Here is a 144179-nt window from a genome sequence, read left to right on the forward strand (position 1 = left end):
AGGTGAGAAGAATGTTTTGAGTTTTTTTTTAATACAGAACGGGGAACACATATACCAGAAAGAGGCCCAGGATGGGGGACATACAGTATATACCAGTATGGAAGATATATATATATATACACCAGGATGGAAGATATATATATACCTGGATGGGGCCCAGGATGAGGGACATATATACCAGGACGGGGGATATATATACCATGATGGGGACCATAAACCAGGATGCGGCCCAGGATGGGGGACATATATACCAGGATGAGGGATATATACCAGGATGGGGGACATATATGCCAGGATGGGGGATATATATACTAGGATGGGGAACATATACCAGGATGCGGCCCAGGATGGGGGACATATATACCGGGATGAGGGACATATATACCAGGACAGGGGATATATATACCATAATGGGGACCATAAACCAGGATGCGGCCCAGGATGGGGGACATATATACCAGGATGAGGGATATATACCAGGATGGGGGACATATATGCCAGGATGGGGGATATATATACTAGGATGGGGAACGCATACCAGGATGTGGGCCAGGATGGGGGACATATATACCAGGACGAGGGACATATATACCAGGATGGGGGGCATATATACCAGGGTGGGGGATATATATACCAGGATGGGGGGCATATACCAGGATGCGGCCCAGGATGGGGGACATATATGCCAGGATGGGGGACATATATGCCAGGATGGGGGACATATATGCCAGGATGGGGGACATATATACCAGGATGGGGGACATATATACCAAGAAGGGAGGCATATATATCAGAATTGGGAATATATATGCCAGAATGAGGGATATATATACCAGGAAGGGGTCCAGGATGGGAGGCATTAGTACAGGATCGGGGACATTACTACATAATTGGGGGGGGGGGGCATTTATGTCTTTATAGGATTTAGAATGCTACAAGGACCCATACATCTAACCAACATGCAGGGTGGCCCAGGTCCAGGGGGCCCATCAGACTCTAGTTAGTCACTGCTTGGACAGGGCACTTTTATCACTGCTAGAATAGAACGACAGGTTCGGACGCCTGACTGCCGCTCCATTCATTCCCTATGGGGTTGCTGTGCACTTGGCTTTTTCTGACAGTTACATAGAGAATGAATAAATCGGCGGTCGGGCGGTGCGGGTAAGTCGGTGTGGGTCCCAGCGGTCGGACCACCACCGATCTGCAAGTTATTACATATCCTGGGTACAGGAGATAATTTGTTTTCACTGCACAAACCCTTTAAGTCCCTTTAAGAGTTGTTCCTATCAAATGGATGACTCAGGAACCCTATTCTCGTGATCGGTAGCAATTGCAGCGTTGGGACCTTGTTTGATCACCTACCCTGTGAATAAGTGATAAGTTGTAATTTTGGCAGCAACCTTTTAAAGGGATTGTCTAGGTTCAGAAAAATATGGCTGCTTTCTTTCAGGAACAGCGCCACCCTTGACCATAGGTAGAGAGGGGTATTGCATCTCAGCTCCATTGACTTCAATGAAGCTGAATTAATATCAAAAATAGGGGTCAACGGTGGGGCTGTCTCTGAAAGAAAGCAGCCATATTATTCTAAGCCTGGACAAATTCTTTAAGCTTAAAGGGGTTGTCCACCTTTAGGGACATTATTTTTCTTTTAATTAGGTGCATGTATTTGGGACTAAAAATCATTTTTGCAATTGGGTTTCATTAAAAATTTTGCACCGTTTGCCTTCTATAGTTCTAGTAATATAGTTCTATAATAATTCTATAATAATTCTTACTGTAGAACGAGTTAACTGTGAAACAGTCAGTGAGTTTTTTCATACCGAATGACGGGAAGTTTGTAACTCTATTATTTGTCTTTTTCTAAAGTGATTTATGACCACAGACCACATCAAAGTTGAATGTGCAGGTAAATAAAGAACCTGTAAAAGCAAAACGGTGCAAAATTTGCACAAATTTTTTTTTGTGTATTTTTTTTTTTTTTTCAGTGGACAACCCCTTTAAGGTATCAAAAAGCAATACATTTATTTTATTTGTGGTCTGTAGAATGCGATGGTCACCTAAGCTCCGCCTCTATGACCTCATGCATGACTTTTCATGTACATAGGTTCCGCATATTCCGTAGGACAAGAGAACTGACTGTAGATATCTCCTCTAAGAACCTTCATGGAACTAACGCTAAAGACCGTCTTTCAGTCCCAGGAAATGTTAGTGGGGGGAAAAAAAGAGACCACTGAAATGAAGGTGCCGTTCGGGTTTCCCAGCAAGCAAAGAAGATCAAAATCCGTCTCTATTGAAAGGTAAATGTATATTGCTTGCCTCTGACATGTAGGATGGAATCTGTCTGTCTAGGCAAACTAGGATCTAAAATGATACCTTCCATTGATGCCCCATTGATTACTGGGATTCCTATACTTTTGAGCACAAAGTGTTGAATAAGGGATACCACCAGCTTTAAGTGCTGAGGCCAATAGGGACCATGGAGCCCCCTTAAGTGTAAGTGGCGAACCACATGCAGACGTACAGGTGGTTCACCTCTATGGCCACCTCTAACTTCATAGTGCTTCTCTCATATATGATCTGAGGCCCCATTCACATCTTGTTAATTTGTTTATAAGGAAAAATTGTTACATTTAAATACCACCTTAAAGAAATTTATTTTATTTAAATATTATATATTTTTTATTTTATTTTTCATATTAATTTGGATATTAAAAAAAAAAATCTTGCAATTTTCACACTGGCCACTAGTCCTGATGTTAGCCTTCTTCTTCCTATTCTTTACATGGACATAAGCAGCAATAGACTGACTCAGACCTGGTTTGTTTGTATAGAAACTTTCTGGGCATGTTGCAATCTGGTGATATTGTACAGGGAGGGGAGGAGGTGAGCTGTGACATCCCATTTTGTGAATGGTGAACTCTGTGCTATCTACTGTATATAGAGGTATTATCTTTTATTGAATTCCTGTCTGTGATGATAATGAGACTTCTGAAAAGCCCCCGAAAGAGAACAGGAAGTATATTGTAATCCTGTCTGTGATGATAATAAAACTTTTGAAAAGCCTCCTAAACAGAACAGGAAGTATAATGTAATCCTCCTGTCTGTGATGATAACGAGACTTCTGAAAAGCACCCAGAACAGAACAGGAACTACAGTATAATGTAGTCCTGTCTGTGATGATAATGAAACTTCTGAAAAGCACACAGAACAGGAACTACAGTATATTGTAATCCTGTCTGTGATGATAATGGGGCTTCTGAAACGCACCCTGAACAGAACAGGCACTACAGTATATTGTAATTCTGTCTGTGATGATAATGAGACTTCTGAAAAGCCTCCTAAACAGAACAGGAAGTATATTGTAATCCTGTCTGTGATGATAATGAGACTTCTGAAAAGCTTCTTAAACAGAACAGGAAGTATATTGTAATCCTGTCTGTGATGATAATTAGACTTCTGAAAAGCCTCCTAAACAGAACAGTAAGTATATTGTAATCCTGTCTGTGACGATAATGAGACTTCTGAAAAGCACCCAGAACAGAACAGGAACTACAGTATAATGTAGTCCTGTCTGTGATGATAATGAAACTTCTGAAAAGCACACAGAACAGGAACTACAGTATATTGTAATCCTGTCTGTGATGATAATGGGGCTTCTGAAACGCACCCTGAACAGAACAGGCACTACAGTATATTGTAATTCTGTCTGTGATGATAATGAGACTTCTGAAAATCCTCCTAAACAGAACAGGAAGTATATTGTAATCCTGTCTGTGATGATAATGAGACTTCTGAAAAGCCTCCTAAACAGAACAGTAAGTATATTGTAATCCTGTCTGTGACGATAATGAGACTTCTGAAAAGTCTCCTGAACAGAACAGTAAAAATGAATCTAGTATTAAAGAGTAACTAAACTTGTATATATTTTTTATATAATTTGTCCAGCATGGAAAGTATCTTTCTAAATCACTTTATTAGGGGGATTAATCTTCATTCCTGTAAAAAGAAAGTGCATATACGTGGCTTCCAAACCTCCGCTTTTCCCAAGAGAGATACCCTTTAATCCTAATGGTGCCACTGTGTGAAAATTGCAACATTTCTAATTTTTTTTTATATATAAACACAAATATGGAGAATTGTATACAGACAATCTATTAGCAAAAATGTGTACAAAAAAATTGAAAACCTGATTTAAACAATAGGACATGCTACCGACAGGAGCCAAAAGGACACATTTAGGGACCAAAAAACCCCCAAGGACAAGTTAAGAGTGCACATGTGGTTCATGCTAAAAATAAGAAAAAAAATAAGACTTGAGCAAGGCCTGACCTTGTCGGTCCTTGCGTGAACACACCTTCTTCAGCTAAGATCTGCCCTTTTTTTCCAGAGCAGATATGAGCGTACAAACGCCAAAATTTGCTACATTTTTGTTCAACTCAGCTTGCACAAAAATTAGCTTCATTTGTCTGGAGGAAAGGGCTTGATCTGCTTCTGTCCATGATTCTTTGCGGGTGATCTTTCTATGAGGCAGAACATGTTAGTATTAGGTTAAGTCCATAGGGGACGGACAGCCCCAATGAGGAAGAAAATCAGCAGCAAAATACACAGCTCCAAATACTGCTGATGATTTGCCACAGATTTTGAGAATTTTTGCTGCAGGTTCGGGTCAGGAGACCGGCGGTCAGTCCATACATTGTGGTCTATATATGGACTGTGAAATACGCTCTTGTGAACCCGGCTTAATACACAATGGATTTTCCACCAGCAAATTTGTGGTGGCAAATCTGCTAAGTATTCATCCAATGCGGACATCACTTTAAGTTTCAGAAGTTTGTGAAATTAGTTCAGAAGCACTGCATGAAAGTTTCTCTTCTCCATCAGACCGGGATCTCCTAGACCCTCTGACAGCATGGCCTGGAGCCTTCTGGTGAAAAAATCTTCGGCCTCCACCAACGTGTCCATCTTGAATTTAGCCGAGAAACAATCATCCTCTTCCGAATCAGAATCAGAAGAGTCTCAAAAATCGGAGGTATCTGATAACTCTATAAATATCTATCTAATACTGATGAGCGATCGTGCTCGCCACTCGATGGAGCGCTGTTAGACAGCCAATAAATATGCAGGGATTGTCTGCCATACACAGTACCCGAGCACCCTGTTACTCGATCGAGTGTCTCTCATGCTCGCTCAACACTACTATCTATCTATCCAGTGTTTTATATATGACCATACTGGTATATATGTTTCCCATCCTGGTATATATGTACCTTATCCTGGGCCCATTCTGGTATATATGTCTCCCATCCTGGTATATATATCCCCCATCCTGGTATATATGTCCCCCATCCTAGTACATATATCCCCCATCCTGGGCCCATCCTGGTATGTATGTCTCCCATCCTGGTATGTATGTCTCCCATCCTGGTATGTATATCTTCCATCCTGGTATATATGCCCCCCATCCTGGGCCCATCTGGGTATATATGTCTCCCATCCTGGGCCCATCCTGGTATATATATCCTCCATCCTGGTATGTATGTCTCCCATCCTGGTATATATATCCCTCATCCTGGTATGTATGTCCCCCATCCTGGTATATAAGTCCCCCATCCTGGTGTATATATCTCCCATCCTGGTATATGTCTCCCATCCTGGTATATATATCCCCCATCCTGGGCCCATCCTGGTATATATATCTCCCATCCTGGTATATATGTCTCCCATCCAGGTATACAGTGGGGACGGAAAGTATTCAGACCCCTTTACATTTTTCACTTTGTTTCATTGCAGCCATTTGGTAAATTCTAAAAAGTTCATTTTTTTTCTCATTAAAGTACACTCTGCACCCCATCTTGACTGAAAAAAACCCAGAAATGTAGAAATTTTTGCAAATTTATTAAAAAAGAAAAACTGAAGTATCATGATCATAAGTATTCAGACCCTTTGCACAGTATTGAGAAGAAGTACCCTTTTGAGCTAGTACAGCCATGAGTCTTCTTGGGAATGATGCAACAAGTTTTTTCACACCTGGATTTGGGGATCCTCTGCCATTCTTCCTTGCAGATCCTCTCCAGTTCCGTCAGGTTGGATGGTGAATGTTGGTGGACAGCTATTTTCAGGTCTCTCCAGAGATGCTCAATTGGGTTTAGGTCAGGGCTCTGGCTGGGCCAGTCAAGAATGGTCACAGAGTTGTTCTGAAGCCACGCCTTTGTTATTTTAGCTGTGTACTTAGGGTCATTGTGTTGTTGGAAGATGAACATTCGGCCAAGTCTGAGGTCCAGAGCACTCTGGAAGAGGTTTTCATCCAAGATATCTCTGTACTTGGACACATTCATGTTTCCTATAATTGCAACCAGTCGTCCTGTCCCTGCAGCTGAAACACACCCCCATAGCATGATGCTGCCACCACCATGTTTCACTGTTGGGATTATATTGGGCAGGTGATGAGCAGTGCCTGGTTTTCTTCACACACACCTCTTAGAATTATCACCAAAAAGTTCTATCTTCGTCTCATCAGACCAGAGGATCTTATTTCTCATAGTCTGGGAGTCCTTCATGTGTTTTTGAGCAAACTCTATGCGGGCTTTCATATGTCTTGCACTGAGGAGAGTCTTCCATCGGGCCACTCTGCCATAAAGGCCCGACTGGTGGAGGGCTGCAGTGATAGTTGACTTTGTGGAACTTTCTCCCATCTCCCTATTGCATCTCTGGAGCTCAGCCACAGTGGTCTGGGGGTTTTCTTTACCTCTCTCACCAAGGCTTTTCTCCCACAATTACTCAGTTTGGCTGGACGGCCAGGTCTAGGAAGACTTCTGGTGGTCCCAAACTTCTTCCATTTAAGGATTATGGAGGCCACTGTACTCTTAGGAACCTTGAGTAATGCAGAAATTCTTTTGTAACCTTGGCCAGATCTGTGCCTTGCCACAATTCTGTCTCTGAGCTCCTTGGGCAGTTCCTTTGAACTCATGATTCTCATTTGGTCTGACATGCACTGTAAGCTGTGAGGTCTTATATAGACAGGTGTGTGCCTTTCCAAATCAAGTCCTATTAGTTTAATTACACACAGCTGGACTCCAATGAAGAAGTAGAACCATCTCAAGGAGGATCACAAGGAAATGGACAGCATGTGACTTAAATATGAGTGTCTGAGCAAAGGGTCTGAATACTTATGACCATGTGAAATTTCATTTTTTGTGTTTTAATAAATTTGCAAGCATTTCTACATTTCTGGGTTTTTTTTCAGTCAAGATGGGGTGCAGAGTGTACTTTAATGAGAAAAAAAATGAACTTTTTAGAATTTACCAAATGGCTGCAATGAAACAAAGAGTAAAAAATGTAAAGGGGTCTGAATACTTTCCTTACCCACTGTATATGCCCCCCATCCTGGGCCCATCCGGGTATATATGTCTCTCATCCTGGTATATATGTCTCCCATCCAGGTACCGTATATATATCTCCCATTATGGTATATATGTCCCTCATCCTGGTGTATATATCCCCCATCCTGGTATATATGTCTCCCATCCTGGTGTATATAGCCCCCATTCTGGTGTATATACCTCCCATCCTGGTGTATATGTCTCCCATCCTGGCGTATATGTCCCCCCATCCTGGTGTATATATCCCGCATCCTGGTGTATATGTCTCCCCTCGTGGTGTATATATCCCCCATCCTGGTGTATATGTCCCCCATCCTGGTGTATATGTCCCCCATCCTGGTGTATATGTCCCCCATCCTGGTGTATATGTCCCCCATCCTGGTGTATATGTCCCCCATCCTGGTGTATATGTCCCCCATCCTGGTATGTATGTCATCCATCCTGGTATGTATGTCATCCATCCTGGTATATATACTGTATCCCTCATCCTGGTATATATATCTCCCATCTTAGTATATATGTCCCCAATCCTGGTATACAGTGCCTACAAGTAGTATTCAACCCCCTGCAGATTTAGCTGGTTTGATAAGATGCAAATAAGTTAGAGCCTTCAAACTGCAAACGAGAGTAGGTTTTATGAACAGAAGCATAAATCTTACAAACCAAAAAGTTATGTTGCTCAGTTGAATTTTATTAAATTTTAAACATAAAAGTGTGGGTCAATTATTATACAACCCCTATGTTTAATATTTTGTGGAATAACCCTTGTTTGCAATTACAGCTAATAATCGTCTTTTATAAGACCTGATCAGGCCGGCACAGGTCTGTGGAGTTATCTTGGCCCACTCCTCCATGCAGATCTTCTCCAAGTTATCTAGGTTCTTTGGGTGTCTCATGTGGACTTTATTCTTGAGCTCCTTCCACAAGTTTTCAATTGGGTTAAGGTCAGGAGACTGACTAGGCCACTCCAACACCTTGACTTTTTCCCTCTTGAACCAGGCCTTGGTTTTCTTGGCTGTGTGCTTTGGGTCGTTGTCTTGTTGGAAGATGAAATTACGACCCATCTTAAGATCCTTGATGGAGGAGCGGAGGTTCTTGGCCAAAATCTCCAGGTAGGCCGTGCTATCCATCTTCCCATGGATGTGGACCAGATGGCCAGGCCCCTTGGCAGAGAAACAGCCCCACAGCATGATGCTGCCACCACCATGCTTGACTGTAGGGATGGTATTCTTAGGGTCGTATGCAGTGCCATCCAGTCTCCAAACGTCACGTGTGTGGTTGGCACCAAAGATCTCGATCTTGGTCTCATCAGACCATAGAACCTTGAACCAGTCTGTCTCAGAGTCCTCCAAGTGATCATGAGCAAACTGTAGACGAGCCTTGACATGACGCTTTGAAAGTAAAGGTACCTTACGGGCTCGTCTGGAACGGATACCATTGCGGTGGAGTACGTTACTCATGGTATTGACTGAAACCAATGTCCCCACTGCCATGAGATCTTCCCGGAGCTCCTTCCTTGTTGTCCTTGGGTTAGCCTTGACTCTTCGGACAAGCCTGGCCTCGGCACGGGAGGACACTTTCAAAGGCTGTCCTGGCCGTGGAAGGCTAACAGTAGTTCCATAAGCCTTCCACTTACGGATGATGCTCCCAACAGTGGAGACAGGTAGGCCCAACTCCTTGGAAAGGGTTTTGTATCCCTTGCCAGCCTTGTGACCCTCCACGATCTTGTCTCTGATGGCCTTGGAATGCTCCTTTGTCTTTCCCATGTTGACCATGTCTGAGTGCTGTTCACAAGTTTGGGGAGGGTCTTAAATAGTCAGAAAAGGCTGGCAAAAGAGATCTTTAATCCACACATGTGAAGCTCATTATTCTTGGTGCCTGAACTACTTCTTAATACTTTTGGGGGACCAAACAGAATTCTTGTGGTTTGAGGGGTTGAATAATAAATGACACTCTGAATTAACTTTTAACGTTTTTTAAAAAAAAAAAAAAATTTGCTGCAGTTCATTTCTAGGTTCTTCAAAGTAGCCACCTTTTGCTGCTTTGCTGACTGCTTTGCACACTCTTGGCATTCTCTTGATGAACTTCAAGAGGTAGTCACCGTAAATGGTTTTCACTACACAGGTGTGCCCTGTCAGGTTTAATAAGTGGGATTTCTTGCCTTATAAATGGGGTTGGGACCATCAGTTGTGTTGTGCAGAAGTCTGGTGGATATACAGTTGATAGTCCTACTGAATAGACTGTTAGAATTTGTATTATGGCAAGAAAAAAAGCAGCTAAGTAAAGAAAAATGAGTGGCTATCATTACTTTAAGAAATGAAGGTCAGTCAGTGCGAAAAATTGAGCAAACTTTGAAAGTGTCCCCAAGTGCAGTTGCAAAAACCATCAAGCGCTACAAAGAAATTGGGTCACATGAGGACCGCCCCAGGAAAGGAAGACCAAGAGTCACCTGTGCTTCTGAGGATAAGTTTATCCGAGTCACCAGCCTCAGAAATCGCAGGTTAACAGCAGCTCAGATTAGAGACCAGGTCAATGCCACACAGAATTCTAGCAGCAGACACATCTCTTCAACAACTGTTAAGAGGAGACTTTGTGCAGCAGGCCTTCATGGTAAAATAGCTGCTAGGAAACCACTGCTAAGGACAGGCAGCAAGCAGAAGAGACTTGTTTGGGCTAAAGAACACAATGAATGGACATTAGACCAGTGGAAATCTGTGCTTTGGTCTGATGAGTCCAAATTTGAGATCTTTGGTTCCAACCACCGTGTCTTTGTGCGACGCAGAAAAGGTGAACGGATGGACTCTACATGCCTGGTTCCCACCGTAAAGCATGGAGGAGGAGGTGTGATGGTGTGGGGGTGTTTTACTGGTGACACTGTTGGAGATTTATTCAAAATTGAAGGCATACTGAACCAGCATGGCTACCACAGCATCTTGCAGCAGCATGCTATTCCATCCGGTTTGCGTTTAGTTGGACCATCATTTATTTTTCAACAGGACAATGACCCCAAACACACCTCCAGGCTGTGTAAGGGCTATTTGACCAAGAGGGAGAGTGATGGGGTGCTATGCTAGATGACCTGGCCTCCACAGTCACCAGACCTGAACCCAAGTGATGGGGTGAGCTGGACCGCATAGTGAAGACCATTTCTGGTGACTACCTCTTGAAGCTCATCAAGAGAATGCCAAGAGTGTGCAAAGCAGTCATCAAAGCAAAAGGTGGCTACTTTGAAGAACCTAGAATATAAGACATATTTTCAGTTGTTTCACACTTTTTTGTTAAGTATATAATTCCACATGTGTTAATTCATAGTTTTGATGCCTTCAGTGTGAATGTACAATTTTCATAGTCATGAAAATACAGAAAAATCTTTAAATGAGAAGGTGTGTCCAAACTTTTGGTCTGTACTGTACCTATAAACAGAAAGATCAGAGAAACTGAAGATTTTGCAGTGGTCTCTTATTTTTTGCCAGAGCTGTATCTGTCCCCCATCCTGGTTTATATGTCCCCCATCCTGGTATACTGTATATGTCACTCATCCTGGTATATATGTCCCCCATCCTGGTATACTGTATATGTCCCCAATCCCAGTATATATATCCCCCATTCTGTTATGTGTCCCCCGTTCTGCTGCTGTTCTTTAATGCATAGAATTTTTGTTTTCGATTCTACTCACGTTCCATCCGCTCCCATGCTGTGCAGCGTCCTTTTCTGCAGCCGGTGACACGCCCCCAGGGCAGTGGGGTACTCGGTGTCCGGGCCTATGGATGCTGGGGGGAATATATCACAGTGGCTGGCCCGGTCAGTGGCCCAGGGCGGTCAACAAAAAGGGGATTGTTTATATGGGATTTGTAGTTTGATCGTGATGCCACCTGTGGTTTCTGGTAATTTGTACCAGCGCTGCTGCAGACCTCTGAGGCAGTTGATAGGCAGCTAGGATGGAACAGCTCCCCACAGGTGGAGCGGGCCTCAGGGCAGTGTAGAGTTTGATGGTGGGTGGTGATGCTGGGGCTTGTAGTGCAGTCGGGATGGCGCAGCAGGAGTAACTGACAGAGACAGGGGATTCGCTTCAATACCTTTACCAGTGCGGATGTCAGGTACAGACCAGGATACTCGGTAAGAAGGGTGCACTTCAGGAGTTCTCCACAGTGAGCGGGTATAGGGCCTCCTGGTCCGTGTTTCCCTCTCTCTAAGCTCCTGGCCAGCCTGCAACTGGGCCTAGCTTATGTGTCGTGCTGTTCCTTCACCTGTCGCTTGGTAGTAGGACCTTCCGCTGGCAACCACTATCCCTGGGCGCCGGGGCCTTCGTGGTTCCTGGTCCTGTAATGGGTCTAGCTTCAGGTCGGCCAGAGTCTTGTAGTCCTCCTGGTATGCCGGTGATCCCTACTGGGTATAAAGGAACCCTGTAGGCGCGGACTCGGTGTCCGGTTTGTGTTATGGGGTGAGCCTATGATGCTCCTCTGCCCCCTTAACTCCTCTCTCCTCTCCTCTTTGCCTCCAGCCACACTTGGGGCCCTCAGAACACAGCAGCAGACGTGCTGCGTCTTCGCTGCTCTCAACGTCAGCACGCTCTCTGACTAAAACTAAACTGACTGCCTGGCTCCACCCTCCATATATATATATCCCAAACCGGTCTCCCTCTGGTGGTATGAGGTGGAAGGGTGGAGGTGTCTGTTTGTAGTGAGGGCCTCTTGTGGAGAAGTCCATCCATGCACCCTTTTGGGTCCTGTGGTACCTGTTCACAGCAGGGTGCCACACCGGCACTTGACTTCAGCGTGCAAGCAATGGGAGCGTATGACATCACTGCCATTCGCTCCCAGTCACATGCACGCCGATGTCAGCTGCTGGCCTCTGCAGTGCATGGACCCGGCCGGTCTCAGCTCCGCAATAAAGTTCGGCTGAATGTGCGGTCGAGGACACACTTCTACCTGAAATATTCGCCAGAGTCGGCTGGCCCCCCACCAACACACGCCCGGTTTTGGTCGTGACCACAATCGTTACACCCCTGTACCTATCTATATAAAATTGGCAATAAGTGTGTAGGTTTTCTTAAATCTTCATCATCCATGAAGTTGTTAAAAATGCCTTTCAATTGTTTACTCACATGTACAAATTTTCTGCTGCTGATTTTGCCGTGGATGTGTTACAAAAGGGTTTGACACAGATTTTGATGCAGATTTGCGGCAGGTGTGAAAACTGCGTATTCCACTGTGAAAAGCTGCAGTGTAAATTAACAAACTGCAGATTAAAGGGGTTGTCTCTATGTGACTGCAGACTTGGAAATCCTTAGAGTGCGCACAGTGCTCGCTGTCAGGATTCTCCAAATCTCATACTTGTGGTCACATGACCTCCTGCTACCGGCACTGGAGAATCCTTACAGTGAGCACTGTGTGTGCTATGAGGATTCCCAAGTCAACAGTCACATAGAGTGACTGCAGACTTGAACCCTAAGGCCGGACAACCCCTTTAAGGGTTTGTCCCACAGGCAGAATTCCGGCCACAGAAATCCGCAGTGACAGTGTTGTGGAAATGCTGCAAAAAAAAAAAAAAAAAACGCTTAGGCTACATTCCCCCTTCTGCCCCAAAAAGAGCCCCCTGAGGGGAGAAGACCCCCTCCAAAGGGAAAAGAGTGTACCCCGAGGGGTAATCACCTTCTTTGCTTTTTGTCCTTAATGCTGTTAATGTAGGCAACTCCACACTTACTACACTGACAGGCCAGATAGGCCACATTCAGGAAACTATCTCCATAATACGGCATGATGTCCATAAGGTGGCGGAGCGCCTCACGCTGGAGGATGCTGCTCCTCCTATCTGTAGAGATATTCAAAATCGCACGTTGGGGTGGATTTACACCATCCAGCCATTGGTACGCTCCCGGCTCCCTGCATTAAGGTAGCTATATACTCTATACACAACATATTTAATCATATATGGCTTACAAACTGCCCTAGACTGGTGGGAATACTTGAGTGGTAGTATGGATTGGAGCATGTAAATTTAATCATCGACTGTATTGGTATACCAAAAGGGCTGGATGTTTGATACGTCCGTTTTTCTCTGTACACGGCCATTGGTGTCAAATACTCCTTTTGCGATTGAATTGGTTTTTAATTAAGATAGGTTTAATAAAGGTATATATATTTTTTTACATCAACAAATGTCTATGGGCTTTATGTCGCTACTTTTCTCCTCTTCTTCCTCCGAAATCATACACAGGCTGTGTCGGCACTGTTCGCCAAGGTGGATGATATGGAAAATCGCCAAAGATGTAATTAAATTAGACTGATTGGGGAACCGGACAAGGTGGAAGGGGGAGACCCAGACAGTTTCTTTGAGAAATGGTTTCTAGTCACCTTTGGCAAGGAATCACTCACTCATCTGTTTGCGGTAGAGAGGGCGCTCAGGGTCTCTACGAGGCTGGGACTAGTGGGCAGACTTCCTCGGCCTACCTTGATTAAAAACCTTCATTATAAAGACCGAGATATTATACTACGGAAAGCAGGGAAGAGACCGGAGATTAGTCTTAATGGGCAAAAGTGTTCATTGTTCCAGATGTCTCGGCGGATGTCCAAGTACGATAATCACATCGGTAATTCACCTTGGTCAGGTTGGTTTCATGCCCTCGAAATCAACAGCCATTAATCTACGTAGGTTATTCCTAAATCTGCAAACGTCCCAGGCAGACGTGAGAAATAAAGCTATTCTCTCTCTGGATGCTACTAAGGCCTTCAATAGTGTGGATTGTGTGTGTATATATATGTATGTATATGTATACATACATACATACATACATACATACATACATACACAGTGGAGAAAATATTTGATACACTGCCGATTTTGCAAGTTTTCCCTCCAACAAAGATTGGAGAGGTCTGTAATTTTTAACGTACGTCACTTCACCTGTGAGAAAAAAAAAAAAGCAAATCACATTGTATGATTTTTACATAATTAACTAGCATTTTATTACATGAAATAAGTATTTGATCACCTACCAACCAGCAAGAATTCTGGCTCTCACAGACTAGTTTTTCTTTAAGAAGCCCTCTTACTCTGCACTCATTACCTGTAGTAATTGTACCTGTTTGAACTAGTTACCTGTATAAAAGACACGTCCACAAACTCAATTACACTCCAACCTCTCCACCATGGCCAAGACCAAAGAGCTGTCTAAGAACACCAGGGAAAAAATTGTAGACCTGCACAGGGCCGGGATGGGTTACAGGACAATAGGCAAGCAGCTTGGTGAGAAGGCAACAACTGTTGGCACAATTATTAGAAAATGGAAGAAACACAAGATGACTGTCAATCTTCCTTCCACGCAAGGTCTTGCCTCGAAGGTTAAGGATGATTATGAAAAAGGTCAGGAATCAGCTCAGAACTACACAGGAGGACCTGGTTAATGACCTGAAGAGAGCTGGGACCACAGTCTCAAACATTATCGTTAGTAATGCACTACGCCGTCATGGATTAAAATCCTGCAGGACACGCAAGGTCTCCCTGCTCACGCCAGCACATGTCCAAGCCCATTTGTAGTTCACCAATGACCATCTGGATGATCCAGAGGAGGCATGGGAGAAGGTCATGTTGTCAAATGAGACCAAAATAGAACTTTTTGGTATCAACTCCATTCTAAGTGTTTGGAGAAAGAAGAAGGATGACTAAAACCCCAAGAACACCGTCCCAACCCTGAAGCATGGTGGTGGATACATCATACTTTGGGGGTACTTTTCTGCAAAGGGGACAGGACGACAGCACCGTATTGAAGGGAGGTTGGATGGTGTCATGTATTGCAAGATTCTGGCCAACAACCTCCTTCCCTCAGTAAGAGCATTGAAGATGGGTCATGGCTGGGTCGTTCAGCATGACAATGCCCCGAAACACACAGCCAGGGCAAATAAGGAGTGGCTCCATAAGAAGCATTTCAAGGTCCTGGAATGGCCTAGCCAGTCTCCAGACATGAACCCAATAGAAAATCTTTGGAGGCAACTGAAACTCAATGTTGCCCAGCGACAGCCCCGAAACCTGAAAGATTTGGAGAAGATCTGTATGGAGGAGTGGGCCAAAATCCCTGCTGCAGTGTGTGCAAACCTGGTCAAGAGATACAGGAAACGTCTGACCTCTGGAATTGCAAACAAAGGTTTCTGTACCAAATATTAAATTCTGTTTTTCTGTTGTATCAAATACTTATTTCATGCAATAAAATGCAAATTAATTATGTAAAATTCCTACAATCTGATTTTCTGGATTTTTTTTGAAGTGTACCTATAGTAAAAATTACAGACCTCTTCATTCTTTGTAGGTGGGAAAACTTGCAAAAGCAGCAGTGTATCAAATACTTATTTTCCTCACTGTATATATCTGAACTGTACTAAAAGAAATTTATTAAGTGGATCATGCTATTGTATAAGGCCCCAACGGCTAGAGTAAGGGCCAATGGGGACCTCTCAGACTGTCTTCAATTATATATAGGGGTACTAGGCCCTACCACCCTTCATTGCTTCTTATATGGTTCCTTAAACTCAAGTCCTACTCTGTGGCATACTTGTAAAGTTTTATGGTTCTCTCAAAACTTATTTTCCTGCTTTGTGGTTATAGACTAAAAGTGCAGAACTATGCAAGAACATGGAGCAGGGACAACAAGATGTGGAGGATCTGGATAACATCTGCAATCAGTTGGAGGTAATGTCTGTTCCTGTAGGCGGAGATGAGAGGATGTTCAGTTTTAGGCTGTGTTCACATGTCCAGTTGTCATCCATTTGTGACAGATCCAAATATTAAAAAAATTGGATCTGTTACGAATGGAGCAAAAACAGATGCAAAATGCGATACATGAAAACCAACTTTCCCGGTTTTGAACGGATTAATCTTTAAAAGAAAAACAGATCAGTTTAAAAACTACAGATGTTTTTTTTGATCCGGCTAAAAACAGATAGCAGATGGAAAGGAGGCGAAGGGAAGACATTTTATGACCCTTGCATTCTCTTTCAAATGAAAGGATCTTGTATCATTAAGTTTCTGTTTTTATGATGCCAAAAACGGACATAAATCATGGACATATGAGCAGAGCCTAATGGAATTTTATATATTTAGAAAAGGAAAACCTGTATTTCTATTATGGCTATTGCAGAAGAACATGTCTTACATGATGATTTCTCGCTAGCATTATAGAAAAAACAATGTGGGTGGAACATATGATGGCTTTTGTGCCAAAAAGTTGCGAAATTTGCCACCATCCTATTTTTTATGATGCGACAGACTTAGTAAACATTTTATGACACTGATAAATTTGGCACAGAATCTGGTGTAGCCCCGCTGCTTCCCACCTTTGCCCATGTTGGTGGAGCTGCTTCAAACTGGTGTGAAAATGACAAAAATCGCACATTTTGCAACTTTTCAAAGTGTTTTATGCCAATATTCTGCAGAAAACACTTTGATGAATGGCTCCCATAGTCCTTGTCCAGCTTCTCAAAGTATGTGTTTTTAAAAAAGACAAAATACTGTAAGCATACATGGCTGCAATCACGCAGCCAAACTCTGATTCATGCTGTCCATGGTTCAGGCATCATGACTTTACTGTCAGGTTCCCTTTAAGGAGGGGGAACGATTTTACTTTTATTCGCAGTATTAATGGGTATTTCATACATTTTCTTAAAGGATAAACTAAGTTGCATCACTAAAAAGCTAAGAGACGTCGATGGGAAAAGAGATAACCTGAAGAACCTGAAATATGAAATCCTGAAGGACATGTCTTCTCTGCAAGGCTTGCTACAGACTGTAGAATCCATTAACAAGACCGCTCTGTTGACAGATATGAGCCAAAATATGGTCTCCCTGTGCCTCGGTTTAAAAGATCAGCAGCGTAGCCTGGAAACCGTCGAGCAAACAGCAGAGCCCAGCAGAGATGTGGAGAAGCAGGACATGACCAAACTGATGGCTACGATAGAGGAGATAAGGTATGTGACAACTCAAGGTGATCTCAGTGGACTGGTCACATAAGGCCACACATCTAGGGCTGTGTACCAGCCAGATTCCTATTCAGCTAGGTCTTAAAATGTGATTTTACCTTTCACGGTAAGGCTGAAGTATTTGGTTGCCACTGCACCTTTTATCGTACCGAATAGCAAGGGTCTCAGAGGTTAGACCTCCACCCATTGATAGCCAATCCTAACTACAGGAGTTGTCCCAAAAACATTTATCACCTCTCTATAAAAAAAAAAGTGATAAATGATATAATTTGTAGGAGGCCAACCTCTGAGGACACCGAGCGATTAGGAGAATGGAAGTCCCAAAATTGTGTGACCACCACTCTCTATTCACTTGCATGGGTCTTTGAGAGCAGTAGAATCATGGGCGACCACCGTTCCCATAGACAGTGAGTAGAGCAGTGGACATCAACGTGTACTTCTGCTCCAATCACACAGTAGACTTTAGGATCTGAGCTATTGCTATTGGACCTCCAGTGATCCTATATTTATCACCTACCCTATGGGACAATCTCTTCACGAGACTAAGGCTGGCCATACACTTGAAAGAACTTTGGACGAATGTTAGTTGGGTCAACATCTATCGCTCTTGACCCTCACACTCGTGAGCGCTCAAGAGGAGAAAAGAACTGCAAGACACTTTTGGCGGCCGCTCATCGCCTGTGAAAATGACAGGACGGGGGGATTGACATTCCAACCGCTCGATCCTTCTCTATCTCATCTGTCAGGTCACCTGTCAGGTCTTTCAGTTCCTCCAAAATTGTCGAGCCCATCTGAACTTCTAACGTATATTGGGGGACCTTGGAGCCTTGTGAAGCTTCTTTTCCAATGTCCACAAGGCTGCACTTCCTGTTCGGCACTCTGGTGTTTTTCTTTATTAACCTTAGGGACTAGAGAAGAGCAAATAAATTTGCAGGACCCTGGTCCAGGCGGTCAGGTTAGTATTCTGTGACTACCTCTTACCTGTAGGCATCTACGGATCTTTTTTAGATTAGCCGGCCTGGCACGACACCACACTCCAAAAGTGATGTCGCACCAGACCGACTAATCAAGAGAGCCACGGATGCAGTCAGGTAGGAGGTGATCCACAGGACTCCTGTCCAGCTGCCACGGGATATTGACCTGGCCACTGGATCGGATCTAGTCATCATACATACATATAATAATGACCTTATTATAAGGCCAACTAAATCAAGGAGAATAAGTGTTGTGGTGAGGATACAGTGCACCACTGGTTTTGGTTGGATAACTTTGCAGAAGTCTTTTCAATGTTTCCCTGTTTTATTTTGCATCTTCTTGTAGTGAGATCTTCTGGTCCTATCCACCTTATGACAACATCTTGTACTTTTTACAGGAAAAGCACAGCCCAAATTTGTACGCACTTCGAGACCGTGAGCAGTTTACTGATGAGTGTGCAGAAAATGGTCTTCCACATCGACACGAGGATTAAATCATTTCTATCTCAGGGGAGTTGTGCTAAGGAGCAGCAAGAACGTCTACCTGAGAACATCCAGGAGCAGAGAGCCATCGTGCAACCTTCCCCCGAAACCGTAACTTCTGCTATCTCATCCCTGTTCTACATCCAATAAACTGTCAGTCACACAGTATGGGTGGTCTTTTCACCATATGTTATGTTAAAGTACATCCACACTCTGTCATGTCACACGTAATGAGGCGCGGGCTGGGGGTAAGTATGGGACCATCGTCCAAATTGGACGCACCCTAATTCTAATGGAGATGTGACCATTCGTTAAAGGGTTTCCACAACTATGATACTGATGACCTATTCTCAGGATATCAGATTAGTGGGGTCAGACACCCCCACCGATCAGCTGTTACCAGCTCTATACACTGTCAAGGTCCAGCCGCTTTTAGAGCCGGTAACGCTAACTGGTGACGGACCTCCTCTGATATGATGATCTATTCCCAGGATAGATAATCGATATCACAGTAGTGGAAACCCCCTTTAACATCTGCTTGATGAGGGTGTATGAAAGATCAGTCCAGCGCAGTGCTCTCCTCCAAATAAAGTTGGAAAACCTCACCACAAAGAGTGTGTAGCCCTAGACCGAATATGCACATTTAGGGGTTTGTGCACATAGGATGGATAAATCCAAACCGACCCTTGGATATCTTTGGCAGATGTGCAATTTATAGCCCCCCATATACATTAGATAGCGTTAGACCAACAGCCATCTCCCCCATAAAGAAATTTTTGGCCACGATTTACCTCCCCACTAATCGAAAGGATCAACTGTTGATATTCAACACGCTGGATCCTTCTCTCCACCAACATTACCTATAAGGGGAGAATCGTGAGCCCATCCATACACATTAGATGGGTGACACATCCAGACAACGTAATATATATGGCTGCCTTTAACCCTATTGTCATGTCTGATTTTCTGTGCCGTATCCACAAAAATCGGTGTTGAATAAGATTCATGTCAACATGGCTCTAAGTCAACAGCCTTACATATGTCTATAAGATTATTGGGTTCAGGTTGGGAGACCCTTAAAAGGCATTTTGTCTCAATATGAGGTAAGATAAAAGGTCAGCTGTGTCATTGACCACTCATCTCCCATAAAAATAAAGGGGTATTCTAACAACTAAGACCGCAGCAATGATACATGACCATGGCGCTTCATTTCGTCCAATAAAAGGAGGAAGAATAAGGGGGTCGGAACCCCCATTCTCGTGAATGATGGGCATTCCAGCAATTAGGCATTTATCCAGTGGATAGGTGATAAATTGCTTTTGTCCACCTCACAGATGTAGCATATGCAGATGCTGATTAGACACATGATTATTATATATGTGCATTAGGCTGGACACAATAAAAGGCCTGACTGCAGCTCGTCGTCCTCATCGGGGTCTCCACCTGACTGCAGATCCTTATCCTCATCGGGGTCTCCACCTGACTGCAGCTCGTCGTCCTCATCGGGGTCTCCACCTGACTGCAGATCCTTATCCTCATCGGGGTCTCCACCTGACTGCAGATCGTCATCCTCATCGGGGTCTCCACCTGACTGCAGATCCTTATCCTCATCGGGGTCTCCACCTGACTGCAGATCGTCATCCTCATCGGGGTCTTCTCCTGACTGCAGATCCTTATCCTCACCGGGGTCTCCACCTGACTGCAGCTCGTCATCCTCACCGGGGTCTCCACCTGACTGCAGATCGCCCTCATCGGGGTCTCCACCTGACTGCAGCTCGTCGTCCTCATCGGGGTCTCCACCTGACTGCAGCTCGTCGTCGTAACAGACTTGAGTGGGCAAATGCTCACATTGGATGGCGTCTGGCAAGTTGGAGAGGTGTTCTCTTCACGGATGAATCCCAGTTTTCACTGTAAAGGGCAGATGGCAGACTGCGAGTATGGCATGGTGGGGTTGAGTAGTTTGCTGATGTCAACGTTGTGAATCGAGTGGCCCATGTTGTCGGTGGGGTTATGGTATGGGCAGGCGTTTGTTATGGACACTGGTACATTTTATTGGTGAATGCACAGAGATGCACTCACCGGACATGTCACCCATTGAGCATGTTTGGGATGCTCTGGATCGGCATATACGACAGCGTGTTCAAGTTCCTGCCACTATCCATCAACTTTGCAGCCATTGAAGAGGAGTGGACCAACACAGGCCACGATCACCCACCTGATCAACTCTACGTGAAGGAGATGTGTTGAGGTGCGTGAGGCAAATGGTGGTCACACCAGATACTGACTTGTTTTCTGACCTCCTCCCAGGTCCTTCAATACTGTAAAATTTCACATTTTCGGGTGGCCTTTTATTGTGTCCACCCTGCACCTGTGCAGTAATCCTGCTTTCGAATCAGCATCTGGATATGCCACCCCTGTGAGGTGGATGGATTATCTCAGCAAAGGAGAAGATCTCGCTAACACAGATCTAGACACATTTGTGAACAATAGTTGGGAGAAAAAGGCCTTTTGAGTCCATAGAAGAAGTCTTAGATCTTTGAGTTCAGCTTATCAAAAATGGGAGCAGAAACAAAAGTGTGTTAAGTTTATATTTTTGCTCAGTGTATTTCCAGAACTTGGTGTTATATGGTCAGGGGACTTGTATTCTCCGTATTATTCACAGTAGAGGGCACATTACACCCTTTTATACACTTATAGGACACGACACGTTAAACGTTGGCTTTTTATTGCCCTCAAGTCCTTCCCAAATTGAAATTGCATTGATAATGGCAAAAACAAAAATATACAAATGTTTTCTCAACAAGAACAAAATGCAAAGTACACCGATAAGCAAATTGAATGTAATTAAAAAAGCGTAAAATATATAAAGAAACATATTTAAACTAATGCTAAAACCTTTCCATAGGTTTCTCCAGAGTGCAATCAAATATAGCACGATGACATTAAATATCTTTTACCGTAAAGTCGTCCTATATAATATGGCAGCAAATGAGAAGTGGATGAGTGGAGTGACATGAGTTAGTAATGCCGTACATTGTGGATGGTAGTACTAAATAACTGGAGGAAATGTAAGATCCTATACAGCTCTGAATGAAATACAAGTGAGCACTGTAATAAAGCCTACAGGACCCCATACACATTATCATCACTGGTGGAATGATGGGTCATCCTTCACTAGTGAAATAATAGCTGCCCTCTCACCGGTGTCACTAGTGAAATGAGAACCTGCCCATTTATTGGTGTCACTACAGAAATGGTAGTCGCCCTCTGACCACTGTCACTAGCGAAAGGATAGACCTGCCTCCTCACTGGTTTCATTAGTGAAAGGATAGGATGCCCCGTCACCGGGGTCAATAATAAAAAGACAGGTCGCCTCCTCACCAGTGTCACTAGAGAAAGGATAGGCTGCCTGCTCACTGGTTTCACTAGTGAAAGGATAAGTTGCCCCCACAACAGTGTCACTACAGAAATGATAGGCACCCCCTCAACAGAGTCATTAGTGAAAGGATAAGAAGCCCCCTTACCAGGGTTGCTAAAAAAAAAGAAAGAAAGGTCGCCTCCTCACTGATGTCTCAAGTGAAAGGATAGGCTGCCACTTCACCTGTGTCACTAGTGAAAGGATAGGCTGCCACTTCACCTGTGTCACTAGTGAAAGGATAGGCTGCCACTTCACCTGTGTCACTAGTGAAAGGATAGGCTGCCACTTCACCTGTGTCACTAGTGGAAGGATAGGCTGCCACTTCACCTGTGTCACTAGTGGAAGGATAGGCTGTCCCCTCACCTGTGTCACTAGTAAAAGGATAGGCTGTCCCCTCACCTGTGTCACTACAGAAATGATAGGCGCCCCCTCACCTGTGTCACTAGTGGAAGGACAGGCTGCCACCTCACCAGTGTCACTACAGAAATGATAGGCGCCCCCTCACCCGTATCACTACAGAAATGATAGGCGCCCCCTCACCCGTGTCACTACAGAAATGATAGGCGCCCCCTCACCGGTGTCACTAGGGAAATGATAGGCGCCCCCTCACCCGTGTCACTACAGAAATGATAGGCGCCCCCTCACCGGTGTCACTACAGAAATGATAGGCGCCCCCTCACCGGTGTCACTACAGAAATGATAGGCGCCCCCTCACCCGTGTCACTACAGAAATGATAGGCGCCCCCTCACTAGTGTCACTAGTGAAAGGGTAGGCCGCCTCATGTCACTAGTAAAGTAATAAGCTGTCTCTTGACTAGTGTCATATAAAGTGATAAGCTGTCCTCTCAATGGTGGCACTAGTGAAATGATTGGGTGCCCACTGACTGATGTCACTAATGAAACGATGGGCTACCCCCTCACTAGTCTATAATGACATGATTGGATGCCCATTGCTGGTGTCACTGGTGAAAGCACTATCTGCACCACCACTGGTGTCACATTGTCCTGGCGTGGGATATAGCATATATGCTCTGTACAGGGTACAATCTAACGTCATATGGTGCAAGAGAGAAATTACGGACAGCAAAAACGGTATCTCAGCTCAGTAAGACGGGAACGAAAGGTTCAACGCTCAAGTAAGAGATCATAAAATAAGGTAGAAATTAAGAGAAACCTAAAATATCAGCAGTAGAAATCATAGATAGGGACTAGGCCACAAAAAAAACACAGCAAAAACCAGACTGTTACTTTCTTCTTTTACCCGTTTTTTGGCTTTGGATCAAGTATAAATCATTTCTTAATATTTCGCAATAAAGAAAAATATTTAGTATAACTACGACATTAACCCTACGACGTCTCCAGTTTCTTATCCTGATTAGACACCCTGATTCCGGTGTATAAACTGCAATTGGCCCCAATTTTGGAAAATTTGTCAAAAAGAGAAAGGCAGAGTCTTCCAATAAATATAGTCAGCCACATTTTTTCTGACCAATCCTACTGTAACTATGCAACAACTGTCAGCAAAGTGATTGTCAGCTATTAGCCTCCACGTCGACGGTGAAGGATAAGCAGCCATCAGACACCCCGGCTCCGCTTATCCCCATAGGAAACAAAGACATTAAAGTGGATGGCAGCCCCTATAGACATAAAATGGGTCTAAGATAGTAAAAGATGGAAAAATCCTTCAAGGAAATTAATTTTAAAGAGTCTAAAATACATAAAAAATAGAGAAAATGAATTACTATGTATTTTACATTACTGATTGCCTAGAAAAAGTTCTGAAATGGCATCATTAGGCCGCTTTCACTTTTCTAACATTCACAGTGTGGGTACGGACCGCGATGATCAGACCGGCTGTGAGTCTACTGACCCGCGGCACCACAGTCCGCATTCAGACAGTGAATGTTGGATAGAGGATTTGGTGTATTTGGAAAAACGTCAAATCACAGATTCCGGTCCTATGGCCAATGCTGCCGAAGTTCGGAAACAGTTGTTTGTATTTTTATATCTTCCCTTTTAATAAGGCAAATACTCAATGGCTGCTAAAGGAAATGTATCATCAGAAAATGACCTATTTATTTCAATCAGATTATTAATGCATTTTTTTCTCCCATTTAAAATCTGTATTAAAAAAAAATTAGAAACCTTGCAATTTTCATATTGGCCATCGGGGCTATTCTAGACTCATGCTTCCTGATCTTTACAGAAGACTTTCAGAAGTCTCATTATAATCACAGGCAGGAATAAAATGACAAGTAACACCTCAATACACAGCTAATAACACAGGATCCAATATTCACAATAGGTGATGTCACAGCTCACCTCCTCCTCCTGTAAAATGACTGATGACACCTCAATACACAGCTAATAACACAGGATCCAATATTCACAATAGGTGATGTCACAGCTCACCTCCTCCCCTCCTGTACAATGACTGACGACACCTCTATATACAGCTGATAACACAGGAACCACCAATCATAGTAGGTACTGTCACAGCTCACCTCCTCCTCCTCCTGTACAATGACTGACGACACCTCCATACACAGCTGATAACACAGGATCCACCACAATAGATGTCACAGCTCACCTCCTCCTCCTCCAGTACAATGACTGATAACACCTCTATACACAGCTGATAACACAGGATCCACCATTCACAGTAGATGATGTCACAGCTCACCTCCTCCTGTACAATGACCGATGACACCTCTATACACAGCTGATAACACAGAATCCACCAATCACAGTAGGTGATGTCACAGCTCACCTCCTCCCCCCTCTCTTCACAGTGACCTTTGCCCATGTTAATTACATGCTTCAATGCATTAGATGCTGCTAATGTACATGTGAATTTCCCGAAACAACAGAAAATAGGAGAGCAGAATAACCCCAGTGGCCACCGGTGTGAAAATTAAAAGATTTTTTTTTTTAAAATACAGATTGTGAAATAAAAAAAACACAAAAAAGATTTAAAAAAAATAATAATCTACATTTAAGATAAAAATCTGATTTAAACAGTAGGTCTTTCTCTGATGAAACATTCCCTTTATCCAGCAAAACAAATCTGTATAATAAGCAAGAGAAAAGATTTCTTACAAAATTAAAAGGGGAATTCAATCTTAAAGGGGTTGGCCAACTTTAGATGAATTTCACAGATGTGCTGCAGATAGAAATATTAGTAAGCGGCTCCATGGTAAAGCTCTTAAACCTGATTGTGCATTGGTTGTAAATGTGCCTGTCTGCTTTTTGAGTCATAATATGGGCACATTTTAGTGCCTGTATGATGGCTGCAACATCTGGACTTCCCATGGTCCGAGAGGTCAATACAGCCATTATATGGAGTATATTGCACAGTCTGAGAGTGGCCTACAGGATCACCATTCATGTAATAGGTATATTGCACAGTCTGAGAGTGGCCTACAGGATCACCATTCATGTAATAGGCCTATATTGTGTATGTGCTATTAGGAGCCAGTGAATACGGTCACCGGTTAGGTCGGTTTCAGAAATTATAAAAAAATTACCAAATCACCCCAGAGATGTTGGGTGCTGTGCGAAACATCACGGTCCTGCTAAACGGTGCGGGACCTTCAACCTGACCTCGCAAACCAAAACCCTTATGAACTTCAAAAAGATAGGTAAAAATGGCTTTCCCTTTAAGTTAAGCAGGGAATTGTGTATCAGTAGATTAGAAAATAGTTTGGTTATGTTAATGGAATAAAAGGTAGAAAAAAAAAGGTTAGAAAACAAAACACAGCCAATCAAACACTCCTGTAACGTTACAAGCCAAAAATATAAAGCCTATTGAAAATAATGGACGAAACCCCAGAGGTGTGGCGAAACCTAGAAAATGCAACTGATGAGGAATGGTTCAATATAGTAGGTATAAAACAATCACTATAAGGAATAAGACAGAACACATAAGGCACCAGCTCACACATGGGACTTGTCCAATCTCTAGCACCCCACACAAGATGCTCCTCATACAATAAGTCGTCAGCCACAGCCGTGTACACAGGACCCCGGAGATGTCTCCACCCGACAGGCTGCTGGCTGCCATGATTGCACTGCTAGTAAGGCAGTTCATACAGTCTGCGGAGTTATTGGAAAATAACGCAATGGTCCCTGTATTCGGCAGCAATTTATTGGTACGTTTTATTTTTCTTGCTCCTTGGGGGTAACTTGACAGAGATGTTTTTTAAGCCTGTCATGAGAGGAGACGTCCTACATCTTATCCAGCTTGAACAGGCTGAGAATATCGAGCAGAGATTGTCGAATGTGTCTGCCAAAGCGGTGGGAATCCTGCGGAGGGGGAAAAACAGACTGATTAATGTGCCGGCCAAATGGGCATCAAGTGCAGAGCCTACAGGCTTGTAGCCAGGTATTAATGCAGACTCAGAAGAGACCAGGCGGCCGAGCTGACCACTATTACAAGACTCCATGCAGAAAAAAAATGGAGGAATCACTGGGATGACATTCCTCTGAACCAGCATTAAAGTGGTTCTCCGATGCAAACAAGTTATCACCTATCTGTAGGATAGGTAATAGAGTGTTGATCGGTAGGGGTCCGACTGCTGGGACATGACACTAAAGGCAGAACGGGGAACTTTTATCCTCGACAGAGTGAACTGCCACTCCATTCATTCCCTTTAGAATGATTGGAGCACTGCGCTTGGCTTTTTCCAGCAGTGCCATAGAGAATGAATGAAGCGGGGGTCAAGGTATTCGACCTACAGCTCGATTAGTAACGTGGGGATAAAAATTCCCTGTTTTGCCTATCGGTGCAGGTCCCACGATCAGAGGATAGGTGATAACTTGTTTTACTAGACATACCCTTTAAAAGGGAACCTGTCAGCTGATTCATGCTGTCTGAACATAGGACTGCAAGAATTAGAGACCGACTACATTTTGGCAGCAGTTTATGTTCCACTCAGGAACGCTATGTTGTTTCAGAGAACACATACATTGGGATGGCAGCCGAGGACTATGCAACTAGGATGACTAGTCCGAGAGGCAACTCCCTAGTGTCTTCTCCCCACCCCACTCCCCTAGACTGATAGCTCTGTCCCTATGTGTGTATATAAGGAGAGACCTGTCAGTCAAGGGGAGTGGGGTGAAGAGAAGCCACCCAAGGACCTGCCTCTTGGACTAGTCATCCTAGTTGATAGTCCCCGCCTGCCATATGAAGGTATTTTTTCTTGTGAAACACATGACCACATTACGGCGCCGGCCTCTCATTCATGCGGCCCCTGGAGCCGGTCTCTCATTCATGCGGCCCCTGGAGCCGGTCTCTCATTCATGCGGCCCCTGGAGCCGGTCTCGCATTCATGCGGCCCCTGGAGCCAAGCTCGCATTCATGCGGCCCCTGGAGCCAAGCTCGCATTCATGTGGCCCCTGGAGCCGGGCTCGCATTCATGCGGCCCCTGGAGCCGGGCTCGCATTCATGCGGCCCCTGGAGCCGGGCTCGCATTCATGCGGCCCCTGGAGCCGGGCTCTCATTCATGCGGCCCCTGGAGCCGGGCTCTCATTCATGCGGCCCCTGGAGCCGGGCTCGCATGCATCTGCTGACTAGTTCCCTTTAATGGGACATGGATTTTGGGATCATTCTGATAAACCCCTTTAACAGTGCATATAATCCATACTCCTGTCTCTGCCTAAATAGAGGGGTCTAATATTAGATTCGGCGTTCTTTTCTTACATACTGTGGTCCCCTTAATAAGAGATGATCTGCTCTAAATTTTGACAAAAGCGGAAATTATGGAGCAGGTGAGACCACTCTTTACTACTAGCTAAGACTACTCTACTTTGACTACAGGGGACATGGGGGGGGGGGGGGGCAGTTAAAAATTAGAGTACGTTGCTCCGACTTGAGGAGTGATGGGAGAGACCTGTTTTTGACTATGGTGAACGTTTTGTTCCCTGCTGTGACATTGACAAAGAAGAGTGGGGATACAATCTGTATTCTATTACTAAAAGGGTCCGGAGGGGAATTTCTATAACTACAGGGAAGAGCTGTTCTATTTTTTTTTTCCCCATTTTAATTATTTACATGGACCAATTGATTTTGAGATATGTATAGAAATCAGAGTGTAACACAATTCAATACTGTTTAGGAGTCAGCATAGGGTTATACTACTATATAAAATATTGCCATGGGCAAAGAGAACCCCTAACTAAAGACCCTAATAAAACATACCTTTTAATCCATACTATTTAATAATGGAAAAGACCCTATTTGTTAAAAACATATATCGCTATGATACAGAGCTGAATTTAAGCAGGTACATCCTGAAATGTTTCACCACACAGGCATCATCAGGCTCTCACTACAGCCTCATTCCCCTGATGACGCCTGAGTGGTGAAACATTTTGGGGAGGCTAGCAGCTGACTATTTTTAATAGCATATGCTAGGTAGGAAGGATAGTAACAATAAGTTGATAGGATTTCGGCAATACACTTGTGAAATAGATCGCTTAGGTAAAGTGCTGGTGCTTCTAATTTAAGCGATCTATTTCAAACGTGTATTGCCGAAACTCTATCAACTTATTGTTACTATCCTCTCTACCTAGCATATGTTATCTAAAAATAGTCAGCTGCTAGCCTCCTCAAAATGTTTCACCACACAGGCGTCATCAGGGAAATAGGCTGTAATGAAAGCCTCATTCCCCTGATGACCCCTTTGTGGTGAAACATTTCAGGATATACCTGCTTAAATTCAGCTCCTTATCGCAGCAATATGTGTTTTTAACAAATAGGGTCTTTTCCGTTATTAAATCATATGGATTAAAAGTTATGTTTTATTAGGGTCTTTAGTTAGAAATCAGAGTGGAGACATTTGGAAATCTCGGAGTAAAAATGGATGTCAGCACTGGACGCCTGAAGCTGGAACATGTGGGATGGTTCAGAAGGAGGACACTCTATGGCGGACAACCCAAATAACTCACTGTCTCGTGGCTGGAGAATTTGCAGGACAAATGGAAGTTGATAAGATTTTCACCAACAATGATGTAGGAGACCCCGTATCCATCATCGGCCACCTGGAAAAACAGGAAATGGACTCAGAGACGGCGGACACTAGAAGCATTATTTCCTGCTACTATTCGATACACAAGAGCCTGGAAAATGACCATATTGCAGTTTCTACTTTGGCCACTAACAACAGACATGTCCTGGCTTAGGTGGTCTTTTATTTCCAGCGAGTGCGGTGTAGAAGGGGAAGGGTTACTAGAATCACCGTCTTCTCACTGGAGGTGGGCTACATTGACAGTCGACAGCTCTGTACCATAGTGGGTGCAAGGGTTTAAGGCCCTAAAACCCAGGAATCTATAGATATGTATAATTTAAATTTACTTACAGGTCCAAAGCCGCCGCCACAAGAGACGTATTCTGGGTGATTGACCAAGTCAAACAGCTCCACTTGCTGAATAGGCGTCTGGCTGGTGGAGAGGCGCCAGGGCTCAGAGAGAACCTAGGAGTCATTGACGTCACAAATCACTTAATAAGACCGTGAGTCTACTGAGAGGTTAGTCTCCACCTATCAGTATCACATACCTCCTTCAGGAAAGGGGAGTCCACGCCAAGGTACTTAGAAACTACATAGAGACAGAAGAGGTGACGATCGATCCCAGCCCCGGTCATTGCGTCTCTGTAGAGCAACTGGTGCTTCTCTGCGGCCGATCTGAAAAGTTTCAGTCTCTCTTCGTTCTATCAGCGGGAGGGATGTAGAATAGAGAATGGCTGTGAGATCCATAGCAGCGGGTCAAGCTGTCGATGCCAAGTGCTCAAATACGACCAGATGTCCCACAGACCATGGTAACTGGGACTCTGTCCCATCTGGATGGATTTCAAATAGTCAGGTCCATTTGATCGGTGCAAATCGATTTGTACATCCTAGTCCATCGGCCAAGACAGAGGTCAGTTGCTGCTGGATGGGAGCGAGAGGACAGCCTCATACCTCCCGGCATCACCGGCTCTTCTTTTAGTAGCCATCCTGGCATCATCATTGTGGCCAGTTAATCGAAAGAAGAGCAGCGGATCGCGTCAGGATAAGGCCGCTCTTCTGCTCCGTCCACCAGCCATTGACCTCTGTCGTGAACGATCTACTGGGATGTGTGAATCAATTCGCACCAACTCTTGTGGATTAATATTTACCCCTTTTACGTTCAGTTGATGGCTAACTAGAGCAACATATACTAAGAGCAAGGCGAATGTGGATCCAAAGCAGGCTGTGCACTATTCCTTAGGCATAATCATCAATATAAGATCAGTAGGGTCTGACACCACCGATCACCTGTTTTGACCTTCAGAAGTGGCCGAATCGAAACAGTGTACATGTTCTGCAGATCAGTGGGAGCTGATCCGTGGTACCCGGCAGCAGCCACAGTATGTGAAGCTGTGGTCTTCTGCTCAATGCACTGTTCACATCCATCCACTGCTGGAGACGATAACTGATCGGATGGAGCTCCGGGGTGTCAGAATCACACTTTTCCCAAGAATTGGCCCTCAATATAAAGGTAGTGGACAACCCCTTGAAATATAATTGTATTCCTGCTCCATGATACCATAATATTATGTAGTAGTCATAAGTTAAGAGCCCCCAGCACCTCTCTAATGTTGATGCAGCTCTTCCGGGAGGGTTACATTGGTGACCACTGCAGCCAATCAGCACCTGCTGTTTGGCTTCAGCTCATCAATATTTGTTGGGAATAGCAGTGTCAACATCTCAGGAACGGCAGTACTTGCAGGAGGTAAGTATTGATATTGTTGGGCTTTGGGCACAACACCATTGTGGCTGTCAGACGCTTCTAGTCATTTTGCTGCTCCTGGACAGAAATTCCTGGTTCTCCTCTTCGACAGCGAGGTGAATGTATCAGTCACTTACTTTGCTGATTACATTATTCCATATAGGTGGAAAAAAAGAAAAGTCTACCAAAGGAGGAAAAAAGGAGGCTCTTCCGGCCTCCAATGGATGAAAGGTGACATAAGAACACTTTTGGCTTATGTACAGGGAGGTCTCCAGTGCTTTTTGGATACTCACAGTTTTAGATGGCTCCATCATGGCCTTGACGAAGTTTGAGGACTCTATAGTACAAGAACGCACGGTTTCTGTTCTTCCTTCTCTGAAAAGTCTCGTCATGGAAGCTTCATAGGTCAGACAGAATTTCCCTTTATCCTTTGAAAAAAAAAAAAGTTTGTTATACAAGTCATGCATTGTATACATAGGAATCCTCAACTTCCAACTTCTCAAATCACGGCAAATACTGACAAAAATCTACAGGATATAGCTGCCATTAGCACTTGTGAATGAGACCTTAATAAGTTCCTTAAAGGGAATCTGTCAGCTGCCGTAGCCCCCTATAACTGCATGTCTCTACGCATTGCTATTTCTGTATTATAGCGACCCCCTTCTTCTGTCTTTGCGATCTCTGAATACTTTTAAAATCAAGTTTTTGCATTATGCAAATGTCTCAGGACTAGTCTAGCGAAGACCTTGATTCCCCTGGACTAGTCCTGCCTTCCATCTTATACCCAAGCCCCTTTCTGCGTGATTGACGTGATTTTCTAGATCCACGTCGCAGTTGTTGAATTTGTTTACATACATTTTTATTTTATTTTTCAGCTCCTTTAGGATCGCTTACATTATATACTACAGTATATTGTAAAATTACCCATATCCCACAAAGTCCAGCCACAGGCATCAGTAGACCCCAAGCTGCCATGGCAATGCTTCGGCTCCCCACAATCTTGCTGCGGGGCAACACCAGTGGCCGGAGTGATTGTGCCATGAAATCAGTGATTGACAGTGGCATAAGCAGCGATCTGAGCTAGTTCCGGTCGCTGCTGTTAATTCTTGGTGCTGGCTGTATAACACAGTTGGCATCTGCAGGGTATTGAGTTGGCAAAGCTCCTGAACACCAGTCATCCACCTGAAGGCAGAAGTCGAGACTCACCCTGTAGTGCGCGAGCTGCAGAGCGATCTGGATGAAAGCATCGGGGCTGGTCTTACACTTCTTTATTAAACCTTTGCCAAAGTCTTTGAAGGGGAAAGTGTGGAAATCCACATCGTCTGCTATGGATTGGGCAACTTTTAGGGAATCATGGATGATTTCTTGGCACTATTCAGGAAAAAAAAGGAAATGCAGAAGAATAAAATGTATCAAATAACATAAAAAAGTATTCGTATAGCAGTAAGTAATATAGAAATTCTGAACCAATCTACTTGTAAATTAATTAAGATCTAACCTATTGGGAGAGATTTCTCAAAATTGTCGGAAAAGGAAAAAAGTGAAAAAGTTGTTTGGACTTTGCTCACCTCGTCGGAGATATCCCACTCCATTCTCTTTGGTAACGGCACAGTGGTATCTACTTGCCCCTTGCAGTGACCTTCATCGTTGTACCCGAGCTGGAAACTATCTGCGGCCAACATGGACTTGGGAGGCAAAAATAAGCAGAGAAAAAAAAAGTGATAAAAATTAGTTGTTATTATAGATAGAGTCCAAAAAGTTTTATTTCTTCTTGGGTTATATTATCATCTGACCACAATGTGGCGCTGTTTCTTTTAACAATGTTCTTTAATGATTTTGGGTCTAACATTTTTCTTTAACCGGCCGCTCTGAGACAGAAAATGAGAACTCCCTTCATTCTTGAGAACGGGGAGGATTTTTAATAAGAAGCAAATTGCAAAGTCGCTTGTTTTTACGCTTTGCAATTTTAGCCATTACAGAACCTGAGATAAACCCCTTTAACGAGATAATCAACGCAATGATAAAAATTCCCTTGCGGTAGAATTATATATTAAACACACATTGCAAAAACAGATCGGCTATGTATGTGTGTACACAGGAAATGCATTTACACCTTTGCTGCCTACATTACAGCCATACAAAGCTCTGCTGTCTACATATTACAAACACAGTTGTGCTGTGCACACAAGACATCAATTACAATTTTTCTTCTCTGTTGGTAACATAGGTGTGAATGAACGTAATGTGTGCATAGCAGAGCTGTCTGTTTATATAATATATATAGCAGAGCTGTCCCTTTATATAATATATATAGCAGAGCTGTGCGTTTATGTAATACATGTAGCAGAGCTGTGCGTTTATATAATATATATAGCAGAGCTGTGCTTTTATATAATACATGTAGCAGAGCTGTGCGTTTATATAATATATATAGCAGAGCTGTGCTTTTATATAATACATGTAGCAGAGCTGTGCTTTTATGTAATACATGTAGCAGAGCTGTGCGTTTATATAATATATATAGCAGAGCTGTGCTTTTATATAATACATGTAGCAGAGCTGTGCGTTTATGTAATACATGTAGCAGAGCTGTGCGTTTATATAATATATATAGCAGAGCTGTGCGTTTATATAATATATATAGCAGAGCAGTCCGTTTATAATATATATAGTAGAGCTGTGCATTTATGTAATACATGTAGCAGAGCTGTGCGTTTATATAATATATATAGCAGAGCTGTGCGTTTATATAATATATATAGCAGAGCAGTCCGTTTATGTAATACATGTAGCAGAGCTGTGCGTTTATGTAACACATGTAGCAGAGCTGTGCGTTTATATAATATATATAGCAGAGCTGTGCGTTTATATAATATATATAGCAGAGCTGTGCATTTATATAATATATATAACAGAGCAGTCCGTTTATATAATATATATAGTAGAGCTGTGCATTTATGTAATACATGTAGCAGAGCTGTGCGTTTATATAATATATATAGCAGAGCTGTGCGTTTATATAATATATATAGCAGAGCAGTCCGTTTATATAATATATATAGTAGAGCTGTGCGTTTATGTAATACATGTAGCAGAGCTGTGCGTTTATATAATATATATAGCAGAGCTGTGCGTTTATATAATATATATAGCAGAGCTGTGCTTTTATATAATACATGTAGCAGAGCTGTGCGTTTATGTAATACATGTAGCAGAGCTCTGCGTTTATATAATATATATAGCAGAGCTGTGCGTTTATATAATATATATAGTAGAGCTGTGCATTTATGTAATACATGTAGCAGAGCTGTGCGTTTATATAATATATATAGCAGAGCAGTCCGTTTATATAATATATATAGTAGAGGTGTGCATTTATGTAACACATGTAACAGAGCTGTTCCTTTATGTAATACATGTAGCAGAGCTGTGCCTTTATGTAATACATGTAGCAGAGCTGTGCGTTTATGTAATACATGTAGCAGAGCTGTGCGTTTATGTAATACATGTAGCAGAGCTGTGCGTTTATGTAACACATGTAGCAGAGCGGTGCGTTTATGTAATACATGTAGCAGAGCTGTGCCTTTATAGCAGAGCTGTGCATTTATGTAATATATATGTAGCAGAGCTGTGCATTTATGTAATATATATAGAAGAGCTGTGCATTTATGTAATATATATATAGCAGAGCTGTGCATTTATGTAATATATATAGCAGAGCTGTTAGTTTATGTAATATATATAGCAGAGCTGTTAGTTTATGTAATATATATAGCAGAGCTGTGCATTTATGTAATGCATATAGCAGAGCTGTGTGTTTATGTAATACATGTAGCAGAGCTGTGCGTTTATGTAATACATGTAGCAGAGCTGTGCGTTTATGTAACACATGTAGCAGAGCTGTGCGTTTATGTAATACACATAGCAGAGCTATGCATTTATAGCAGAGCTGTGCATTTATGTAATATATATGTAGCAGAGCTGTGCATTTATGTAATATATATAGCAGAGCTGTGCATTTATGTAATATATATAGCAGAGCTGTTAGTTTATGTAATATATATAGCAGAGCTGTGCATTTATGTAATGCATATAGCAGAGCTGTGCGTTTATGTAACATATATGCAGCAGAGAAGGGCATCCATGTACTGAGAACATAGCAGAGCTGTGTTTGCGCTTTATACACAGCAGAGCTATGTCACCTACAACCTGTGTGGAAGCTGTGGCTCTTTTTAACAAAAAGGAGCAGCATCACTGCGATGTGCCATGACACGTTTCAGCAAACCTAACGCGGATCTGTCACTAAATTTCCACTCTTAAAAAAAAATTGCATTCATTGCTAAATGGTTCTGACACCAGTGAGACTAGTGTTTTTGTTTTGAAAACCCATTTCAAAATGGCTGTATCATCTATTTTTTTTAATCCAGCTATAGAGTAACAGCGCTCACGAAACCAAATATATTCAGTCTCTTCACACCCAGCCTGACTGAGGGCTGCAGCTTGTACTGAGCAGTGTGAGATTGTAGCAGCAGGGACGAGGAACACTGAGGAGCTGTCAATCAGGCTAGGTGGATGGAGATTGTGCTAAAGCAGCAGTCTGATGGGGTTTTTTTTTATTTCACCCCTGGAGTGGTATGCCTCCATGACATATCATACTTACCAGCTGCCATCTTCTTCTGTCAATGGCACCGCTCTGGTCTTGTTCCGCTGGTTGTAACCCGCCGGATCCCTCTAGGGCGAGCCGGAGGTCACTTCTCAATGTAAGTCTATGAGAGTCAGAAAGAGGCGTCTCATAGATCAACACTGAGAGCTTGTGAACATTAGATCTGACTTCACAAGAAGGCGGAACGGGACCAGAGCGACTCCAGGAACAGTAAATACGTATTTTACTACAGGCAAAGATCAGACATTAGTGATACCACTTTGAGGATGAAATTAAAAAAACAAACGCCAGAGTGGTGCTTTAAATTTTCAAAAAAAGCATTATACTGCCATTCAGACAAGGATTTTCATAGTAAATACACCAGCCTCATAAGGCCTATTTAATAATGTACACAGCTTGCCTTGTGAAGTCTGGTGACACTAACTGGAGTATGGGATTAATGATTAGGTATTCATTTTTTAACCTTACCTCCCACATGTGTCCAATGATGGGGGCATCCGCCCATGAATGTTCAGCGTTTAGTCCCACTTTTCCATTTTGGAATATGATAAAGGAGAAGGACTTGTCAAACCACCTAACAGGGGTACAAGAGGAGAACAGATCAAAAAAATTGCCATCTAACATTTTTAGTGTGTCTATAGCCTGCTTGAAATAGCTCCGAAGCCTAAGAAACATGGACCATCCTCAGATCAGAAGACTTCATCCGACCACCGAGTCTCCTGACCCAAGCAAATCGCTTCATGTATGCCCGGTCAGGCAGAGTCTAGAGGACCTGGGAGAAGGTTGTCCCTCCTCTCGCACCCAAGGATTAGAGTTAAAAGTTGATTTCCGACCTGTCGTAACATTTCCCGTGCAGTAGAGATTTGGCATAGGCGTCCAGGGAGTTTACTGGGTCATCTGTGCGGAGTCCCTGCTCGCTGTCATCTAAAGTCAGAAAGAAAGCCGCTTTCTCCACCAGATCCAGAGCTTGCAAGTTCTTTCCGCTGCGGAAATAAGACTTGCGAGTTTTGGCCCAAGTCGTCCTTGAAGAGAGAGAAACAAAATGAATCAAATCAAGATGGGACAATAAAAATGGTGATACGTTCTTCAAGAGAAGATCGTCAAGGACACAAAGTCCGGTGGTGACAACAGAGGTCCGAGTGCTGATAACTCCGCCACTTGCCGAAACAAAGGTAAAAATCACTCGGCTGAACTTTGATCTCCTCCAGTAAACCGGGTCCTGTAGTTGTGGCCCCATAGGGGGCTGCTGAGAAGGTTCACTCCCAGATGGCTACTATAGGCACCTTGTCCTCTACTCTATGGCACGTTCATCCGCAATAAGGACCTCTCACCTCTCTCCGGCTGTTAGAGCGGCCAGTTTCTCTTCTCCCGGCTGTGGAGGGCTCGTGTCGTCCAAGATATGTTGGAATTGGATCTCCAGTTCCTTGGGGTTCAGCAGGCGTCCACTATAGTAAACCCAGACCCTGAAGAAGCGCCCCTTGTGATACACCACAATGTGCTTACTGTCGGAGAAGTGCTGGATGGTATCTGGCCATAGAATACAGAAATGATCAAACTTACACAAACTGGATCCTGATAAGCAAAATCTCCCTGTACTAATAGCTCCACGGTATGATCCTGACATCACTAATGTATGGGGTCCATTAATATCGATCAGAAGCAAGTATGGAGACTTGTCATTCCAAGGGTTGTCCCACTTTAATAAGTTATCTGTCCACAGGTTAGAGGATTGCTGGGGGTCACCCAATTTGTGCTGATTGAGACCATCTATCTGCAACAATAATTTGTATGTATCGGAAATGTTTTGATCTTGGTTTTGGATGCGGTGGGGCTAGTAACAGTGTTTGGAGTTATTTTTTTAATCTACCTATTTTTTCACGCTTTTTTTATTTATTCATTCACTTAACACATTGTGACCCCTCAACAGATCATAAAAGACCTTTGGAAGCATTAGCATTTCAACATTTAAACAGATTTCTACAGTGCTGATTCCTCTGTAACTGAGGTTTGGCCTATTAGCCCTGGATACAGGGCAAATTCAGTCTTATGCCTCTGCCAGAATCAAGCAGCTCCTGCTCCCTCACGGCATCCAGTTCATCACCTGGGATGGAATAATAATAATAATAATAATAATTTTTATTTTTATAGCGTCAACATTTTCTGCAGCACTTTACATCTTAGAGGGGACAATAAATACAATAAAGCCCTGCTCGCAAGCTTGCTCATAGATTGTTAGCTTGCGAGCAGCGTCCTCTCTTCTCTTGGTATCTGTTGATTTATGTGATTATCATTATTTTGTAATGTCTTTTATTGTCTGTACAAGTCACCTCTAAAATGTAACGTGCTAAGAAAGCCAATGCTTCCTATACTACTGTCATGGCCGAAAAGTGTTGGCACCTTGGAAATTGTTCCAGAAAATTAACTCTGACAGTTCTCTTCTCCTCTTTCTGTTCTCCATGCTTAGTGTGGCGCACACAGACACACAATGCAAAAATGGAGTCAACTTCTCCCCTTTTTATCTGGTTTTAGCTATGTTTTTCATATTATCCACACCTGTTACTTTGCACAGGTGAGTTTGAATGAGCATCACTTGTGTGAAACAAAGTTGTTCACCCCCACAATTTTGGAAAGGTGCCAACAATTTTTGGGGTTTTGTGTGAAATTATATCCAATTTGCCTTTTTTTCCCTCTTTTTTGTGTTGTTCCAATACGCACAAAGGAAATAAACATGTGTATAACAAAACATGTGTAATTGCGAGAATTTTCTGGAAGAAAGATGCTTCATTTTCTGGAACAATTTCAAGCATACCAACACTTTCGGCCATGACTGTACATATTTACATTGCTGATTTCCTCTGTAACTGAGGTTGGCAGATTAGCCCAGGTTACAGGACAAATTCAGTCTTGTGCCTCCACCAGGATCCAGCAGCTCCTGCTCCCTCCCAGCATCCAGTGATCACGTGGGATGGGAGAAGAAAGCCAATGTTTCCTATACTACATACACAGCGCTTCAGTACTACATATACAGCGATCGGGAAGGCAGAGTTAGTAATAAACCATCTCAGCACTCTTTTTGGGGAGTCTCACTGTATCTGACAGCTGCTTCCTGCAAAACCTAGTGGAGCGGATTACTTTGCAGTGACATTTTAGAACCTCATTGAAGAGAAGATCGTCCAGATGTTTCAGGTCTATGGGTGGTCCTCAAGTAGTTAATGGGGAATATACATCATTTTATTGTTTTACCACATTCTCAGCTTCTTGAAAAAAATGTTTAAACTTGCTATACAACCCCTTTCAACCCCCAGCAATTAGCCATCATCTACATCGCAGTTTTCTGCACATTTCATCTGCAATGCTGTCATGTCTGGCTAAAAGAGAATTTTGGAGGGGATCCTCAAGTGGACAACCATATTCCCTATGATTTGTATATCCCATATTGGGACAAACCTTTAATAATCTTATTTAATCATGTTCTAAAAATCAAGGCAAGCGATCTGCGCTAGAAAGTATTGTAAAAAGAGGAACGTAGCTTTAGTCAAAGGTTATAGAAATGCACAAGATTGTTCCTACCTGTCTCTACTCCGGGGATACGGGCGGTGTTAAATATGCGCTCGTACTGAGCAGAGCACATGGGCAAACAATCTTGGATCATCAGCTGTATAAGAGGGGGAAACGGAGGGAGCCACACACCGACAAGTACAGGAAGAGACAAGAGGACGACACAACACATGATGATGGAGGAGTTGGGGGGGTTCGCAAAATATTGGGAAGGTGGGAAATGGGCAAAATTCAAATATATATATATAAAAAATATATAAAAATGAAATAAAAAAAATATTGTGGTTTATGTAAGAAAGGATTGTGTATGGAGGTTAATAGAGGTCATGGAAGAAGAAGAAAACATAACAAGTGGACGGTAAAAGGGCAGGGAAGGGGAAGTGGATGGTAAAAGGGCAGGGAAGGGGACGGTAAAAGGGCAGGGAAGGGAAATTAGACGTTAAAAGGGTAGGGAAGGGGAAGTGAAGTGGACGGTAAAAGGGTAGGGAAGGGAAATTAGACGTTAAAAGGGTAGGGAAGGGGAAGTGAAGTGGACGGTAAAAGGGCAGGGAAGGGAAATTAGACGTTAAAAGGGTAGGGAAGGGGAAGTGAAGTGGACGGTAAAAGGGCAGGGAAGGGAAATTAGACGTTAAAAGGGTAGGGAAGGGGAAGTGAAGTGGACGGTAAAAGGGCAGGGAAGGGAAATTAGACGTTAAAAGGGTAGGGAAGGGGAAGTGAAGTGGACGGTAAAAGGGCAGGGAAGGGAAATTAGACGTTAAAAGGGTAGGGAAGGGGAAGTGAAGTGGACGGTAAAAGGGTAGGGAAGGGGAAGTGGACGGTAAAAGGGTAGGGAAGGGGAAGTGGACAGTACAAGGATAGGGAAGGGGAAGTTGACGGTAAAAGGGTAGGGAAGGGGAAGTGGACGGTACAAGGGTAGGGAAGGGGAAGTGGACGGTACAAGGGTAGGGAAGGGGAAGTGGATGGTATAAAGGAAGGAAAGAAGAAGTGGATGATAAAAGGGTAGCGAAGGGGATGTGGACGGTAAAAGAGTAGGTAAGGGGAGAAGAAGGCAAAGAAGACCGTAATCAATAGACAATCCGCTACCAAAGAAAGATTATTATTTATTAACGGAAACATAACACGTCCATGTTAATCTCAGATCACATGCAAAGATAAGGCGAACCGTCACCCGGCCCAGAGCTCAGGTTGCTGGTTTAATGCTCATTAGGTTTTGCGGGAGACGTTTGGAGCTCATAATTTTTTGTTGCAAAGCTACAACTTTTATAAATCCGCCTTTATCTGATCGGGAGAAAGCTGAGCTCTCCTTCTGTGGTTTGCCTTTGTTTGTGTCCCATCCAAGCTCCAAATGTGGATCCCCAAAAACCTAGACATAGCGGGTTTCACACGCAAATCTCATTAGAAGGAAAGATAGGAGGACAACTCTGGTCTTTGTTAGGTCCCGTTCACCATGAGGGACGGATAAGGATGTTGATTTTGGTTCACCCGCTCGCTTACCTGTCTCCTCTCCGGGAATGCGGGTGGTGTTAAAGGTGCGCTCCCACTGGGACGAGCACAGCGGGATAATGGATCCTGGGACCCTGCTCTGTACCCAGTAATTACAATGGGGACAGGAGCATCGCAGAGATACCGGGAGGGGAGATAACACAGAGTTGATATCAAGACCCCAACCCAATGAACCCAATCAAGACTTTCATGAAGATGTTAAAATAAAATGACATTAGTGCGCTATTCCTTAAAGTGTACCTATCGCCAGTACAAGAATATATAAAGCTATGTAATATGTACTTATTGGGGGGCTTCTAGATATCAGTAGCCCCCATTTCCCTGTAAATATTCAGAAATGTCTTCAATTCCCCTAATATATGTAGGGATAGTAGGGGGATGCAGCTACAGCTTCTGTCTCTCTATACTGAGAGTGAGGAGACATCTGATTGGCTCAGGGAGCGGTGCACGGCATCATGAGATATGTGGGCAAGAAACTTTATCCAAGTAAGGGCACAACACCAGATAGCGTCTATGTTTGAAGTAATACCCTTACACAAGAAATTACAGTGGGTACGGAAAGTATTCAGACCCCTTTAAATTTTTCACTTTGTTTCATTGCAGCCATTTGGTAAATTCTAAAAAGTTCTTTTTTTTTTCTCATTAAAGTACACTCTGCACCCCATCTTGACTGAAAAAACAGAAATGTAGACATTTTTGCAAATTTATTAAAAAAGAAAAACTGAAATATCCCAAGGTCATAAGTATTCAGAGCCTTTGCTCAGACACTCATATTTAAGTCACATGCTGTCCATTTCCCTGTGATCCTCCTTGAGATGGTTCTACTTCTTCATTGGAGTCCAGCTGTGTGTAATTAAACTGATAGGTGTGTGCCTTTCCAAATCAAGTCCTGTCTATATAAGACCTCACAGCTCACAGTGCATGTCAGACCAAATGAGAATCATGAGCTCAAAGGAACTGCCCAAGGAGCTCAGAGACAGAATTGTGGCAAGGCACAGATCTAGCCAAGGTTATAAAATAATTTCTGCATTACTCACATTTCCTAAGAGCAAAGTGGCCTCCATAATCCTTAAATGGAAGAAGTTTGGGACCACCAGAAGTCTTCATAGACATGGCTGTCCAGCCAAAATGAGCAATCGTGGGAGAAGAGCCTTGGTGAGAGAGGTAAAGAAGGACCTCAAGATCACTGTGACTGAGCTCCAGAGATGCAGTAGGGAGATGGGAGAAAGTCCCATAAAGTCAACTATCATTGTAGCCCTCCACCAGTCGGGCCTTTATGGCTTAGTGGCCCGACGGAAGCCTCTCCTCAGTGCAAGGCATATGAAAGCCCGCATAGAGTTTGCTCAAAAACACATGAAGGACTCCCAGACTATGAGAAATAAGATTCTCTGGTCTGATGAGACAAAGATAGAACTTTTTGGTGATAATTCAAAGCGGTATGTGTGGAGAAAACTAGGCACTGCTCATCACCTGCCCAATATAATCCCAACAGTGAAACATGGTGGTGGCAGCATCATTCTATGGGGGTGTTTTTCAGCTCCAGGGACAGGACGACTGGTTGCAATTGAAGGAAACATGAATGCGGCCAAATACAGAGACATCCTGGATGAAAACCTCTTCCAGAGTGCTCTGGACCTCAGACTTGGCCGAAGGTTCACCATCCAACAAGACAATGACCCTAAGCACACAGCTAAAATAACAAAGGAGTGGCTTCAGAACAACTCTGTGACCATTCTTGACTGGCCCAGCCAGAGCCCTGACCTAAACCCAATTGAGCATCTCTGGAGAGACCTGAAAATGGCTGTCCACCAATGTTCACCATCCAACCTGATGGAACTGGAGAGGATCTGCAAGGAAGAATGGCAGAGGATCCCCAAATCCAGGTGTGAAAAACTTGTTGCATCATTCCCAAGAAGACTCATGGCTGTACTAGCTCAAAAGGGTGCTTCTACTCAATACTGAACAAAGGGTCTGAATACTTATGACCATGTGATATTTCAGTTTTTCTTTTTTAATAAATTTGCAAAAATTTCTACATTTCTGTTTTTTATCAGTCAAGATGGGGTGCAGAGTGTACTTTAATGAGAAAAAAAATGAACTTTTTAGAATTTACCAAATGGCTGCAATGAAACAAAGAGTAAAAAATGTAAAGGGGTCTGAATACTTTCCGAACCCACTGTATGCAGTGTATCAAATATACATCTGAATCTGATTTTTTTAGCCATAGGTACACTTTAAAGAGAATCTGTCACACCAGGAGCATAAGGGAAATTTCCATCTAATAATAGGGTTAAATTCACACTTTGGCCATATTGTACAAGGCGGCCATACACATTAGACTAAGGTCAACTGAACCTGGCTGACTAATGCTTATCGGATATTTGGCAAACTATTATTAAAGGAGCTCTCCAATGAAAACAAGATGTCACTTATCCATTGAATTATTGATTGTGGGGGGTGAACGCTGAAAATTATTATCTCTGATGCAGTGTCTTTATCTCCGTTTCAATATGTATCGTCAGTGTCTACGCCTGACCGCAGCTCCATTCATTACCTATGGGGGCAGCGTTTGGAATCCCATAGGGACTCTAGGCATGAGCACTGCTGATCCATTCTGACTGTCGCATTCGGAGTCAAAGCGTCCGGACCCCCACTGATCAATATATTATCACCTATCATCTGGATAGGTAATTACTTGTTTCACCAGAGACCCCTTTAAGCCTACATTGGGAAATAATAATACGGACAGGGCATGTTGGATTTTAACATGCCTGATCCTTTATTCTAAAGTGTGATAAAAGGTGTCAGAAGTATCAGACAGCGGCTCAATGCCTTATACTAATTAAGAACACGTTACAAGCTCGGCCAATCCCTGTACTTCAGCTCTCTCCCGTTTACTTGGATTGGAGAGAGCTGCAGTACCATTCATGGCCACTATACAGTATGGCGCTGTGCCGTTCCCGGGGGCTTTAATCAGCGTATCGGGGTGGTCCTGGGAGCTGATCTGATATAGAAGACCTATCCTAAGGATAGACCATTAATAGCAACGCCCTTTAAAAAGTGAATTAAGGATTATAGTGGGGATGTTAAAATAACCCTCACTTATCTTTGGTAGCAGCTAGACTAGCAGGCTATGTATAATGTGTGAACATGGTCCGAGAGGTTACACCGGGCACACATCACATCAGACAATGTCATACATTAACAGCCCTAACACCAATATGGTAGACGTGCTGTAATAATACCATATAATAAAAATATCCGATTTCTTACCGGCTTCAACTCCTCGCGGCTAAGCTTGCGTCGATACAAAAGCAAGGCATGGACCGTGTTACCTGCACGAGCCGCCTGGATCGGGGTTGGTGTAACGTACAGAAAGTCCTAAAGGGAATAAACACCAGAATGGTTTATTTGACTTTTAACAATAATAACTTTTGACATGTGACCCCTGCAGCCAATCACTGGCAGAACAAGAAGTAAAAACGCCGAGGACAGTCACTGTCTGCAGGGGTCACCAAGTAAAACACTTGAGTGGCGGGGAAATTCTTAGTTTTTTTAAGCATATTTCATCCCAGACAACCCCTTTAAAATAAGATGAGCTTCAATTCCTTTGTATTTCAAAATAAAGGCGTCTAGAGACCTGTTTACTCTGTCCAATGCTGACCCAAATGACACTCACCATAACTGGTGAGAAAAGGATCACTTATAAAAATCAAAGTTCCATAAAGTTATCATTGTGCCAGATTTAAAGTGAAAGCGACCTCCTGCCTGAGCCTTGCACACATTCCTGCGCCACACCCTGGGGCGGAGGACAGATAACACCCGTCAGCCTGCAATCAATGAACTGCAGCTCCCGCCAGACTTGGTGAGAGGTTCCTGCTATCTTCTTAGGACTTCCTGCTCTAAATTGTGCGCTCATGCCCTGACCGGCAGCATTATCACTAATGATTCTTATAACAGTTCCTCTTAGGACCCCATTTTCTCCATCCAAAGACCACCAAAGGCCACACGCAAGCTGATCAATGGTCGTTTGATGGCCTGCTTAGAGAGGCCAACGACAAATCTAGAATGCTCAATAATACGATCATTCATGTATTCATGTGCAGCGCGTGTCCTGTTTACACAAAGCCACGTACTTTCGAAAGCCGGCGTAAAAATCATCTCACCTGATGAACAAGTGTTTTGCTAGTTCGTCGTATAATTGCGGCCTTTTCAGACAGGCTGATAATCACAAAATAAGGAGTTTCCAAGAATGATTGTTTCCAATTATAGGCCTGTGAAAATGGATCTTTATTCCCATGTGGGAAATGCCTTGACTATCCATATCTGATTGTAAACCCCTTAAAGTGTTTGTATCAGGATAATAAGTTTTCCCCATCAACCGGATAAGGGATACCTTATTGATCACTGGGAACCCCCCGCCGATCCCGAGAATGGGGCTCTGATGAGATCGAGCATGTGCACCTATGCTTGCTTCATTCATTCTCTATGGGAGAGCCAGAAATTGCTGAGCGCAGTACTCAGCCATCACTGGAAGTCCTGTAGAGAACGAATGCAGAAGAAATGGGTCCCAGCAGGACCCTGTTCTTAGAAATGGTGGGGATCCAACCACTATAAGCAACAGTAGGTTATCCTATGGATAAAGGATACCTTAACCCTTTAAAAGGTTATTCCCAGAATCTCATTATTTTTCACATAGCACAGTACATACATACTTATTGTTAGTGTACAGACTAGGCTCAACATAATGTTTCTTTCTTGTACCTCTGTGGACTTTTTCCTCTTGTGCATCCCGCTTCACAGCGCTGAATGAGCTGTCCTATTTCTAGCTGCACCTGCTTCTCCTCAGTGCTGCAGACCACTTCCTCATCTCCTGTGTGCCCCTGACAAGTCCCATCTCTCTGAGTTATCAGCAAGCTAATCTAGGTGTAGAGCTCCCCTTATGCTCCTGCGCACACTCTTCCTCTCTGCTCCTGTGCATGCTCTTCCTCTGTGCTGCTGCGCATGCTCTTCCTCTGTGCTCCTGCGCACTCTCTCCCTCTCTGCTCCTGCGCACTCTCTCCCTCTCTGCTCCTGCCTGACGGATTTTATCTTCTACCACCTACATCAGTATAATCGCCTGTGTGGCATTACAATACTGTTGGCCAGTTTCTAGCAGAGCTCAACTCTCCTGCATTCCCCTACAATGGCAGTGCAGAGTTGTGTTTGTTGCCGGCTGCTGACAGATGAATATGATAAGTAAATTAGTAAGGGGTTCCTTCATAAGGTCTTGCTTACCATTGCGTAATAGTTGCTGTTTACCATAATGGGGCTCCGTCCGCGCAGGTAGATGTATTCTTCCCACCAATCACTCACCTACAGGACAGGGAAAAATCAGGTTCATTAATCTGAATACATTTCAAAAGAGTTACAGCAGAACCCAATAATTTTTCTGGTGTCCTTGCTTCTCCCCTCTGGCAAATGTTGGTGAAAGAATGAATTTAACATGCCTGATCCATTGATTTTAAGTGAAATAAAGGTGTCTTGGGGGGCCCTCTTCTTCCTACTGAGAATACATGCATGCTCAGTTGAAGGGATGTTGCATGTTTATGGAGTAATTGGGAGGACAGCTGCTAGCTAATGAAAAATTCGTCTGACAGCCATCTTAGTGGTATGGCCACCTTATAGGGGGTTTTCCACCTTTTAGGTCATCAGTATCAGATCGGTGGGAGTCTGACTCCCAAAAGAGCAGAGTACCACCGCTCCTTCACAATGCTCGAACACTGAAAATTTATTGTGCGGAAATCAGGCGGTTTTCCTTACGCTGCTGGTAAAATCCCACGAATGGACTTGAGAGATGAAGAAGATTAAATGCAGTATTTAGCGGTTATGAAGTCTACGAGTTTCAAAGTTATTCGACGTCTTCCTCAGGACACAACCACAAGGTATCCGCCGTCTTCCTCAGGACACAACCACAAGGTATCTGACGTCTTCCTCAGGACACAAGGTATCCGACATCTTCCTCAGGACACAAGGTATCAGACATCTTCCTCAGGACACAACCACAAGGTATCTGACATCTTCCTCAGGACACAACCACAAGTTATCCGACGTCTTCCTCAGGACACAACCACAAGTTATCCGTCGTCTTCCTTGGGACACAACCACAAGTTATCTGTCGTCTTCCTCAGGACACAACCACAAGTTATCCGACGTCTTCCTCAGGACACAACCACAAGTTATCCGTCGTCTTCCTTGGGACACAACCACAAGTTATCCGTCGTCTTCCTTGGGACACAACCACAAGTTATCTGTCGTCTTCCTCATGGCACAACCACAAGTTATCCGACGTCTTCCTCAGGACACAACTACAAGTTATCCGACGTCTTCCTCAGGACACAACCACAAGTTATCCGACGTCTTCCTCAGGACACAACCACAAGTTATCCGACGTCTTCCTCAGGACACAACCACAAGTTATCCGACGTCTTCCTCAGGACACAACCACAAGTTATCCGACGGCTTCCTCAGGACACAACCACAAGTTATCCGATGTCTTCCTCAGGACACAACCACAAGTTAGCCGACGTCTTCCTCAAGGCACACAACCACAAGTTAGCCAACGTCTTCCTCAGGACACAACCACAAGTTCTCCAGCTTCTTCCTCAGGACACAACCACAAATTCTCCAGCTTCTTCCTCAGGACACAACCACAAGTTAGCCAACGTCTTCCTCATGAAACAACCACAAGTTAGTCAACGTCTTCCTCAGGACACAACCACAAGTTAGCCAACGTCTTCCTAATGGACACAACCACAAGTTAGCCATCGTCTTCCTCTGGGCACAGCCACAAGTTAGCCATCGTCTTCCTCAGGACACAACCACAAGTTAGCCAACATCTTCCTCAGGACACAACCACTAATTAGCCAACGTCTTCCTCAGGACACAACCACAAGGTATCCGACGTTTTCCTCAGGACTAGTGTTGAGCGATACCTTCCGATATCGGGAAATATCGGATTGGATCGGATCGATACCCAAAAAATATCGGATATCGCCGATTCCGATACCGGAAACTAATGCAAGTCAATGGGACACAAATATCGGAATAAAAATAAACCCTTTCTTTCCTTGTAGGTTAATTCTACATGAAGGAAAACAACTAAGAATAATGTAGAATGTATTACATGAAAAGCCGGCAATTCAGCAGCGGCATACACCGGTACACGACAATTTAGAACAGAAAGAATAGAGTATCACACATAGATTAGATATGTTTCTGTCAGTCACATATATAAGAAGTACAGTGATAGTGTTGCTTACTGTACTTGTGATTTAGTGTAAAGGATTTATTAAAAAAAATAACAGTGTTTTCATGCACCGTCTCTTTAAAAAAGCCGGCCGGTAATTCAGCAGCAGTACACGACAATTTAGAATAGAAAGAATAGAGTATCACACATATATTAGATAGATAGAAACATGTCAGTCACATATATAAGAAGTACAGTGATAGTGTTGACTACTGTACTTGTCATTTAGTGTTAAAATAAAGGATTTATTAAAAAAATAATTGGCGTGGGGTTCCCCGTAATTTTAGTCTCTAGCGGAGGTTAAGCAGACGGCTGGGGCAGATGTTTGAAGCCTGGGAAGGGGGTAATACACACGGAGCTTCCCAGGCTACTAATATCAGCCCCCAGCTGAATACCTAGCCTTTACTAGCTATTAAAATGGGGGACCCCAAAAAAAATGACGTGGGGTCCCCCCTATTTTAATAGCTAGCAAAGGCTAGGCAGACAGCTGGGGGCTGATATTAATAGCCCAGGAAGGGTGGCATGAATATTGGCCCCCTCCCAGGCTAGAAACACCAGCCGTTAGCCGCCCCAGAAAAGGCTATGGATGCGCCAATTCTGGCACTTAGCCTCGCTCTTCCCACTGCCCTGTAGCGGTGGCAGTGGGGTAATAGGGCTGGGGTTGATGTCAGCTTATAATGCCAGCTGACATCAAGCCCAGGTTAGTAATGGAGAGGCGTCTATAAGACACCCCCATTACTAACCCCATAGTCAAAGTTAAAAAAAACACAAACACCCAGAATAAAGTCCTTTAATTGAAATAAAGACACAATTCTTTATTGTTCTAAATTAAACCATACTTACCATCACGCCCATTCCAGCTGAAGCCAACGATCTCCTGCAATAAAAGAAAAATAATAAAGCAACCTCATCCTTACCTATCCATGGTTCCCACGACGGCTCCAGCTCTGCTACATTCACATGACATGCTGGATCGCAGCCGAAAGCTGCCATCCAGCTTGCCATGCCGCAGACACTGAGAAGCGCAGGCATGCTTGCGCTCCTCAGTGTCTGGCTGTGACGGCATAAAGATGAGCCGAGGTCATGTCCAATGAACTCAACTCACCTCATGCACGTCACTGACAGCGTGGGAGAATTCTCCTGCTCAAGCGCTGAGCGCAGAAGAATTCTCCCACGCTGTCAGTGACGTGCATGAGGTGAGCTGAGTTCATTGGACATGACCTCGGCTCATCTTTATGCCGTCACAGCGAGACACTGAGGAGCGCAAGCATGCCTGCGCTTCTCAGTGTCTGCGGCATGGCAAGCTGGATGGCAGCGTTCTGTTGCGATCCAGCCTGTCATGTCAATGTAGCAGAGCTGAAGCTGTCGTGGGAACCATGGAAACGTAAGGATGATGTTGCTTTATTATTTTACTTTTATTGCCAAAGACATTGGCTTCAGCTGGAATGGGCGTGATGGTAAGTATGGTTTAATTTAGAACAATAAAGAATTGTATGTTTATTTCAATTAAAGGACTTTATTCTGGGTGTTTGTGTTTTTTTTTTTAACTTTGACAATGGGGTTAGTAATGGGGGTGTCTTATAGACGCCTCTCCATTACTAACCTGGGCTTGATGTCAGCTGGCATTATAAGCTGACATCAACCCCAGCCCTATTACCCCAATGCCACCGCTACAGGGCAGTGGGAAGAGCGAGGCTAAGTGCCAGAATTGGCGCATCCTATGGGGGACCCAATGTAATTTTTTTGGGGGGGTCCCCCATTTTAATAGCTAGTAAAGGCTAGGTATTCAGCTGGGGGCAGATATTAGTAGCCTGGGAAGCTCCGTGGGTATTACCCCCTTCCCAGGCTTCAAACATCAGCCCCAGCCATCTGCTTAACCTCCGCTAGAGACTAAAATTACGGGGAACCCCACGCCAATTTTTTTTTTAATAAATCCTTTATTTTAACACTAAATGACAAGTACAGTAATCAACACTATCACTGTACTTCTTATATATGTGACTGACATGTTTTTATGTATCTAATCTATGTGTGATGCTCTATTCCTTCTATTCTAAATTGTCGGGTACCGATGCTGAATTGCCGGCCGGCTTTTTTAAAGAGACGGTGCATGAAAACACTATTATTTTTTTTAATAAATCCTTTAACACTAAATGACAAGTACAGTAAACTGAGCGCTGCCATCCCGCTTGTCATCCTTCAGAGACACTGCAGAGCGCAGGCATTATGGGAACTTCTGATTCCGGTATTCGATATTCTAAAAGTATTGGAACTCAGTATCGGAACTCCGATACCGCGAATATCGGTCGATACCCGATATTTCAGTATCGGAATGCTCAACACTACTCAGGACACAACCACAAGGTATCCGACGTCTTCCTCAGGACACAACCACAAGTTATCCAACGTCTTCCTCAGGACACAACCACAAGTTATCCGACGTCTTCCTCAGGACACAACCACAAGTTAGCCAACGTCTTCCTCAGGACACAACCACAAGTTAGCCAACGTCTTCCTCAGGACACAACCACAAGTTAGCCAACGTCTTCCTCAGGACACAACCACAAGTTAGCCAACGTCTTCCTCAGGACACAACGACAAGTTAGCCAACGTCTTCCTCAGGACACAACCACAAGTTAGCCAACGTCTTCCTCAGGACACAACCACAAGTTAGCCAACGTCTTCCTCAGGACACAACCACAAGTTAGCCAACGTCTTCCTCAGGACACAACCACAAGTTAGCCAACGTCTTCCTCAGGACACAACCACAAGTTAGCCAACGTCTTCCTCAGGACACAACCACAAGTTAGCCAACGTCTTCCTCAGGACACAACCACAAGTTAGCCAACGTCTTCCTCAGGACACAACCACAAGTTAGCCAACGTCTTCCTCAGGACACAACCACAAGTTAGCCAACGTCTTCCTCAGGACACAACCACAAGTTAGCCAACGTCTTCCTCAGGACACAACTACAAGTTCTCCAGCTTCTTCCTCAGGACACAACCACAAGTTAGCCAACGTCTTCCTCAGGACACAACCACAAGTTAGCCAACGTCTTCCTCAGGACACAACCACAAGTTAGCCAACGTCTTCCTCAGGACACAACCACAAGTTAGCCAACGTCTTCCTCAGGACACAACCACAAGTTAGCCAACGTCTTCCTCAGGACACAACCACAAGTTAGCCAACGTCTTCCTCAGGACACAACCACAAGTTAGCCAACGTCTTCCTCAGGACACAACCACAAGTTAGCCAACGTCTTCCTCAGGACACAACCACAAGTTAGCCAACGTCTTCCTCAGGACACAACCACAAGTTAGCCAACGTCTTCCTCAGGACACAACCACAAGTTAGCCAACGTCTTCCCCAGGACACAACCACAAGTTAGCCAACGTCTTCCTCAGGACACAACCACAAGTTAGCCAACGTCTTCCTCAGGACACAACTAGATTGTGATTGTGTCCTGAGGAAGAAGTTGGATAACTTCGAAACGTGTAGACTTCATGTGGTGTGGGCAGTATGAATCACCTTACAGGCTTCCTTTAAAACTCGTAAGCAATATTATTCCATCTGATCATTGATTAAAGAGAATTAACCCAAACATTTCTCAGCAGAACATATCACAATTAACTTCAAGATGAATAAAAATGGTTCTTACATAGTTAGAAGCCCACCAGGACTTCAGCTTCAGGTACCACTGGAGTTTAGGCGCCAGTTTAGATTCAAAGTCTTTGGCCAGTCCGGTCATACGCTTGAATTCCTCATCGTTCATCAGAGGCCTCACCGATTCCAGGTACTGAGGATAAAGAGTTAACACCACAGCTCATTGCCTCACATTTCCTCTATCTAGCTGACAATTTCGATACACGATGAGTGGAACTAAAATAGTTTTCCTGGCCCGTACAGCAGTCGGATATTTTCCTTGAAATTATCCATTTTAACGTGTCCTCTTCACAGTAATCTGTACAGCTCCAGAAGGGCAGGAATCATTCATGGCATCACTGTGCACTTAGAGGGAATCTGTCAGTAGGATGAACCTTCCTAAGTCGTCTATATGGCTATGTAGGTCATAGGAAGCTGAATAAAATGACACCTTGACTTCTGTGATCTGATGTCTTATTCCAGAGAAATCTACATTTCTCGGGGAGATCTGTGTCCGGCCCATAGATCTTAACAGTTCATTTAAATATGAAGAAAAATGTGGATTTCTCTGGAATAAGACATCAGATTGCAGATATTAAGGTGTCATTATATTCAGTTTTCTATGACCTACATGCCCACATAGACTGCTTAGGAGGTTTGATCCTACTGAAAGTTTTCCTTTAAGACACAACCATACTTTTTAGGATGACGTCAGGGCCATATGCATTTACTTAGCCATCAGCATCGGTGCTCACATACTTTTGGCCATTATGAGTGTTTAAAATCCTATTATCTGATAAAACTGAACAAAAATGTCTAGGTTTGGCTAAATTTACCTTTAGCATCGTGTCTTTAATTTTTGGAACAGGAAGGCGAGGAAGCGACGCCTGGTAACTGTACAGCATGGGCTTACGGCCAGAGAAGATCTTCACTAAAGTCTGCAAATCAAAGAAACTGTTAGTTGTGGTCAGGAGACCTGAGGTCCTACTATGTAACCATTTATATTGCTTATACACGTGAGAAGTTTATAGGCCTCCTGACATATGATGTCACTGGATAAAGATTGTGCAGAGACCCTGAATCCAGCGATGTATCACTTACTTGGCTGCTTGCTGCACTTTTGACAAAAATCTGTGTTTTCTCTGCTGAAGGTCTACCAGTTCTCTCATCTGCAGAGGTTTGTATAACCCCACCCACACCACTGATTGGCTGCTTTCTGTGTACAGGCAAAAAGCAGCCAATCAGTGGTGGAGGCGTTGTTGGACTACCCACAGCAGGTTTACTAGTCCTCTATGGATAATCTCCTGCTGATAAAACTGTGATTTTATAAAAACTACAGCAAGCAGCCTAGTAAGTGACAAATCGTTGGAATCAGGATCTCTGTCCCTACAATATGTTGCTCTTGGATTAAGTGGTAAAAACCTGGTGACAGATTCCTTTTAAGGGTTTCAAGCAAAAAATAGTCCTAGAACGATTGTTATTATTGGCCGAATAACATTTCCAATCAAGATTCCACTTTGAGATTCTATTTATCTACATCTGATTAATGATCACTAGTTTTTCTATAACATAATAATATCTCCTCTCGTTCTTCCCGGCAGATCCCTCCACCTTACGGTCGTCAATCCATTGACTGATTATGATTTAACCAACTATTCTCCACATGTCACACCCAGCCCCGTTCCTCCAAGACTTCAAAGTTCAAGCAAACATAGTGGATAGTGTAACAGTGCGGTTAAGGGAACACTAACCACAGAAAATGCACAATATTCAAAAAATATCCCAGCACTTCCTCCCTTAGTCTCCTCCCATTGTGTCTCGTATTTATATAAAGAAATCTTCTAAATTTATGTAAGAAGATCAGACTACTGCCCCTACTGCTCCTGTGTTTGGCTGTAAGATAACTGGCTGCAGCAGAAGCCTCCCCCCTCTGCCATGTCTGCAGTAAGTCAAAAAATCAACAACGGGGGAGAAAAAAAAATACAGTGAAAACTAAAAAGTTAAAACCAAAAATAAAATCGCTATTTTTGCTGTATTATTTTTTTTTGCAGGAAAGTGATAGACACCACAATGGAAATCATTACGGTCAATAGCGTCCATAAAGTGCCATTTGTGTCGGATCTTACAAACATGAATGTGAGCAAATCAGAGTTGAGTGGACCTTGGTCCAGCAGCCATGATGGTTGTTCATGGCCACTAGACCTGCGAACCTCTTACAGGGTCATCCTTGGCGGCTCTTCTGATTAGTAGGCACTTGCGTCATCATCTGCGGATCTCAATGTCGCAGCGGCCTACTAATCAGAAGAGTGGCTGGGACTGACGCCGGTAGGAGGTTCGCAGGTCTGGTGGCCATGACCTACCGACGTGGTCGCTGGACCAAGGTAGTGTGAATTTTTTTGCTCCACTTTAGCACAGAGCCTTCGTAGGGTCACAGTTTCTATGTCATAAAATAAATATGTTTATTACATGCTTACCAGCCATAACTTGGTGGTGGCCGACATCTTGCCGTGCTGATCGTACATCCAGCCGTGATATGATAGGAGTTGTTTTAGGATATATCGCATAGTCATGATGAGTGCGAACCACAGGCCGGTAGAGAAGAGCAAGGCGCTGATAATACTCTGTCCTTGGTGGGATAAGTAGCCACTGCGAGATAAGGAAGGAAAACTTATACAAATCTGCGCCTGATCTTGAGCTTTAAAGTGGAGAAGCCAAAAGAAAAGAAACACGGACAACGGTATACATACCTTGCTGGCAGATGTTCTTTGATTTTGCCAATCATGCCCATGGATGGGTCCACACGGGCATACAAGGTCCCCATAATGGCAATCACCACAAAGAGCCAGCTGGAAGGGCTGGCGGGATACACTCCAGTGATGAAGCTATTCTATAGAGATGAAAGGTGGACGGATTAGAGGTTTTGATCAACAAATTTATGGACTTTTCCATAGCGTTGCTCATGTGCAAGGTTGGACTGGCCCACCAGAGAACCGGAGAATCCTCCGGTGGGCCCTCCTTCTCAGACTTTGCAGCGGCTATGGAGCCCTTGAGTCGGGGAGAACCCAGCGTCACCATCTGGATTTAAAAAGTGGAAATTTAAAAGGGTATTCCCATGTCGTACATTTACGGCATATCCATAGGAGATGCCAAAAATTCCAATAGGTCCTGCGTCATTTTTGAGTTTGAGGCCCCGATGCCCTTCACTGTCCCCCCAGCCTGATCATTTCCCCACATTAGGCTCTGCTCACATTGTGACCTCCGTTTACCAACAATGCAGGGACATGTACATGAAATGGGTTATTCGGGCCCAACATATTTGTAGAACAGGTCATCAATCTCCGATGGGTGGGGGTACGACATCCTGCAACCCCACCGATGAGCTATCATTTGCTCTGGTGGTGTCCGGACGTAAACATGCTGTACAGAGCTGTAAAGTGTAGCTCCATTCAATGTGTAGCAGCCACTGCAAAGTCCTGCAGATCAACCCTTTTTTTTTTATACAGAGGCCTCCAATCTTTTCTAGCACATATTGCAAAAAGTGATGTGAACCTGGAGTTAGATGGATGACCGGTCCCACCAAAATCTTCAGATCCGGCCGACATTTAACTAATCTCTGCTCCCCATGTGAATGAACTGCCCTCGAACAGATGCTATGAAGCAGAATACCCAGCATCCCTGACACCACTCACCTTGAGTCGGGCGAGTTTCTTCTTCCACGACCGCAGTCCTGAGAGGTAGATCTGTTTAAGTGCTTCATGGCTCAGGTGGAGGTCGATCCCTTCTGGAGTAACCGTAAACTGGAACGCCACAGCCTGGTGGGCTTCAGCCATGTTGGTGACACTTCAGCCCCAAGCTACAAATGGAATATGAAAAATGGCCATTAATACAAGGATAAAAGTCATCTGCGCGTCCGCAAAAAAAGTCATCTGTAAGGACTCATAGTCCCTGGATCCTCACCGATCGCTACAGTGTGCCAGGTACAACCACAACACTTTCTCAATGGATAAAAGTTAGTTCACCTTTACCAAAGTGGATTTTTTTTCTAGTTTTATGGAAATAAAGTTTAAAGTCCATATAATGAATGGTCCATACTTAAAGGGGTGGCCCAAGCCATGCTTAACACTAGGGTGGGAGTGTAACATGCTGAGTGCTGACAGCATGTAATACACTCACTGTTAGGATCGCGCTCATGGAGGTCATCACGAGCCCGTAAATATGGGATTAGCAAGCAGACAATCACATGCCGACCACTTCTTCTGCTACTTCCTGAGAGCAGGGGAAGAGAAAGTGGTCGACACATGATCGCAAGTCTCACAAGAGAGATCAAGTCCATCACACATGTCCTATAAAACCTCCATCTATCACCATAATCGTTATCGGCAGCACGTCGCCTCATGCACACAGAGGATGTGTGTTCCCGTATGGGGACAGAACGATCGCACTTTTTACTGTCGACAGGTGCTCGTTAGGGGGCAGAGATCGGCCAGTCTAAATGTACTGTAAGGCCCTTATGGAGACGCCATGTGCAGCTAGCTCTCCGTTCAGTCACTGCCTGAATGCAGCGGTCTCACCAAGCAGGTTGGGTGACACCTATTTTCCCAGACGAGCGGAAAAAAAATGTAAATAAAAATCATAGCATGTACAAGTCTGGTCCATTTTACAGATTAGGTAAAAAACAGCTCCCGGGTGCTATGCAAATGAAAACACGTAGCCAGTCACATTTGCAATTTGCGTGGCCCAACGTTAGAATTCCCCTCCCCCCGATATCGACAGGTTCAGCCGACAGTCAAATGTGTATGGGGGCGCTAAGGATCTGGCATGTCCTACTTTGGACTATCGGATCCTTAGCACTGTCAGGGATGTCTAGTAGCAGCTCTCTCATAGGCAACACAGGAGAGCTCTGCAGAGACGGCTGCCGGCCCAGACAATCGGTGGAATCATAGTTGAGCCGATAGTGCTCTATTGTACATGGGTAGCTTTAGTACCTGACCTAAAGAGGTCTTGTGTAGAGGTGACAAGGGCATTTATACATGCAGTCACTGTATTTATGCCTCTGCCTGGGCCACTCGTGCCTCCCCCCGGACCACTTGCGCCTCTCCCGAGGCCCATCGTGCCTCTCCCCGGGTCCACCGTGCCACTCGTGCTTCTCCCCGGGCCACTCGCGCCTCTCCCCGGATCCCTGGTGCCACTCGTGCCTCCCCCCGGACTCCTCGCGCCTCTCCCCGGGCCCCTCGCGCCTCTCCCTGGATCCCCCGTGCCACTCACGCCTCTCCCCGGACCCCTCGTGCCTCTCCCCGGACTGCTCGCGCCACTCGCCGGATCCCCTGTGCCACTCGCGCTTCTCCCAGAACCTCTCGCGCCTCTCACCGGATCCCCCATGCCACTAGCGCTTCTCCCTGGCCCACTCGCGCCTCTCCCAGGACCCCTCGCGCCTCTCCCTAGGTCCCCCGTGACACTCATGCTGCTGGGTACAAAGGAACCTGTCAATCACTTTGAGGATTTTTCCATGTCCCTATACCATGCAACATAGTCTTATGACAGATCCGCTTTAGTAAATTATTTTCTAGTAATACAGTAAAATTCCAGTAATCCAGCATCACCGGATTTCCTAGTGGTCGCAATAATGCCGCAATTTTACAGCGAGTCCTAGACTCCGATCCCCAGGAGAACGACACGAAAAGCCCAGAAATAAAAGCACTACAACTCACATGATCTAGCAGAGAAGAAAAACTTATTCCACCCCCCAGAGCACTAATCTAGAGAAGGAAACCACAAACAAGCAGGCACTGGATGATAGAGCTTAATAACCCGTAGATAATTCATCAGAACGTGTCTGGCAAACCTGAGGATCAGAGAGACGGAAAAGCAGAAGTGCTGACTACTACTACACCCAGCATGTATGTACACTCGGCCACGTGATGCTGCATGTATATAGGGCAGAGGTCCCGCTCGTCGCCCTGCACACACCCATAAACCACAATCCACAAACTGACTGAACTCTAGACAAAAAAAACTCGTGACCGGCACACTACGTCACCAAATTTCCTGGATTTCTGTCCTAACCTGCCCCTAAGGATGATCACAATAGGATAGTTAAGGTCGCGTTCACACAGTGCAAAAAAAAAAAAAATTCACTGCTTTTAACAGTTCAAAGAAAGTAGATGCAATTTCAAGAAAACTTCGCCCCCTGTATGTTTATAGACGCTGTTAAACTGCGCATTTTCTGATGCAATTTTTCTTTATAGGCTTCTATGCGATAAAATAAAATGCATTTATAAACGCAGTTGCTTTTTTAAGCGCATTTCTGCACCAAAAAATGCATTTATAAAAAAAAGAAAATCCTAGTGGATTATTTGTGCAAAATAATAATGAAAAGTAATAAATAAATAAACTATTTTTTTTAAATGATGCAACCGTCTGGAAGGGACTAATGCTGTGACTCTTGCGCCTGTGCAGTTAAAGGTGCGCTTTATTCGACCCTCCCCCAGCGCCTATTGAATGGAGGTGAATTTGGCGCATGAGAATGACAGAGGTAGAGACTCCGCTCCAGCATCCAGTGCAACGGTACCCAACGGCTAGAAGGAAGGCCCGTCAATCTCTTACTTTCCGATTCGTCAGAGATGGCGCGACATGTCACACAAACGATGCCATGCCAGCCCTGGCTAATCCACATCAGTGCTGGGAATACTGGAAGGGAAGAGACTTGGGGGCCTCCCGTCTAGCCGTTGGGTGTCATTGCACTGGATGCTGGACCCCTCCCTATTTGCTGGGATTTGTGGATGCTATAGGACGCATCATCCCCATTAGTTAAGGATTGTGCCGATAGAGAAGGTGCAGGCCATAGACCCCCCGACGCCATCGCGGGAGACTATATACAACGTTGATGGACTGCAGTACAAGAAGGGGTTAAGGGGGTTGTGGCCGGCGCGGAATTCCGCCAGCACAAAGTGGTCGCCGACCTCCCCTGATGTCATATCTACAGAGCAGCTCTTCCTCTTGATGGGGTGTGATTGCCGACATCAGACTGATTGATAGCAGGGGTGCCGGCTGTCATTCAGTATGATGTCCGCAGTCACGCGCTCTTGACAGAGCAGAGCGCAAGAGGAAGAGCAGCTCTGGAGATCAGTGACCGCTCTGAGCCGCTCAGGAGGCAGTGGAGAAAAAAAAATCATGACTAGGACACACATGATCGTCTCAGGGATTGGCTGCAGCGGTCATGTGCGCTGTAGATTATGTCACCGCTGCAGCCCGCCAACAATGACAGTTATAGCAGTTACCAGCTACCTCATCTGTAAATTTGGCAGCATCATCACCCCCCCATCTATGATAACACATCAAGTGACGTCACATCTGCCGGTCAATCATTCCTCATACGTCACTAGGTCCTCAACAGCTCCATTTCCTGTACGTCAGAGTCTACCAGAACAAGCAGTGCAGTTACTTTGCTTTCTGTCGACCGGTTATGAACGGTAACCGAGCGCAGGCATCATCGCAAAACTCACCGGACAGGACAGCGCATGAGCCGGGAGGTCTTGATTATTCCCCGGGATGAGAGCGCGCATGCGCAGAGCTAGGTGGAATCGAGAACAGGAAAGTAGCGCGCCTGCGCAGTGGGGGAGCGTGACGTCACCAGCGCTCGCTGCTCCTTCTGCTTAATGACAGAGCTAAAAGCAACAATGTAACTATAATGTTAGCAAAAGGAGGAAGCGATGAGGATGAAGGGGATGGTAGGAAGATAATGCTGGGGATTCACAGAAGCTGGTTCAGCTTGCAATTAGTTGGAATGCATTTGGTCAAGTGGTTGCCCTGCCCTCAGAGGATAAGGTGGGGGATGGGAAACTGGTAAAAAATGGTTCTGGAAGTTTATGAAAAGTGATTACATCAGTTCACACAAATTTTTATTTTTTTGTACGTGGATTTTTCACGCAGATGCCTTAAAAAAACGTTTTCTTCTAGTTTTGATACTGTTGTCACCTTATTTTTTTATAGCATTTTTAATATTTTTTTTTATAGAAACATTAGGATATATTCACAATGGGCCCCGAGTCACCATTTGTGATATATCAGTCACTTTTTTTTGGGTCTTTCGATATTCGTTGCCATTGTTTGCGCCAAATTCTTTAAAATGGTTCATGAATTCGGCGTAAAATGAAATCTGCACTTTATTTTTTGTCTTTGACCTTTTTTTTGTGCCTTTTCAGCAGCAAAATTCACAGATCCTTTGGAAAAGTTGTAAAAATGCACCAAATTGAAAACTCCACCGGAAACCTTACTCCAGACGAGGACTGGAGTGAGATCTGCCCAAAAAAAAGGGTGATATTTGGTAAAAGTGCCATTTTGTGAATCTGTCTAAAACATCTGGAAAGGAAAAGTCCACATCACAGAGTAATTGAAGTGTTTTTTTAAAGCCTCTTCACACATCCGATTTTTGCGTACGATATCTGTGATATTCTATGGGGCCATCACATGTCTGACTTTTTTTTTTCCCTGGACCAAGTGGAGACATGTCCAAGTCTGATCCGAGGGTCCAAAATCAGCAATGCAAGTCTATGGGTCCATGAAAAAATTGGACCTCACTTGGATAATTGCAGCGCTGGGGTCCTGGGTTCGAATCCCACCAAGGACAACATCTGCAAGGAGTTTGTATGTTCTCCCTGTGTTTGTGTGGGTTTCCTCTGGGTTCTCCGGTTTCCTCCCACACTCCAAAGACATACTGATAGGGAATGTAGATTGTGGGCCCCAATGGGGACAGTGATCATAATGTCTGTAAAACGCTGCGGGATATGATGGCACTATATAAGCACAGCATAATAATTAAGTGGGGCTTGATTTTCATGAACTGTCAGAAAGGAGAAGGCAGAGAAACCCTTTTTTTTTCTTAATTCTCCCTGTACGAGAAAATCGGATGACACTCAAACTCTGGTCAGAATACTTGGTCCGATGTCTGAATGAGGCCTAAATGTGGATTTTGCAGCAGATTCGCTTCAAAGTCCACATAAAAAACTGCATGTAGCTTTAAGCTATGTTCACACGTTGCGTTTTTGCTGCTTTTTTAATGCAAATTTTAAGCTGCGCCAGCAACATTGGAGAATCCTCACAGTGCACATTGTGCGCAATATAAAAATTTCACAAGTCTGCTGTCACATAGGGTACAAGTCTGCAGTCACTAAGGCCAGACAACCCCTTTAAGAATTCTTATTTTACCAACAGAGTATTCTGTCACATAGTGGAATGAGCTACAATACCTCACACAACCTGTGGATGGATAAGGCACTGGTTTTGTAAGAAATCAGCCATGCTTTTCTAATGCTGGAAGCCCCTTAAAGGGGTTGTACCGGATTTTTTACAACATGGCATCTTTTAGAAGCAACACCACACCTGTCCACAAGTTGTGTGGGGTATTTCGTCTCAGCTCCATTAAAGTGAATTAGGTTGAACTGTAATACTATATATAACCTGAAAACAGGTGTGGCGCTGTTCAAAGAAGGCAGCAATTTTTTTTTTCTAATCCTGGACAACCACATTAAGGCAACCTTCTAGAAAGCTTTAGGTCCTCAAATCAAGGGGCAGTGATATCATTGGTGCACAGGGACCCTAGAGTTAAGGGCAGGTGTGTAATGATTGCCTGCCGGGTCCCTGAGCTGCAATACACACCGCCGGCCAATCAGAGGCTGGCAGCTGAAGTTGGCAGGTGGCGCAGCGATGTCATATGTCATTCATAGCTGACACGCTGATGTAAGCTACCGGCCTCTGCGCTTGCTACAGATTAGGACGCTGCGCGACGTTGGAGCTGGGGGAGGTAAGCAGAATGTTTTTTTTTTTTTTATGTTATAGAACAGCGTCAGAAAGGGGACATATACCAGGAAGAAACCCAGGATGGGGGGCATATATACCGGGAAGGGGCCAGGGATGGGGGACATATATACCAGGAAGAAACCCAGGATGGGGGGCTTATATATTGGGAAGGGGCCAGGGATAGGGGACATATATACCAGGAAGGGGCCAAGGATGGGGGACATGTATACCAGGAAGGGGCCCAGGATGGGGAACATATATACCAGGAAGGGGCCCAGGAAGGGGCCCAGGATGGGAGATATACCTGGAAGGGACCCAGGGTGGGGGACATATATACCAGGAAGGGGACATTACTTATATTTCCATATAAGATTTAGAATGCTACAAGGGTCCATAAATCTGACCAACTTACAGGCCCAAATTTTGCACCGGGTCCCATCTGACTAGTTACGCCACTGTGTGAGGGACCCATTTCCACCTCCAAAACAGGTGAAATTGTGCATGATGATGAGCTATTAAACGGCAAAGGACCCATATATTGTTCTTGCACAGTGCCGCTCCTTGTCTATGGTATCTGACTACATACAGGCATGTAGTCTGTAGCCATAGAAACACAAGGGTCTTTATAGAATTAATATCCATAAAACGGCAAGAAACATATATATTTTTTAAACAAAATCATTTGCAAAATTGTTTAATTCTCTATTTTAGATGTCGTACAAAGGATTTAGAGGTGGATATCTGGAGTGCTGTGGTGTTTTATGGCCTTGCCCCGAGGTGATAATCGGATATAACCTGCAACACCTTGTTCTCCTGTTCTCTAAAGTGCATTTCTGATCTATGGCGGTAAAATCTGGACTCATTTTAGCTGCAGGGCGTGATATTGCTTAATGGGTGGCAATAAATTAATTTATTATTTTTACATGATGACTCAGAATGGAGGGTGGATTTCTCAATTTGACACCCAAAGTGCAATAACAAAAAAGAAAATGCTATAAAGTGAGAGTAAAAATAGTTAAAAATCATCAAAGTAATTAAATGAAATGAAAGACTCAGCGTTTTGTACATTTTATTCCTAAGAGACAGGACGTGGGTGCCGGATTTACCTCTTACCCACATGCTGTGTTAGTACATGGTCTTGTTGCTTAGCAACGCACATGGTAACCTCCATTTTCCCTACATATCTGCTATTATCAAGGTTATTTATGATTGACTTGTCATGTCTGGAGGCCAAACGTATGCTGTAATGGTGTCAGGTGTCAGCACTGTACACACTTGGTACCGGGTGACACCGACACCTGAATGTACTAACACGGATACAAGGCCTGGGAGTAAGGACACTACACTGCCATCACACGTCATGGAAGGATAGGTTTATTATCGTCGTGGATTTCGAAGCATACCCGCTCCAAAATCCTTCTCAAAAAAACCTCTTCATTTCACATGAGGAGATTTTTGAGAGTTTTTTTTTTTTTGCTGACAAGGTTTTAAATAGCACTTATTGCAAAAAAAAAAAAAATATTAGTGTATGTTCACACTGCGCCTTTTAATGTTTATTTTTTTAGAAGGTCAGCTCAAAAAAAAGATGGAAAAATCTCTAAGAAAGCAAAAGAATAGTCCTACTAATTTGTATGGGGAAACAACTTGCAGTTCATTTATTCAGGCTTTTGGATGTTTCTTAAGGCTGTGTTCACACGTTGCGTTTTTGCTTTGTTTTTTTTTTTCTGCAGGCAAAACCTGCTCTCTTAGCAGTAAAAAACCAATGTCAAAAAAGCAAGTTTTAAACAATTTTTGCTGCATTTTTTACAGCGTTTTTGTCAGGGTATATTTGTCTCTTGTGCATGCTGATAAAGTTTAGTGCATAAAAAAAAATAAATAACTTCTTTAGGTTTTGGCACCAAAAACGCAGCAAAGCCTGATACCTCTGTTTTTTGCTAAGTTTCTGCAGCGTTTTTGCACTTCCTATAGTTTTTCAGCAACCAACGCGTTTCGGGGCCTTCCTATCTTCTATTTTGGAGCGGCGACGGTCCCATTTCTCCCAAATGCCCACCTGCGATTGGTCTTGCAATGATGAAACAGCAAATATGAAAAACTGAGGTTTGAGGTCGGTGCATCACTCCAAAGTAGAAGATAGGGAGGCCCCAAAACGCGTTGTATATCTTCTACTTTGGAGTGACGACTGTCCCATTTCTCCCAAATGCCTACCTGGGATCGATCTTGCAATAATGACACAGCAAGTATAAAAAACAGGTTTTTGGTTGGTGCGTCGCTCCAAAGTAGAAGATAGGGAGGCCCCAAAACGCGTTGTGTATCTTCTACTTTGGAGTGACGACTATCCCATTTCTCCCAAATACCTGCCTGGGATTTGTCTTGCAATAATGACACAGCAAGTATAAAAAACAGGTTTTTGGTTGGTGCGTCGCTCCAAAGTAGAAGATAGGGAGGCCCCAAAACGCGCTGAATATCTTCTACTTTGAAGTGATGCACTGACCAAGAACCTGTTTTTTATTCTTATAGTGTCATCATTGCAAGACCGATACCAGGTGGGTATCTGGGAAAAGTGGGACCGGAAGCTGCTCATACCGGTGTGGCAGCCAGGGCTGTTGTGCTCCAAGCACAACCCGCAGGGTCACCATGAACGCCCTACTGAGATACAGTTATGCAAATGTGTTCCCCTATAAAGCGCAATTTTGCTTCTCTTAGTACCTGTAGATTGTGTTGGGGGGACATATGGATCGCTAGGTTGAAACTCATCCGAATCCACCAATTTTAATCAAGACTAAAGTTTTTGGTCCATGCTTCGCTCCAAAGAACAATATATGGGCTCTTTCTAGCCTAAGAGCTCCTAAAATGCAAAATTGCACCTGCTTTGGGGGTAGAAATGGCCCCCGTTTGCACCAATGATATGTCCTCTAAAAACAGGAACACCGAGAATTTTTGTGAATGGAGGAATTGGAAGAGATCACTGTTGGTCCAACTATCGTTTGACAACTATCTCATGTATACGGCATGCTTTATTTTTCCTCCGCACATGTTATGAGGAAGCAATACTTTCTTACAGATTGCATTTATTGCAGACAATCAAAATAAAACCACATGTTGCACTTCTTAAAGGTGCATTGATAACGGCCAATATAGTAGACATTAAGATTATTTGTGAAAGCGTTCTAGACAAGATATCAGAAACAGTAGCATGTTGCAATGTTACATAGTATCTGCAGGTAATATGGATATTTGAAAGCCTTTCACTAATTACCTATTATCTACAACACTTATCTCATGGCTCATGGTCCATATCCAGGTCCCATTTATCTGCATCTTCTCGCCCTTTCCTTTCTTACCTTTGTATTTTGATAGTTCTTCCAAGCAAATAAAAGAAAGCGAGGATAGCCTATGGGAGATCCACCGTTTCTCTTGGTTTCCTCGCCGATCGGACTATGTCAGCTTCAGCAAACAGGTTAGACGTGTTTGCATTATTCAAGTAAACGCCTCGGATCTTAAACTCTACAATTGTGACAAGGAGAAAACAGCCGTGATTGAAGCAGAGACGAGGGTATGTCATGTAGGAGTGGCTGGAGGTCCTGCCTTTCGACGTATGTCCCAATACTAGCAGCTGATGGAAACTTGGTGTTTGGTTACCCTTCTATAATGTGTAACCGGAAATACTAAAACCGTCACTGGGACAGTGTAACCTTTGGCCTTGTGACTTTTATGAGTGTTATCTTTTTATAGGAAGTAGTTGTCCCACATTTATCGCAATAGGTGATGTGTATGATTGTGGGGGTTCGACTACTGGGACCCCCAACAATCCTGAGAAGAGGGATCCCAAAGTCCTGAGTGAGTACAGGCTCGTGTACTGGAGTGTTTACTCAGGCCGATGAGTACTGACGGGAACAATATTAAAGGGGTTATCCAGGACTTTTAAATGTTTTTACTATGGGCCAAAGAACTAACCACCTGCCTGTTGTGCCCAGTGTCTATTTCTGCCATCACAGAATCACAAACTGCTCCTACCGGCGATTCAGCAGCTTCCACCGACGTTGCGTCTAATCCGCTCTGCTCTGTTGACGGAGTGTGACTGACGACGTCATGCTAATTGACAGCCAGCTCCCCGCTGCCTAACTGCGGGGAGTCAGTTGTCAAGGAGCATGACATCGGCAGTCACGCCCCTTAGACAGAGCAGCCTGGAAGCAGAAACTCTGCTCTGTTGACGTGGAGCAGCTGGAACAGTCCATGACCGTTCTGAGCGGACAGGTATTTGCCTCTGTTAGCAGCTATCAGCCTGTTAGTTTTTAGGCCTATAATAAAAAAAAATAAAATGGTCCTGGACAAACCCTTTAATGATCGTTCTGTACCCATACAGCATTGTGTTATCGGCAGCACATCCCCTGTTTACACGGGATCCTGCCCTGCCGATACACAGACAGCGGGGATCTGGCTGTCAATCAACATGATTTCGGCAATCACGACCCATCAACAGAGCAGAGCGGAAGAGAAGCCGGCGCTCGGTTGACGTGACACCAGCATAAGTCGTTGAATCTCCGGCAGGAGTGGTCTGTGACTGTACTGTTCCACTGGAGTTCACCACCGGTCACAACAAGCAGGTAGGTAGCAACTATCTGACTCTCAGTACTTAGGAGGCCCATGGTAAAAAAATAAAAATAAAAAATAGTCCTGGATAGAAATCCTATTCAAAAGAAATCCTAGTGTATCTTGCCCCACCCAAGGTTTCCATCTGGCTTTGTCAAGTGCATGCTTGACCAATGCTCCATTCTCTTCTGTGGGTTCATGGAAGCAGTAGAGTGTGTATGTGAGCAGTGTATATGAGTCCATACACAACTCTGCTTACATATACAAGGTGTGAAGCTCCACAGCGCTTAGATCAGCTCCCTTGTCCCTTCGTTCCAGGAATTGGTGGGTGTCCCAGGACTTGAACCTTAACAGAGTAAAACTTCTGAGATGTCACTACGCTTTTTCCACTTGATAGTTGTCCATTAACAATGTAGTTCTGGGATTATATATATATTATAATTATATATATATTTTTTCACTTGTTTGCTTCCATTCCTAACCCTAAACTCTCTCCGAAACATAGGAGATACGTATAAAAAAGGAGCAACATGGCATAACTAACTTTTTATTTAGACAGAAAAACTATTTGCTAAAAACTTTTTATTTAGATGTAATATGGTGTAATTGAATTTCTGACTCCTGATGTCAATCGACCAAGTCACGAATTCCGCTGAGGTTCAGGTTTTTGGTGTGCTTCCTGCTCCCTCCCCCACAGGCATTTAGCAGGTCAGACAGAAAAGTGGAAATCTTGGGATGGTGGGGGATGGATGTGAATAGTTGTAGCTGGACATTCTCTAGACTTTACCAGAAAGTACTTAGTTGTAGGACTAGAAGGGAAATGCTGTTATAGCTTTCCAGCCAAACTGGTTAAGTGCAATTAAAAATGCCTGTGGGTAAACCACTTAAAGGCATCTTCTTCCCACTGAGTATTTATGCAGATCATTTTGCAGGCGGAAAATCCTTTGCATATTACAGAACCGTCATTGTGGATAGGACTTTATGAAATCACATCTGCAGACCCGCTGTATCAGAGGCGTAGCTACGGGTTCACCTCAGGGGGAAAACTTAACATTTCAGTAGGCCCCTAACCGGTAACCCTGATTATAACTAGGGTGGTGCACTGATATTACCACCATATGGTGACCATATAGTGGTAAGTACCAGTGCTGCAGAACATACAAGTTATTACAGTACAGTTATAGATGGTGACTTACTTTCTGATGGAGTCGATCATTTTTCCCGTAATTTCCATCTGGCCCAGAGCGAAACGACAACTTCTTCCAGCCAGGATTCGTCTGCAGAGATTACAACGAAGACACATTTGACTTCTCACATTTCCAACACTGTCCCCATCTATTCCCAACCTGCACAAACTCCTCATCCTGCTGATACCCCAATACTAAGCCGCTGCTGCCATATGTGTCCCTATTACTGCATCTGCTCTTCGGCACAATAACAGAGCTCCTCTTACTGCCCAACATAGTAATGACCATCACTGTGCCCCTTACATAGTAATAATACCTCCAATGTGCCATCTAGATGGTAAAATTGCCCTCCAGAAGATATTAATACACTGTGCAAATGCCCTAGAAAGCAATGTCCACATGTTGCTCCTTTGATGGCCACAATACTCTTGAGTGCACAGTATGGTGGGCCCACAGCTCCCCTACACACAGTATGATGAGCCCACAGCTACCCTACACACAGTATGATGAGCCCACAGCTACCCTACACACAGTATGATGAGCCCACAGCTCCCCTACACAGTATGATGAGCCCACAGGTCCCCTGCACACAGTATGACGAGCCCACTGCTCTCCTACACTCAGTATGACGAGCCCACAGCTCTCCTACACTCAGTATGACGAGCCCACAGGTCCCCTACACACAGTATGATAAACTCACAGCTCCCATATACACAGTATGATGGACCCACAGCTCCACTATATACAGTATAATGGGCCCACAGCTGCCCTATATACAGTATTATGGTCCCACAGCTCCACTATATACAGTATGATGGGCCCACAGCTCCACTATATACAGTATGATGGGCCCACAGTTCCTCTATACACAGTAAGATGAGCCCACAGCTCCACTATATACAATATGACGAGCCCACAGCTCTCCTACACACAGTATGATGAGCCCACAGCTCCCCTATACACAGTATGATGAACCCACAGCTCCCCTATACACAGTATCATGGGCCCACAGCTCCCCTATACACAGTATGATGGTCCCGCAGCTCCACTATATACAGTGTGATGGGCCCACAGCTCCACTATATACAGTGTGATGGGCCCACAGCTCCACTATATACAGTATGATGGGCCCACAGCTCCCCTATACACAGATGAGCCCACAGCTCCACTATATACAATATTATGGGCCCACATCTCCCCTATACACAGTATGATGGACCCACAGCTCCACTATATACAGTATGATGGGCCTACATCTCCCCTATACACAGTATGATGGACCCACAACTCCCCTATATACAGTATGATGGGCCCACAGCTCCCCTATATACAGTATGATGGGCCCACAGCTCCACTATATACAGTATGATGGGCCCACAGCTCCACTATATACAGTATGATGGGCCCACAGCTCCCCTATACACAGTAAGATGAGCCCACAGCTCCACTATATACAATATGACGAGCCCACAGCTCTCCTACACACAGTATGACGAGCCCACAGCTCCCCTATACACAGTATGATGAACCCACAGCTCCCCTATACACAGTATCATGGGCCCACAGCTCCCCTATACACAGTATGATGGTCCCGCAGCTCCACTATATACAGTGTGATGGGCCCACAGCTCCACTATATACAGTATGATGGGCCCACAGCTCCCCTATACACAGTAAGATGAGCCCACAGATCCACTATATACAATATTATGGGCCCACAGCTCCACTATATACAGTATGATGGACCTACATCTCCCCTATACACAGTATGATGGGGCCACAGCTCCACTATATACAGTATGATGGGGCCACAGCTCCACTATGTACAGTATGATGGGCCCACAGCTCCACTATGTACAGTATGATGGGCCCACAGCTCCACTATACACAGCAAGATAGGCCCATAGCTCCACTATATACACTATGATGGGCCTACAGCTCCCCTATACACAGTATGATGGAGCCACAGCTGCACTATACACAGTATGATGGACTCACAGCTCCACTATATACAGTATGATGGACCCACAGCTTCCCTTTACACAGTATGATTCCCCTGCTTCTCTATACATAGTATGATGTTCCCACTGCTCTCCCAAAGCACAGTATAATGACCTCCTCAGAAGCCCTCACGCTGTATAATGGTACAGTATTACCAATGATCTAATTTTATGGGACTTTTTACCTTACCTTGTTCCTTTTATTACTAACTTTTTATGCATCTTCTTGGCTGCAAGCTTAGTTTTACATGTTGCTTGTAAGGAAGGATTAGACTGCACACCCTGGCTCTATGACAAGGTCACATAAGGTAATGAAGGAATGTCTTAAGTAACATTCCTTGCAGCAGAGAGGTAGTTTTGCTAGCTGAAAATATTCACAAATTGCATTTTCTATATTTCTATGCGAAAGGGACATTCTCCTAAATGTGTAGGAAAAGCAGCTTAGGATCTAGAACAAGGGATTTATTCTAGGAATACTGTAGTCACGGGGCTTCTAAAGACAGGCAGAAGTTAAAAGGACCAAAAATTAATTTCCACAGTAAAAATGAGCCATAACTGAAATTTTACATGGCTTGGTTACCATGGAAGAGGAAAACCGTTGTTACTTTCTTTGAAAAACAGCATCACAACCTTAAAGGGAATCTATCAGTAGGGTCTACCCTCTTAAGCCATCTATATGGGCATGTCGGTCATAGGAAGCTGAATAAAATGATACCTTGATATCTACGATCTAATGTCTTGTTCCAGAGAAATGCATGTTTTTCTTAATATGTAGATGAGCTGTTAGGATCTATGGGAAGGACATAGATCTTCCCGAGATTTTATTATAAATGAAAAGTGGAGTTACCAGTGTGAGACATGTCGATAAGGAGAGCAGACTGTCAGTCATTATATGTCTCATACTGGTAACTCTCCTTTTCATTTATTATAAGCTCTAGAATCAGATTCTCAGGGAGATCTATGTACGGCCCATAGATCTTAACAGCTCATTTACATATTAAGAAAAATGTGGATTTCTCTTCAATAAAACATTGCATTGCAGATATCAAGGTATCATTTTATTCTGCTTCCTATGACCTACAAAGCCAAAGCTGTCAATATAGGAAGAGGAGAGTGAAGACAAGCAGGCAGGAAGGCGAACTGTACTGTTTGGCCAAACCAAGAGTGTACCCGGCGCCTGTGCTTTGTTTGAACAGTCATTTTGTGCTAACAGTCTCCCATTAAACCAGCTGTGCATACATATGCCATTATTGACTGCCGAAACTTGCAATTCCAAAGCCATTTTTTCACCAAAATTTCTAGTTTGCACACGGTACAGATCAGCGCTCACATACCCACCTGAAAAGGGCCAGCGAAACTTCCTGCTCCTTCCTAGTGCTAATCATGTCGTTTATTGCAGAGCAGGGTCAGAAAGGACAGTGCGCCTATAAGTGAAGGCGAGACCTCAGGTATTTGCACAGCTGCCTTCACATCGCAGTTTTTGAAAACTTTCGAACCCGGGCACACAAGTTGCACATTTGGCTCAGATTTTCCGTAGATAAAATCCACAGCATTTTAACATACCAGCAAAGAGGTTGAGTTTTAATTTAATGGGGTAATCCACTAGTGGAAAACCCCTTCTCAACAGCTAAATTGGTCATCATCTTAAAATTAAAAAAACAAAAACAAAAAAAAAACATATTGGCCGCATGACATACGGTAATAATGTTTCATGACCGCCAGCTCCGACAGCACAGCAACAGTGCCTGTCCGGGAGACAAGTATATGTTTTTATTATTTTAGGATAGGCAATTTAGCTATTAAAAGGGGTTGTCCAGTAATGGACGATCTCTTTAATCTCATCCACAGGTTGTGTGTTTTTTTGTGCAGATATTGCATCTTTAAAATTTACATCTTGTCAATTCTGTGTGCAGATCTGGCACAGAATTCATCTTTTTGTACAAGATGGGGAGGAGGTGAGCTGTGACATCACCTATTGTGAATGGTGGATCCTGTGTTATCTACTGTATATAGAGGTGATATCAGTCATTGTACAGGAGGAGGAGGTGAGCTGTGACATCACCTATTGTGAATGGTGGATCCTGTGTCATCTACTGTATATAGAGGTATTATCAGTCATTGTACAGGAGGAGGAGGTGAGCTGTGATATCACCTATTGTGCATGGTGGATCCTGTGTTATCTACTGTATATAGAGGTGTTATCAGTCATTGTACAGGAGGAGGTGAGCTGTGACATCACCTATTGTGATTGGTGGATCCCGTGTTATGAGCTCTGTATAGAGGTGTTATCTATATAATGGAAAAGCAGCGGCAATATATTGTGTTAGAGGTCAAAATGCATGAATACATAGGAAATATTGCATCTAGACTGATTTGTCACTTAATGAAATATACTTACAAAATGAAGGTTTTTTGTGCATAATTTGGCCAATTCATGTGTGCCCATCAACCATGACAAGGTAACCTCCGTCTGATGGGTAACTACGCTACCACTGGATATGCCACTCTTGGGCTGTAAGCCTGTATGGACAATATGTCTCTGCTTGGGCTTTAAACCTACAATGTATGGGCTGGTAGAGCTAGTTAAAACCACCTATGAATGAGTAGAAGGAATTAGTGGAAGGGATGCATGGTCAGAAAAAAGGCTACTACTCATTCACAGGTGGTTTTAACTAGCTCTACCAGCCCATACATTGTAGGTTTAAAGCCCAAGCAGAGACATATTGTCCATTCAGGCTTACAGCCCAAGAGTGGCATATCCAGTGGTAGCGTAGTTACCCATCAGACGGAGGTTACCTTGTCGTGGTTGATGGGCACACATGAATTGGCCAAATTATGCACAAAAAACCTTCATTTTGTAAGTATATTTCATTAAGTGACAAATCAGTCTAGATGCAATATTTCCTATGTATTCATGTATTTTGACCTTTAACACAATATATTCCCGCTGCTTTTCCATCGTATAGTATTTGCAGTCTTTTGCAGCAGGTATGTGTTCACATCATTCGAATTTCTGATCATTTTTTTGCTTTACTTAACATAGAGGTGTTATCTGTCATTGTAATCCTGTCTGTGATGATAATGAAAATGCTGAAAAGCCGTCTATGCAAAACAGGTAGTATAAGTCTAGTATAAAGGCCTTATTGTCAGAGTGAAAATTGTTAGATTTATTTTTCTTTTGCAATATAGATAGTAATTTATGAAGCTCAGGAAAAAAATTCAAGTTACAGTTGATAGAGGTAGCAACACTTACATGGGACTGTTCAGTTCACCGTGGATACCACTGCAGCAAATATATCCCATGTGAACAGACACTAACCCTGGAGAATCTCACACTAGCATGTAAGGTATTTCCAGAATCCAGAAATAGCCCCTGTGTACTATACTCCCCAAGCAGCAAAAACTTCAAGGGGGTGACCATAATCTGTACACGATATAATCATTTACCATGCGGAATGGAAAATAATTTACAGGAAATGTCTGTGCTTCTAAGTAATTTGCAATACACAGAGGTGGGAGCTGCTTATCATCCCTGTCACTGATTCACATGAGTCAAGTGCCTGCCTGTTTATCATTGACTGCAGATCTATGCTGCACAGGTGACTCACTTTTTAACAGAATGACCATCCTCATCCTCCTATGGGTAAAGTCACACAGGCAGCTATTGATAATAAGCAAAGATTTTCCCCATAATTCCACTTATGTACATAATTCACCACTTTTTTCTGTATTGACTGATGAACGTGAATGTATTATGGCTACCTCAAATTTGTACGTTTCAGCAGTGGCATAACTAGAGTCTCATGGGCCCCGTGCAAAACTTGGACTTGGGCCCCCATCTGCATGTTGGTCAGATGTATGAACCCTTCTAGCATTATAGGTCCTATAAAGACATATGTGTTCGCCCCCATATAATGATTTCCCCCATCCTTTTGCCTTCTTATTAATAATTTCCCCCCATTCTGGCACCTTCCTCTAGTAATGTCCGTCATCCTTGGCCCCTTCCCGGTATAATGTCCCCCATCCCAAGCCTCTTCCTGGTATAATGTCCCCCATTGCATGCCCCTTTCTGGTATAATGCCCCCCCATCCAAGGCCCCTTCCTGGTTTAATGTCCCCAATCCTGGGCTCCTTTCTCTGTATAATGTCCCCAATCCCAGGCCCTTTCTCGGTATAATGTCCATCATCCTGAGCCCCTTCCTGGTATAAATTCCCCCATTCTGAGCCCCTTCCTGGTACAATGTCCCCCATCCTGGGCCCCTTTCTGGTATAATATCCCCCATTTCGAGCCTCTTCCTGGTATAATGTCCCCAATCCCTGGCCCCTTCCCTGTATAATGTCCCCTATTCAGAGACCTTTCCTGGTATAATGTTCGCCATCCTGGCGCCTTCCTATATTAATGTTCCCCAACCTGTGCCCCTTTCTTGACCCTTCTTGTTATGATGTCCCCCATCCTGCCCCCTTCATTTAAGAATATTCTCCATACTGGCCCCTTCCTATAATAATGTTGCCCATCCTAGGTATAATATCCAGCATACTGGCCCCTGTCTCAGACACACATCCAGCTGAATTAGGCACTGGTATAGTCGGGCCCCCCTCCCGCACGGCCTGGTCACAGTTGCACCCTCTTTGACCGCAATCATTGTGCCCCTGTGTGGCAGTCATAATGCACCCATATAACTCTTGCATGGCATACATGGAAGTATCTGGTCTGTGCAATTCCACAGCAAAATCCGCATTTGTAATATGTTAGTTTTCTGGCAGATCCACTGTTCGTTTTGCCTCGGCTACATTAAAAGGAAATGTGAGTCCTGCAGCAGATTTGCTCTGGATTTCACGCATTGCATTGCAAGGGATAAAATTTGTAATGAATACAACACAAACGATTGACCTGCTGAAGATTTCTGCACAGAAATTTTCTGTGACGTGCACATGAGATTTGCATAGCTCCCAACTTTTGAAGAAGAGAAAGAGTGACAGATCATGAGGCGTGCAAAGCGTGCTGTGGCAAATTTTGGCCATGCCCCTGGTCACACCCCAATTCTTGCTCATTTACCATTTCTTTCTCCCCTGGCAGGAGGAGTTGTCAGAGGGGTGCTGGTAATGAGGGGCATTCAGCAGACGGTCCTCATCCCCATTCCTGGTATGCATGGCCCCCTCATCCCCAATCCTGGTATGCATGGCCCCCTCATCCCCAATCCTGGTATGCATGGCTCCCTCATCCCCATCCTGGTATGCATTGCTCCCTCATCCCCAATCCTGGTATGCATGGCCCCCTCATCCCCAATCCTGGTATGCATGGCCCCCTCAGACCCGATCCTGGTATGCATGGCCCCCTCATTCCCGATCCTGGTATGCATGGCCCCCTTAGACCCGATCCTGGTATGCATGGCCCCCTCAGACCCAATCCTGGTATGTGTAGCCCCCTCATCCCCAATCCTGGTATGCACGGCCCCCTCATCCCCAATCCTGATATACATGGCCCCCCATCACTGCACAAATGAAAAATATAAACAATTCTACTCACCTTCCTTCCTCCACTCTGCTCTGCTCCAGCACTGCGTCCTGTCTGCCAGCAGCTCATGTCAACATCTGAGCAGCACATGACGTCACTGCCATGTGCCCTCTGATGCAGAGGTGAGCTGCGGGGATATTCACTCCTCTCCACGCCGGGACTATGTGTGTGGAGAGAAGTGAATAGTTCTCCTTAATAGCTCACACAGCAGCAGCTGCATTCCTGCTGCGGCTCCGCGATCTTCTGTCTCTACTTCTAAAGAGAATGAATATTCACTCAGCAGACACACAGGATCGCCGAGCCGCAGCAGGAAGCCGGCAGCTGCGATTGACAGTGTGTGCTATTAAGGAGAATGAACATTCACTCCTCTCCACTCCCATGGATGTGGAGAGGAGTGAATATTCATTTTCTTTAGCAGCGAGCAAACGTGGTAGCTGCAGCTGCCGGCTACTACCTGTGCCCATTGCTCCACCGTTGCAACCAGCCCCACCACCCTCCACAGCCGAGTGAACAGCTGAGCCGTGACAAGACATGGGACTGAGCCCTCAAAGAGGGACAGTCCCGCGGAAACCGGAACGGTTGGGAGCTATGGATTTGTTGGCCTCTCAACTATTTAGCTGGAGCTGCTAATCCGCAACAAATATTCAACATGTGAACATGCCCTGAATAATTGCACCACCTTCCTGTAGTAGTGAAGCCAGTCAATCACAGAAAGGTAGTGCTGGGTGGGGAATAGAGTCCAGAGAAGTGCTACATCACACCCAGAGCACTTAAAAGGGTTTTCTGGTTTTAGAATCAGATTGCATAAGTAAAGATATGGATGTCATGATCATTCAGAGAGCAACATAAAAATTTGTGGGGGGGACACGGTGATGGAGGGATGATGATGGTCCCAAGATTGGGGAGTCTACAGTGACGTAGTCCCATGTCCCCTACGCATAATCCACTTGTGCAGCTCTACTGGATTATCGCTGCTTGTAAAGGGTTACATGGGATTATAGGCTCAATTCTACATTCAATAAATCTATAAATAATACTAAATAAATAAAGACACAAACTGTTGGCTCCGACAGGTGCAGCGCTTTATTATTGGACATACAGTATGAATCATACCAATCATGATCCTTTGTAAAAAAAAAAAAAAAATCTAATTTTTTTGTCACTTTTTTTACCCCCCCCCCCCCCCAAAAAAATGTTGCAGGCAGAAATTAGCTGGAAATCAATAGTAAATTATGAAGTGCATTGCGGTCCGATCTCTGAATGCGACCTTAGACTTTTTAAATGTTTATTTGTTGCGTTTTTTTCTATTACAATATGATTCTATGATTGTGGCGATAACATGATCGATAACCCCAATGACTTGTAATGAGAAAAGCAGCAAAAAAAACCTTCCGGGAACAAAAACATTTAAAAGAAAGCAAAAAAAAAGAAAAACAGATTTAGGATATATTCACATAACTTCAATCGATCTACTTTTTTTTGCCCCCAAAGAAGGCTGCGAGATTGCATTTTGTGAACATATCCTTAGGCTAATTTATATATGTTGCATGAGGTATTAAAACTTTCATTGTTTTTTATGAGATCCAATGTGTTGAATTTGAAGGATGGATATGTAGTGCATGAGAGGTGTAAGAAATGTGATGTTTCTTTTTCGGCAAACTCCAGGTAAAACCGCTGGGAAAGTCTGATGTGCACTGGTGACCTCTAGTGGCTACTACCCATCTATGCCTGCCTGTGTTACTACTTTTCATAAAAACATATTTCTCAATGTAAAAGTTTTTTTTTTTGTGTATGAATGATACCAAACCCCGCATGCATCATAGTAAATATCAAAAGACTGACCGTCACTTCCAAACAGAAAGACAAATGTGAACAGGTGTAAGCTAAGAGAGCCACAAATTAACCAACAAATTAAAGTTGCACACTGAAACGCTATAGTATGCAATCATGGAATATATGACATTGAAATGGCATTACTGCTATAGAAAATAAGTTAAATATGAAGATACTTAGCGCATAAATTGGCCAATTCATGTGAGCCCAATAGCCAACGACAAGGCGACCTTCTCTGCTGGGACCCTAACCTAATATGATACCTCTCCCCGGCTGAAAGCCTATAATTATATGAGTAGGCCGGATCAAGCTGTGTTTAAAACTGGCATAGGCTGATTAGAGGATTGCTCAGCTAGAAAGCCTGTATATATAAATATGAAAAGACTGACAGGCGCAAGCTAAGAGAGCCACTCTATATGTAAGTAACAAATTAAAGCTGTATCTTCATTTTTAACTTATTTTCTAGAGCATTAATGCAATTCCAATTTCATATATTCAATGTTTGCATACTATAGTGTTACAGAGTGCAGTTTTAATTTATTTGCATCACAGTAAAGACCCAATATACATTAGATAGCTGTCAGCATAATAACTTTCTTCCCCAACTCCTAAATACACAGGAACACTCGGCCCAACGCTCCTGTGGTCTCTATGGTAGAGCCATTGTCAGACTCCCTCTGATGGGAGCTTATCTGCCATGAAAACAAAAAGATCATGCGTTGAGATTCCAACTGTCCGATCTTTCTCTTTCCCCCAACATCATCTATCGGGGAAGAATCAAGAGGTCCCCCATAGACATTAAATGGTTGGCCAATCTCCTCAATACAATGGGTTTTATCAACTTTTAATTTTTATTACACAAATCAATAGCACACATGACAATCATAAACTTTGTAATATATCTTATTATTAGAGAAATCTGCTTCTTTCTCCTCCTGGACTGATCTGTCACTTTAACCCCTTCACCACCTTGGGTTTTTCCATTTTTGCGTTTTTGTTTCTTGCTCCCCTTCTTCCCAGAGCCATAACTTTTTTATTTTTCGGTCAATATGGCCGTGTGAGGGCTTATTTTTTGTGGGACGAGTTGTACTTTTAAACGCCATCACTGGTTTTACCATATCGTATACTGTAAAATGGGAAAAAAATTCCAAGTGCAGTGAAATTGCAAAAAAAGTGCAATTCCACAGTTGGAATTGACCTGCCATTATCATTCTCCAGGTCATTACGAGTTCGTAGATACCAAACATGTATAGGTTCTTTTTTATTTAAGTGGTGAAAAAAAAAGTTTGCTTAAAAAAAAAAAAAGAAAATGTCATCATTTTCCGAGACCCATAGCATCTCCATTTTTGGGATCTGGGACCGGGTGAGGGATTATTTTTTGCGCGCCGGGCTGACATTTTATTGATACCATTTTGCGGTAGATCCGATGTTTTGATCTCCCGTTATTGCATTTTATTGCAATGTTGTGGCTACCAAAAAAATGTCATTCTGGCGTTTCGATTTTTTTTCTCGTTACGCTGTTTACCGATCGGATTAATTATTTTTATATATTGATAGATCGGGCGATTCTAAACACAGCAATACCAAATATGTGTATGCGTATTTTTTTTATTGTTTTATTTTGAATGGGGCGAAAGGGGGGTCATTTAAACTTTTTTATATATTTTTTATTTTTTTTAATATTTTTAAAAACTTTTTGTTACACTTTTTACTTGTTTCTATAGTCTCCATGGAAGACTAGAAGCAGCACTTGTCTGATCGTTTCTGTTACACACAGATGTTGAGCAGATCACTTCTGTGTAGTAGTGACGCGCCCCCTGGGCTGTGGGGCACTCGGCAGCCGGGCTGGTCGGTGCTGGGGATGTCACGGTGGCAGTGACCCGGTCCGTGACCCAGGGCGGTCAATTAAAGGGGAATAAAGTTTTTGGAGATAATGTTCGTGACGCCACCTGTGGTATGCGGCTATATGGGGCCGCCACTGTGGTGCAGATCCTCTGGAACTGATGGTGACGCAGCAGAGTTGGTTCAGCTGTCCACAGGCAGAGCTAAGCTCTAGGGCGGTGCTGGGCCCTATGTGCTGCTGAGCCTCCGGGCGTGTGATGGGGCCAGGAGACCTGCAGTCTCCTGCCCTCCAGATTTAGCTGCTGGGCCTTCAGTGCCCACACAACCATGGACTCCAGTGTCCAGTTCCCTTGCGCTTCTCTCTGTGGTGAGCTAGTACACAGCTCCCTTCCCCAGGTTCTTCCTGGTTGTTCTCCTGTCTGCAACTCCTCTCAACTCACTCTTACTAACCCCGCCTCCAGATTCCAGTTTTAAATGGGGGGAGCTCCCCTTTCTAGTCTGGAGCCAGGAAAGTGTTGGATGCTGGTAAACCTGATTAGGGGACCCCTCCTTGCTTCTAGGCATGGCATCACCCCTTCCGAGGGAGGCAATGCCACTGTGGCAACCGGACCCCTGGGGTGCCACAGTAGAAATGCTCCTATGCTATGAGCGCCGACCACTGGGCAATCTGGCCATGACAACCACAGGAGTCTCCTGCAGACCCCGGATTGGCATGCCAACCCATCGCTGACCCGCGATCATGTGACGGGGTCACCGACGGGCGGAGTAAGTGACGTGCATCTGGTTTGCGCGAGTTAAATGCCGCTGTCAGATTCACAGCGGCATTTAACTAGTTAACAGCCGCGGATGGATCGCGATTCCACCCACGGCTGTTGCGGGCACATGTCAGCTGTATAGATCAGTTGACATGTGCCCGGTTTAGTGCAGGCTCAGCACCGGAGCCCGCGCTGAACTGGGGGTTATGACGTGTCGCGTATTATTACGTAGCACGTCATAAAGGGGTTAATTTCATGGGTGAAAATCTGTATACAGTGAAGACAGACTTTTCTCTTACTGAGATGACAGTTGGTGCTTTTAAAATTCTACGGAGGAGGGAGGAGCTACAGGCAGACACAGCTTTCCATAGAACTTTATGAACACCAATTGTCACCTCACATCTCAGTAATGGGAAAGTCTGTATTCACTGAAGGCTGGTTTTACTCATGAATTGCGAATTTTGAGAATGAATGAGAGGAGAAAGAAGTGGATTTCTCTAATAAGATATATTGCAAAGTTTCTTATTTTCAGATGTACTATTGATTTATGAAAAAAATAAAAATGTAATTTACGGTTACTCTTTGTGTGGGGGGTATATGCCTCTCAGACATCTCTGGGGGTGCTGCAGGAAAGTCAGCAATTAGTTTTGGATGCAGCTCCGATTTGGGAGGATTAGTTACCGTATCTTGCAGTTTTGAGCCCAGTGAATCATCCTTCAGTATTAGCCTTGCTATGTTGGGAAGAAAATATTAGGTACTTGTTTAAAGCGAATCTGTCACTAGGTTTCTGCTATCTAACCTGTTGTTTCAATAAATTTAGTGTTTTATCAGCAGGGGATTATCACTAGAGGACTAGGTGTCTCGTGCCATGTAGTCCTCCTGCTTGATATAACCCTGCACCACCACTGATTGGATGTTTTCTGCCTATGCACAGTGTACACAAAGCTGCCAATCAGTGGTATGGGCGAGGTTGTACACAGCTCTGCATTCAGAGAACTGCTAGATCTGCAGCAGAGAAAAACGGGATTTTAGCAAAACTTCAACAAGCAAACCAGTAAGTGATAAATTGCTGGAATCAGGGTCACTGTCCCTACATCATGCTCCTCTGTGTCATCCTCAAGGGTAGAACCAGGGAAGAGGACCCTGCCCTTGCGAGATTACATTCTACAGGATGGGGAAGGAGACAGTAGGTGGGGGGGTTGCAGTAGATCCGGTGTTGAGGTGGCAGCAAGCAAGGTCATGGCAGGCTGTAGGCTTTCTTGAAGAGATGGGTTTTCAGGTTCCGTCTGAAGGATCCCAGTGTGGCGGATAATCAGACGTGTTGAAGCACAGAATTCCATAGGACAGGGGATATTCGGGAGAAATCTTGGAGGCGATTGTGTGAGGAACGAATAAGTGTGGAGGAGAGAAGGAGGTCTTGGAAGGACCGGAGATTACGTAAGGGAATGTATCGGGAGATTAGTTCAGAGCTGTACAGAGGAGAGAGGTTATGGATGGCTTTGTAGGTCAGTGTTAGTAGTTTGAACTGGATACGCTGGGGGAATGGGAGTCAGTGAAGGGATTTGCAAAGGGGAGTAGTGAGGCGAGAGATGAACCAGTCGCGCAGCAGAGTTAAGGATGGACTGGAGGAGTGCGAGAGTGTTAGCAGGTAGGCCACAGAGGAGGATGTTGCAGTAGTCGAGGCGGGAGATGATGAGGGCATGCACAAGCAGTTTAGTAGATTGACGGTTGAGGAAAGGACGGATTCTGGAAATATTTTTGAGCTGGAGGCGTCAGGAGGTGGCGAGAGCTTGGATGTGGGGTTTGAAGGACAGGGCAGAGTCAAGGGTTACTCCGAGGCAGCGGATTGCCGGTACTTGGGAAAGTGTGATGTCATTTATTGTGATAGAAAGATCAGGTGGGGAAGATATGCGAGATGGGGGAAAGATGATGAGTTCAGTTTTGTCCACATTGAGCTTGAGGAAGCGGGAGGAGAAAAGGAGGATATGGCTGCTAGACATACTGGGATTCTGGACAGCAGAGAAGTGACGTCTGGGCCAGAGAGGTAGATCTGGGTGTCATCAGTGTACAGATGGTACTGGAAGCCATGGGATTTTATGAGCTGTCCCAGGCCAAGGGTATAGATGGAGAAGAGTAGGGATCCTAGGACAGAGCCTTGAGGGACTCCAACAGAGAGGGGGTGGGATGAGGAGGTAGTGTGGGAGTGGGAGACGTTAAATGTGAGGTTAGAAAGGAATGAGGAGATCCAACATAGGGCAAGGTTTTTGACGCCAAAGGAAGAGCGGATCTGTAGTAGGAGGCAGTGGTCAACTGTGTCGAAAGCAGAGGACAGGTCAAGAAGAAGGAGTACAGAGAATTGTCTGTTAGCTTTGGCTGTAAGTAAGTCATTGGTGATTTTGGTAAGGGCAGTTTCGGTGGAATGGTGGGGGCGGAAGCCAGATTATCGATTGTCGAACAGAGAGTTAGATGAGAAGTGAGAGGAAAGTGCAGCGTGAACATGTTGCTCAAGGAGTTTGGAGGCAAATGGGAGCAGCGATATGGGGTGGTAGCTGGACAAGGCTGTTTGGTTGAGGGATGGCTTTTTGAGGATGGGGGGATTGTGGCATGTTTGAAGGCAGCGGGGAAGGTACTAGAAGTTAGTGATAGGTTGAAGAGATGGGTTAGGGATTGGATGATTATGGGGGTGAGGTTGGGGAGGAGGTGGGATGGGATGGGGTCAAGTGCACAAGTGAGGTGAGGTGTGATTTGTAGAGGAGACAAGTAAGGTCTCTTTCCGTGATGTTGAGAAGGGAGGTTATGGGAGAAGGGAGGTTATGGGTGAAGGGCAATGGTCTGAGAAACAAAGGGGTTGTGGTGGTCGGACAGCAAAGACTTGTCGTGTTTGGTCAATCTTATTTTTGAAGTATGTGGCAAACTCCTCAGCAGAGATGACAAAGGTCGGAGGGGGCAGTGGAGGGCGGAGGAGGAAGTTAGGGTATGTGCCCACAATGCAGATTTGAAGCAGAAATTTCCTGAGCGTTTTTTCCTCTCCCTGGCAGAAAAAACACATGCAGATTTTACATGCGTTTTTTAAGCGTTTTTACATGCGTTTATGCATGCGGTTTTCCAAGCGATTTTGAGCATTACTCAAATGCATTTGGAAAAGGGCTTGACAATATAAGTTGGTCACACAATATAAATCCATGCAACTGGCATGGATTTATATTGTGTGACCAATTTCTGAGAAGATTTCTGCTTTTAAATGGTGCATCTATACTAAAAAAAAGAATTAAAAAGTAAAAAGAAAAAAAAACCTTATACTCACCTCTCCGGCAGTCCCCGGTCTCCTCCCAGCAACGATCCTCTCTCCTCGGCGGCCCGCGGTGTACTGGAAGGACCTGCGGTGACATCATTTAATCAGCTAATGGTCACGCGACCATCACCTGACCGCTGACGTCGGTGGTCAGTTGATAGTCGCGTGACCATCAGCTGAATAAATGATGCAACCGCAGGTCCTGCCAGTACACCGCGGGCCACCAGGAGGAGACTGGGGCCGCCGGAGAGGTGAGTATGATTAATTTTTTTTATTTTTTACTTTACAATTCTTTTTTACCTTGCGGGTACGATGGTACCTGGGTCGGATGAGAGTCTCCTCTTCTTCAGACCCGGGTACCATCCGCGCATTGAACCGCATAAAATCCGCATGTATAAATCTATACATGCGGATTTTATGTGGTTCAATGCAAGTCAACGGGCGCGATTTCGCGGCAAAATCGCGCCCAAATTGGTTGTGCTGCGGATTTTTCCGCAATGATAATCCGCAGCGGAAATTTCCGCAGCATGTGCACAGCACATGCGGATTATCATTGGGAAACATGGCAGACATCTTAACAAGAGATTTTAATGCATTTCCGCGGAGGAAATGCCTCCGCGGAAACACATTAAATCCGCATCGTGGGCACACAGCCTTAAAAGTGTTGAATAGCTGTTTGGGGTTGTAGGATAGGGAAGATATGAGGGTTGTGAAGTAGGCTTGTTTAGCAGAGGTAAGGGCTGATTTGAATGCGAGTATTGCTAGTTTGAATGCAGTGAAGTCATCTTGAGAATGTGTTTTCTTCCAACGCCGCTCCGCAACCCTGGACGCTAGGTTTGGATAGATGTTCAGGCCCCTTTAACATGGTTTTTCAGTTTTGGAAATGCATTCCCCTGTTTGCAGTTTGTTTTCCTCACCCTCCCCAGGCCCAGCGTTGAGTCTCTTTCACTGCTCCCGATGTTTGTTATTGGCTGCAGCACTGACATCACGTCGATAGCGCTGCAGGCAATAACAGAGGTCAACGCCTCTGAGCAGCTCGTGCCATCATCTCGGGCAGATCTGAATCCTCCTCTTTTGGTAGTGGATTTGTCATATTAACATGTTTCTAAACAGCTGAATTGCCAATGCTATCCCCACCTTGCTAACACACTAGTAATGTTGGGCAAAATGTTGCCATGGCTAGAGCATATTCGGGAACTCTCCAGGAAAGGCCTAGAGGCTTGTGCAAAAAAGAAGAGACCTTCTGAATGTCACAATTTCACCTATCAGTGTGTCTGGACTCAGTGAAAGACTGTTCTGCAGTCCAATCTAGGGCAGGGTGTGCTGAACTGTCAGTGTGTTGAGTGACAGTTTAGCCATCCAATCAGGACCAAGGTGTGCCAGGCCTTCCTCCATATATCTCCTGTGTGGAGTAATTACCTGGCTATTTAGCCAGCTCTCTGTCTTAGATTTCTGCCAATTGTAGCTTTGCTCAAGTAGAGTGTGTTTGCTCTGTGCTCCTAGCCTTGTATTCTGATCTTTGCTGCTTGACCTTGGATTTACCTTGACCATCCGATTGCCTAGCCCTTTTGTCATGATCTGCTACCTTCTTGGAATTCTGACCTCGGACTGTGCTCTGACTATGCCTTTGTCTCACCCCTCTGTCTATGATGTACCGTCCTGGTTTTTGACCTCAGGCTTCTTGACTACTCAGCTTCACGGCTTGTCCGTGAGTAGTGACTAGCGTCACACTGAACTTCTAGAAGTGTTGGTAAATACTAGCTATAGTGCTAAAATGGGTGCAGAGGTTGCAGTCTGGGGGGGTCCCAAAAAGTCATCAAAGAAGACCAAGGCTCTTAAAGACTCATGGTAGTTGGGGGCCCTGTTGGAGATTTGCATTGATCCTCAAGCTTCAAGTTATGCTACTGCGTTACCCAGGCCGTGACCCAAAGTCTTGGGGAGGCAGGGATTAAGATATAGTGACCTTCAAAAGGTGTAAAAAAATGGTACAGATTATTAAAGGAATGTTGAAAATATGGCTTTTTTATCTCCGTCTTTTCTGATGTTGTCTGCAAATGTGGCGCCCTGCTGCGCATTGGTGCCACAGATCCTAGAGGGGTGCATGGACGGATTCCTCCACAAGAGGCCCTCATAGCATACACACACCTCCACCTTCCACCTCAGACCACCAGAGGGAGCCCGGAGAGGGATATAAAAAGGGAAGGTTGAGCTAGGCAGTTCAGTCTAGTCTGTGAGGAGGTCAGTCTGCTGCAGCCAGAGAAGTTGCCAGTCCAGCCTAGACTCGGGGAGCTCAGGTTAGTGAGCCTAAGGTGTGCCGACACCATAAGAGCGGTGAAGAGTAGCGAGGCCTACTGCCAGTGTGAAGCCTAGTGAGGGCCCCGAGCGTGGCCAAAGGCAAGTGGAGTAAGCGAGCTACATAGGGGACAGAGGAGCTTAACCAGCTCACCCCACAACCATTTACTGGACACCGGGTCTGCGTCTGCATGGATCTCTACGACCAGCAGAAACTACCGGAACCCCTGGTGAACTATATGTCCCAGGAACACCAAAAGCTGACTGTTATACCAGGGTCAGGAGTCACAGAGGCCCAAGAGACCAGGGAGTGTGAACTCCAACAGAAGGCCCTACCACCAGGTCAGCCGGTGCAAGACAGAGAACAAGTTAGGCCTAGTTCCAGGCAGGTCATAAACTTATCAGGAAAAGGCAAGAAACAGGAGGCCCCACACCCGCTCACTGGGGAGAGTCCTGAAATGCACCCTTCACCCTACAGTGCCCTGGATCGTGCCTGAAACACCACCAGTAAAGGTACTGAAGTGAACTGTTGTGAGTGTGCCTATTCTTCTTCTGACCCGGCTGGGTCCCCTCTGTCCTGCATCCCTTCTCCTACGCTGCCCTGAGGCTCCGCTCCACCTGTGGGGAGCTGCACCAACTAAGCTGCCTGACCACCGGCCTCAGAGGACTGTAGCAGCACTGGTGATCCTCACCAGGCACCATGGGTGGCGTCACGAACTTTCCCCTTTCCCATACACCTTTCCCCCCATTATTCCTTGCTTTTAAGAGTGACCCCAGGGTACGGCCCCGGGAGCCGGCCACCGCGGCGTCCTCAAATCTAACAGCAAGGCCCGGGCGCCGAGTCGTCCCCATGCCCTGGGCGCGTCACAAATAGATGAACATTTTAAAGTCTGATGATCAGATGATGAGGGAGTAGTGCCGGACATATGCCATGCTTGCTGATCCATTTGATGAGCTTCCTTATTTAGTTCCTTCAGTTTAACTGAACTACAGACAGTGCACAACTTTATAAACCCTGTAATGAACAAGCCCAATATAATGCAGGGGCCGGAATGCAACACACAGAGACACAAGGCGAGGACAGTCGGAGATGAATATAAACAGTTTATATATAGATATAACCGGTATTCTGAACAAGGGAATGGCAACAGGGGTAATGAACGGTAATTTGAAATATTAACAAAATGCGAAGTCTCTCAAGGTAGTGTGGTGCACCCAATCATGGGAGTCACCATGTCAGTTCTTTAACTCTGTATATGGCCCTAGCAGGGGTCACCGGTTATTCCTGCTAAGCCGAAAGTCTTTTCCGGACAAAGTCAATTAAATCACGTTTAGCTTCTTCCGCCCCAACCGTTCCCCTCCCAACCTGAGTACCTAAACCCAACTGGCCCCTGTACCGTGAGTGAACAGTAGAAGTGACAGCCCTGTTCACGTATGCAGCTTCTCTGTTTTCACTGGTGTGACTTTCCTGGCGCAGCCGTCTCCCAACTCCTCTCTTCCTGGCCGTTGGAGGCAGTCTCTCAAGCCATGGATAGGGGGGTCCAAACCTCGTCTGTCGGCGGGCTACGTCGGGTTCTGCGAACTCACTCAGCACCGCAAGCAGGTTCCAACTCTCTTCAGTAGGCACAGCGCTCAGGGCACATCTGTGAGGGATCCGGAGCTCATCCACCGGTGTCCGTCGGTGGCACCTCGCAGGCCTCTGGCTTAGGCCTGCCATGTGGGGCTTCTCAGCACATAGGGAGCACGTCTGCTCCTCTCTGCTGCTTGGTGCCAAAAAAAACTCAGGCTTGGCGCGCTGGCCTCTTATACCCAGGAACTCCTTCCTGGAAGTCACCTGACTGGGTCCAGCGTCTATATCTGCTCTCCCTTCAACTTCCCTTGCACATCTTGGTTCCGCTTGGCTGTGCCTGACCAGCAGATAGCAATCTCTCTCCATCTTTGAAGCACCCTGTAAGAATTCTCTTAAAGGCTCTCTTGCCTCTACTACATTAACAATTGGACTGAATGAGGGTTACAGAGAAAAGCAGGCAAGGAAGGGAATGACAGGCCCCGCTACCAAACCTGCCAATCATTCCATAAAAATTCATTTCCGAAAACAGGAGTTACCCAAACTATACTTTATTAGGGAAATCCAACTTTCCTGGATGCTTTCTACATCACCTAGGGTTTCTCTTTCAAGGTTCTGTCTGCACATTCGGTTCTGCCATGTCAAGGTGCCTGTCTGCCAATCCAGCTCTGCTGTTCAGAGGTGCTGTCTGTACACTCAACTCTGCCATGTCAAAGTGACTGTGTGCCAATCCAGCTCTGCTGTTCCAAGGTGCTCTCTGCACACTTGGCTCTGCTATATCAAGCCTGTCCACCAATTCAGCTCTGCTGTTACAAGGTGCTCTCCGCACACTCTGCTATATTAAGGTGCCTATCTGCAAAACCATCTGTGCTATTGCAAGTGCTGTCTGCACACTCTTCTGTTATATCTAGGTGCCAGTCTGTCAATCTCATTCTGCTGTTTCAAAGTACCATCCAGCATATCCAGCTCCAGTGTTCCTGGCAGTTACACTTACTGTCCAGCATATTCATCTCTGCTGTTCCTTGCTGTTCTGGCCTATTCAACTCCACTGCATCAACTTCTTTGCTCCATGCTGTCCATCCTGGCTTGGCCAATCCACCTAGGTATTAGAGCCATAACCTATAAGTTGCATATTTCCTGTCATTGCCATTGAATGACTGTTGGACTAATACTTATTATTGTATATATCGCATCAACTATTTACTACTGTTTAATAGTGCATGAGTTTCTGTCTTCAGCAATAGTGTTATATTGCCAGTAAAGCACTGTTAAAAAAAAATAACCAAGCCAGGAAGTCCCTGTTCACTCACTGTGTGTGTAACTGGAGCACATTTTACTTTCACTTTAACCCTCCTCAACTGATCTGACAGGAGCAGCCCACTTAGTTTCATTTCGCTATTTTCAGTGGTTTGTCTGGGAAACACCCTCCTCCCAGTACCTTCCTAACTTTAACCCCTTAATAACATCTGACGTACTAATACGCGTCTGTGCCCTGGGACTTGAGAGCCAGACCCGTATTAGTACGTCATGGCGATCGCGCGCGCACACAGGCTGTGCGGGCGCGATCGCCGCCGGGTGTCAGCTGATTGTCACAGCTGACACCCGGTACTATGTGCAGGGAGCGGTCCTGCACCGCTCCCAGCACATTAACCCCTGCGATGCTGCGATCGAAGTCGATTGCGGCATAGCGGGGGCAAGGGGAGGTGATCGGCTATACTCACCTCCTCTTCCGGCTTCCAGCGCAGTCTACAAAGGCTTCCCGGGTGTTGCCATGACGACCCGATGTCGTCATGACAACATCCGGGTCACCAGAGAGCAGGAAGATTGCTTGGGCATGCGCAGTGCATCTCCAAGCAATCTTCACACTGTGCACTTCTGACAGCCTTCATGGCATAGGGATGGTGCTTCATTCCTGTGCCATGCAGGCGATCAGAAAAAAAAAAGTAAGTCCCAGAGTGGGACAAAGTAATAAAGTATAAAAACTGTGTGAAAGTGGAAAAAAAAAAAAAAAAATGTGCAAAAATATTATAAAAAAATAAAAAAAATAATACACCAAAAATAAAAATATAATGTACCCATCAATAAATATTATTATAAAAAAAAAACAAAAAAACAATAAAAGTACACATATTTGGTATCGCCGCGTCCGGAACAACCTGACCTATAAAACTGTCCCACTAGTTAACCCCTTCAGTGAACACGGTAAAAAAAAAAAAAAACGAAGCAAAAAACAATGCTTTATCACCATACTGCCAAACAAAAAGTGGAATAACACGCGATCAAAAAGACGCATATAAATAAAAATGATACCGCTGAAAACGTCATCTCGTCCCGCAAAAAACAAGCCGCCATACAGCTCCATCAGCCGAAAAATAAAAAAGTTATAGCTCTCAGAATAAAGCTATGCTAAAAAATATTTTTTTCTATAAAATAGCTTTTATTGTGTATAAGCGCCAAAACATAGAGAAATGATACAAATGTGGTACCGCTGTAAACGTACTGACCCGAAGAATAAAGCTACCTCATCAATTTTACCACATGCGGAACAGAATAAAAAAAAAAAAAAAAAAACAATTCCTGAATTGTTGGTTTTTGTTTATTCTGCCTCCCAAAAATCGGAATAGAAAGCGATCAAAAAATGTCACGTGCCTGAAAATGGCACCAATAACAACGTCAAGTCATCCCGCAAAAAACGAGCCGTTACATGACTGTCTGCCAAAATCTGGAAAAATTATAGCTCTCAAAATATGGCGATGCAAAAACTAGATTTTACAAAAAATGCGTCTTTTAGTGTGTGACAGCTGTCAGTCATAAAAACCCCATATGATTCTGGCATTGCTGTAATCACACCGACCCGAAGAATAAAGTCGTCTAATCACTTATACCGCACAAGGAACGGCGTCAAAAATAAACTCTTGGGTTAGGATTGGGCTAGGGTTAGGGCTGGGTTTGGGGCTAGGGTTGTGCTGGGGCTAGGGTTGTGCTGGGGCTAGGGTTGTGCTGGGGCTAGGGTTCTGCTAGGGCTAGGGTTCTGCTAGGGCTAGGGTTGTGCTAGGGCTAGGGTTGTGCTATGGTTAGGGCTGGGGTTGGGATTTTTTCAAAAGTAAGAAAAAAAGATGACGATATGGCGACTAGTGTTGAGAGCAAGTGCTCGCTACTTGAGTTTGCATCGGGTGCTCTGGTATACATTGTGTATCGTGGGTATTTGAGTGACATGCTCGAGTCTCTGCCCCATATGCTTCGCGGCCAAAAAACTTTACGGGGATTGCCTGCCATGCACGAGCGATCCCCGCATGTTTTTTTTTGGGTGTCTAATAACCGTGAAACATGCGGAGCAGGGACTCGAGCATGTCACTCGAGCACACGCTGTACATGGTGCATACCTGAGTACCCGATGCAAACTCAAGTAGCGAGCACTTGCGCTCAAGAATAATGACAACTTATTCAATATGATGACCTAATGTTATCAAATTCTGTGCCGTACCTCTGGGTTCAAAATGTTCACTATACACCTTAATAAAATCCTTGAGGGGTATAGTTTCCAAAATGGGGACACTTGTGGGGGAGCTCCACTGTTTAGGCACATCACGGGCTCTCCAAACGCGACATGGTGTCCGCTAACAAATTGAATGGAAAATCGGCTCAAATTGTTAGCGGACGCCATGTTGCGTTTGGAGAGCCCCTGTGTGCCCAAACATTGGAGCTCCCCCACAAGTGACCCCATTTTGGAAACTAGACCCCCCAAGGCACCTATCTAGATGCATAGTGAGCACTTGGAACCCCTAGGTGCTTCACAAATTGATTCGTAAAAATGAAAAAGTGTTTTTTTTTTCACTTTTTCATTTTTACGAATCAATTTGTGAAGCACCTGGGGGTTCCAAGTGCTCACTATGCATCTATAAAGGTGCCTTGGGGGGTCTAGTTTCCAAAATGGGGTCACTTGTGGGGGAGCTCCAAAGTTTGGGCACACAGGGGCTCTCCAAACACAACATGGCGTCCGCTAATTATTCAAGCAAATTTTACAATCAAAAAGTCAAATGGCGCTCTTTCCCTTCCGAGCCCTGCCGTGCGCCCAAACAGTGTTTTTTCCCCAAATATTGGGTATCTACGTGCCCAGGGGAAATTGCACAACAAATTTTGGGGTCCATTTTTTCTTGTTACCCCTGTGAAAATAAAAAAAATTGGGTCTAAAGTAACATTTTTGTGAAAAAAGTTAAATGTTCATTTTTTTCTTCCACATTCAAAAAATTCCTGTGAAGCACCTGAAGGGTTAATAAAGTTCTTGAATGTGGTTTTGAGCACCTTGAGGGGTGCAGTTTTTAGAATGGTGTCACTTTTGGGTATTTTCTGTCAAAAAGACCTCTCCAAGTGACTTCAAATGTGATGTGGTCCCTAAAAAAATGGTTTTGTAAATTTTGTTGGAAAAATGAGAAATCGCTGGTCAACTTTTAACCCTTATAGCTCCCTAACAAAAAAAAAAATTTCGTTCCAAAATTGTGCTGATGTAAAGTAGACATGTGGGAAATGTTATTTATTAACTCTTTTGTGTGACATATCGCTCTGATTTCAGGGCTTAAAAATTCAAATTTTGAAAATTGCAAAATTTTCAAAATTTTCACCAAATTTCTGTTTTTTTCACAAATAAACGCAAGTGATATCGAAGAAATTTTTCCACAATCATGAAGTACAATATGTCACGAAAAAACAATCTCAGAATCAGGGGGATCCGTTGAAGCGTTCCAGAGTAATTACCTCATAAAGTGACAGTGGTCAGAATTGTAAAAATTGGCCCGGTCATTAACGTGCAAACCACCCGCGGGGCTTAAGGGGTTAAAGGCTATGTGAAACCTGAGAAGCCTCTTGTGCTGCAGAGCTTCAGGAGATCAGATATCAGTGTTTTGGCTTCTCAGGCTCATTGCCCCTGAATGCGTCACACCTTTGACGGTTAGTATTTGCTGTTTTTATTCATCCCAATTGTTTTTTTAGCTTGTTTTAAGAATAGCTAGTGCTAAATTTGTGGATTTGTCATAGAAGGTTTTGTTAGAAATAAGAGTGTGCTTCTCAGGCACATTGCGCCCTAACACATATTCTCTCTCTTGCTTCAGCTTTTGTTCTGAAATGGCGAGGAGAATATTTGACTTGTCAAATGCCCTTCATGTTGAGCAAGTGCAAAATATACTTCTTGATGATGATGAGACAGACCCCTTAAAGCTAGAAGATTTAGGGGAAGAAAGTGCCATTGATTCAGAAGATGATGTGGAAGAATGTCCAGATGTGTCTGATACAGATCAAGATGGAGAGAGTGAGGAGGATGCTCATGACATAGAAACATATTATTTGGGCAAAGATAAAACAACAAAATGGATAAAAAAGCCACCCCCTAAACGTTCTCGCACACGCTCGCATAACATTTTGAGCCACCTTCCTGGTGTCATAGGAACTGCAAGGAATGCTAAAAATGAAATGGAATGCTGGAACTGTTTATTCACTGATGACATTCTGGTCACAATTGTGACATATACAAATCAGTACATGGACACCATAAGGGACAGTTTCATTAGAAAGCAAAATGTCAACCCGATTGATGTAATTGAACTGAGGGCGTTTATTGGTTTGCTATATCTTGTAGGCGCCTATAGGGCAAACCAACAGAGTTTGGAGGAGCTCTGGGGTAGAGATGGGGATGGCATTGACAAATTTTCCTTGGTAATGAATATAAAGAGATTCAAAATTATAATGCGGTGTCTTTGTTTTGACGACAGAAGTACCAGAACTGAGCGAAAAAAATATGACCGGCTTGCTGCGATTCGTGAGATATTTGAAAAATTTGTGCAAACCTGTCAAAAAAGCTATTGTCTAGGTCAAAATGTCACTATTGATGAAATGCTCCCGGGATTTCGTGGTAGATGTGGCTTTCGGCAATATATCCCATCTAAAGCAAACAAATATGGGCTAAAAATATTTTCCCTTGCTGACTCCAGGATTACTTCTACCTACAATATGGAAGTTTATGCAGGGAAACAGCCAGCAGGTCCATATTGTGTAAGCAACACACCGAGTGAGGTGGTAAAGCGAATGGCTGAGCCTTTGTATGGTTCGGGGAGAAATATAACTGCCGATAACTGGTTTACTGATGTGGGTTTGATTGATTTTTTGAAATCCAAAAAAATATCATATGTGGGTACTGTGCGAAAAAATAAAACACAATTGCCGCCACAGTTTATCAATGTGAAAGGGAGAGAGCAATACCACAGTATGTTTGGATTTAGTGAAGGCAAAGTTTTAGTGTCCTATGTCCCACGCAAGAACAAAAATGTTATTCTTGTATCCTCGCTTCATGATGATGATGCGATCGATCCTCGGTCTGAAGCACAAAATAAGCCGGAAATGATAACGTTTTACAACGAAACTAAGGGTGCTGTATACACTGCAGATCCGATGTGTGCTACTTTCAGCGTGTGCAGAAATGTCAGGCGCTGGCCAATGGTAATTTTTTTCACTATGCTAAAGGTGGCAGGAATAAATTCTCAAGTTATTTACATAGGAAACCAGCTGGGATCACAGCGTAGAAGACTCTATCTAAAAACATTGGCTCATGAACTGGTCATTGCAGAGCTTCGCAGAAGAAGTGTGAAAACAATTGGAATACCCTCTAGCATGCAAATGCAGCTGAGAAAATTTCGCACAGAACATGAGCGCGAAGAATCACCAGCTCCCCCATCACCCAAAAGACAGAGATGCAACACCTGCACTGTAGAAAATTATGCATGTAAAAATTGCAAAAATGCTATTTGCCTGTCTCATGCAGAAATGATCTGCAAATCATGCTCATTGCTCTGCAAGTGTACTTTTACAGGTGCACCGCTAACATCTGATAGTGACTGATTTTGAGTACAGTACTATTTCAGCAACCTTATAATTTATTTTGCTTATCTAAATTTTAGGTTTACTAATAGTTTTTGAAGAAAACTGTCAGGTTTTTTTTGCAAGTAGCAAAATGTGTGCACTTTGAAACATATTACTTTTCTGGTTAGTACACATTTTTTTTCCACCTGATTATGTGTATTCTCATTTATTACAATCCTATTAAGGTAACTGATCACTTTTAGAGCATTGAAATTAAAAAAAAAGGAAAATATAGCCAATTTTCTAGCCTGTGCCGGAGAGGCGCAATGCCCCTAAACTCGTTCTGAAACATATTGCCCCTGACGGAGGGTTAAAAGCTGACAGACAAGATGCTAAGATCCTAAGCTATAAGAAATACCAGTTGTAAGCTGTGTTATCTTTGCTCCTGACTAAATATATATTCACTGTTGAACGGCTTGACAGTACATATATTAATCCGCTGTCAATAGGTTATGGGCCCAGAAACCCAAAGACCCAGAGAACAGCCCAGAGGAGAGAGAACAAGAGTGTATTAATAATAAGAAGAAGCAAAGATGGCCACCACCAGCAACTCTGTGAAGTTCACAGTGCCAAATCTGTCTAACCAGAACTACCAATCCTGCAGATTCAAGGTAAAGATGCTGCTGATAAGAGAAGGAACGTGGAAATACACACAGGAGTCTAGACCTGATCCACTACCAAGAAGACGTGGTAGAGAAGGATCAAAGAACTATATGCCTCAGTATAGATGATGATCAGATTGTGCATTTATGCAGAGCCGGCGTCAGCACCCGGCGCACCCGGGCAAGTGCCAGGTCCCTGAGCAGGTGGGGAGGCCCACTCGCCGTCTGGCACCCCGCCGCGCTATTGGACCCGTGAGCGGAGTCTTGTCAGCGCCTGCTACACCCCTCTTGCTCAGGGCCCTGGCGGCCGGCGAAACAATACTTTCCTCTCCCCGTGCCTCCGCAGCCGCTCCGGTCTCTTCCGCGTCCTCTAACTGTGATATCTCAGGTCAGAGGGCGCAGTGACGTCTTTCCACCACGCCTTCTGCTGAGCCGTCACGGCGCAGAGCGAGAAGACGCCGGCGACGCTGGAGTCCAGAGCAGCGGCAGCAGGTAAGAAGTGAGGTGAGTATTAGATTTTTTTTTTAATGTATGGAGGCATGGGGCATTATAAAGGAGGGGAGGGGGGATGGGTGTGACATCCTGCATGGGGCATTAAAAGCGGGGGGGTGACATCCTGCATGGGGCATTATAAGGGAGGAAGGTGTGTGACATCCTGCATGAGGCATTAAAAGGGGGGGAAGTGACATCCTGCATGGGGCATTAAAAGGGGGGGTGACATCCTGCTTGGGGTATTATAAGGGGGTGACATTTTGCATGGGATATTATAAGGGGGGTGATATCCTGCATGGGGCATTATAAGAAGGGAATAGCCTGTGTGGGGCATTATATGGGGGGAACAGCCTGCATGAGGCATTATGTGGGGGGAACAGCCTGTATGGAGCATTATGCGGGGGCACAGCCTGCATGGAGCATTATATGGGGGCCAGTATCCTGTATGGAGCGTTATATGGGGGCCAGTATTCTGTATGGAGCGTTATATGGGGGCCAGTATCCTGTATGAAGCATTTTATGGGGGCCAGTATTCTGTCTGGAGCAATTTGCCGGTTTCTGAGCTATTGTGGAATTTTCAATAGATATCGGTCATGTAATGTAAGAAGTGAAATCTTTGGCATTGTGCTATATATATATAGTATATAGCCTCCATCTCAGATATCACCACATCAGATACAAGCTGGAAGCACTTCAGTACTGTCTCAGCCAAGGGGAAACAGGCTGTGCTGAAACTCATAAGCTTAGGTGATAAACCTCACACTGCTTGTGAGTTGTGGACAGCTGTGAAAGAGCAGGCATATCTGTGGCTGAGACCGCTGAACCTACATCCAGGCATGATCGTGTGTGACAATGGCCGTAACCTGGTGGCGGCTCTGAGGCGAGGCGAGATCACACACGTACCATGCCTGGCTCATGTACTTAACCTCGTGGTTCAGCGGTTTCTTAAATCGTACCCCGAGTTGCCAGATCTGCTCGTCAAAGTACGCCTCCTGTCAGCTCATTTTCGGAAGTCGGCTACAGCTTCCGCCGACCTTGCTGTGTTGCAGCAGCGTTTGCAGTTTCCGGCACACCGACTGGTGTGTGATGTCCCCACACGTTGGAACTCTACCCTCCACATGTTGCAAAGGATTTGTGAGCAGAAGAGAGCAGTTGTGGAGTACCAGCTGCAACAAGGCCGTCGATATTCAGGTCAGACTCCACACATAAGACCTCAGGAGTGGACCTGGATGTCTGACATATGTACCATCCTGACAAACTTTGAGCAGTCCACCAAGATGGTGAGTGGCGATGACGCCATCATTAGCGTCAGCATACCACTTGTCTGTCTTTTGCAACGCTCTCTGCAGAGAATTAAAGAGGAGGCATTGCAGCCAGAGTATGATGAGATGGATCAAGAAGCCGTAACGGGCGATTACACACAGACAAGCCTCATCTCATCCCAACGTGCATTGGGGGACAATGAGGGAGAGGAGGAGGACTAACAGGAGCTGGTATCATGCGCTGTAGACTGTAGTACCCGTACAACTGTCATACCGTCGGTTCAGCGTGGGTGGCCTGAGGACAGGGGGGAGGAGGAGGAGGAGAGCATGGTCAGTTGTCATCTTGGTGAGGACATTGAAGTCTTGTCCGTTACCAGTCTGGCACGCATGGCTGACTTTATGTTACGCTGCCTTAACTGTGACCCTCGCATTGTCAAAATGTTGGGTGACAGTCATTACTGGTTGGTGACACTTTTAGACCCCCGCTACAAGGAGAACTTTCACTCTCTTATTCCTGAGGTGGAGAGGTCTACAAAAATGGGGCAGTACCATAAGGCCCTTGCTGCAGAACTGTTAAAAAAATTCCCATCTGAACACGCTAGCGGCAGAGGTCACAGTTCGTTACCTAACCAAGGCGTACAGGCGAGAGAGATGCAACTCCAATCCAGCAGAGGCAGGGGAACACTGTCAACGTTCTTGGACAGTTTTCTGAGACCCACCCAGCTTACAGGCCCTGAGGCGCGGGGTACTCTCACAAGGAGTGGAAAGTTTCAAAAGATGGTGAGGGAGTACCTTGCCGACTGTACCAGCGTCCTCCGTGATTACTCTGTGGGTATCCAAGCTAAACACTTGGAATGAACTCACTCTGTACGCCTTGGAGGTCCTAGCCTGCCCTGCCATTAGCGTGTTATCGGAGCGTGTTTTTAGTGCCGCTGGGGGAATTATAACTGATAAGCGCACTCGCCTGTCAACTGACAATGCTGACAAGCTGACCCTTATCAAAATGAACAAGGGCTGGATTGGGCCAGACTTCTCATCACCACCAAATGACAGCAGAGTAACATAAAGTCAAATCCACTGTGTTATTTCGGGAGGTGTATTCCCATGCACCGCTTCACACCCACACATGGGTATATGCTTCCTCATTTCGGCTGTTTTTTGCTCTTCTCCTTATCCTCAGCCTCCACCACCACCACTATACCACCAGGGTGACCGTGGTCCGTGTTGCCAGCATTGCAAGTTCCTCCGTCCTAATTTTTGGCAGCTTTTGCTTGGAAGGCATAGGCAAAGACTATGGGAGACCCACTCCCCAATAATGGGAATAATGTTTTTAATATGCTGTACTGCAATCGTCTTGTTAAGCTACTGTGACCTCCACGTCTCTTCCAAGGGTCATTGATATTGTCTTTTTATTCCACTGGGACCTCCACCACTCTTCCAAGGGGCATTGATATTGTATTTTTATTCCACTGGGACCTCCACGTCTCTTCCAAGGGTCAATGATATTGTCTTTTTATTCCACTGGGACCTCCACGTCTCTTCCAAGGAGCATTAAAGCCATCTTGTTAAGCTACTGTGACCTCCACGTCTCTTCCAAGGGTCATTGATATTGTCTTTTTATTCCACTGGGACCTCCACCACTCTTCCAAGGGACATTGATACTGTCTTTTTATTCCACTGCGATCGCCACCACTCTTCCAAGGGGCATTGATATTGTCTTTTTATTCCACTGCGACCTCCACCACTCTTCTAAGGGGCATTGATATTGTCTTTTTATTCCACTGCGACCTCCACCACTCTTCCAAGGGGCATTGATATTGTCTTTTTATTCCACTGTAACCTCCACCACTCTTCCAAGGGGCATTGATATTGTCTTTTTATTCCACTGGGACCTCCACCACTTTTGGTACAGAAACATATCCTACAAGACATATGTGGTTGACTGGCCTGATATTGATGTGAATGGTCCCTGTTCCTCCTGCTCTTTCTCCTTTGCCACCACCTCATCCATCATTCATCACCTGATGCTTTGTTTTAACGGGAGTCATAGAACTGGGATAGTAGCAGGAAAACATCCAGCAATCCTCGGAGGAGGTAGGATATGCGCCAAAACGCTGACCACCTCAGGCCTAGCCGCTACTACATACAGCTACTACATACGTGCGCTTGCATTCCAAGGAACAGAAAGCTAAGGAGATGGATGGCCTCATGATCATGAATAATTTACTCGTTGTGTAGGAGGCCGACCACTGCTGCTGTCTACCTTCTGAACTTTGTGTTGAAGCCTGATTGACCCAGGACCCGCAATCCTCTATGTCTGGAGGACGGGTTGCATCCCAGTGTCCAACTGTGTCCCGGCTTTCACAATATTAACCCAGTGTGAAGGCGTCGGTGAGATGGACCATCCCTGGCCACATTCACTTGTCCACGTGTTTGTGGTTAGGCTGTCCTTCCCACTAAATGCACTGGGGAGAGCACAGGTAATGTTTTGGTATGCGTGCTTGTGTATAAGGCGCACCGGGACAAATAGGGGCGGCTGGGGACCGTTTATGGACACCCGGCCGCCCCCAGGCGGCTGGGGACCAAGTGTGGACACCTGGCCGCCGGGCGACTGGGGATTGAGTATGGATACCGGGCTGCCGACGCAGCCAGGACGTGGTGGACAGATGCCGCCTCCACATGCCTAAAATGCCCAATTTCACGTGCAAGCAAGCAGTATAGTATTGCAGCCTGGGTGTGTGTGGGTGGCAGACTGCATACTTGCGCTTGCATTGCAAGGAATGGGGGAGGTACAATTGAACACTGCCCTGGGACAAGGACTTGCACGGGGATAGTTGCAAGTCTGCATCTTCTGATGCGGCAAGGATCACTTCTGATGGGCACACTTTTAGGCAGTGACCTGGGTGTCAGAGATGCTTCCAGGGGTTTTCCCCATGCTGTTCCCATGTCTTTTCAGCACTGTATGCATGTGTCACACAGCACATGGCCAGATAAGGTTGTAAAATGTTAAAATGACATTTCCCGGTGAATGCATTTGTCACAGTTGAAAGCAATACAAAAGTGCAAAAATGCATAAAAAATGCTACTTGTGAACATAGCCCAAGGTGTGGAGGAGTATTTTTGTTTTTGGTTATTTATTTTACCTTATACACAAGACTTTACCCTGGAAAGGATGTTCCTTAACATATTTCACATGAAAACAGTTTCAGTTTCGTTTTTGAACGTTTTATTGTGAGCCCGTAAAAGTGGCTTAATACCTCTGACCACGTTGTTGACAGCAGTGACCTGGGGGTCAGAAATGCTTCCTGGGGCGATGCCCATGCTGTCCCCATGTCATTTGAGCACTGTCACTATTGTTTTGGGCACTTTTTAGGCTTTCTACAGACTGCCGGGGGTGCCGCCGCAAAAATGTTCTGGTCTCCCATAGACTAACATTGGGCTCGTTGCTCGGGTCGAGCACCCGAGTATCACGGTGAGCTCGGCCCGAGCTTCGAGCACCCGAGCATTTTAGTGCTCGCTCAACACTACTGCCTTCCTTTCAGACCGCACGGGTCTCCTGGTCTCAAAAAGGGCTCCCGGTGGAGGAGCAGGTGACCAGACCTGTCCATTAGTCTCCTCCAAGTAAAAACAGTTTTCCTGTGTGCAGTATAATTCAATTTGAAGCACATGCCCCTAGATTTTACTGCCATTTTGGAAGGCTGCACTAACAAGCGTCATATTAGTATACTCAAATTGCATATTAGGAAGTGCTACAAACAAATGTCTCAACACATGTGTTAAAGATAAAGTGAACAACCCCTTTAAGGCAAATAGAACCATAATGTTAGAACCAACCAACTTAGCCATATTTAAACACTAGATGGCGCTCATATGTCACAGACAGGTTTGTGTTGCTACATTATAAATGTCTTTGTAATATATGAGTAATAGCTAAAACATGAGAGCAAGCACATTTATAACACTAGTCTCTTACATAGCAGGGGAGACTTTGGGATTCCTCTGTTACCGGGGTCTAGATGTGACTTCTACTTCTGCAGCGTAATGTAGCCACACATTCAGTCATCGTTACTAAAAACAGAGGGAAGACGCTGTGCACGGCCCCCTTACTTAAAGGGGTTGACCACTACTTTATATTCCCCCCCTATGCATCCCCCTGGGGCCCCTAAGACTTCTTGTAATCACCTTCTGTTTCTGATACTGCCTGTGAGTGGCGCTATCACTGGCCGCTCACAGGCATCACGTGACCCCCAGCTGCAGCCAGCGCTCACATCCACTGATGTCACGACAAGTGCTGGCAGCAGCCGGGGTCATGATCTTCCTGGTTCCATGGTGGATGCCAGGCTGTGGGCGGGGTTGCCCCACACATCACACCCGGCATCCACCGCGCGCTCTGCCTCTCCCCATTCACTGGGAAAGCGCGCGGTGGATGCCGGGTGTGAGCGCGTGGGTCACGTAATGCCTGTGAGCGGCCACTGATAGCGCCTCTCACAGGCATTATCAGCAACAGAAGGTATTTACAAAAAGTCTTAGGGGCCCCGGGGGAACACATTGGGGGGTGGGGGGGAATAAAGTAGTGGACAACTTCTTTAAGGAACATACAGCTATATGAGTTTTTGTATTGAAGAACTGAAATAAATTAACTTTTTGATGATATTCTAATTTAGTGAGATGCACCTGTATCATAAAACAAAACATGATGCTCACACATCAGAAAATCACAGCAAACATATCAGATAAGCACAGCGCTCACGTCACACAAGCACAGCGCACTCTCATCACACAAAGCCACTGCTCACATCACATAAGAACAGGGCTCACGTCACACAAGGATAACACTCAAATTACACAAGCACAATGCTCACTTCACACACGGACAGCACTCACATTACACAAACACCCTGGTCACATCATAAGCAGAGGGCTCACGTCATACAAGCATAAGGTTCACATCACACAAGCACAGCGCTCACATTAGACAATCACAGTAGTCACGTCACACAAGTACAGTGCTCATGTCACACAAGCATAGTATTCATGTCACACATAGGCAGCGCTCACGTCGTACGAGCACAGCGCTCACGTCACACAAGCACAATGCTCTTGTCACACAAGCACAGGGATCACATTACACAAGCACAGCGCTCACATCACACAATAACAGCGCTCACATCACACAATCACAGCGCTCACATCACACAAGCACAGCGCTCACGACACACAATCACAGCGCTCACAACACACAAGCAGAGAACACACATCGCACAAGCACAGCGCATACATCAGTCAATCACCTAATACATATCAAATGAGCACAGTGCAAACATCAGAAACTTCACACTACCACATTGCTCATGTTAAACAAGAACAATACACATGTAACACAAGCGCAGTGTTCACGTCACACAAGCACAGCTCGCACATCACACAAACACATCTCTGCACAGTGGTTGCGCTTGGCTGTTTGTGTAGCCCAGCTGAAACCTAAAAATATTCATTCCAAGCCATGAAATGTAGTGATGGGAATAACCCATGCCCACCAATGTGACCACTGTGTTTTAAATAAAAAAAAATATATATATATTTTGACTCCTTGTGAAAAACATATACAATTACTGAGAAGTACAGGAAGGCAAAATATTTATTTATTTTTATTTAAAAAAACAAACAAATAGTGTTCAGATTGGTGGGATTCTAGCTTTCAGCGGTGGGTAGGGGGGCTGGCAGGACAGCTGTCCTTACATTGCTTAGATTCCAGTGACTGTCTGTGCCTCCTCCATGGATGGAAAAATTCTGTCATCACTACAGCGTCCCTGGGCATTTGCAGTGCAACAATGAAGCCAGGGAGCGAACACCCGGCTTCACTGCCAGGGAGGTTGCAAAAAACCTTAAGTGTAAGTCAGGTATCAATAGATTGTTTGGTATCTTTAAAAAAAAGAACAGGAGATAGTAAGGAACAGAGTCCGGAGCAGCGGCAGCAGGTGGGAAGTGAGGTGAGTATTTGATTTTTTCTTTCTTTATGTATGGACGCATGGGGCATTATATGATGGGGGGGGGGGGTGATGACATCCTGCATGGGGAATTATATGGGGGGAAGAAGTGACATCCTGCATGGGGCATTATATGGGGGGAAGAAGTAACATCCTGCATGGTGCATTATATGGGGGGAAGAAGTGACTTCCTGCATGGGGCATTACATGGGGGGGGGGGAAGTGACATCCTGCATGGGGCATTATATGGGGGGGTGACATCCTGCATGGGGCATTATATGGGGGGAAGAAGTGACTTCCTGCATGGGGCATTATATGGGGGGGAAGTGACATCCTGCATGGGGCATTATATGGGGGGGGAGTGACATAATGCATGGGGCATTATATGGGGGGGAGTGACATCCTGCATGGGGCATTATGTGTGTGGGGGGGACAGCCTGCATGGGGCATTATGTGGGGGGGCACAGCCTGCTTGGGGCATTGTATGGGGGCCAGTATCCTGTATGGAGCGTTATAAGGGGGTCAGTATCCTGTATGAAGCGTTATATGGGGGCCAGTATCCTGTATGGAGCATTATATGAAGGCCAGTATTCGGTATGGAGCATTATATGGCGTCCATTATTCTGTATTGGGCAATATATGGGCCCATAATACTGCATGGAGGACTATGTGGGGCCCATAATACTGTATGGAGGACTATAATGTCCGATCTGCACTGTGCACTGCGAGGATTCGCCGGTTCCTGAGCTATTGTAGAATTTACTATAGATATCGCTCATGTAATGTAAGAAGTGAAATCTTTGGCATTGTAATATATATATTATGCGGTATCTGTGCATCATGAATCGTGGTATGTGTTAAAGGGGCCCACTAAGACTCTTTCGCCCAGGGCCCACAAAAATCTGGCGCCGACCCTGGTAAGGAGCCTATAGTTGGAGCTCTTTTAGCCACAAAACATACAGTACAGACCAAAAGTTTGGACACACCTTCTCATTTAAAGATTTTTCTGTATTTTCATGACTTTGAAAATTGTACATTCACCCTGAAGGCATCAAAACTATGAATTAACACATGTGGAATTATATACTTAACAAAAAATGTGAAACAACTGAAAATATGTCTTATATTCTAGGTTCTTCAAAGTAGCCACCTTTTGCTTTGATGACTGCTTTGCACACTCTTGGCCTCTGACTCTTGATGAGCTTCAAGAGGTAGTCACCGGAAATGGTCTTCCAACCATCTTGAAGGAGTTCCCAGAGATGCTTAGCACTTGTTGGCCCTTTTGCCTTCACTCTGCGGTCCAGCTCACCCCAAACCATCTCTATTGGGTTCAGGTCTGGTGACTGTGGAGGCCAGGTCATCTGGCGTAGCACCCCATCACTCTCCTTCTTGGTCAAATAGCCCTTACACAGCCTGGAGGTGTGTTTGGGGTCATTGTCCTGTTGATAAATAAATGATGGTCCAACTAAACGCAAACCGGATGGAATAGCATGCCGCTGCAAGATGCTGTGGTAGACATGCTGGTTCAGTATGCCTTCAATTTTGAATAAATCCCCAACAGTGTCACCAGCAAAGCGCCCCCACACCATCACACCTCCTCCTCCATGCTTCACGGTGGGAAACAGGAAGGTAGAGTCCATCCATTCACCTTTTCTGCGTCGCACAAAGACACGGTGGTTGGAACCAAAGATCTCAAATTTGGACTCATCAGACCAAAACACAAATTTCCACTGGTCTAATGTCCATTCCTTGTGTTCATAAGCCCAAACAAGTCTCTTCTGCTTGCTGCCTGTCCTTAGCAGTGGTTTCCTAGCAGCTATTTTACCATGAAGGCCTGCTGCACAAAGTCTCCTCTTTACAGTTGTTGTAGAGATGTGTCTGCTGCTAGAACTCTGTGTGGCATTGACCTGGTCTCTTATCTGAGCTGCTGTTAACCTGCGATTTCTGAGGCTGGTGACCCGGATAAACTTATCCTCAGAAGCATAGGTGACTCTTGGTCTTCCTTTCCTTGGGTGGTCCTCATGTGTGCCAGTTTCTTTGTAGCGCTTGATGTTTTTTGCAACTGCTCTTGGGGACACATTCAAAGTTTGCCCAATTTTTCGGACTGACTGACCTTCATTTCTTAAAGTAATGATGGGCACTCGTTTTTCTTTACTTAGCTGCTTATTCTAACAGTCTATTCAGTAGGACTATCATAGAATCATAGAATCATAGAATGGTAGAGTTGGAAGGGACCTCCTGGGTCATCTGGTCCAACTCCCTACTCAAAGCAGGATTCGCTAAATCATCTCAGACAGATATCTGTCCAGCCACTGTTTGAAGACGTCCATTGAAGGGGAACTCACCACCTCTCGTGGCAGCCTGTTCCACTCATTGATCACCCTAACTGTCAAAAAGTTTTTTCTAACATCTAATCTGTGTCTCCTCCCATTCAGTTTCATCCCATTGCTTCTAGTCTTTCCTTGTGCAAATGAGAATAAAGATGATCCTTCTACAATGTGACAGCCCTTGACATATTTGTAGACAGCTATTAAGTCGCCTCTCAGTCTTCTTTTTTGCGAGCTAAACATTCCCAAATCCTGCAACCATTCCTCGTAGGACCTGGTTTGCAGACCGGTCACCATTCTGGTCGCTCTTCTCTGAACTTGCTCCAGTTTGTCGATGTCTTTTTTAAAATGTTGTGCCCAAAACTGGACACAGTATTCAAGATGAGGTCTGACCAAAGAGGAGTAAAGTCCGATAATGACTTCATGTGATCTAGACTGTATGCTTCTGTTAATACATACCAGAATTGTATTTGCCTTTTTTGCTGCTGCATCACACTGTTGACTCATGTTTAGTCTATGATCTATTAGTATACCTAAGTCTTTTTCACATGTACTGTTGCTTAGCTCTATTCCTCCCATTTTGCATATGCTTTTTTCATTTTTATTGCCCAGATGTAGTATTTTGCATTTTTCCCTGTTAAAAACTATTCTATTAGTTGCTGTCCACTGCTCCAGTTTATTTAGGTCTCTTTCTCTTCTATAGTGTTAGCTATCCCTCCTAGCTTTGTGTCATCAGCAAATTTAATCAATTTACCCTCAATTCCTTCATCTAAATCATTGATAAGGATGTTGAACAATACAGGTACCAGGACAGAGCCCTGTGGTACCCCACTTGACACACTGGATGTGAAACCATTTACGACCACTCTTTGAGTCCGATCAGTAAGCCAGTTATGAATCTGTAGCGCCCCGAGGGTTCGGCCGCTACAGGGGTATTGCACCTCAACCAGAGGTGTGATATTCCACTCCCGGGTAAGGATGGAGTATGGACCAGGGCTCAGTTAGCTGCATACACCACACACACCCCATTTCCGGGGGACTACTCGACGGTGCTCCCATTTATATATATATGTAGGCACAACTGACTATGTCCCTGGCTGGAGTGGGGAGGGGGGAGGAAAACCCAGTGGTGTAGGAGAAGATAGGGGTTGGGTTCTGAGCATAGGTAGGAGCTCATTGGGTGCTGGTCACCTGAGCTCGCACACAGAGGAGGAGGTATATAAGGCGGGCACCATCTTAGTTCAGGGTGAAGAATAAGAAGGAGAAGTTGAGAGGAGAGCTGACTGGGAGCAGCAGCTCAGGCTGAGTGCTGCTCCAAGAGGCAGGCCTGGAGAAGAGGCCAGGGCCAGAGTGGAGAAGAGGAGAAGGAATGGAACAGAAAGAGAAAGGAACAGAACAGAAAGAGAAGGAACCAAGGAGTAGAAAGGCTCAGAGACACGAAGGCAGAAGGGACCCTAAGGACCAGCGTGATATTGGGTGACGGGTCAGGCAAGAGAAGGGTACCGGATCCCAAATTGGTGGAGGTAAATCATCCCTCAGCCAAGAACCGAAGGTCCTGATCATCTATTGGTGCGACCCCCCGCTAAACCTACTAGGAAGGCACCACATAGGGTCAGGGAGGCTGGCGCCAAGTTCTCCCAGAGAAGGCCCAAGACAGCTGGACAGAAGTTTGGTCACTGGTGGGGCACGGCCAGAGAAAGGATAGAAGGGAGTTCTGGGCTATACTACTGAATTGCCTGAGGGTTGACCGAGCCCCGCACCTGGTGGACGCAGCACGGCTTGGGCAGTCATTGCCAGCAGAAGTGACTCAGATAACAACTGTGAGTAAAAGACACTGGACTGCAACACGTTGACTCTGTGTTTCTTACCGCGCCAGCACTAACGGTACTGGGACGCCCTGCACCACAACCCCCACCATCTACACTCACTGCCCTGAGGCTACACTCCTCCCATGGGGAGTTATACTATTCTCTGCTGCACCCACAACACCAGCCTCAGCGGTCTGCCCCGCAGCGGCAGTCCGCCCTGACCGCAATCCACGGGTGGCTTAGTCGGACATTCATAACTATACAAATAGACTGCCACACAAATTGGTCTGACCACCCTGAGCCACGGGATCGGGTTGCCACTACTACCCCCAACATCGCACTGAAGCCCGGTTCCGGGTGCCCCACGGCTCAGGGGGCGAGTCAGCTTTGGCGTAGTCGGCAGGATCGTGACCAACCCGCCACAAATGGGTATTGCGCGCCTGAAAAGAGACTGTTTCGCTGTATTAAAGATGGCGCCCGCCCCAGAAGAACGGACGCCATAATGTGCGCGCCAAAAGATAACAGGAAGCCACCTCCCATCGTGGGCCAGGTCCCAGAATGGCGCCAAAGAAGGAGCCCACCCTCAACAGCCATGAGTGCGGCTGTAGAGATGTCCATCAAGGTGGGGGGGGCTGCCCCTGAAAGTGATTGTCAGCAGATTGCCCCAAGACCACCCCCAATGGGGGCGGAAAGAGAAGAAAACTGTGGGGTAGGGTGTGATTTGGATCAGTCTCACCGGACTACACCCGGAGATGGAGAGAGGAGCCAGCTCCAGCACCCTGGCGAGGGGCCTGCTGCAGGCCGAGTCCCCATGCAGCTTCACGGAGCTGCTAGCGCAACTCCCCAAGGAGGACCCAGAATACATGCGGGCTGCGCTGGAGGAGCTGGACCGGAGGATGGTCCGAGCGCAGCGGGACGTCATCGCCGGGTGGAAGGAGGAGATGGCCCGGCGGGCTGTGACCCAGCCGCAGGGGACGCTGCAACCATCCAGCAGCACGCCTGCCTCCGAGGGCGGTGAGAGTGGACCAGAGGCCGAGGATGACACCACGGAGGAGGCCGCAGCAGCGGAGGCAGGTAACGGGGGCATCCTTACCCCGAGTCCTGCCCCTGCATCCTGTTGCAGAGCCCGAAGCCCCAGGAACCGTCACTGTCACCGCGCCTCCACCGCTACCAACCGGTCCCCAGGCCGCCGACACCGCCGGCGAGCCCCGCCCCGCGCCGTGCCCTCTGACCCCGAGCGCGATCGGAAGACGTCCACGGCAGGCCTGGTCGCAAGGCCTAGTGTCTCCAGGCGCCGCTATTCCGCCAGCGCCCCCTACCTCTAACATACCACCTCTGGGCGCGGACCTGTTTGCCCAACTCACAAGTCCAGATGGAAAGCCTTTCATCTGGCCCCCCGGATGGGTTAACCCCCGTCTCCGGGGAGGCCCGTACGCGGAGGCCGGAGCCCCACCTGAGCCCCTCATACCTGTGTGGCACCCCAGGGGTCTGGTTGCCACAGTGATAGGAATATTACGTCTGAGAGCAAGTGGGAGGTTCCCTGGTCAGGAGCTCTTGAACATGCAACACCTCCTGTCCCAGACCAGATAGGGGAGGAACCTGCCCTATATAAACTGGATCTGGGACGGGGTTAGTGAGTCAGAGTCTGGAGTTTGTTCCAGACACAGGGAAAGTAACAGTGAGGAGCTCTGTAGGAGCAGGAGCTGAAGACCAGGGACTTGAGCTAAGCGGAGTTCGTCCTGGCAGAAGACGCCAAGAACCAGACACAAGAGTCCGAGGCTGTGGCAACTTATATATACCCAGCAGCAGAAACCAGCCGGCAGGGGATTCCAGGTCCTCTGGCCATAGAAGCGCGGAGGCTCAGTCACGAGCAAGGGACCAGCACCGCCATCGAGGAGCGGGGGCTATCAGAAGGCCCCAAGTCACCAGCCATACGGGTGAGCACCACACGGTACACTCAGGGACGTGGGCTACTTCCACTCGCTTACAGCAAGGTAGCCAGGAAGAGTGCAGATAGACGGGGAGGCCTACAACTCCACCTGGCCAGGGGAACTCCAGTTTGCTCACTGACTGACCAGGCCTCTTAAGCTAGCCAGTACTCCCGGGAGGGTCTGCCTTATCATCATCAGTAAAGACCCTGAACTGCACTGCAAAGCCTCTGAGTCGTTCCTGCTGTGCCCGTGCACCATCACTCCCATCATCCACTACATTGCCCTAAGGCTACACTCTTCCCGTGGGGAGTTTTACTAACTCAGCTGCACACACAATCAGCCTCAGTGGACTGCCTTGCAGCGGCGGTTCATAATAGCCGCAATCCACGGGTGGCGTAGTCGGACATTACCTAAAACATATAAAAGACTGCCACTGGTCTGACCACCCTGAGCCACGGGACCGGGTCGCCACTACTACTCCCAGCGTTGCCCTGTTGCCCGGTCTCGAGTGCCCCACGGCCCAGGGGGCGAGTCAGCTTTTTGGCGTAGTCGGCAGGATTGTGACCAATCCCGCCACAAACGGGTATTGCGTGCCTAAAAAGGACTTCATACTTTCCTGAAAAAGAGTTTTCCCGCCGTCCGGAGCCTTTTCCCGCCATCTTCAGCCGTTTCCCGCCATCTTCAGCCGTTTCCCGCCATCCTCAGCCGCTTTCCCGCCATCGGGCGCCATCTTCGGGACGCCGCGCAGGAAGAAGAGGGGCGTGGACTTTCAAACCGCGCGAGACCTGAAGCCCCGCCCTATGCACCAACGCTGCGCAAGGTCCTGGAAGGAAAGAGAGCGACGCTGACGTCACCAGGACGCGACGCAAGGTCCTCGCCCGGAGCAGCACCAGCGGAGCCGCGGCCTACGGAAGAGGATCGACGGAAGGTAGGCCACACTTAACTAGGGGGGAGGAAGATGACGGACACGGAGGGACCCTCTACCACCAGCGCAGCCACTGCCGCAGTAATGCCGTTCACAATGCCATACATCCCCGGAGCGGCCTGGCTGCCCCAATACTCAGGGGAGTCGCATACCCTAAGCGACTTTAAAGAGAGACTGTACAGCTATTTAAAGTATACCCCCTGACGGAGGGACAGAAAGTGAGCATATTGATAGGCCAGTTAACCGGCGCAGCCCAGCGTGAAGTAAAGTCCTAGTCAGTCCGGGACAAGGAGACCGTAAAGGAGATCTTGGCCCATCTGAAGGACACTTTTGATACCCGCACCTCAGCCGAGATCAAAATGAGATTTTATGGGTGCAAGCAGCGGGCCCAAGACAGTATAAGAGACTATGCTTTGAGTTTGCAAGAGGCCCTGGGAGCCATTAAACAGGCAGACCCTGACAGTGTGCGGAATGCAGATGAACTGTTAACTGAGCAATTCATTGAGGGTCTGCTGTCCAACGCCCACCGAACCCAGTTACGTGCAATGGCCTTGCAGAACCCTGGTTTAGACTTGCAAAGTTCAAAGACAGGGCCATCCGGGTGCTCCGAGAATCGGCACCGGGTAGCGCTGTAACCCACCGGTGCCCTGCTATTACCTATCATCAGGAGGCGGCGCCCTTGTCTACAGAGTCTGTAGGAGCTGGTGCGCAGGCTTTGGATAACAACCCGGCTACAGACCTGCACTATCAGGTCCAAGAGCTGACTAAAAGCGTAGCCGCGCTAACCAGAACTGTGCAGTCTTTACAGGTCTCTCCTCCAGGAAAGATCCAGCTGGCGTCCGGACCGGAGGACGTCCCGTGGCGCCGACAGAGGAGGATCCCAACGTCCAGAGGAAGACCCAGCGACAGATACAACGAGGACGGGCAACCCATCTGCCGCCGCTGCAATCAACCCGGACATATGGCAAGGTACTGTCATTTAAACGGGCACAACCTGGGGCAGAGGGCCAACCCCCAGGCATAAGATCATCAGGCCCCTCAAACTGGCGTGATAAATATGTAGGGGGACGTCCAGTCTTGCCTGTGGTACTGGATGGCATTCCAATGAGTGCCCTACTAGACACCGGGTCACAGGTGACTACCATCCCTTATGTGCTCTTTAAGCGGTATTGGAATGACTCAGACATAACCCGCTACCCAGATGATGACCTGAGTATCATCGCCATCAATGGTCAGCCCGTGCCGCAGGTGGGATTCAAAGAGGTGACCATTAAGATCGGTAAAGTCGAACTGGCGGCACAAGGACTGATTATTGTGGACATTGACCGTCATGAGAGTCACCCTAAAATAACATTGGGAACTAACGTGATTGCAAATTGTCTTGCAGAGATAATTCTCATTTTACAGCAGGTTGCCAAGAACGCCAGTTCCAGCCTGCAGCGTGTGCTCAAAAAAGAGATCCGGGCACTGATGAAACGGCAACAAGTGGAACTATCTGGTGGTGAGATTGGTAGCGTGAGAATGTGTGACCCGTTCCCTATCGCCATGCCCCCAAAGAGTGAGATGATGATCTGGTGCCGGGCAGCTATTGGTCTAAGAGGTAGAGACTACCAAGCAATGGTAGAACCCGTCTACTCAGACAGTAGGCCCACTATTTTAACAGCACGGGGGGTGGTCGATGTACGCCATGGGAGGGTGCCCGTCCGCATCATAAATATCGGGGAGAGAGAAGTATACCTGCCCCGGTATACCACGCTAGCCAAATTGTTCACCATAAACCAAAATTCTGTATGGGCCGTGGAACCCTTGCCTCCATCTCAACCAGAGGAAGGTAACGGCTCTAAGAAACAAATGGAGGACTGGTGTCAGCAACTGCATTTGGGTACTGACTCCACTCCCTCACACCAAAAACAGGGAGTCTACCGGGTGGTTCAGGAGTACGAAAGAGTCTTTAGTAAACACCCGCTAGACTTCGGGCGAGTAAAGGGGGTAGAACATCACATCCCCACAGGAGACCATCCACCCATAAAGGAAAGATACCGACCTGTACCCCCTGCACACTATCAGCATGCAAAGGGGATGTTGCGGGACATGAAGGAGGCTGGGGTAATCAGGGACAGCTGTAGCCCCTGGGCAGCTCCACTAGTTCTAGTGAAAAAGAAGGACAACACAATGAGAATGTGTGTAGACTACAGAAAGGTCAACCGTATCACACACAAAGATGCGTACCCGTTACCTAGAATAGAAGACGCTTTAGCTGCATTAAAATCTGCTAACTTCTTCTCCACTTTGGATCTTACTAGCGGGTACTGGCAGGTTCCTGTAGCAGAGGCAGACAAGGAGAAGACTGCATTCACCACCCCGATGGGTCTCAGCGAATTCAACTGTATGCCGTTCGGGCTCTGCAACGCACCAGGAACCTTCCAGCGGTTGATGGAATGCTGTCTGGGACACCGGAATTTCGAGACTGTCCTGTTATACCTGGACGATGTCATAGTTTATTCCAAAACCTACGAGGACCATCTGAAACACCTGGCAGAAGTGTTTGACACCCTGGCAAGCTACGGCCTAAAGGTGAAACCCTCCAAGTGTCACCTCCTGAAACCAAAGGTGCAGTACCTGGGACACGTGGTGAGTGCTGACGGAGTGGCTCCCAACCCGATAAGATCGCCGTAATTAAAGACTGGCCAAGACCCTCCAGCATAAAGGAAGTGCGGCAGTTCCTCGGGTTGGTAGGCTACTACCGAAGATTCATTCCCGGTTTCACCAAAATGGCAGCCCCTATGCAGGACCTCCTGATAGGTCAATCCAGGAAGGCCAAAAACCAGAAGCCGCCCTTCAGGTGGGAAAAGCTGGAAGAGGAGTCCTTCTGCCAGCTGAAGATGGCCCTCACGGGGGATGAAATCCCGGCGTACCCTGACTACGGCCAGCCCTTTATCCTCCACACGGACGCAAGCAACATCGGGCTAGGAGCTGTACTGTCCCAGATCCAGCAGGGGAAAGAACGGGTAATCGCTTACGCCAGCCGAAAACTACGGCCCACAGAGAGAAACCCTGAGAATTATAGCTCATTCAAGCTAGAGTTCCTGGCAGTGGTGTGGGCAGTGACCGAACGGTTCAAGCATTACCTTGCCTCTTCCAAGTTCACCGTGTACACTGATAAAAACCCGTTGACACACCTGGACACTGCAAAACTTGGTGCCCTGGAGCAGAGATGGATGGCCCGCCTGTCCAACTATGAATTCACCATCAAATACCGGGCGGGACGCTCAAATGCCAACACGGATGCCCTGTCCAGAATGCCAAACTTACCGGACGTAGGGGAAGATTCAGAAGAACTGGAAGAAGTCGAACTCCCTGTGTTCCACCGTCATGGGATTACCCTGTATTCCCACTGTGTGAGGGACAGGCGCTCTGCTACGTTCAATCTCTTACCCCACTACAGCTGGGCGGAGACACAAGACAGTGATCCCGCAGTCCGTCTGGTGAAGGAAATGCTGACACAGGCTGATGCCTGTCTTGACCCAGACGCTCCGGAGGAGACCAAGCAACTGTGGAAGGAGAAAAGTAAACTGTTTCTTTACAAGGAGAAACTGTGCCGGAGAATGGTCAACTCTAGAACACATGAGCTGACCTGGCAGGTAGTGATCCCAAGACGAGACGCGGCTATGGTTCTGGAGGCATACCACGACGGAGCAGGACACTTCGGATGGAAGAAGCTGGAGTTCTTGTTGCGTGGACGGTTCTACTGGGTAGGCATGAGAGGAGCCATCGAGAGGTGGTGCAGAGACTGTGGCCCGTGCAGCCTAAGAAGAAGAGACCGTGCCAGCCAGAAGACTCCCCTGCAGCCCATCATCACCAGGCAGCCACTGGAACTGGTAGCCCTGGACCATGTGCAACTAGCTCCAAGCAAATCTGGGTACGTCTACGCCCTCACCATCGTAGATCACTTCTCCCGGTTCATGGTGGTGGTCCCTGTCAAAGACTTAACGGCTCAAACAGCAGTCAGGGCCTTCCAGCTGCACTTCTGCCGTCCACACGGGTATCCGGAGCAAGTTCTGACGGACCAAGGACCAGCCTTCGAAGCGGAGGTCTTCCAAGAGTTCTGCAATCTGTATGGCTGCAGGAAGATAAGTACAACGCCCTATCACCCTCAGACCAACGGACTATGTGAGAAAATGAACCAGGTGGTGATAGACTTGCTAAAAACGTTGCCCCTGGAAGAACGCAGTCTGTGGCCTGAAAAACTGCCTGATCTGGTGGACTTGTATAATCACATCCCCGTAGGTTCCACCAACTGTACCCCGGCTTACCTAATGAGAGCAAGACCTGGTAAGCTGCCTATTGACCTGGATATGGCAGTCCTGACACCTGAGGACACCTCGCCACAGAAAGCTGCCAGGCCTACCCGCAACACCTCCTATACACTGTAGTGCAGAACCAGATAGTGGGTTACGTAGGTCCACCAGGAGCACTAGAGGACAAATGCCCGCTCGCTGGAGAATTTAAACTATAATGTGAATTTACCTGTAAACTACAAATGTTGAAAATGGTTTACGTTTGCTGCCTGTTTATTAATTATGTTTCTCTAGTTACCCTACAGGTTTATTTGAACTGACAGGTTATGGACGCTGAATAACCGGAACTACATTGTAAATAGTTGCACTTGGTGCCTCTTGCGAAGACGGCCACGGAAGAAAAACCTGTCTGGCGTGGTCCCGTGTGGTCCAAAGTAATTAGCTTCGCCTTGCAGCCACGCCCAGGGCCAACGTTTGGGGTTTGCTTTGGACAGGTCCCCTATTCCGTTCTAAAACTTCACCTTGGGTGATATGGACACCCGGTTATGGAAATGCCATGACCATCAATACAAAATGTACTTTTCCTGTTATTGTTTATACCCTGTTATATTATGTTTCAAAAATGTGTTTAGTCCCGGAGTACTAAATTTCACTAGGGGGGAATGTGGCACCCCAGGGGTCTGGTTGCCACAGTGATAGAAATATTACGTCTGAGAGCAAGTGGGAGGTTCCCTGGTCAGGAGCCCTTGAACATGCAACACCTCCTGTCCCAGACCAGATAGGGGAGGAACCTGCCCTATATAAACTGGATCTGGGGCGGGGTTAGTGAGTCAGAGCCTGGAGTTTGTTCCAGACACAGGGAAAGTAACAGCGAGGAGCTCTGTAGGAGCAGGAGCTGAAGACCAGGGACTTGAGCTAAGAGGAGTTCGTCCTGGCAGAAGACGCCAAGAACCGGACACAGGAGTCCGAGGCTGTGGCAACTTATATATACCCAGCAGCAGAAACCAGCCGGCAGGGGATTCTGGGTCCTCTGGCCATAGCAAACCCGGAGGCTCAGTCACGAGCAAGGGACCAGCACCGCCATCGAGGAGCGGGGGCTATCAGAAGGCCCCAAGTCACCAGCCATACGGGTGAGCACCACACGGTACACTCAGGGACGTGGGCTACTTCCACTCGCTTACAGCAAGGTAGCCAGGAAGAGTGCAGATAGACGGGGAGGCCTACAACTCCACCTGGCCAGGGGAACTCCAGTTTGCTCACAGACTGACCAGGCCTCTTACGCTAGCCAGTACTCGCGGGAGGGTCTGCTTTATCATCATCAGTAAAGACCCTGAACTGCACTGCAAAGCCTCTGAGTCGTTCCTGCTGCGCCCGTGCACCATCACTCCCATCATCCACTACATTGCCCTGAGGCTACACTCTTCCCGTGGGGAGTTATACTAACTCAGCTGCACACACCATCAGCCTCAGTGGACTGCCTTGCAGCGGCGGTTCATAATAGCCGCAATCCACGGGTGGCGTAGTCGGACATTACCTTAAACATATAAAAGACTGCCACTGGTCTGACCACCCTGAGCCACGGGACCGGGTCACCACTACTACTCCCAGCGTTGCCCTGTTGCCTGGTCTTGAGTGCCCCGCGACCCAGGTGGCGAGTCACCTGCTCCGGAGCCCATGGGAGTTTCCCAGCCCCCGATGGAGGACGCCCAGTACGAGTGGGACCCAACCGGAGAAGATCTGATGGGGTTCACCCAGGAAACGCGGGCGGGCGCAGCCCGCCGACGGAAGTCTAGCCGCCAGCAGTTGGCGCTGTTCGAAAGAGAGCGACGGGAGCGGCGCGTAAGGCAGGAGCAGTTGCAAGCTCAAAGTGCAGAGCAGAAGATGAGAACCCGGCGAGACCCCCAAGCTGCCCGTGGTCCCCGAGCCACCGGGACTGTTGTAAAATTCCAAATAAAGCACGGCTGGGGTTTCATCAGGGACCCGAACACAATAAGCGATGTGTTCGTAACCCGGAGGGATGTCGAGAGCCACCTGCCGGAAGGTCATCGCGGGCAGGATCTGTACCCAGGAGACGTAGTGACTTACACCAGACACCAAGGCGTAAAGGGGTGGTACGCCCTCCACGTCCACAGAGTAATAGAAGAAGAGCAGCGCTACTCAGTACCTGGTGATCAAGCGGGCCCGGATGGGCCTGAAGATTATCGTGAGCAAGGCGCATATGGAGGACATCGCTTACAGTAAAACGGAAAAGCGTCAGTGTATATTGTTACCCATCAGGGTACAAAGGACTGTTATGGGACTGTTTCAAATTTAAGTGTGGTCCCCGTTGGGACTGATATTGAACTGTGCAAAGTTATCCCTTTTCCCTAACCTGGCTGAGGACTGAGAGCAGCCATCCCCTTCCCAAACTGGCCGAGGACTGAGAACGGCCGTCCCTGTAAATAGTTGCGCTTCCTAAAGCGCCCCCTATTGGTTTTATAAAAAAGGACTGCAACGTCTACCTCAGGAGAAGTTTGCTAGACTTTTGCCCCTTTAAGAAAAATGGACACCTGGTTTCAAGTTGCACCGCAGTCAGAGCACAAGAAAATGTTTTACTTGAAAATGTTTTATATGAAAAGTTTTATACTGCTAAAAGAATAATATGATAGTAAAAATGTTTTATATAGTGTCTGATAAAAGAGTTCCGGTAGTGTTCAAAATATTTTATAAAGTCTAGTAAAAGAGACGTGTTGAAAAAGAGAAAAATGTTTCCCATGAAGGGAATTGAATAATGTCGGTCGTTTTCAAAATGTAAAAAGTTATTGAAAAAGTTTTGCATGTCTTGTAAATCAAATGTTTTTGCTCTTTTCCAGCCCGAGGATGTGCTGTGGTTTACCAGGGGGGAATGTAGCGCCCCGAGGGTTTGGCCGCTACAGGGGTATTGCACCTCAACCAGTGGTGTGATATTCCACTCCCGGGTAAGGATGGAGTATGGACCAGGGCTCAGTTAGCTGCATACACCACACACACCCCATTTCCGGGGGACAGCTCGACGGTGCTCCCATTTATATATATATATATATATGTAGGCACAACTGACTATGTCCCTGGCTGGAGTGCGGACGGGGGAGGAAAACCCAGTGGTGTAGGAGCAGATAGGGGTTGGGTTCTGAGCATAGGTAGGAGCTCATTGGGTGCTGGTCACCTGAGCTCGCACACAGAGGAGGAGGTATATAAGGCGGGCACCATCTTAGTTCAGGGTGAAGAATAAGAAGGAGAAGTTGAGAGGAGAGCTGACTGGGAGCAGCAGCTCAGGCTGAGTGCTGCTCCAAGAGGCAGGCCTAGAGAAGAGGCCAGGGCCAGAGTGGAGAAGAGGAGAAGGAACGGAACAGAAAGAGAAAGGAACAGAACAGAAAGAGAAGGAACCAAGGAGTAGAAAGGCTCAGAGACACGAAGGCAGAAGGGACCCTAAGGACCAGTGACGCGCCCCCTGGGCCGTGTATGCACGTGTGTGGGCTACCCGGAGCCGGGTCTCTGGGGGTTGTAGTCTCCGTGGCGGTGACCCAGTCCCGTGGCTCAGGTTGGTCAGACCAGGAACCGTCTTTTATAGGGTTTTTATGATTTAATGTCCGACTACGCCACCCGTGGATTGCGGTCAGGGTGTACCGCCGCTGCGAGGCAGACCGCTGAGGCTGGTGTGGTGTGCGCAGCAGAGGATGGAACCACTCCCCACGGGAGGAGTATAGCCTCAGGGCAGTGAGTGTGGATGATGGGAGTGATGGTGCACGGGTGAAGCAGGAATGACTCAGAGTCTTTGCAGTGCAGTTCAGGGTCTTTACTGATGATGATAAGGCAGACCCTCCCGGGAGTACTGACTAGCGTAAGGGGCCTGGTCAGTCTGTGAACAAACAGGAGTTCCCCTGGTCAGGTGGAGTTGTAGGCCTCCCCGTCTATCTGCACTCTTCCTGGCTACATTGCTGTAAGCGAGTGGAAGTAGCCCACGTCCCTGAGTATACCGTGTGGTGCTCACCCGTATGGCTGGTGACTTGGACCCTCTGGTAGCTTCCGCTCCTTGATGGCGGTACCGGTCCCTTGTGTGTGACTGAGCCTCCGGGCTTCCTATGGCCAGAGGACCTGAAATTCCCTGCCGGCTGGTTTCTGCTGCTGGATATATAAGTCCTCACAGCCTCGGACTCCTGTGTCCGGTCGTAGTGTCTTCTGCCAGGACGAGCAATATCAGCTTCCAGTCCCTGGCACTCAGCTCCTGCTCCTACAGAGCTCCTAGCTGTTCCTTTCCCTGTGTCTGGAACTTCACTCCAGGCTCTAACTGAACTAACCCCGCCCCAGATCCAGTTTATATAGGGCAGGTTCCTCCCCTATCTGGTCTGGGACAGGAGGTGTTGCATGTTTAAGGGCTCCTGACCAAGGAACCTCCCACTTGCTCCCAGACGTGATATTTCTATCACTGTGGCAACCAGACGCCTGGGGTGCCACACCAGCGTGATATTGGGTGACGGGTCAGGCAAGAGAAGGGTACCGGATCCCAAATTGGTGGAGGTAAATCATCCCTCAGCCAAGAACCGAAGGTCGTGATCATCTATTGGTGCGACCCCCCGCTAAACCTACTAGGAAGGCACCACATAGGGTCAGGGAGGCTGGCGCCAAGTTCTCCCAGAGAAGGCCCGAGACAGCTGGACAGAAGTTTGGTCACTGGTGGGGCACGGCCAGAGAAAGGATAGAAGGGAGTTCTGGGCTATACTCCTGAATTGCCTGGGGGTTGACCGAGCCCCGCACCTGGTGGACGCAGCACGGCTTGGGCAGTCATTGCCGGCAGAAGTGACTCAGATAACAACTGTGAGTAAAAGACACTGGACTGCAACACGTTGACTCTGTGTTTCTTACCGCGCCAGCACTAACGGTACTGGGACGCCCTGCACCACAACCCCCACCATCTACACTCACTGCCCTGAGGCTACACTCCTCCCGTGGGAAGTTATACTATTCTCTGCTGCACCCACAACACCAGCCTCAGCGGTCTGCCCCGCAGCGGCGGTTCGCCCTGACCGCAATCCACGGATGGCGTAGTCGGACATTCATAACTATACAAATAGACTGACACACAAATTGGTCTGACCACCCTGAGCCACGGGATCGGGTTGCCACTACTACCCCCAACATCGCACTGAAGCCCGGTTCCGGGTGCCCCACGGCCCAGGGGGCGAGTGAAATCCACCTAACAGTTGCCTTGTCCATTCCATACTTGGTCATTTTTTCAATAAGGATGGTGTGAGATACTTTGTCAAATGCTTTGCTGAAGTCAAGATATACTATATCTACAGCATTTCCCTGATCCACCCAGTCAGTGATTCTGTCATAGAAGGAAATTAAGTTAGTCTGACATGACTTGTTAGTTACAAACCCATGCTGACTCTGGTTAATCACTTCATTTTTATCCAGGTACTTACATACATGTTGTTTAACAATTTTGTTCAAAGATCTTTCCTGGTATAGAAGTCAGACTCACCGGCCTATAGTTCCCTGGTTCCACCTTCTTCCCCTTTTTGAAGATAGGAACAACATTTGCTCTTCTCCAGCCTTCTGGGACTTCTCCTGTTCTCCAAGAATTTTCAAAGATTATGGAGAGTGGTTCTAAAATTTCTTCCAGGATCTCCTTCAGTACTATGGGGTGTAATTCATCTGGACCTGGAGACTTGATCTCATTTATGTTAGCTAAATATTCCCTCACAATCTCTCTGTTTACAGATAACCTGGATTCTTCTATTCTTTTAATAGGACAGTGAAGATCAGTTGATGTTACATTTTCTTTCTGAGATAAAACAGATGCAAAATAGGAATTAAAAAGTTTGGCCTTCTCAACATCCTTTCTTACCATTTCACCATTTTCATCCTGTAAAAATCCTATAGCATCTTTGACTTTTCTTTTACTTTTGACATAGCCCCAAAATCCTTTTTATTGCTTTTGACATCTCTTTCAAGCCTTAATTCATTGTCAGCTTTAGCTAACCTGATAGGTGCCCTACAGGATCTGCAGACTGCGTTATAATCTTCTTTAGATATGCCTCCCTCTTTCCATTTGATAAACATTTCTTTCTTTCTTTTTAGCATGTGTTTAAGTTCTGTGTTCATCCAACCTGCTTTCCTTAAATGCTTCCCATTCTTCTTACTTTTCGGGATTGTTAATGATTGTGCTTTGAGAATCTCATTTTTAAAAATTTCCCATCCTTCCTGGACATTTTTGTCCTTACGGACATCCAACCATTGGATCCCTCTTATTCTCTTTGAGAGTCTCTTAAAATCTGCCTTTCTGAAATCTAACCTTGAAGTTTGAGTGTTCACATGTCTTCCTCCTCTAGTTATCCAAAATTCTATAATAGCATGATCGCTGCCTCCTAGCGTCCCAGCCACTTTTACCTCCTCAACCATTTCATCCCTGTTTATAAGGATTAGATCCAAAGTAGCAGATCCCCTTGTTTTCTCCCCTACCTTTTGGAAGATAAAGTAGTCAGCAAGAGAGGATAAGAATTTGCTTGACCTATTAGTTTTACTTGAGAGAGATTCCCAACAAATGTCTGGATAGTTGAAATCTCCCATGACCACTACGTCATATTTTTTGGAGAACTTGGTCATTTGATACATAAAGAGTTCATCCATATCTTCAGCTTGCCCAGGTGGCCTGTAGTAAATGCCTACAATGGTGTCCTTTCCGTTGTTCTCTCCTTCTATTCTTATCCAAACAGTTTCCACAGAACTCCCAGTCTCTGCTTCAATCTCTGTGCAGATATTCGCTTTTCTAACATACAATGCGACACCTCCTCCTCGTTTATCAAGTCTGTTTTTTGCAAATAAGTTGTATCCTTTTAGCCTTGTATTCCAATCATGTGTATCGTCCCACCAAGTTTCAGTGATTACAATGACATCATATTTCTTTTCCTGCGTTAGTAGTTCCAATTCTCCTTGTTTGTTGCCCATGCTTTGTGCAATGGTATAAAAACATTTTAGTTTGTGATTGGTTTCTCTTCCTCCCATATTTTTATTACTTAGATTTTTTTGTCTTTGTTCTTCCTTTCCACTTCCAGTAGCAGAGATCTCAATAGTATTTGTCAGCTGTATGGCTTTTTCTGGCCTTTTGCTTCCCTTCCCAGATTGTTCTAGTTTAAAGCTCTCCTGATGAGTGTAGCAAGGCGGCTTCCAAATACATGTTTCCCAGTCTCCGTAAGGTGCACCCCATCTCTAGCAAGTAGTCCATCATATAGGTTGTAACATACCTGTTGGCGGGCTTGCATAGTGCACCATCTCTCACTATGCAAGATCTCAAACTTGATCTTCAGTCCAGTCTGCTAGCCTGGCTTCTATTCATGCTGTCTGTTGGTCTCTGTTCTGACTGCTTAGGGCGGCGGCCCGGTTACTTCCTGCTTCTTGTAGCTGCTGTGGGCACACCCCTAATGCGTCCTCAGCCTATTACTGTCTGTCACTGGATATTTAAACCAGCTTCACCTGGAAGCTGATGCCTGAGAAACTCTATCATTCAGTGTGCTCTTTGACTCTGAATGTGCCAGGTCCTGTTCTGTTCTTGTCTGTTTCCGCCACTCTGGGGACTGTATTCCCAGACTGGCTCCTGTATCTCTTTCAGTAGCAGTTCCTGTCTGAACTGTACCCTAGCCTGTTCATCACGCCTTCTAGGGGCCGCATACCTAGATCTGTTATCTGTGTTTTCTTGCCTGTCTGTCCGCCTTCCTGGAGGCTGCATTTCCAGGCCAGTCTGAACACGCTCCTAGCCTGTTCGTCCCGCCTTCTAGGGGCCGCATACCTAGATCTGTTATCTGTGTTTTCTTGCCTGTCTGTCCGCCTTCCTGGAGGCTGTATTTCCAGGCCAGTCTGAACACGCTCCTAGCCTGTTCGTTCCGCCTTTTTTTGGCCCCATACCCAGACTCGCTTCTGTATCTCGCTGCAGTGTCAGTTCCTGTCTGAACACTCAGTTCCTGTCTGAACACTCTCCTAGCCTGTTACCTGTCTTTCTCTATGTCCGTACCTTCCCTTTTTCTGCAGAGTCTGAACCTGCACCTAACTCCTACTCGTTGTCGCTGTACTTCCGTTTGTGAGTTTAGAGTCCACTCGCTACTTCATTGTAAGTATCTTGTGTGTATCTGGATCTGCCTTTCCCTTCCTGTCTGTTCCGTGTGAACAGAGCCCTGTCCCCTCTGCTCTGCGGTTCCTGCCCGCTCTGCCTTGCTCACCGCTCCGGCGGTTTCTGCCCCCTCTGCCTTGCTCATCGCTCCGGCTGTTCTTGCCTGCTCTGCCTTGCTCACCGCTCCGGCGGTTCTTGCCTGCTCTGCCTTGCTCACCGCTCCGGCGGCTCTTGCCTGCTCTGCCTTGCTCACCGCTCCGGCGGTTCTTGCCTGCTCTGCCTTGCTCACCGCTCCGGCGGTTCTTGCCTGCTCTGCCTTGCTCACTGCTCTGGCGGTTCTTGCCTGCTCTGCCTTGCTCACCGCTCCGGCGGTTCTTGCTTGCTCTGCCTTGCTCACCGCTCCGGTGGTTCTGGCCTGCTCTGCCTTGCTCACCGCTCCGGCGGTTCCTCTCTGCTCCGCCTTGCCCACCGCTCCGGCGGTTCCTCTCTGCTCTGCTTGTCTACCGCATCTGCGGTTCTGTTCCTGAATCCCAGTCTGTACTGGACCCTATCCAGCCTGTGCTTCAACCTGCTAGTATCTCCCCATCTGCACATCAGCAGTACTTGTCAGTACCCCCTGTCTGCATACCAGCCGTGCCTGCCAGCATCCTCCTGTCTGCACTCCAGCTGTGCCTGCCTGTGCCCACCTGTCTGCATGCCAGTCGTGCCTGCCAACACCCACCTGTCTGTGTGCCAGCCTAACCTGCCTGTTCCTGTTTTCCCCGTTGTGAGTCAACAACCGGGTCTGGCCTGGAGTAGCACCTGGTCCCTCTGCTCGGCTCCTCCCTGGTGCACGGCGTCGTAGCCGTCGTGCGACCTTGGTCGGATCGGGTTGATACTTAGTTACGCCCCTCCAGGCACTCTCCGGTTGATGGCACAGTGGAATCACTAAATCACGCACACGCCAGTCAGCCCGGGCGTGTGCATAACAGTTTGCTCAGGCCATGGTTCCCGTTGAGCCCCACGGCCCTTCGCTCTCAGAGACATTTTGAATCCGTGTCCAGCGAATACGTGCATTAAAAATAAATAAATAAAAAAATTTTTTCTCTAGCGATGGCCCAGGCGATGTACGCACCAGTCCAAATGGAGCTTTCTGCACCCGTTCCTGCGGATCCGCCACGGTACTATGGGGATCCTAAACAAAGCCGTGCGTTTGTGAAGCAATGCATGCTGCATTTCAAGTTCTACCCTCTCTATTTTCCTACCGATTGGGCTAAAGTGGCATTTATGTTATCCTACCTAGCGGGTGATGCCTTGAAATGGATCACCCCCCTATGGGAAGCATGGGATCCTATCGTCCTTGACCTGCAGGCCTTCCTGGTGGTCTTTCTAATGGTCTTTGATGACCCCAATCCTGAAGTCTCTGCTAATGCTTCACTTCCCAGTATCCCGGAGCAGCCCCGATGGGTAATGTGTGTGGGTAGCTCACCAGTTCTCCAGCCCGAAGAGACTGATGCCCACCCAGAATCCACACAGGATGACTGCGCTCCGCAGAATACTTCTCTTCCCAACCTCAAGAGGCAGTCCAGACGTGCAAGGCGTAGAGGTAAACCGTCACGCCAGGTTCTGTCCTCCCAAAGACCTCTTGTTTCACAGCCTGCAGAAGCAGCTACCCGCACTGAATCCATGAAGGTTGACCATGTTCGGCAGGCAAAGCAGAGGCCGGAACTCAGTCACGAAATCAGATTGCAGTCCCGCTGCGGTTGTTTGGGTCCCCCTGACGGTCTTTGTTCAGTGAAGGTTGGAGAATCCCAACACATTAGGCCTGTAGGAGAGGCTGCCCTGGGCATTGGTGTTTCCTCTCCACAGATGACCATGACTGTCTCCGTGGCAAGTAAAAGGCTCAGATTAATCGGAAGTTTCGGGCTTAAAGCCTTGAAGAGTCAGTGTCTGATTCCCGTCCGAAAACTCCAGAAGCCGGTTTGGGCATTGTCTGCAGACTGACTAGCCCTACTCAGAAACAGTCAAAAGATGTGTGTACAAATTAAGCTCCAGATTGGTGCATTACACTTGAAGAAGCTTTCCTTTCAGGTGCTGACTGGTTTACCCACAAGTCGTCCAGAGCCGAGAGATCTAGTGCCCGCTCAGGTCTGGAGACCTTGCATGGTGTATCGTGGGGGACTGTTAAGGTGCAAGGGGTGTCCAGTCCCCATATCTTCAGGACAGTCAGCAATGTCTTCTTCTTCTTCACCAGATCTGCTAGTCGCTGACTCGCTGTGCCCTGTAGTCTCCAAAGGAAGAGAAGCGGAGGCAATGTCCCCACACAGTCTCGACGATTGTATCAATGATCTGGCTTCAGGTACCGTCCCGCCTCACAGACATGTCATCTCTGAAACCAGTTTGAGGATGGTCCCAAAGCATGGACCCTCCGTCTTTAATAAATCTGGCCTTGCGTCCATCGAGGCGGTGGATACCCCCAAGTCTCTGCACCCCTCCAACCAGGCGGAGGACCTCCAGTTGCCTCCTAAATCCTCCGGGGTGCTAACTGATAACAAATGGAGAGAGACTTTCCTACACCCTGTACCTGATACCTCGCTCACTTCGTCCAGTGAGCTTGACCAAGTGTACCCCGAAGCAGTGGTTACCCCTGAGTCTCTGCACCCCTCCAACCAGGCGGAGGACCTCCAGTTGTCTCCTGAACCCTCTGGGGTGCTACCTGATAACAAATGGACAGAGACTTTCCTACACCCTGTACCTGATACCTCGCTCACTTCGTCCAGTGAGCTTGACCAAGTGTACCCCGAAGCAGTGGTTACCCCTGAGTCTCTGCACCCCTCCAACCAGGCGGAGGACCTCCAGTTGTCTCCTGAACCCTCTGGGGTGCTACCTGATAACAAATGGACAGAGACTTTCTCACACCCTGTACCTGGAACTACACTCACTTCATCCGTTGCTGAGGATGGCTTGATGGGAGGAAGCATCCTAGTTACCAAGATGATGAGACCAGTTTCGTTTCCTCTAGTGGACAGAAGAGGTAACCCTCTTGAAGAGAAGGACTGGCCTCCCAATTCTCTGTGGAACACTCTTGCAGGCTTGAAAAACAGGGGGTGTAAGGGGGGGTACTGTAACATACCTGGTGGTGGGCTTGCATAGTGCACCATCTCTCACTATGCAAGATCGCAAACTTGATCTTCAGTCCAGTCTGCTAGCCTGGCTTCTATTCATGCTGTCTGTTTGTCTCTGTTCTGACTGCTTAGGGCGGCGGCCCGGTTACTTCCTGTTTCTTGTAGCTGCTGTGGGCACACCCCTAATGCGTCCTCAGCCTATTGCTGTCTGTCACTGAATATTTAAACCAGCTTCACCTGGAAGCTGATGCCTGAGCAACTCTATCATTCAGTGTGCTACTTGACTCTGAATGTGCCAGGTCCTGTTCTGTTCTTGTCTGTTTCCGCCACTCTGGGGACTGTATTCCCAGACTGGCTCCTGTATCTCTTTCAGTAGCAGTTCCTGTCTGAACTGTACCCAAGCCTGTTCGTCCCGCCTTCTAGGGGCCGCATACCTAGATCTGTTATCTGTGTTTTCTTGCCTGTCTGTCCGCCTTCCTGGAGGCTGTATTTCCAGGCCAGTCTGAACACGCTCCTAGCCTGTTCGTCCCGCCTTCTAGGGGCCGCATACCTAGATCTGTTATCTATGTTTTCTTGCCTGTCAGTCCGCCTTCCTGGAGGCTGTATTTCCAGGCCAGTCTGAACACGCTCCTAGCCTGTTCGTTCCGCCTTTTCTGGTGGCCGCATACCCAAACTCGCTCCTGTATCTCGCTGCAGTGTCAGTTCCTGTCTGAACACTCAGTTCCTGTCTGAACACTCTCCTAGCCTGTTACCTGTCTTTCTCTATGTCCCTACCTTCCCTTTTTCTGCAGAGTCTGAACCTGCACCTAACTCCTACTCGTTGTCGCTGTACTTCCGTTTGTGAGTTTAGAGTCCACTCGCTACTTCATTGTAAGTATCTTGTGTGTATCTGGATCTGCCTTTCCCTTGCTGTTTGTTCCGTGTGAACAGAGCCCTGTCCCCTCTGCTCTGCCTTTGCTCACCGCTCCGGCGGTTCTTGCCTGCACTGCCTTGCTCACCGCTCCGGCGGTTCTTGCCTGCTCTGCCTTGCTCACCGCTCCGGCGGTTCTTGCCTGCTCTGCCTTGCTCACCACTCCGGCGGTTCTTGCCTGCTCTGCCTTGCTCACCGCTCCGGCGGTTCTTGCCTGCTGTGCCTTGCTCACCGCTCCAGCGGTTCTTGCCTGCTCTGCCTTGCTCGCTGCTCTGGCGGTTCTTGCCTGCTTTGCCTTGCTCACCGCTCCGGCGGTTCTTGCCTGCTCTGCCTTGCTCACCGCTCCGGCGGTTCTGGCCTGCTGTGCCTTGCTCACCGCTCCGGCGGTTCTGGCCTGCTCTGCCTTGCTCACCGCTCCGGCGGTTCCTGCCTGCTCTGTCTTGCTCACCGCTCCGGCGGTTCCTCTCTGCTCCGCCTTGCCCACCGCTCCGGCGGTTCCTCTCTGCTCTGCTTGTCTACCGCATCTGTGGTTCTGTTCCTGAATCCCAGTCTGTACTGGACCCTATCCAGCCTGTGCTCCAACCTGCTAGTACCTCCCCGTCTGCACGTCAGCCGTACTTGTCAGGACCCCCCTGTCTGCATACCAGCCGTGCCTGCCAGCATCCTCCTGTCTGCACTCCAGCCGTGCCTGCCAGTGCCCACCTGTCTGCATGCCAGCCGTGCCTGCCAATACCCACCTGTCTGTGTGCCAGCCTAACCTGCCTGTTCCTGTATTTCCCGGTGTGGGTCAACAGCCGTGTCCGGGGTCTGGCCTGGAGTAGCACCTGGTCCCTCTGCTTGGTTCCTCCCTGGTGCACGGCGTCGTAGCCGTCGTGCGACCTTGGTCGGATCGGGTTGATACTTAGTTACGCCCCTCCAGGCACTCTCCGGTTCATGGCACAGTGGAATCACTAAATCACGCACACGCCAGTCAGCCCGGGCGTGTGCATAGCATAGGTAATTCATTCCGTGATCCAGAAATCCAAATCCTTGTTGACTGCACCATCGACATAGCCAGTTGTTCACCTGTAGAATCTTATTCCACCTCATTGTTCCATGGCCTTCCACTGGGAGGTTGGATGAGAAGACCACCTGCGCTCCCAATTCTTTCACTTTCTTGCTGTGTATCCACCAGACTTCTGCACAACACAACTGATGGTCCCAACCCCATTTATAAGGCAAGAAATCCCACTTATTAAACCTGACAGGGCACACCTGTGAAGTGAAAACAATTTCCGGTGACTACCTCTTGAAGCTCATCAAGAGAATGCCAAGAGTGTGCAAAGCAGTCATCAAAGCAAAAGGTGGCTACTTTGAAGAACCTAGAATATAAGACATATTTTCAGTTGTTTCACACTTTTTTGTTAAGTATATAATTCCACATGTGTTAATTCATAGTTTTGATGCCTTCAGTGTGAATGTACAATTTTCAAAGTCATGAAAATGCAGAAAAATCTTTAAATGAGAAGGTGTGTCCAAACTTTTGCTCTGTACTTAAAACCCGTATTATTACCTATGCTGGATAATTTAGGGTCTCGGTACAAAATGGGTAGATATTTTTTGATAATGGAAATTATGGCATAGCATTGTGTGCTAAATTGGGTAGAAAAAGTAATATGATTGTTTTGATATACTATTTCTGTTGTGGAATTTTTTTTTACTGCAACTTCTTTTTTTAATCCCCCATGAAATCCTGCCTGTCTATTTAAGCCACTATTCCATTGACACGGTTTAAGTTGTTATCTGTATAGCCTCTATCTCTGAGTCTGTTTAGGACTTTTTTGGATTTTATTTGGAAATCCTCCGATCTGTTACAATTCTGTTTGGTGCGTATGGTTTCCCTACTGGGATATTCCTGATAATATGGGAAGGGTGGCAGGACTGTGCTTGTAATGATGAGTTACTCTCCATAGGTTTTTTATATGTAGAAATAATGATGGAATTGCTGAAAAGGTCCTCCTGCAAAGTAACATTGAGATAATTAATTTTTGTTCCATCGAAACAATGAGTGAAACTAAGATTAAAGGATTATTGTTCAGATAGTATAATTTTTGTTTTACATCATCCTGGGACCCCTTCCAAATAAACAAAAGATCATCTATAAAGTGCCCGTACCATTGGATATGCTTATGGGAGGGATTTATATCACTGAACAAATATTTCTCCTCCTACACCACCATTACCAAATTCACTAGGGAAAGAGAGAATTTACCCCCCCATCCATGCTCACTCCCTGTTTCTGTAGAAAAAATTGTCAAAAGAAAAAAAATTGTAAGTAAAAAAGAAAGAGCCATAATCAAAAATTCTTGAATTTGCATGGTGTAAGTGACTCACCCCCTGGGCCGTGGGGTACCCGGAACAGGGCTTCTGTACGATGCTGGGGGTAGTAGTGGCAACCCGATCCCGTGGCTCAGGGTGGTCAGACCAAACTGTGGCAGTCTATTTATCAGTGTTTTGAATGTCCGACTACGCCACCCGTGGATTGCGGTCAGGGATAACCGCCGCTGCAAGGCAGACCGCTGAGGCTGGTGTTGGTGTGCAGCACAGGGGTAGGATAACTCCCCACGGGAAGAGTGTAGCCTCAGGGTAGTGTAGGTGGATGCTGAGGGTGATAGTGCAGGCCGCAACAGTAACAGTTCAGAGTCCGCTTCAAACAGTCCAGGGTCTTTATTGTAGGTATTATTAATGACCCCACAGCGGTACCGGTTAGGAATGGGCCTGGGTGTCTGAGAGCATTCGGGCGAGCCCCACTGGTCAGGGTGAGTGTGTAGGCCTACCGTTCTCTTTATGCTCTTTCTGACTATCCCCCTCCTCGTGGTGTAATAGCCCACGTCCCTGAGCTGGCCGTGTACTTCTCGCCCGTATGGCTTGCAACTTGGGTTCCTTTTACCTTTGACCTGTCTTGGCCTTTCTGGTCCCTTCTGTTGTGGCGGAGCCTCTGGGCTTCTTAGGCCAAAGGACATGAAATCCCTTGCGGATTGGTTCTCTGCTGCTGGACTTAGAGTCTTTACAGCCTCGGACCCCAATGTCCGGTAGATTGGTTCTCTCTCTCTGCCAGGACAGGCTCTCGGCGCCGTACGTCCCTGGCTAGCAGTTCCTCCACCGCCTCACGACCTCCTCAGCTACAGTTGAACTGTCCCTCCTTCTCTGGGACTAGTCTCACTCCTGAGCTAGGTCATCCAGTTCTCCCTAACCCTGCCCCCAGTTCCAGCTTTTATAGCGGCAGCCAGCTCCCCCTACTGGCCTGGGACAGGAGGAGCTGCATGCTAATTGTCCCTAACCAGGGAACCTCCCTCCTGCTCTCAGACACAGCCTTTATTATTTGTGGCATCCAGGCCTGGGGTGACACATTCCCCCCTAGTAAAATTTAGTACTCCGGGACTAAGCCTTTTTGGCCAAAAACAAACAGGGTTACATATGCACGACCATAAACACAACATTAATACATGGCAACAAACAAAACACAATTGAGTTCTTTAGGTCACAGTGTGGTCTGTGACCGGGTGTCCATATCACCAACAAAAGGAGGGGGTCACAGTATGATCTGTGACCGGGTGTCCATTTCACCAACACAAGGGGAGCCTTAACCAGGTGGGGGTCTGTTCTTGCCCCGAGTCCTTGACAGTCTTTATTCATTCCTTTGGTTAAGCTCCGAACATATTTTACAAGAAAAGTCCCGGTTACTCAAAGTTCATAACCTGTTAGTCCATTGGATTAACTAAGAGAAACTGAAACACATAATTACTGGTCATGCAATTAACTGTTTAAACATTTGACAATTATTTACAAGGGTTATTTACAGCTCTTTACACACCCTATATTTTCCAGCGAGCGGGTATCTGCCCCCTAGTGCTCCGGGTTGACCTGTGTAACCCACTTTCTTGTGGTGGTCTAACCTGGCTTTCCCCACTAGCATTTAGGGTACAGCTACAAGCTGGGTTTACAGGCAGGGCAGGCAGCTGTCTGCGGGTCCTTTGGCTTACCGCAGGCATGGCAGGCTCACTGTCAGCTGAGGGTTGACTCTCCTGGGCTGCTGGCATGGGTTCTTCTGCCTCCGGGGCTGCTTGTTCCTCTTGTTCTTCCTGCTCTCCTGTAGGCTCCTGCTGGGTAGGTTGAAGGAAGTGTAGGACGGGTACCACTATTACATCGTTTATCTGAATCCAGGACCGGGGGAACTCTCCGAGAACGGTGCTGACCATTTCTTCCTTGTCCACTGCGGGCTCAAGGTCATCTTGATCTTCACTTGGACTCTGCAGTTGCTCAGGGCACTGTTTTAGGTGGTCTCTGGAGACAGTGCTAGTGGTTTCTCCTCCATCCTTGGTAATTACACATACCTTCGGGTTGTCGTGGTCGGACTGCAGTACTGTGTACGGGTCTCTCTCCCACTGGTCATCTAGCTTGTGAAGCTTTCTCTTCCGCTTCAGGACCTGCTCACCAGGTTCCAGGGGACCAGCAGGGGCGTGTTGGTTGAAGAGCCTCTCTTACTTTTCTCTCGCTTGAGCCAGACTCCTCTCCACACTCTCCTGTACCTTCTTGTACTGTAGCCGCCTTTCCGTATCCCAGTCCGCATCTGGGGAGGTGTCCTCGGGTGTCAGGACTCCCATCTCCAGGTCCATAGGCAGCTTACCTGGTTTTACTCGCATCAGATAAGCCGGGGTGCAGTTGGTAGCATTCACCGGGATATGGTTGTATAAGTCTATCAGGTCTGGCAGCTTCTCCGGCCACAGGCTGCGTTCCTCCCGGGGCAACGTCTTGAGGAGATCAATGACGATATTATTCATTTTCTCACACAGCCCGTTGGTTTGCGGGTGGTAAGGCGTTGTCCGAATCTTCTTACAGCCGTAGAGGTTGCCGAACTCCTGGAAGATTTCCGCCTCGAACGCTGGACCTTGATCTGCCAAGACCTGTTCCGGATACCCGTGTGGACGGCAGAAGTGTTGTTGGAAGGCTCTGGCCGCAGTTTGGGCTGTCAAGTCTTTAACGGGAACCACCACCAGGAACCGGGAATAGTGGTCCACTATTGTCAGGGCATAGACGTAGCCCAACCGGCTTGGAGCCAATTTCACATGGTCCAGAGCTACCAGCTCAAGAGGCTGCCTGGTGACGATGGGCCTCAAGGGTGTCTTCTGGCTGGTACCGTCCTTCCTTCTGAGGTTACATGGGCCGCAGTCCCTGCACCACTTCTCTATGGCCCCTCTCATACCGATCCAGTAGAACCGCTCTCTCAGTAGGAACTCCAGTTTCTTCCACCCGAAGTGTCCCGCTCTATCATGGTAGGCCTCCAGGACCATCGCTGCATCTCGTCTCGGGACCACTACCTGCCAGGTCAGCTCGTGTGTCCGGTGGTTGACAAGCCTTCTGCACAGCTTACCTTCGTAGAGGAATAGCCTGCTTTTTTCCTTCCATAACTGCTTGGCTTCCTCTGGAGCGTCCGGGCCAGGGCTAGCGTCTGCCTGGGTCAACAGGTCTTTCACCAGGCGAATTGCAGGGTCACTATCTTGCGTTTCAGCCCAGCCGTGGTGGGGTAAGGGGTTGAACATGACGGTGGTTAGGTCTTTGTCTCTTACCCGGTGAGAATACTGAGTGGCCCCATACCGGTGGAACGCAGGGAGCTCTACTTCCTCCAGCTCTTCTGTGTCCTCTTCTCCTTCGGGTAGGTGGGGCATTCTTGATAGGGCATCTGCATTGGCGTTGGTTCTGCCCGCCCGGTATTTGATTGTGAAGTCATAATTTGATAGCCGGGCCATCCACCGCTGTTCTAGGGCACCAAGTCTTGCATTGTCCAGGTGTGTCAACGCGTTGTTGTCCGTGTACACAGTGAACTTTGTGGAGGCCAGGTAATGTTTAAACCGTTCTGTGACGGCCCACACCACTGCCAAGAATTCTAGCTTGAAGGAGCTGTAATTCTCCGGGTTTCTCTCGGTGGGCCTTAGCTTCCGTCTGGCGTACGCGATCACCCTTTCTCTGACCTGTTGGTTTTGTGACAGTACGGCTCCCAGCCCCACATTACTGGCATCTGTGTGGAGGATAAAAGCCTGGCCATAATCGGGGTAGGCCAGGATCTCATCCCCCGTGAGGGCCATCTTCAGCTTGCGGAAGGACTCCTCTTCCGGCTTGTCCCACTTGAAGGGTGGCTTTTGGCTTCTGGTCTTAGATTGTCCTATAAGGAGGTCCTGCATAGGGGCTGCCATCTTGGTGAACCCGGGGATGAACCTTCGGTAGTAGCCTACCAACCCGAGGAATTGCCTCACTTCTTTGATGTTAGAGGGGCTTGGCCAGCTCTTGATTACTGTAACCTTGTCGGGGTCGGGGGCTACTCCCTCAGCACTCACCACGTGCCCCAGGTACTGTACCTTCGGTTTTAACAGGTGACACTTTGAGGGCTTCACTTTCAGGCCATAGCCTGCCAGGGCTTCGAACACCTCTGCCAGGTGTTTTAGATGGTCCTCGTAGGTCTTCGAATATACAATCACGTCGTCTAAGTAAAGTAGGACCGTCTCAAATTTTACGTGCCCTAGACAGCATTCCATCAGCCTCTGGAAGGTCCCGGGTGCATTGCAGAGCCCGAATGGCATACAGTTGAATTCACTTAATCCCATCGGGGTGGTGAAGGCGGTCTTCTCCTTGTCAGCCTCTGCCACAGGAACCTGCCAGTACCCGCTAGTAAGGTCCAAAGTAGAGAAGAAATTAGCTGATTTTAGTGCGGCCAAAGACTCCTCTATTCTAGGCAACGGGTATGCGTCTTTATGGATGATACGATTGACTTGTCTATAGTCCACACACATTCTCATAGTACCGTCTTTCTTTTTTACCAGAACCAAGGGGGCTGCCCAGGGGCTACAGCTGTCTCTAATGACCCCGGCTTCTTTCATTTCTCTCAGCATGCCCTTTGCGTTCTGATAGTGTGCGGGGGGTACAGGTCTGTATCTCTCTTTTATTGGTGGGTGGCTCCCCGTGGGGCTGTGGTGTCCTACCCCTTTCACTCTGCCGAAGTCTAGCGGGTGCTTACTAAACATTCTCTCGTACTCCTAAACCACCCGTTAGACTCCTTGTTTTTGGTGCAAGGGAGAGGAGTCAGCACCCACGTGGAGTTTCTGGCACCAGTCCTCCTTGGGTTTCTGGGAGCCATTACCCTCCGCCTGGGGAGATGCAGGCAAGGGTTCCACGGCCCTGACAGCATTGTGTTCAACGGTATACAATTTGGCTAGTGTAGCGTACCGGGGCAAGTGTACTTCCCTTTCCCCAATGTTTAAGATCCGGACGGGCACCCTTCCATGGTGGACATCAACCACCCCCCGGGCTGTCAAAATGGTGGGCCTGCTGTCCGAGTACACAGGTTCTACCATGGCTTGGTAGTCTCTCCCTCTTAACCCGATTGCAGTCCGACACCAGATCATCATTTCACTTTTGTGAGGCATGGCAATGGGGAACGGGTCGCTCATCCTCACGCTACCGATCTCACCACCAGACAGTTCTACCTGTTGCCGTCTCATCAGGGCTCTTATCTCTTTCTGGAGGACCCTCTGTTGGCTGGAGCTCGCATTCATAGCCATCTGCTGCAAAATTACAATTACTTCTGAAAGACAATTTTCAATCACGTTAGTACCCAAGGTTATTTTAGGGTGACTTTCTCGACGGTCAATGTCCACAATGATCACTCCCTGTACCGGCAGTTCAACTTTACCAATCTTAATGGTCATCTCTCTGAACCCCACCTGCGGCACAGGCTGGCCATTGCTGGCGATGATGCTCAAGTCATTGTCTGGATAGCGGGTTATGTCAGTGTCACTCCAATACCGCTTAAAAAGTACATAGGGGATGGTAGTAACTTGTGACCCAGTATCCAGCAGTGCACTCATGGGGATACCGTCCAGCACTACGGGTAAAACTGGGCATCCCCCCACGTACTTATCACGCCAATTAGACGAGCCTGATGACCTTATGCCTGGGGGTTGGCCCTCTGCCCCAGGTCGGACCCATTTAAAGTACAGTACCTGGCTACGTGTCCTGGCTGGCTGCAACGGCGGCAAATTGGCTGTCCATCCTCAGTGTAGCGATCGGCGGGCCTCCCTCTGAACGACGGGATCCTCCTCGGTCGATGCCACGGGACATCCTCTGGACTGGAAGCCAGCTTAATTGGTCTTGACGGGTCCATCTGTAACGACTGTACGGTCCGGGTCAATGCAGCAACACTCTTTGTTAGTTCTTGGACCTGATGGTGCAGGTTTGCAGGCGGGGATGGATGTAGGACCTGCGGATCAGCCCCCACAAGGTCTGCGGGGTAGGGCGCCGCTCCCTGGTGGTAAGTGATGGCAGGGCTCCGGGAAGCTACAGCGCCACCTGGTGCGGGTTCTCAGAGCACCCGGATAGCCCTATCTTTAAATTGTGCAAAAGTCATATCGGGGTTCTGTAGGGCCATGAGGCGCAGCTGAGTCCTGTGGGCGCTGGACAGCAGACCTTCTATGAACTGGTCAGTCAATAGTTTATCTGTATCCTGCACGCTGCCAGGGTCAGCTTGCTTAATTGCTCCCAAGGCTTCCTGTAAATTTAGGGCATAATCTCTGATGCTATCTTGAGCTCGCTGCTTACATCCATAGAACCGCATTTTGATTTCTGCTGAGGTACGGGTATCAAAGGTGTCCCGTAGATGGGTCAGAACCCCCTTTACATTCCTTTTCTCTTCAGCTGTCCAAGACTTTACCTCCCACTGGGCCGCACCAGTTTACTGCCCTATCAGTATGCTTACTTTCTGTTCTTCTGTCAGGGGATAAACTTTGAACAGGCTATACGGCCTTTCTTTAAAGTCGCCCAAGGTATGCGACTCGCCGGCATACTGTTGCAGCCTGGCCGCTCCGGGGATATATTGCATGGAAAACGGCACCACAGCTGCAGCGGCTACGCTGGTGGTAGAGGGTCCCTCCGCGTCCGACATCTTCCTCCCCTCTAGTTAACCATGGCCTACCTTCCGGTGATCATCTTCTGTAGGCCGCGGCTCCGCTCGCGATGCTCTGGGCGAGGACCTTGCGTCGCTCGGTGATGACGTCGGCGTCCGCTGGATCTCCTTCCAGGACCTTGCGCAGCGTCTCAGCGTAGGGCGGAGCTTCAGGTCTCACGCGTTTTTGACGTCCACGCCCCTCTTCTTCCCGCGCGGCGTACCGAAGATGGCGCCCGATGGCGGGAAACTGCTCCGATTGGCGGGAAATGGCCCCGAATGGCGGGAAACTTCACTCAGTTAAGTATAAAGTCTTTTTCAGGCACACAATACCCGTTTGTGGCGGGTTGGTCACAATCCTGCCGACTACGCCAAAGCTGACTCACCCCCTGGGCCATGGGGTACCCGGAACCGGGCTTCTGTATGATGCTGGGGGTAGTAGTGTCAACCCGATCCCGTGGCTCAGGGTGGTCAGACCAAATTGTGGCAGTCTATTTATCAGTGTTTTGAATGTCCGACTACACCACCCGTGGATTGGGGTCAGGGATAACCGCCGCTGCAAGGCAGACCGCTGAGGCTGGTGTTGGTGTGCAGCACAGGGGTTGGATAGCTCCCCACATGAAGAGTGTAGCCTCAGGGTAGTGTAGGTGGATGCTGGGGGTGATAGTGCAGACTGCAACAGTAAGAGTTCAGAGTCCACTTCAAACAGTCCAGGGTCTTTATTGTAGGTATTATTAATGACCCAACAGCGGTACCGGTTAGGAATGGGCCTGGGTGTCTGAGAGCATTCGGGCGAGCCCCACTGGTCAGAGTGAGTGTGTAGGCCTACCGTTCTCTCTATGCTCTTTCTGACTATCCCCCTCTTTGTGGTGTAATAGCCCACGTCCCTGAGCTGGCCATGTACTTCTCGCCCGTATGGCTTGCAACTTGGGTTCCTTTTACCTTTGGCCTCTCTTGGCCTTGCTGGTCCCTTCTGTTGTGGCGGAGCCTCCGGGCTTCTTAGGCCAAAGGACATGAAATCCCTCGCGGATTGGTTCTCTGCTGCTGGACTTAGAGTCTTTACAGCCTCGGACCCCAATGTCCGGTAGATTGGTTCTCTCTCTCTGCCAGGACAGGCTCTCGGCGCCGTACGTCCCTGGCTAGCAGTTCCTCCACCACCTCACGACCTCCTCAGCTACAGCTGAACTGTCCCTCCTTCTCTGGGACTAGTCTCACTCCTGAGCTAGGTCGTCCAGTTCTCCCTAACCCTGCCCACAGTTCCAGCTTTTATAGGGGCAGCCAGCTCCCCCTACTGGCCTGGGACAGGAGGTGCTGCATGCTAATTGTCCCTAACCAGGGAACCTCCCTCCTGCTCTCAGACACAGCCTTTATTATTTGTGACATCCAGGCCTGGGGTGACACATAAGTACTGTATTTGTTAAAAAAAAATGTGAGACTATCGATAGTGTGAAGTTCTGAGGTTGTGGGTTGTAATAATCACCTTGACAGGTTAACGATTCAACTATTTTTTATTCCTTACGTCCATGGTTTTACAACAACTCCAGATAGATAGCCAAAATACATTGCCCCTAGTCCACAAGATCTCGCCCCGGCGCCTGTAGTTCCACTGCCCCCATACTAGGTTATACTCACTGTCTCCCAACTTTTGATTGGCCGACAGATTTGGTATCTCCCGCCAGTATAGTCTGTAGTCACAGTCCACTCTTGTTCAGATGACAGATAACACGACCATAGCACATGTATCCAGCAGCAACAGTCCTTAAGATAATTCCTCAAAACCAGACGACCAATCCCACAACCGTAGCACGTGTATCCAGTCCAGCTGACAACCGATATCCAAACTCTACAGGCCATCCATACATGGGCACCAGTACCTCAGCAATAGATCCTCGCCCCTCTACGCCATTGCACCAACTCACTCACTAAACATGTGTCTTACTGATTTCCCTGCCTGGGATCAGCCCCCTGAATGGGCAGAAGTGTTCACACCCTCCCCCCAAAGCTAACTGTGCATTAGTGGAAGTATTTTCCTCAGGCCGAACCCGTCACCTGGGATTGCATATGAGACCCCCTATGGTGATGGCTCCACTGAGTCTACTTTACCCATCAACACAATGGAACTAGTGGCTGGGCAAACAATGGCTTGAGGCCCCTGAGACACTAATGAGAGTAATGAAATCATTGCTTTCCTTGATTACCAATCTTTGGTCTGACCTTATGTATGCATAAGATCCAGCCTGCACATCTTCCTCTGCTTACTCTCACTGAATGGAAACATTGATTCCTGAGGCTGAACTGACAAGCAAGAAAATCTCTAATAAAACACAGCAAGCAAATCTCTAATAAAACACAACAATAAGATTGATGTAACCGGTGCTCTGTGCTGGAAAAAGTCTGCATCCCTTGGAGCCGCGGATTCTGCGCTACGTGCATTGGTCCAATATTCTTTAGAACAAGGCCAGCTCCTCACGGATAGCAACCTGGTATTGTATGGAAGGATAAAGTCTCACCACATTATAGGTGAGCCAGGTAAAATTAGACTGCCACGAAAAATGATTGAATATTGAAACAATGGCTTTTGTGTCCCTGATATAGCCAGGAATGTTTTGAACAAGGGGTTGTAATTAAGTAGTGATCCACTCATGCCTCCAATCTCTCACTAAGTGATCCTGTCCCAGAGATAATGGGTCTAAATGGGGGAGGAAAAACATTTTTATGAACTTTAGGTAGAGACCCTTTAGGTTTGAATGTAAGACAGGATATCATGCTTCAATATGTCAGATTCCCTTCAAGTTTCTCTGTAAGGCATAAGGGATGCTTTGGCTGTAACTGGGGCAATACTAGTCATTGCGATAATTTCACTGTGGTTGTCGCTGGGGGAATTATGTGTCCAAAACTGCAGTAAGATTTGAAAAGAAAAGCAAATTGCACTGCTCATTCACCATCTATGCATGTAACCTTCTAAGTAGGGTTGGTCCAAGATTGACACTTTTCACTTTTCCACAGCATAGGTGATAATTGTCCGCTTTTACCACCAGTCGTACTCTTGATGAATGGGGGTTCCAAGTTCCCAGTGTGAATGGAATGTCATTATGCATACGCAACTGCTGCTACATTTAAGCAAGATTCGTGACCCCTGTATTTGTGATCAGTGGGGGCCCCAGGGTTTGGATCTCCACTGATTACGTCCCCACTTTGTTGCTTGAATGGAGCACAGTGATTAAGTGATAAGTGACGATTTTGGTCCAATCTGTTAAAGTGGACTAAGAGGAGGTGAATGAGCCCTCAACATAATTTCTATCTGTGGGCCCAGGGAACCGCAGATAAACATTTGAGTACTAGCATCAACCATAGGGCTGTATCACTATATGCAGTATTGGCTTGCTCAGGTCCTGTGTCTGTCTGATCGCAGGAATTTACGATGTATAAAATGCACCTCCAAATCTGACAACTCCAGTAAATTGCTTTTAATTCTCTCTGATAAATCCACATTTTTCTACCATGGGACATGAAGACCAAATTGAAGGAATTTTTGCCATGTTATAGTGTTGTTGCATGCCATTATACCTTGGCTTATTTAGAAAACGATTTCCAACATGTTTTTAATTCCATAGCTATTACACATCCTCTCACCTTTCTTTGGTTTCATTAGTCACAGATCCACCAGTGTTATATGGGCTGCATCTTGTTGGGTTGCTCATAAAACACCAAAGTGAGATACTTGGTGAAACACGATGGGGCGCAGTCAAGAGAGGTGCAAAATTGAAGAAGATCATATCAACCAACGAGATCATTGATTATATATAGACCCTGAGATCGAACATGAGATTTGGCATAGGTGAGTGAACACTCTGTGAATACAAGAACGACCCTAAATATTGCAAGTGGTGGGGAATTGCTTCAAGAGTGCAGCCTGTTTGATGGACGAGTATATGACATGGCACACTACTTTAACTGAGTGACCCAAGACAGAGACTGATCCAAGTTACTGAACCCAGTGAGTTACATTGTGAACTGTGCTAAGACACTGTTCTCGTTGAAGGGGATAACTGCCAAGCTCTGTGCCTCATATCTGATGTGTAACTACCAATCCTTGTGCCTCACCTCTGATGAGAAACCACCAAGCCTTGTGCCTCACCTCTGATGTGAAACCACTAAGCCTTGTGCCTCACCTCTGATATGAAACCACCAATCCTTGTGCCTCACCGCTGATGTGAAACCACCAAGCCTTGTGCCTCATCTCTGGTGTGCAAGCACCAAGCTCTGTGCCTCATCTCTGGTGTGTAAGCACCAAGCTCTGTGCCTCATCTCTGATGTGTAAGCACCAAGCTCTGTGCCTCATCTCTGGTGTGTAAGCACCAAGCTCTGTGCCTCATCTCTGGTGTGTAAGCACCAAGCTCTGTGCCTCTTCTTTAGTGTGTAAGGGGCAAGCTCTGTGCCTCATCTCTGGTGTGCAAAGGGCAAGCTCTGTGCCTCTTCTTTGGTGTATAACTACCAAGCTCTGTGCCTCATCTTTGGTGTATAACCATGTGACACCCTGCTGCGCAATAGTGCCACAGATCCTAGAGGGGTGCATTAAAGGATTTCTCCACAAGAGGCCGCTCACAGCATACACACACCTCCACCCTACCTCAGACCACCAGAGGGAGCCCGGATAGGGATATAAATACGGAGGGTGGAGTTAGTCAGTTCAGTTTTCAGTTTCAGTTCAGTTCCTGCTGACAGGCAGAGAGGAACCAAGTGTGCTTAGGGAACAGAGCCAGTTCCTGCAGAGTGAGACACAGAAATAGGTCAGTCTGCAGTGGAGCTCAGTCTAGTTTCAGTCTAGAGAACACAGCTAAAGGTTCAGCAGCGGAGCACGAGGCTCCTGCTAGTCTAGACTCAAGTAGCTCATGTCAGTGAGCCAGGAGCGTTACCGACGCTCAGAGAGCGGCAGAAGAGGCAGCCAGCTAACTGCCAATGTGTATAGCCTAGTGAGGGCCCGAGTAGGCCGAAGGCTAGAGGGGTGAACAGCATTGGGGGCAGAGGAGCTTTACCAGCTCACTCCAGAAAGCATCTACCGGACACCGGGTCCGCGTCTACAGGGCTGTATACCTCCCTGTAGAGACAACCGGAGACCCCTGGAAGACTTCAGGTCCCAGGATCACCCAAGAGCTGATACGTAACAGAACCAGGAGTCACGCAGGCCCCGCAAGCTGGGAGAGTGCTCTCCAAAAGAAGTCTCTACCACAAGGTCAGCCGGTGCAGGACAGAAACCAAGTTAGGCCTAACTCCAGGCAGGTCAGAAACTTACTACAGAGAGGCAAGAAACAGGAGGCCATACACCCGCTCACTGGGGAGAATCCGGACGTGCACCCCTCACCCTACAGTGCTCCGGGATGTCCCTGAACTAATTCCAGCAAAGGTACAGAAATGACTTTCTTGTGTGCTCCCACTCTTGCTTTGACCCGGCTGGGTCCCCTCTGTCCTGCATCCCCCCTCCTACGCTGCCCTGAGGCCCTGCTCCACCTGTGGGGAGCGATACCATCTAAGCTGCCACTACACCGGCCTCAGTGGACTGCCGCAGCGCTGATGACCCTCACCAGACACCACAGGTGGCGTCACGAACTTTGAAATTTCATTTCCCCTTTTTTAAGAGAGACCCCAGGGTACGGGCCCGGGAGCCGACCACCGCAACATCCCCCAAGACCAGGCATCAAGGCCTGGGCGCCGAGTAGTCCCCTTCCCTTGGGCGCCACATCTCTCTAACTGGCGTCACGAACAGGATTGCATGTCCGCGTGTAAGCACCAAGCTCTGTGCCTCATTTCTTGTATTTAAGCACCAAGCTGTGCGCTTTATCTCTGGTGTGTGACCACCATGTTCTGCGCTTCATCTCTAGTGTGTAAGCAACAAGGTCTGCGTCTTATCTCTGGTGTTTAGGCACCAAGCTCTGTGCCTCATCTCTGGTGTGTAATAACCAAGCTCAGTGCCTCATCTCTGGTGTGTAATCACCAAGCTCTCTGCCTCATCTCTGATGTATGACTGACGACCAATCTCTGTGGCTCATCTCTGATGTATGACTGACCACCAAGCTCTGTGCCTCATTGCTGATGTATGACCACCATGCTCTGTGCCTGATCTCTGATGTATGACCACCATGCTCTGTGCCTCATCTCTAATGTATGACCACCATGCTCTGTGCCTCATCTCTGATGTATGACCACCATGCTCTGTGCTTTCTTTGATGTGTGAGCACCAAGCTTTATGTCTCATCTCTCAAATATTTGCGATCAAGTTTCTGGCATACACAAAATAACTCTGTGGAGGAGGGGAGACGGGAGTACATTTGCACAAAATTTAGTGACTTTTTAAAAAGTGCACTTGATGAACCTGGTAAGATAACCCCAATAACAAACACAATGAGGAACATTAAATAAAACAAACAAAAAACGAGTGGACTCATATAAAATAGACTTTAAACCCCTTCACAACATATGACGTATATTTACGTCATATGTCATATCCCTGCCTTTGATGTAGGCTCACACACTGAGCCTGCATCTTTCCCCGCATATGATGACTAATTTAATAAGGCATCATGTGCCTTTAACAGTCGCAGGTGGACAGCAGGCCATTATACAGCTTGGGGACCAATGCAGCAGACATTATACAGTTTGGGGACTAATGCAGGGGCCATTATACATCTTTGGGACTAATACGGGGGCCATTGTACAGTTTGGAGACTAATGTGGGGGTCATAATACAGTGTGGAGGCCATTATACAGTTTGGGGGCTAATGTGGGGGCCATTATACAGTTTGGGGGCTAATGTGGGGGCCATTATACAGTTTGGGAGCTCATATGGAGGTGCGATTACACAGTTTGGGAGCTAATGTGGGGGCCATTATACAGTTTGGGAGCTAATGTGGAGGCCATTATACAGTTTTAGGGCTAATGTGGGGACCATTATACAGTTTGTGGGCTAATGTGGAGGCCACTATGCAGTTTGGGGTCTAATGTGGGGGCCATTATACAATTTGGGGGCTAATGTGGGAGCCATTATACAGCTTTGGGGCTAATATGGGGCCAATATATAGTTTGGGAGCTAATGTGGAGACCATTATACAGTTTTAGGGCTAATGTGGATGCCATTATACAGTTTGGGAGCTATTGTGGGGACCATTATACAGTTTTAGGGTTAATGTGGAGGCCACTATACAGTTTGGGGGCTAATGTGGGGGCCATTATACAGTTTGGAGGCTAATTTGGAGGCCATTATACAGTTTTAGGGCTAATGTGTGGGCCATTATATAGTTTGGGGGCTAATGTGGGAGCCATTATACAGTTTGGGGGCTAATGTGGGGGCCATTGTACAGTTTGAGAGCTAATGTGGGGACCATTATACAGTTTGGGAGGTAATGTGGGAGCCATTATACAATTTTAGGGCTAATGTGGGGGCCATTATACAGTTTGGGACTGTGGGAGCCATTATACAGTTTGGGAGCTACTATGGTGCCCATTTTACACTTTGGGGGTTAATGTGTAGGCTATTATACAGTTTGGGACTTAATATGGGGGTCATTATACAATTTGGGGGATAATGTGGGGGGCTTTTTACAGTTTGGGGGCTAATGTGGGGGGCTTTTTACAGTTTGGGACCTAATGAAGGGGCCATTATACAGTTTGGGGGCTAATGTGGGGGCCATTATACAGTTTGGGGGCTAATGTGGGGGCCATTATACAGTTTGGGGGCTAATGTGGGGGCCATTTAAAAAGATTGGGAGCTAATGTGGGGAGTCATTATACAGTTCAGTTTGGGAGCTAATGTGGGGGCCATTATACAGTTTGGGAACTAATATGGGGGCCATTATACAGTTTGGGACTAATGTGGGAGCCATTATACAGTTTGGGAGCTACTATGGTGCCCATTATACACTTTGGGGGCTAATGTGTAAGCCATTATACAATTTGGGACCTAATGTGGGGGCCATTATACAGGTTGGGACCTAATGCAGGGGCCATTATACAGCTTGGAGACTAATGTGGGGACCATTATACAGCTTAGAGACTAATGAAGAGGCCATTATACAGTTTGGGTACTAATGTGGGGGCCATTATACAGTTTGGGGCTAATGTGGGGGCCATTTTAAAAGTTTGGGAGCTAATGTGGGGGGTTATTATACAGTTTGGGAACTAATGTGGGGGCCATTATACAGTTTGGGGCTAATGTGGGGGCCATTTAAAAAGTTTGGGAGCTAATGTGTGTGTGTGGGGGGGTCATTATACAGTTTGGGAGCTAATGTGGGGGGTCATTATACAGTTTGGGAGCTAATGTGGGGGCCATTTAAAAAGTTTGTGGTTCAGTATTGGGATGGCAATATTTATTACTTCTAAAAACAGTGCCACATCTATCTACAGGTTGTGTGTTGTATTGCAGCCCATTCTCATTCACTTCAATAGGGCTGAACTGCAGACATGTTTTTTTAAATCCTTTCGAGAAAGTTCCTCTATACACATCCTTATGACTTGCCTCATGCGTACCTACAATTGGCATCTCCTACTATTAAAAGTGAGAGAAAAAAAACGGAGGCTTTCTTCCAGAAACAGCAGGAGTGTGGTTTGTACTTGATTTTATAGCTCAACTCTATTGACGTCAATGGGGCTGAGCTACAATGTGAAAGATGATTTAAAGGGGTTTTCCATTATTAAAAAAAGGAATACTGACGTGGCCACTGAACAAGGGTCCTGCGAATCTATTCGCTCATCTCGACCCACAACCCATATATCGTTGCATTTATGTATACATCACACAACGCCTTGGATTGCATAAACATCCCTTTAATCGGTGAACATCATACATACGTTATTCAGCACATAATAATAATTAGGTTTAGAAAATCATCATCGATCCCAACCATTTATAACTTAGAAATATTAATTTAAAATACTTATAAAATAAAAAGTAAAAACTATAAATATCTGCAGAGTGTGGATAGATATATTTACATCTCCGATATGTTTACAATATATATATTTTTTTCCTAACCGGAAAATCTCATATAATACAGTGAAACCTACGACAAAGTGCTCTAACTGACTACATCTCCTAGTCCTCATATCACATGAACGATGCCTTAAAGGAATTGTCTAATGCAAGGGATACATCTTCAGATCTGGGGGATTTATGAGTTGGTCCTGACCGCCATATTGAGATCCACAGGGTTACTTTCCAATGTGTTAAATACATTATGCCATTCTGACACCATCATTACTCTGTATTCCTAACTGCCGCTTTAATTTCCAACTAGTAGAGTAGTGAACCCCTTTCTTTTAACTAAACATGCCCCAGTGTGGTGCAGTAAACTTAAAGAATTTGTACAAAATTGGGAAAAAAAAACATTTTTTTCAGCAACAGTGCCATTCTTGTCCACAGGCTGTGTCTGGTATTGCAGTTCATCCCCACTTGAGAATGGAGCTTAAGCTGCAATACCAATGTCTAGAACAAAAAAATGTCTAAAAAGAAAAAGTCTAATTCTGAACAACCTCTTTTAGAGCAATATCAATTGTAAGTTTCTTTTGGTATCAAATTAAGGCTATGTGCCCACGTTGCATTTATGAAGCAGAAAATTTCTGCTGCATAAATGCAAGTCCTCTCCCGGAAAAACGCATGCGGAATTCCGCACGCGTTTATCGCGCATTTTTCGCGCGTTTATCACGCGTTTTCCACATGCGGAATTGCCTTGCGTTTTTTATGCATTGGACAAAGGCAATTCCGCATGCGGAAACGCAAAATTAAATGACATGCTGCGGATTTTTGAATGCGGCATAAACGCTGCGGAAAAATCCGCAGCATGTGCATAGAACTTGCGGAATCCCATTGGGGACCATGGGGTGCGGATATACATGCGTTTTTCAAGCGTTTACGCTGCGGAAATTCCGCAGCATATACGCTTGAAAAATGCTACGTGGGCACACAGCCTTAATGATGACCAGTCACTTACCAATAATATGCTAATGTTTTATCTGGTGTAAATGTCACTGTTCTCCTGAATCTGACGCTCTTTTTCTTTTCTTCCTGCGCCTCTCCATTCCTATGATATGGCCCCTTCTTTCTTGAGTATAAATCTACCCTTGTTAGTCAAGAGGGTGTGGTCCTCAAAGACCTCTCCTCAGAAAAGCCCTCTTGGCTAACAAGACTAGATTTATATACAGAGAAAAAAGGGCAATATCTCAGGAACGGAGAGGCGTAGGAAGAAAAGAA

At 46.3% G+C, this 144179-nt stretch overlaps 1 protein-coding gene and 1 long non-coding RNA gene across 6 annotated transcripts; one reads left to right on the forward strand and one right to left on the reverse strand.

Annotated features, from left to right (window-relative positions):
• Window positions 1–21512: 21512 nt before the first annotated feature.
• LOC141172342 (carnitine O-palmitoyltransferase 1, liver isoform-like) lies at window positions 21513–65086 on the reverse strand. Of its 5 annotated transcripts, XR_012252456.1 has the most exons (20): window positions 59127–59246; window positions 55314–55477; window positions 54372–54511; window positions 54099–54270; window positions 52461–52562; window positions 51641–51778; window positions 45972–46049; window positions 43968–44075; window positions 40686–40773; window positions 36965–37160; window positions 36467–36655; window positions 36102–36207; window positions 32539–32655; window positions 32177–32341; window positions 31264–31398; window positions 29778–29930; window positions 29581–29694; window positions 29171–29263; window positions 24575–26527; window positions 21513–24484 (listed from the first exon to the last, which is right to left on the reverse strand). XR_012252456.1 is itself a non-coding variant. In XM_073656447.1 (19 exons), the coding sequence occupies exons 2-19, from the start codon at window positions 55452–55454 to the stop codon at window positions 26450–26452; spliced, it is 2313 nt and encodes a 770-aa protein (XP_073512548.1). In that variant the 5' UTR covers window positions 55455–55477; window positions 64761–65086; the 3' UTR covers window positions 21513–26449. The 5 variants fall into 5 exon arrangements, 4 of the variants coding, with proteins under 4 accessions (XP_073512548.1, XP_073512550.1, XP_073512547.1 ...); XM_073656447.1 differs by lacking the exon at window positions 59127–59246 and adding an exon at window positions 64761–65086 and having other exon boundaries at window positions 21513–26527; XM_073656449.1 differs by lacking the exon at window positions 40686–40773 and adding an exon at window positions 39204–39288 and having other exon boundaries at window positions 21513–26527.
• LOC141172345 (uncharacterized) lies at window positions 64719–92123 on the forward strand. Its single transcript, XR_012252457.1, has 3 exons — window positions 64719–64972; window positions 65783–66023; window positions 91397–92123. It is a non-coding gene; the product is annotated as an uncharacterized lncRNA (long non-coding RNA).
• The last annotated feature ends 52056 nt before the right edge of the window (window positions 92124–144179 follow it).

The sequence above is a fragment of the Phyllobates terribilis genome, unplaced genomic scaffold (assembly GCF_046119375.1).
Source record: "Phyllobates terribilis strain yellow unplaced genomic scaffold, ASM4611937v1 Scaffold_12__6_contigs__length_324123572, whole genome shotgun sequence".
Classification (NCBI taxonomy): domain Eukaryota; kingdom Metazoa; phylum Chordata; class Amphibia; order Anura; family Dendrobatidae; genus Phyllobates; species Phyllobates terribilis.

Bases quoted from the DNA above. Each gene is read 5' to 3' on its own strand.
- LOC141172342 (XM_073656447.1), bottom strand. From the start codon at position 55,454: ATGGCTGAAGCCCACCAGGCTGTGGCGTTCCAGTTTACGGTTACTCCA. The intron at 54,271-54,371 runs GTATGTATACCG...CTTATCTCGCAG, and splicing joins AAAGAACATCTGCCAGCAAG to TGGCTACTTATCCCACCAAG. The intron at 44,076-45,971 runs GTAAGCAAGACC...TATTCCCTTTAG, and splicing joins ACAGCAACTATTACGCAATG to GACTTTCTGTACGTTACACC.